At 43.3% G+C, this 144,179-nt stretch overlaps 1 protein-coding gene and 1 pseudogene across 2 annotated transcripts; both read left to right on the forward strand.

The window, feature by feature from the left end:
- The first annotated feature begins 4,131 nt into the window (after window positions 1-4,131).
- Mamld1 (mastermind like domain containing 1) lies at window positions 4,132-112,017 on the forward strand. 2 transcript variants are annotated; one of them, XM_027954522.2, is made up of 6 exons: window positions 4,132-4,220; window positions 61,175-61,333; window positions 78,028-79,929; window positions 102,451-102,694; window positions 108,925-109,009; window positions 110,599-110,685. In XM_027954522.2, exons 2-5 carry the CDS (start codon window positions 61,238-61,240, stop codon window positions 108,963-108,965), a joined length of 2,283 nt encoding a protein of 760 aa, XP_027810323.2. In that variant the 5' UTR covers window positions 4,132-4,220; window positions 61,175-61,237; the 3' UTR covers window positions 108,966-109,009; window positions 110,599-110,685. The 2 variants fall into 2 exon arrangements, with proteins under 2 accessions (XP_027810323.2, XP_071462533.1); XM_071606432.1 differs by lacking the exon at window positions 102,451-102,694 and having other exon boundaries at window positions 110,599-112,017.
- A 6,376-nt stretch (window positions 112,018-118,393) lies between these two features.
- LOC114107180 (U2 spliceosomal RNA) lies at window positions 118,394-118,531 on the forward strand (annotated as a pseudogene).
- Window positions 118,532-144,179: the final 25,648 nt, after the last annotated feature.

Here is a 144,179-nt window from a genome sequence, read left to right on the forward strand (position 1 = left end):
CTCCAAGCTTGGGTCAGACCAAAAGCAGGGGCCTTATGTGCCTTGGCCTAGTGCCCCTGGACCCCAATAGCCCAACTTCAACCTTTTGCTTGGCACCCATTCAGCAACAGGGCCAGGAGATTCTCTTAGGAAAAGGGCAGCTCCTTGAGATCACATATGGGATCTTCTCCTTACCTGGACCCTCAGGCCAGGACTTACACACTAAACAGGTAGCTACATACCAAGTAATAGTGGCCCATGCTTTCAGGCCCAATTGATTACTTCTCTGCCATTTTGGAGCTGCATGCTGCTGGACATATATCTCCACCTCTCTGATCTTTCCATTTATTCATCTACAGCCTGGAGATGACTGTTGCTCACACTACAGCAGGAACATAATCCTGTCAGTAAAATACAGCAAGGCCTACAGAAAGGGAGGGATATATTCTACTGGCACAAGACTAGGTCCTGCATTTTATATGAAAAAGGGCCCTTGCCTTCTTAGCCTGACTACTCAGGAGAAAGCCCCAGTTAGCTTCTTTCTCTGGCCTCTTCTCCCATTTCTCCTTCAATCTTGGGGTGTGGTAGGTGGCAATCACAGGGAACCTTTGTTTCAGACAGTAACTGACAGTTAGTCTCTCTCTCTGTACCTGTGCAGCTGCCTGTGAGACTGCCACCAGCGTATTCAGTGCACAGTGCTCCTTGGTGATGTGGTCCAAGGCTAGTTTCCTGGTGCTAATATGAAGCTCTTTGTCTGGCCTCCATCTCTCTTAACCTTTGGTTAGGCCTGGAATCTCCTTAAAATGTGATGACAGCTTAGAGCCCATTTCCCAATGTGTGCATAATCCTGTGGCCCCCAGAATCTCCTGGAAAGGTGCAGGAAAACAGAATCTACTAACATTCATTGAGCAGCTACTCCATGCCAGGCACTGTGCTACAAGCTGGCAACTCTGCAGTGAAAACAGCAGGCACCACTATAACCTACAGAAAAGGCAGCTGCTGGTGAGTACTGGAGAGAAAACAAAGCAGGGAAGGGGAGAGGAAGTGCCAGAGATGGGCGTGGGCTTTGAAGCATTACACAGGGTAGCCAGGTGACATTTGTTTCAAGAGTAAAGGAAATGAGGGAGCCAGTCTGTGAATATCTGGGGGAGTGAATTCCAGCCCAAGGGAACAGCTAGTGCAAAGGCCCTAAGGTGGGAATGTACCTAGTATGTAAGGAAGAGTCAGGAGGCCCATGAGGCTGAAGCAGGGTGAATAGGGCAAGAGGGAATATGATATCATCCAGATGGTGGAGACAGGGAAGCATATTCTGCAGGGCCCCACCGGCCAAAAGAAGCACTTTGGTTTGATTCGTTGTGAAATGGAAAGCTACTGCAGGATTTTGCACAGAGGGAAGGGGAGGATGGAAGGGAAGAAAGAAACAGGGCCGTCTGCTAGGTGCTTACTGGAGTAAATCAGGCAGAAGATGTTGGTGGCTGGGACCAATGGGTAGCAGAGGAAGAGAAGAGAAGGCTGAGACTGTGGGTGTGTTTTGAAAACAAAGACAACAGAATTGTCTGCTGGACTGGATATGGCATGTGAGTAAAAAAGAAGAATCACAGATCACTCCAGCCTGTTGGCCTGGGAATCTTGAAGGATGCTGGTATCATGAGCAGAGATAGTGGACTATGGTGGGCAAGGCAGTTAAGGGAGGAGGCAGGAGCTCAGCTCAGTTTGAGATGACTAGAGACAATCTAAGTGGTGACGGCCGGCTGGCATCTGTGATTTCAGTCTTTCCAGGACACTCAAGGATCATGAGCATCACTGCCTCCCTGGGGAAGCAGAGTGACATGAGGCTTGGGAAGGCACAGGGAATAGAATCCCATCTCCCACCTCCTCGGCTGATGCACATTCAGAGGATGTGCAGCTGCCTCCGACCAATGGTCCGTGATAGACATGGTTACTCTCCATTTCAATTTGTTTAATCAGATTCCCTTTCCATTCTGTGGGGTCTTGAAGGTGTGAACCTCAACTAGTTCAGTCACCAGAGAACAATATCCTCTCCTGGTCTCCTGCTGCTCCAAAGCAGACAGGGTTGGGCCCAGCCAAGGTGGGTTCCTTCCTTACCGCGAGGTGGAGCAGCTCACCCCACCTCAACCGGTCGGTGATAAGCTCTTGCTGTGTCCGGCACTTGTGCCTTGAGATAGGGCCCAGACGCCACTCTTCCACTAGCGAACTTAGTCAAACCCTTGGAGAATAGCCTACACGTAGCCCACCAAGAGATTCTGCGGGATTCTTGCAGGGGACCCTCTGGCGCTTTCTGAGGACCTAGGGAGTAGGCGTGGAGGGAGGAGGGGCTGAGCGGGCGGCTGTCCCACCCCTTTATTCATGGCCTGCGGCTCCGCGGAGCTTCAGGTCTTTACTCAGAGGTACTCTGAGCAGAGCGCTGCTGATCTGCGAGTGGAAGAGGTTCTCAATCCCTGCCGCTGCTGCCGCCCAGAGAAGTCCAAGTTAGTAAACGCACCTGTGGTGGGAAACCTGCAGAAGGGGTGCAACCCAGCACCCAGGGATGGGGGAGGGGTTTCGCCAGCCTCTGCTCCAGGGCAGAGGGCAGACAGGGTGCACTGGCTGGCCAGGCAGCTTGCGAGGAACCAGTGCTCCTGCAAAAGCCACAGGTGTCGGGCCCGGAATAGCGCCACGGAGAGGGCCAGTCCAGCCCAGATTGGGTAGGGGCTTTGCCTGCTCTGGGCCAGTAGGGCGGGAGACCGCCGCCGGCCCGCGCGCCTGGGTTCCTGGGTAAGCTCACCGGCAGGCAACACCGACAGCTTCCGCGCCAAGAGACGGAGAGGGGATCGGGGAGTGAAGAGTGGAACACCAGGCAGACAGGGGAGGGGGTGCAGTTCATTATCCACCACTTGAGAAGTCTGGTCCCTGCTGCCGCCACTGCAGGTCGATTTGTTTGGAGGTCCAGGTGCGAGCTGGTGATCAAGAGGACGGACGCGTGGGTGGAGGGACGGGCGTAACCCACCCCTAGCCACCCACTGCAGGTGAGCACCTCTCCCCAAGGGAGGATGGGGCTGAATCTCGCTTTGCAGAGAGTGGGAAGGGGGAAAGGGTTTAAATATGCTACTTTTTTTTAAATGAGAATCCCATCGCTGGGACGTGTTGGGGTCCTACAGGAATGTATCAATTCCCTTTCTCTGTTCGATTCTGCCCACTCCCCTCTCCATCCACTTGTCTCTACCTCACTTGGTTTCTGTCTCTCAGTCTCTGCCCTCCCTTTGTCTCTCTTGATCTCTTGTGAGTCTGGAGCATTAACTCGCCCTGTCGCTGGTGAGTGTTGGCTCTCCAACTCTCCCGGTTCTCTCTGCGTGTGTCCGGGGAATCCAGAGCTCAGGATCTCGCTGTTCCCACATGCAGGAGGTCTACCTGAGCCATGGGTTTTCTAGCGCTCCGGCCAAGCCCGTGGCCCTCCGGTAGGCTCTGTCTGCTTGAGCCCAGGGGTGCTTGGTCACACTGATGTTTCCTCTCCCCATCAGCTCACCGTCTAGGAGAGCCACCTGACGCCAAGGGCACAGGCCATCCTCCACAGCGTGAGAAGCTTCTGAGGTGAGTGCACCCGAGCCCCTTGCGCCACTTTGGTCTTCCCCACACATACATGTTACCCTGGTTCGAGCTAACTGGAAAAATGAGGTGGCCACAGTGAAGCCAGACTGGGGTGACTTTCCCCTTTTAAAAAGTGAATGGAGGTCCCGGGAGGCCCCTTGGGCGTCCGGTGTTTTGGGGCTACCTTTAGCCCCATCACAGCCTGGAAACCCAGTGTTTCCAAGCTCGAGGCCGGCGGGGTCGCGGGCAGGGCAGCGCAGCTTCTCCTTTAAGACCAAAGCCGCTCGTCGCTGTGAGTGTGAGGGTGTGTGAGTGTGCGGCGTGCGTGTCTCCTCCTCCCCGAGTGACACAGCAGTGAGAAATGCCTATCAGTAACTTAAACCCCCGAAACTCCACCTTCCGGGCGCGCGGCGCGGAGCCGGGCGGTGGGAATGGAGCGAGCAGATTGAGGCCGCCACTGCAGCGCCGCCAGCATGAACTTGGCCGCGAGCTGAAGCGGCCGGCGGCGGGCGGGCGCGGGGGCACCGGCCGCTAGCCAGGGGGTGATCTGCAACCGGGCTGGGCCATTCGGCGGGCGCCTGGGGCCAGGCTGCCCTCGCCGGCGGCCGCCCGCCCCTCGGGCACTGCCCTGGCCACCGCCGGAGCTCCGCAACACGGTAAGGTTGAGGGCGGGCTGGGGAGATTCAACTGCTCTGGGGGCTCCAGGGTACACTTGGAGCCCCCACTTAGAGTCCCCATTGTTAAGGATCCGGGACCTTGGGGTGCTGCGGAGCCGGGGGACCCCAAAGTTTGCTCTGATCACAGGGCCCACCTGGCACTGGGGGTGGCCATCCCCCTCTCGGACCAGCCCAACCAGGCTGATCGCAGCTCGCATCACCCCGGGGCCGCGGCCTCTGCTTGCTTCTCGGCTTCCACTGGGCGTCTGAAATGGGGCGAAGGCAGCTATATACCCGGGAGGGAAGGTTGAGAGCGCAAGCTGCTCGGGCTCCTTGGGCTGCCCTGGGCTACGGGGAGGCTCCCGTTCCATACCAACACCCCTGGGCCGCTCACAGCCCAGGTGCCACTGGCGACTCTTCCTTTGCATGCCAGCTCCCTAAGCCCGGCCGGTGGGCAGTGGGCACTGAGGGAAACATTCTCCCGCCCCAACCCGGTTTGCCGCCTCGGAGCAATAGTGTGGAGTGTGCGCGCGCCGAGCCCGCTGCCCAGTGCTCCCTCCCCTGCCAACTCCTCCTCGGTAGTGCAGCCCTGAGCGGATCTAGCGGCTCGAGGCAGCCCCTACTGGTCTCCCACCCCGCGCTCCTGCCGCCCCTGTGCCAGACTCAGCGCTCCCGGCTCCGGCATCCGTGCGGCAGCAGAGCCGGGCGCCCGGCGCCGGCTGGGGCGGGCGGGAAGCCCCCCAGAGCGCCGCCAAATACTTTATCGGCCAGTTGGCTTGGGCCAGGCTCTGTCCGATGCAGTGTGTCCGAAGCCTCCTGGAAAGCTGGCATTGATGTCTGACTCTGATCTGTGATTAAATTCGGACTGAGTGGACACTAATAGGATCAGCCTGCAAGAAAACTCGGCCCGAAGCCGTCGGAACCTTAGCAAACAGATGCGCCTCCAGCCGAGGAGATTCACTACCCACCGCGTTCCTACAGCTGGGTGCGGCTGAGCCCCTGCACCCTGAGTGTGGGTGTGTGCGCAGGCGGGAGCACGGAGTGGCTAGGGGACATAGGAAAAGGGACTCCCATTGCTTGTTTGGCAGCAGAAGGAACCCCTCAGGGCGCTGTCCCCAGGGCTAACGTGCTGTTTTGGTGTAGCCGACCAAGGCCGGCTCTGGGACACAGTGAGGGCTAGTGATCCGAGCTTGCTAGAGATAACCGCGCTGTAACAAAGACGCAAAGTCTCCCTGAGCCCAAGCAAGAGTTGACTACGTAGAGGGTCTAGGTCTCCCATAGGAGACCACCACAGGAATCGTGCCACCCCCATCAGCCCCTGTCCACGGCGGGGGAATGTGTTCCCTGACTCTGAGCCGGCGGGCAGCATCACAACGGCTTGGTGCTCAGTTCTTGGCAGGCGCGTACTGCCGCCCGGGTGCCCATCGGCCGGGCGGGGTCGACCGTGTACCCGCCGGAGCTTCCCAGACACCATCACAGCCCTGGGCCCCTAGAGGCCTCGCAGCTTCTTTCCTTCCCTCCCTCCCACCTCTTCTTGTCTTTATAGATCCCCCCTCCCTCCCACCCCCGCCGCCGCCGCCGTCGCCAACAATCCGCTTTATAAAAAGCCCCTTTGTTTCCCAGGAGGCTGGAGAGAGGGAAGGGGAAAGGGACGCAGAAGCAGGGGGCGGGGGCGGCTGCCTCCGTGCGGCTCCGAGCTGCTTGGGACCCGAGGGCAAATGTAGGCGATGGGGGAGGGGGGTGTGTTTCAAGGACCCTCTGCAGGAACCCAGGAAGGCATGGGGAACCCTAGCCCCTGGTGCCTACTGTGCGCTCTGCCTGCCAGCCTTGGACACCCTAAATCCCGGTGACCCAGACGGCTCAGCGGGCTTGCACAGCTAGCCCGCGGGTGAGGGGGCCTGATGTGGCCAACGCTGAGTGAAGTGGGCAAACGCTGCCGGCCACTGCGGTCGCAGGGCTCGGGCATAGGGGGCGCCGTTTCCTCGGTTTCGCTTTGCAGAGGACGCCCCTCTCTGCCCGAGCTCAGGGCGGCTGTCGCGCCTGCCTGCGGCCGAGACGGCGGCGGAGACGGCGGCGGCGGCGGCGGCTTGTAGGCTTTCGTCACCCGCATCTAGCTACACTCCTCATTCCTTCTCGCGCCCTTCTGCCGCACCCTATCCCCCCGCCCCTCCCAGCGCGCGCGCATACACACACACACACACACACACACACACACTCACACACACACACAACGGCTGAAACTCTTCGCGGGTGCCCTTTGTTTAGTGGCGCCGAGGGAGTAGGAGCTGCTACCTCCAGGGTTCGTGCAGCTTGGGCGGGCAGTGAGAACTAGAATGCCTGTGCTGGACCACGCACCGGCCTGCTGCCTCTGCAGGGACCCAGCATTTGGCGCCTGTGGGTGTCCAAGACGCTCAGGCAGTCAGGTTTAGTTGCATTTACGACTTAGTGAGACCTTTCCCTTACACCTGCTTCCCCTCAAAACTTGGAGGGACCAGGGTTTGCATGGAGGAATGGTGACATCAGCCGGCTTCTTCTCTATCATCCAAAATGGTCCACTTCTCTTCTCCCAAAGTTTGTTCAGGAAGGGAATACTAACAATAAGAAAAAAAAAAAAAAAAAAAAGACAAGAAGAAGTGGGCGGGACTGCAGCTCAGGCTAGTGGGTTTACGGAGCATAGTTAGATTCCTCACGATCTGTCGCTGCCTCTGCACCCCCATGTGCATTTAAGCTGATGTCGACGTTTCATTTGGGCCTTTTCGGGTATCTTTACCCAACTCCACTTCCATTCCTATCTCTGGAGGTTATTAATATATAAGTGTTAGTTGAACATTTGCTCTCTACTCTTTGGAGAAGAAGGTAAAGCGTTAAACTCTCCCAGCCCCCTACACACACACACACACACACACACACACACACACACCACATACATCCAAACTGCATCTAAAACCACCAGAAAGTAATCAAAGGATAAACTACTAGTTCTACCTTCTCCTCCCCCCTTTGTGCTTCTCTTCTGGAGCAAGATCATTGGAAAATAAAGCTGCTGATGTGCGAGATGGAACATATGGTGCCTCCATAAGAGAGAAGCTGAAATGGCCTTGAACCTGCCGGACAGACCAGCTGTTTGCTGCCAGCCAGAGCAGCTAATCAGCTTCTTCCCCTTAAAGTAACAGCCCTCTTTTCTCTGGATAACCAGTTTACATATTAAATAGGATATTCTCTATAGGGGAAAAGTGACGGGTTTCTGTGTTGCTTTGTGCTTTGGTGGTCTTCCAGTGCCCGTTCCCTGCTCTGGGGGGCTGCCTCATCCTCTGCCCTTGTCTACTTCTGTGGGATGTGAGTTTGTTTCCTCCAGTATGGCTGTGAGAATGTTGCTCAAACTGAAACTTGGAAAGGGGGAAGAAGGAAGAGGGAAAGAAAGAGATGTAGCTGAGAGATTACCAGACTCCTTTGAAGGAAATCTCCCTGTGTTGTTCCTAATGGCATAGAAACACTAGCAGTCCTTCCCCTCTTCTCTCTTTAAAAATCTCAAGTGCTGAAGCTCTTCCTTACAAGCTCTGCTTATAAACCATCCTCTTCCGGCCGTGACCATTTTCAGTTTTCCATCCATTGGTACAATGTGTTTAAGAGGGAGGGGGCAGTTTAGCATTGGAAGAAGAAAGGCTTTAGGAGATACAAGGAAATTCCATGTTAGGAAATCATTAGCAAAGGGTGACTTGTCTGTTTTCCTGCCACTGACGCTGACAGTGACACAGATGTGTGGGTTGAAACAGGAACGTCACTGAATTTTTAAACTCAACCAGGAAATAGCCTGTTGCTGGGATGGGGGTTGGGGGCTACACATTCTTTGCATCTTAAGGTAGGAAATTTACTGTTCTTCATCCTTTTCTGTAAGGAGAAAGATTTTTTCAGCTTGGCAAGCAGGTTTAATGTCTTTCTTTTCCTTTTTAAATTTGATCACCTAGGCTCAAAATGCACCTGTTAATGGTTCATCTCTAGGAAACTCAATTACTGTTTGGGCTTATGAAATGGGCACAAACTCATCTTAAGTAAATGGTTCTTCTGACAGTAGTTGAACTACTCTTCTTAAATGGGACTTTGCATACATAGTAAACTTCTTTTTCAAAAGGATTCTGATTTTTTTTTCTGTAATGGTGAGTTGCAGTGATCATTAGATCAGAAACTGGAAAACTTATGTTCCAGAAAACTCTTCCCACTAATTAACAGAGAGATCATAGGCAAGTCTGTCCTTCTCTGCTCTTTCCCCATAACCTCTGAGTCTAATTCCCTTTCAGTTCTAAAGCAGTATGATTTGTGAACAAGTAGTCATTTTCTGGGAAAGTAAAACACCACATTCAACTTTCTCACTGGAGAAAACAGCCAGATAGATAAAGAAATGGGGCTGAGATTTTGAGGGGCAGGGAAAAGAGGAAGGAATAAAAACTGGCAGAAGGCCAATCAAAACAATTTTTGAGTAGAAAGTGTGCACTTTCTTGTATCATTGCAAGTGCGAACTTGTAACTCAAAATCATAGACAGGGGGCCCTGGAAGCAACCTAGAAGGCCTCTGGTCCAATACTTCTAATCCAGCCATCTCAAACTATTGACGGAAGGCCTTCCTAATCATTGGGTTGGTCCACAGATAACAGGATCTTAAACTCTTTGAAATTAGATTGGCGTATTTCCAAAGGATTCATCAAATATAGAGCAGATTTGCGGCCTTGTAGTTCTTTAGCAGAGGTTATAAGGACAAAAAGGCCTTGCATCTTCCACATGTACTGCACCACTGGATGTGTGTTCAGAACTCATGTGGAAGCCTTCCTTTCCTCTCTAGTCCAGCTGAATATTTTCTAAAAATCACATTTTCAACTTTGGGGACACAGCAGCCTGCAAGAATCTGCCACTGTCCTGCTTGTTGTTAATATTGATTTTTGCAATGGGCGGGGGTGGACATTATGAAGAAGGACCTTTTATCCTCTGAGCTCTTTGGCAATTATCTTGCTGCCATAAATGTTGATACACATATAATGGATGTAACTAAAAAATCTCCTTATCCAAGCAGAAAAAGCTGAGTGTTTGTTGGAGCAGATAGAATGCTGAGAGTGTGAATAGACCAACCCAGATGTCGCTGGGGAGGGAGATAAATGATGGAGGAACAGGAGCCGGTTACTATGGATCAGCACAATAAACCAATTCCCATCATACACCTCTCACAACGCCACCAAGGAGTAACCTAGGCAGCACCAGTCAACTGTATGGCAGGAAAGAAGCATCACAAAGCTCAGTTGGAACTGGTCTGATTTTTAGACATCTTTTAGGACTTTAAGGAGGGAGTCTTCCTAAATGGGAATGAACCTGAAGGAATTTTGTTGCACTTGTTTTTCCGCTTGTTATTTGTGTTTGTCATTGCTGGCCTTAAGTCTGTAAATGCAGCAAAGACCTCCTAGAATTGTAGGCAGTTAGTCCCACAGAGGTGAGGAAGAATTCCTGTTAGAGGGTATTTACACAAGAACACTGCAAGGCGCCAGCCACTGGTGGGGTCCTCCTTCCAAATAACCACCCAGGGTTGCTGTAGCCTGGAGAATTTCTGCAAGGGGAGGGGAGGAAAGCAAAAGACTTGGGTTCTGGCTCTCCTCCCCTCCCCCCACTCCAGTTATTTTCTTCCCTTTCACAGAGCCTCCTTGGTTTCCTTGGAACCTCAGATTTCCTCCTAAAATCTGACCTCTTCATAATTTCCAAAGTAAGCAATTGGATATGTCACAATCCAAAAAGATCCCCTGGGGAAAGCGACAGTAAGGGGCCTCACTGGCTGTAAGCACCAGTTCCCCAGAGTAAAGGCATCCAGAGAAACCTAAGGAAGATTCGGGTGAAAGAAAGAAAATGTTATTTGCAAACTCCAAGAACTTTCCTTGTCCCATGGGCCTTCCCAAGCTTCCCTGGGACCCCAGTTTCTGACTCCCCCATCATTCCCTGCCTGCAAGGAGGGGCCTCTGCCTGTTGCTAGGAAGAGGGTTCTTCCTGTGGCACCCAGTTGTGCCCTGGTTGCCCTCTGACCCCTGGGAAGCCAGTGCCCCTTTCTGCACAGCCCAGTCTGAGCCTCACTGCCCCCCTATTTTCTTGAGGGTATCCAGCCACCTTACTTTTTCTCTGTACTCTGTGGCTTGCTCTACTCACTAAATAACCATTAAGTCAGGATTGGTAAATGCCATTTTTTCAAGGCTCAGAACTGTTCCCCAGGTCCCAGAAGGAAATACCCCAGAAGCCACAGGATTCCATTTTGTTGAAAGGGGGTCTAGCCAGCCAGCCATTGTGATTTCCCCTTTCTTCCACCTTGAGGTGTACCTGGACATTAGGCTATAGAGACACATTTCCGCTGATTCTCAAAGAGGTCATTGGAGGCTGCAGGGCCTGAGCTAGCAAGTGGCATCTGCGTTAGAAGGTCTGGTGGCTCTGGCATGTGCTTTCAAACTTTGGAGGGAAGTGTGAACCTTTAGGGACTAGAGGCAGACAAAGATGAGCGGTCTTCAATGCTTCAGGAATCCAAAATGCTCTGTCTAGTGGTCCCCAGCCCCACCCCTCATAATTTTGCCCAGAATTTGATCCTGAAATCCCCACTCTCTGCTTCTTTTGGTGGCATGCTGGCACAGCAGAGGCAGAGGAGAAAAGGACTCAGCTCATTTCCCATTTTGGCCCCCATTAGCTGGTCTACCACTGTTCCTGCACTTTGTTAGCATAAGAATGGCAACTCTCTCAGGCTGGGCAGAGTGCTTGCACAAGGCTGTGAGTTCAATCCCCAGCACCACAAAAAAAAAAAAAAAAAAAAAAAAAAAAAGCAGCTCTCCTACAAACTCAGATGTTGAAAAATAGAGTTTTTGAGTTGGAATACTGAAACCCTATGATTTTATTAAGAGGAAACTGCTGTCCAGAGAGGTGCCTGAATTTCCTGAGAGGACTTAGTAAAAGGAACCCAAAGTAGACAGAATCCTGATCTCTAATTTTCAGTCAAGTTCGGAACACCCATTTTGCACCCATGTATGGGCAGACAGGCATCCTTTCCAGGCAGAGCAAATATGGTGAGAAGAAATGCAGCACATCAAGGAACATTTTTCATATGGTGGAATAGAATCTGCCCTGTATCTGTGTGTGCTGTTCTAGGCATTGTCAGAACAGTAGAGGGGCATATTGAAATCAGAATGCCAAGGCTGGAACAAGCTAGAGAATGGAGGCTGGAAGTGAAGGATAAGACTAGGGTCAGGCTCTAGGGCCTCAGAAGGGATTGTCTCTCATCTGGCTTCCAAATTTCTTGCAGGAGAGTTGGGCAGTCAGCCCCATGGAGGGCTCAGCTGGGTGGGCTCTGTTGGCTGTTGAAGAAGGTTGTTTGAGTTTCTTTCTTAATGAGATCCCAGTGTTAATATCTGCCTCTGGAAGTTCCAGCGCGACCTTGGAATTTTAAGTGGGACAGTAGTTTCAGTGCAGTTGCCAACGTCACATGCTTTGCGTGTCTAATTCTGAGAGACTGGCATGCATTATGCTAGGTTTGGAGAGGAGGGTGTAGCGTTTCTAAGCCACTTGTCTGTCAAGGATTAATTTAACCTCTAATTACTAAATTTTCTTCGCTGTTTGTTGCATGAACATGTTGTAACAAAGCTCAAAGAAGTAAGCCATTTTATTTCACTGCCACTCCAAAATTAATTTTCGGGATATGGAGTCAAATCTGACAAACTTAGTGTTAAAATAATTAACTTGACATTAGAATTAAAGTGAACAATCTGGTTGTTTCTAGCAGTGGGGTAAAGAGCATGATTGTTAGAGGTAGCCACAACCCTCAAAATGAGCTCTGAAAATATCAAGGAGTGTCATTACACTAATCCTGCTGGGGAGCCAGCATCCCCAGGGAGCCCAAGAAGCTGCCTGGCTCATGGCTCAGGTGTTACTTTGGGAGTGTGACTGGTGCCCTGAGCAGGAGCAGAGCCTGGGAGTCCTTCCATGTCCACTAATGGGACTGGTGGTGAGGTTTCCTCCCACAGAGGGGGGTGAGGCCCTTATCAAATGGGAGCCTCAAGCCTGCCAGAGCCCAACTTGTTCCAGTATTAAGCTGAGGGAGTTTCCCTGCAGGCTTGTTCCTCTTCTCCTCCTCCTTCCCCACCCTCCCTCCTCCACTCTCTCCTGGTCACCCCTGGGTTTCCCTTACTCATTCTTTCTTGTGTTAAACCAGCCAGATCTGCCAAGGATGCTTAAGTGGAGAGCAATTGCATCCTGTTTCAAATGTGCCTTTGGTACAGGGCATGATGCAGAGTGACTCTGGATTACCATCCTTTGCTGGAGTGTCTTGCTCTTAATTTCATTATTTATCTGGAAGGGAAGGAGTCATGCAAAATACTTGAAAGCAGATCCCCACTAGCCATTTAGTCACCATCACATGATCAAACAAACAAACAAAAAAAGATAGTGCTTTGTGAATTTGAAAGTTGGGCAATTAGCTGTTGCCCTTGGGAAGGTGTACTGTTTGGGATCAGCTTTCCAAATCTGGGAGGAGTGCCTGGTGCTATGGAAGCCAAACATCCCCCTGTGCTCAGGGCCCAGCTCTGATACCAACTAGCCATGGCACTCTGGGAAAACTACTTCCCCTCTCTGGACTTCAGTTTCCCCATGTGCACCATGAAGGAATAGACTGGGGGATCTAAAGGGCTCCTTCCACTCTGCATCCTATGATTGTCTGAAGAGCAAATTGAGCTCTAAGTTACTTAAGATTTTTGAAAATGACACATAAAAAGATAGTTCTTTTTGAAATTACTGGAGATTTGAAAATTTGGGGTTTTAGTTTTGTTTGGGACACTAATTTATATAAATCTCAGGGACGAGATTTATATAAATTAGTGTCCTACAACTTTGGGCTAAAGAGTTGATGTGCATTTATGTAGTACCAAAGAAGAGGAAAATTGGAAATTCCCTTAGAAACCCCTCATTGTACACATGAAGATGCGGGGGCTGGAGAAACCCACACTTGCTGAGGGTCATTCAGCAAGTTGCTAGGAGCTGAGTCCCATCTTGTAGCTCACCCAAAGTTCCTAAGCCCTGTCAGAAGAAACCTTCACACTCCTAGCTTCATGTGGGCCTGCAGTCCGCAGAATACAGGGATAAGAGATTGAATTTCTAGCTATCAAATAGTAGCTTATCAGAAAAGAATTTTTGTCCCTCACCTCTACCCCCGACATCTATGGGTAATTCTCAGTTAACAGTAAATATTTTATTTTGTTGGTCTTGTACCAATGCTCAATTTAAAATAAAACAGATTTTTTTTTTGAATAATGGTTGGGGGGATTGTCCTTAGGGGCCTGTTATTTGAAATTATTTTACTTTAAACAGATGGACTGTTTTAGATTTGACTTCATATTTGCTAATTTTCATTAAAGAAAGAAAAAACAAACCCAAGCCACCCCACCCTTATTTTTGTAATGAGTAACAGTTTTTCTCCTCTAAAAGAAGCTTTTAGTTTCTCAACTGTTTGCATCCAAAGTGTCTGGGCTTGGTTTATTTGCTTTTCTTAATCACATGAAAGAGTTAGCCACCTATAGCTCAGGAGGTACTTAGAAATTGCACCTTGCTCATCCACACGCTGCCACCAGCTCTGGGACTGTCTCTCCTTTCCAGCCCAGCCACTTATCTGCTTTCTTAACCACAGAGCTTCTGATGGCTGTCAGCGTTTTGGAAAGATATATTTATTCCCTTCCTCTCACTGTAACCTCAAAATCAATGCAAGTTGGGAAAAGGGGGCATTGCCCTGGGTCTTTTTCTCCAGTGTGGGCCCTCTGTGGCACAGGCTGGCATTGGGCTGCCTCTCCACTCCTATTTGTACAATGTGGAAGGAGGGATTGGTATGAAACTGGAGCCCTAAGTAATCCAAAACTGAGACTTGGATGCTTGTCAATTCAGGAGCTGGTCAAAAGTTATTTAGAAAATGGTCTCAATAAAGATTTAAGTCTGTTATCAATGTATCAGGAACTGTTAGAGGATGTATAGATGGGTGGATGGACAGATGTTCGGATAAGTAGATGCACAAGAGTTAAGCTTTAAAAGGTACTAAATACCCATGGTGAAAAAATTTCTGCAAATTAATGATATGTCAGGGGTACAGGAATGAACCATACAAAAAAAAAAAAAGGACACATGAAAGGTAGTTTAGCAGGGGAGACCAATGATAGACAAATCAGTAAGTAAAATATGTAGCCTATAAAGTGATAAGTTCCTTGAGGCATAATAAATCAAGGGAGGAGTTGGATGTTGCCAGGGAAGGGTGCAATTTTCAATAGGATGGACAGCAAGGACCTTGCTGAGAAGGTGAAATTTGAGCAAAAACTAGCAAAGCCATTCATCAACGGGGCAGTGCTGTCCAATAGAAATAGAACAGGACCTACAAATCCAAGCCACACATGGAAATTTAAACTTTCTATTAGCCACATTAAAAAAGAAGCAGGTGGAATCAATGTGAATCATATATTTTATTTCAACATGTAACATGTAATCAACATAAAAATTAGTGAGATATTATACAGAGGGTTTTTTTTTCCCTTTGTTTTTTGTTCTTTGTGGGTTTTTTTCCCCCTTTGTTACCAGGGATTGAACCCAGGGTGTTTAACCACTGAGCCAAATCCCCAGCCCTGGGATTGCATCTCCTGCCTCACTCTTCTAAGCCACTGGTATTATAGGCCTGCGCCACCACACCTGGATGTACAGTGTTTTGTAAACCATGTTAAGTCTTCATATTTCAGTTTTACAGTTCCAGCCCATCTCAAATTGGACTAGCCACATTACTTGTGCTCAGTAGCCACTATATCAGCCAGTACATTAACTAGACTCAAGTTAAATGTTCTCACTAAAGTCCCTGATAAACTTTACATTATAAGGGGCTTTCTTTGCTGAGTGCTCTGAAATTATTAAAAATAATGAATGTGCTAATCATCACTGGTTTTCATAAGTTCTTTCACTATGATATTCAGTAGTCTTTTATTTGGTGACTCTCATGTATCCATCTGTCCTTCCATCCATTCAACTTTCTATCCACCTTCCCAAGTGTCCCTACCTGAAAGAGTCCTCTGAATTTCAAGCTTTTGCCCTGTGAGTACAGATCTGGAAGGAGTTCAGCGGACCAGCTGACATCTGTCACACCAAGCAGGGCCTTGAGGAGCACTGCTAATGAATCCTTTGTCAGAAGGAGGGCTCCAGTTTTGCCTTGAAGTCTATCCAAATGAAGGTTACCATTTCCTGAATGCCTGTGTGTGCCTGGAGACTCCTGTCCTGTTGCCTCTTGGAAAGCCACCCAGCAACCAGGAACATTTTCTCAGGCATGTACTTTTGGCTCTCCACACCTTCTCCCTAGGCCACTTATTCTAACCTTTTTTAATTTAACCTTTTTGCTTGACAAATTCAGACTTCCAGAATGATTGCAAGAGTGATCAAAATAAATTCTTTCATTCAGTTCTCCAAATGTTAACATTTGACTGAATTTTCTTTTTTTTTAAATATACCACCTACTCTACACACAATTACTTTTGGCAAATTGTGTGAGAACAAATTGCAGATAACTGTGTGTGTGTGTATGTTGTGTGTGTAGGTATATCTATCTTCCTAAAAATAAAGGTATTCTCTTATAAAAGCACACAATGTTGATCAAAATCAAGAAACTAAAATTGCTATTGCTCTATCTAAGGACCTTTGATTTTGCTAGTTGTTCTAATAATGTTCTTTATAGCAAAAGTGAAGCCAGAATTATGTAGTGAATTCAGTTCTCATGTCTCTCTATTCTTCTTTAATCTGGGACAATTTCTCAGATTTTATGAAATACTTTGTGTTTTGTAGTATGGATATGTTTGAAGAGTACAGGCCTGCTGTTTTGTGAAATATCATTTGATTTGGGTTTGTTGTCTGTTGTTTCTTCATGATTAGATTCAGATTCTATACTTTCGGCAGGATCAGGACAAACGTGATATTGTGTCCTCTTGGTATAGCAGGTCAGAGGTGTATGAGGTCACTACATCTCATCATTGGTGACAGGCAATTTGATCACATAGTTAAAGTGGTGTATGCCAGGTGTCTCCAACTCTGAAAATACCATTTTTTACCCTTGCAATTAAGGAATATCTTAGGGGAAGGAACATATTTTGAAGCTATGTTAATATCTTGTTACTCTTCAAACTTTAACTCACTAGTTTAGCAGCCCTTTGATGATCCTTGCCTGAGGCAAGTTTATTATGCGTTGCCAAATAATTAATTTCTGATCCCAACATTCTTTCTATATCATTTAACTTTCTACTGTAAGAAAGAGCTTTCCCTTACCCCATCATAAGTAAATATGTTCACTAATACATTTATTTTTATTAAGAAGAGTTTTGGCTTCTTTTTTCCGTTGGTCATAATCCTTTACTATCATTGTTTTATTTTACTCTATTTTATTTTTATTGGTACTGGAAATTGAACCCAGGGACACTTTATTTATTTATTTATATTTTGACATGGGGTTTTGCTAAATTGCTGAGGCTGGCCTCAAATTTGTAGTCCTCCTGCCTCAGTCTCCTGGCTCAGGTTTGGCCAGTGGGAGTTCCTTCAAATTGGCTCCTACATCTTTTTGTCTAATCTCTGAGCCTGGCCTTAACTTCTGGCACAAGTTGCTTTAGACCCTTCTTGTATTTTCCCTGTGTTAAATTTAGGCATTTTCCCATTCTGATTATTCGTTTAGTGGAGAATGGCATTTAGAAACCATGGTCTGGATTCTTAGGTGTATGATAATTTTTACAGATGTGAATTTGCTACTAAATCCTCTCAGTCCACAAAACTAGGAAAATAACTATATGTATCTTTTTCATTTATTAGTTTTAGTATTTGGGGAATATCTGTTTCTCTAGCTACCTACCTATCAATAAACCATGAATTCATGCTGTTTCCTCTAAATCTGATCCAACACTAACATTGATTCTTCCTTTCCCTTTTCCATATGTATAATTTCTATTTTAGACAGTGAGAAATATCTCTGCTATTATTCATAATACATTCAGTCACTTATTCCTAGAATACACAGAAAGTGATTTCAGAATCACTAACCCATGACTCTATGAAGAGGCCTATTAACTTGAGTACAGTATTTTAGAATTCTTTTTGTCTTTAGTCTATGAGTTTATTGTTCACCACTATTAAAACATTACCTGAGCTAATTCTTCATCCCTTCATCCCCATGAGATCATTTGAATATGGTTTAGTTCACTTGTTTCTGTTTAGATTCTTTTTTATTTCCCCCATCTTTGTTAATTTGATTCCCTTTTTTGAGCATGTGAAATAATAACATAGTTAAAAAAATGAGATCTGTTCAGCAAAGAATTCTCAGAAAGGTGACAGGACTCATTACTTCTATCCTTTCCACCTCGTTCTGCTCATATGTAAGTAAACAACCTCATTATTTTGTTTTGTATTTTTTATTTGTTCATTTTAGTTACACATGACAGTAGAATGTATTTTGACATATCATACATACATGGAATATGACTTCCCATTCTTGTGGTTGTATATGATGTGAAGTTATAGTGGTTGTGTATTCATATAAGAACATAGGAAACATTAGTTTTTATATTTTTGCATAAATAGATATTTGTATATTGCTGTGCCCTTTTTTGTTACATAAAGGACATCTTCCTCACTTCTTCACTATAGCTGCAGACTACTGTATTTTGTGATTGTGCCATAGATTTTTCAAATACCATACTAGATATAGGCATGTTAGGTTGGTTCCAATATTTTATAATCATAATGCTTCAATCAACAGCCTGATAATATACATTTTCACATTGTTGAAGTGCTAACTTCAGGGTAGATTCCTAGATGTGTAATTGGTGTATCAAAAAGTAAACACAAATATAGTTTTATTATGTATTGCCAGATTCCCCTCCACAAAGTTTGCACCAATTTTCATTCCCATCAGCAGTGTATGAGAGTGTCTTTTTTCCCAAAGCCTCACCAACAAATGTCTGCTATACTTTTTAATTTTTGCAAATCAGATAGGTGAGAAATGATATCTCAGTGTACTTTAATCAGCATTTTTCTAATTACAAATGACTTGAAACATCCTTTCATATGCCTAAGTGCCTTTTTGATAGTGTCCGTGTATGCGAATTCTGTGTTCAAGTCTGTGCTCCCATTTTCTATTGGGTTTTTGGTCTTTTATCCCCAATTTTAGGAGTTTTATGTGGTAGAAATATTAGTTTTCTATCTGTGATATATGTTGCAGATAATTTCTCCTAGTTGGTTTCTTGTTTTTTGATATTTATGTTTTGTTTGTCATGCAAAAGCATTTTGAGGAGTCAGATACCAGTTTTTTTAAATCTCATTTGGACGTTGAGTCACAGACTTTCCTCAGCAAGATTATATAGGAATTCACCAAATTTTCTTCCAGTGTTTGTATGGGTTCATGTTTAACACTGACATTCCTAACCCATTTTGAGTTTATTCTTGTGAAATCTGTATGGTATGGGTCTTACCGTTTTTCAAAGAGCTGACCAGTTATCAGAAACCCATTATATAAAAAGTCCACTTTTATCCAAGTCATTTGAAAGGTCACCTTTATTATACATTCAACTTACGTGTACATCTCAGTCTATTTCTGGATACATATGATATTTCAGTGGTGGATTTGTCTACTGTTCTTATTCTGTTATTTTATTGCCAAACAATATTCCATTGAATGGATAGACCACTTTTTGTCTTTTTTTTGTTCATCTGCTTTTATTACAGACTTTATAGAATGATTCTTAAAAAATATTTCTTAGTTGTAGATGGGCATAATACCTTTATTTTGTTTATTGATTAATTTTTATGTGGTGTTGAGAATCAAACCCAGTGCCTCACACATGCCAGATGAGTATGCTACCACTGAGCCACAATCCCAACCCTTATAGTATGATTTTTTAAAAATATTTCATATTATTATAGATTCATATGCAATTTTAGGAAATAATATAGGAGGGATGCCATATACCATTCACTCAGTTTTCTCTAACAGTAATGTGTTTGCAAACCATAGTACAATATCACAATGAAGACACTGACATTGATACACCTACCTTATTCGGATTTCACAAGTTTTACATGCACAAATTTGTGTGGGGGTGGGTATTAAATTCAAAATAGCTTTATCCAATGCATAGAGTCATGTGGCTATAGTCGAGATAAAGAACATTTTCATTGTTACAAGGAACCTCAATACTCCATCTTGCTCTTTTATATTCAAACCCAATTGCTTCCTGCTCTGCCCCACATCAGATCCCAAGCCCGTGGCAACTACTAATCTGTTCTATATAATTATAATTTTGACATTGCAAGAATGTTTTACAAAAGAATGTTATATAAATGAAATCATATAGCATGGGATCTCTTGATTGACTTTTTTCTCCCAACCTAATTCTGATAGTAGTGTAGCAAAATACATGATAGGTTCATTCTCATCTGTAGGTAGTTATATACCACTGTCATTTTCATTTGTATTTCTCTAATGTCTAATGATATTGAATGTCTCTTATGGAACTCATTTGCCATCTGCATATCTTCTTCAGTTTAATGTCTGTTCATGACTTTTTGTATAAGATATGAAACTTAGGTTGAGGTTCTTTTTGTTTGCATGTTTATTTTCTTCTTTCCTTTTTTTTTTTTTTTTTTTTTTGCCTTGGATGCTCAATAGCTCTAGCAATATGTGTTGAAAAAACTTTCTCTCTACTGAATTGCTTTTTCATCCCCTGTCAAAATGTAGTATGTTTGGGTAGATCTTTTTCTGGGATCTTTATAATTTTCTATTGATCTTTTTTTATGTGCCAATACCACAGTCCTAATTATTGTACCCCCCCAAAGGATTACCCATTAAAAATTGTTCCACATACTCCCTGACCCCTCTACTCCTGGCAAATATTAATGTGTTTTCCATCTCTTTTCATTTGCCTATTCTGGATATTTTCTATAAATGAGATGATATAATAGATAAACTTTTGTGACTGGCTTCTTTCCCTTGACATAATATTTTTTTTTAAGATTTACTCACATTGTAGCATCTATCTATTAGTATTTCATTATTTTTATTGCCAAAAATATTCCATTGTGTGGACAGACCACTTTTTATCTTTTTGTTCATCAACTGAGCATCATTTGAATTATTACTTTGGAGCTATTTTGACTAATAATACATTCATGTAAAAAGTTTTATGGGGACATATGCTTTCATTTTTGTTGGGTATATTCCTACAAGTGGGATTTCCAGGTTATATCTGTTTAACATTTTGAGGAACTGCCAATCTGTGTTCCAAAGTAGTTACACCATTTTACAATCTCACCAAAAATATGTAAAGATTCCAATTTTTCTACATCCTTGTCAACATTTGTAATTTTCTATCGTGTGTGTGTGTCTGTGTGTGTGTAGTGCTGGGGATTGAACCCAGGGCCTTGTGCATGCAAGGCAAGCACTCCGCCAACTGAGCTATAGCCTTTTTGACTATAGTCTTTTTGACTATAGTCATTTTTGACTATAGTCATTGTAGTGAGTATGAAATGGCATTTCATTGTGGCATTTTATTTGCATGTGGCATTTCATTGTGGCATTTCATTGTGGCATTTTATTTGCATGTTTCTGTTAACTAATGATGTTAAGCATGTTTTTGTGTGTTTGTGTGCCATTTGTAGATATTTGGAGAAATGTTTGTTTAGAGCTTCTACCTATGTTTAAATTGAGTTATTTGTTTTTCTATTGTTGAATTATAAGGGTTCTTTACATACATGGAGCACTAGAGTCATAAGACACATGATTTACTAATATTTTTCCCATTCTGTGATGCATTTTTCTACTTTTCTTCATGGAATTATTTGCACCACAGAAGTTTGAATTTTGAAGAAGCCTAATTAATTTAGTTTTTTTCTTCCATCACTTGTGTGTTTGGTATCATATCTAAGAAAGATTTATTCCTATGATTCTTCTAAGAGTTCAATAATTTCATTTCTTACATTTAGATCTATATTCCATTCTAAAGTTTTTATTTTAGAATATTTTTTAGAGACAGAGAGAGAGAGAAAGAGAGAGAGAGAGAGAATTTTTTAAATATTTCTTTATTTTTTAGTTTTAGGTGGACACAACATCTTTATTTTATTTTTATGTGGTTCTGAGGATCGAACCTAGGGCCTCTTCGCATGCCAGACGAGCATGCTACCGCTTGAGCCACATCCCCAGGCCTTTAAAATATTTAATTAACAAATAAAATTTGTATAAAATCAAGGTGTACAATGTGATTGTTTGATGTAAATACACATAGTGTAATGATCACCACAATAAAATTAATTAACACATGCATCAGCATCCATAGTCACCATTTTTGTGTATATGTATGTATGAGGTGAGAACATTTAAAATCTGCTCTTAGCAAATTTTAAGAAAATAGTGTTGTTTAGTATAGTCATCATGCTGTATATTACATCCCCAGAATTTATTTATTTTATAATTGAAAGTTTATATACTTTGAGCAGGCATCCTTTCATCCCCCTACCAGCTGAATATTTCTCTCTCTCTCTCTCTCTCTCTCTCTGTGTGTGTGTGTGTTATTCACATTTCAAAGACACATCACTTTTTCTTTACCCATTCATTTATTGAAGGAAACTTAGGAAATATATATTGACAATGCTGCAATGAACATTGGAATGCAGGTGTCTCTTTGATATGTTGATCTCATCTCCTTTGATTATATAGCCAGAAGTGGGATTTCTGGTTTGTATGGTAGTTCTATTTTTAATTATTTTGAGGAAACTTCGAATTAATTTCCCTAATGGTTGCACCAATTTGCATTCTCACTAAGGGTGTACAGGGATTCCCTTTTCTCCCCAGTCTCTCCAACACTTCTTATTGCTTGTCTTTTTTTATAATAGACATCCTGACATCTGTGAGGTGATATGTCAGTGTGATTTTTGACTTGCATTTCCCTGATTATTAGTGATGTTGACCACCTTTTTATCTACCTGTTAATCATTCATATGTTTTCTTTGGAAAAAATATGTATTTGGATCCTTTGCCCATTTGTATAAACAGTGAAAAAAAAGTCTGACATCATTCTTTTTCATGTAGATATCCATGTCTAGCACCATTTGTCAAAAAGATAAATTATTTCCACATTGTTTTGCTTGGCACCATTGTCAAAAATCAATTGACCATGAATGTAAAGTTTATTTCTTTTTTAAAAAATATTTCTTTATTTTTTTAGCTTTAAATGGACACAATATCTTTATTTTTATGTGGTGCTATGGATCGAACCCAGTGCCTCATGCATGTTAGGCAAGCATTCTACCACTGAGCCACAACCCCAGCCCTAAAGTTTATTTCTTGACACTCAGTTCTATGCTATTGATTGATACATCTATCTCTATGATAGTAGCATTGTGATTTTTTTTTGTAGTTTCCAAATGTTTGCTATTAGTATACAGGAATGTGATCAATTTTTGTGAGTTGGTTTTTGAACACACTTGTTAGTTCTAGGACTTATTTTGGAAGTTCATTTGGATTTTACATGTGGCCAATCACATTATCTGCAAATGCGGACTTATATATTTTATCCTTTCTGATCTGCATGCCTTTTATTTCATTTTCTTGCCTTATGACACTAGCTAGAATGGCAAGTATTTGTAGCAGTAGTTTTACCAGACATCCTTGCCTTATTGTCAGTCTTAGAGTGAAAGCAGCCAGTCTTGCATTCTAAAGGATAATGTTAGCTGTAGGGATTTGTAGATGCTCTTTATCAAGTTGAGGAAGCTCTCCTTTATTCCTAGTATTCTGAGAGTTTTTGTAATGAGTGGATGTTGAATTTGTCAAACACTTTATATTTTGCATCAAATATGATAATTTGATTTTTCTTTTGTTTTATTTTGTTTTTGTTTTGTTTGAGATTATATCTCATGATGTTGGTCTCAGGTTGGTCTCCAACTCCTGAGCTCAAGCAGTTGGTGAACCAGCCTTGCAATCTAGGAGAAACTCCATTTGGTCATGGGGTATTATTCTTTTATATATTCCTGGAGTTCATTTGCTAGTGTTTTGTTAGTATTAAAAAAATTAATTCATGAAAGATTGATTTATAATTTTCTTTTTCTGTACTGTATTCATCTGGATTTATTATAAAACTATTTGGAAATCATAAATTGTTTGGGAAATCTTTTGCCACTTTTTTGTGTTAAAAATATTGTGTAAAAGTGGCACTAATTTTTCTTTTAACATCTGGTAAAATTCTCCAAAGAAACCACCTAGGTCTAGAGATTTCTGTTTGAAGAGTTTTTGCTACAAATACATTTACTAAAGAATTACAGGGTAATTTGGGTTATATATTTAGCATTGTCTGAGTTGTTCTAGTCTAATAACTCCCTAACCATTTTGCATCTACTTTCATAAGGAGTGTGAGTCTATAGCTTTTTTTTTTTTACTATTCTTTTTTTTTTTTTAGAGAGAGAGAGAGAGAGAGAGAGAGAGAGAGAGAGGAGAGAATTTTAATATTTATTTTTTAGTTTTTCGGCAGACATAACATCTTTGTTTGTATGTGGTACTGAGGATTGAACCCAGGCCGCACGCATGCCAGGAGAGCGTGCTACCGCTTAAGCCACATCCCCAGCCCTTTTTTACTATTCTTGTTTGCTTTTAATATCTGAATAATACTTAATTCCATAAAATGAGTTAGGACGTGTTCCCTCTTTCTGTTTTTGGGGGAAAATGTGTAGAGTTGTTATTAATTATCCTTTTATATATTTTCCAATGAAACCATTAGGTTTAGAGAATTTGGGGGAAAATTTTTAAATTACAAATGCATTTTCTTTAATAGTGATAGGTATATTCAAAATTTTATTTTGGTAGTTTGTGCTGTGAAAGGAATAGGTCCATTTCATGTAAGCTATTAAATTTATGTGTGTAGAGTTTTGGCAATATTCCCTTATTATCCTTTTGATGTGTACCAGGTCTGTATGTGATATTCCCTGCTTCATTTCTGATGTTGATATTTTGTATCTTCCCTTTTTCAACTCTTGCTAGAGGTCAGTTTTATTGCTCTTTTCAAAGAACTAGATTTTTATTTCATAGATTCCCTCTCTGGTAGTTTTTGCTTTCAATTCCATTGTTTTTTATTATTTTATTATTTATTACCTTTTGCTCCTTTGGTATTATTTTGTATTTATTTTCTTAGGTCATTGAGGGGTTATTGGTTTACCTAAGGTTAATTTGAGACCTTTCCTTTTTTCTAATATTTGCATTTAGTGCTACATATTTCCCTCCCAACACTGCCTTTGCTGTGTCCTATATATTTGTGTAACTCATATTCTCATTTTCATCTAAATGAAATATTTTCATTTCATTTTCAGTTAAATTCAATGCATTTTTAATTTTCATTAATCTATGGTTTACTTAGAGGAATATATATGTATTTTTAAATTTCCAAGTGTTTGGAGATTTTCTGAGTTTGTTCTCTCATTGAGTTTGATTCCACTGTAATTACAGAACACACTATATGACTTTTAAATTTATTTATGGCCCAAGATATGATCTATCTTTGTTTTATGAACTCTTGAAACAAATGTGTAATCTGCTGTTGTTGGGTGGAGTGTACTCTAAGTGCCATCTAGATCCTGTTAGTCTGTATTTAGTGATGGAAAGTGGAATGATGACCATACCTGATGTGCATGACCTTATTTAGTCTTGTTAATGCTGGGTAGGAGTAAAAGTAAAACTTTCCATACTACCTCACTAATACTAGGATAGGGATGCTTGCTGAAGTCTATTGTTGTTTAGCTCCATTTCACAGTACTTCATTAAGTCTTTCAGGTGAAGATGAAGGCTCAGTTCCCCTGACTGTGCTGACTACCCTGATGGAGGAAAAAGAGCATACTTGGACTTCTGGACACTTTGGGCAGGGGGAATCAGAGAGCTGTTATCTGTATACATGGGGCTAGGGAGTTGAGTAAGTGGAATATCAGCTTTCCACTTTGTCCAGATAAAACCACAGGAGGGGAATGTTTTTTTCTGTTGGTATTGACTGGAGTAGGGCAGATATTTTTGGACAGAACTTCTGTTATTTAGGCCATCTTTTTCACAGTATTTTGGCTAGAGGGAAAGGCTTTTCCTGGAGCTTTTAAAAAAGACTTTATTTTTAGAGCAGTTTTAAGTTCACTACAAAATTGAAAGGAGGTTACGAAATTCCCATATACCTGTTGACCTACACATGTGTAGCTTCCACCAGAATGATACATTTGTTGAATGATCTTTTGAATGATAACAATTGATGAATTTACATTGACACATTGTCACCCAAAGTACATAGTTCACTTTAGGGTTCACTCTTCATATACATTTAGGAGTTTGGATAAATGTGTAATAATATGTACACATCAGACTAGAATCTTACACAGCATTTCCACTGCCCTACAAAGTTTTTGTACTCCACTTATTCACTCTTCCCCATTCCACCTTAACCTTTCTCAGAGCTGATGTTTTCATAAAGTCCAGCTTATCAGTTCTCTTTTATGAATATGTCTTTGGTATTGTATCTAGAAAGTCATTGACATACCCATAGTCACTTAAGTTTTTTTCTGTTATCTTTTAGGCATTTTATAGTTTTGTGTTTTACACTTTGAGTTAATTTTTCTCAAAGGTGTATGGTCTGTGTCTAAGTTAATTTTTTGCTATAGACATCCAGTTGTTCCAGCATTGTTTGTTGAAAAGACTAACTTTACACTATTGCATTGCCTTTGCTCCCTTGTCAAACATCATTGACTCTATCTCTGGGTTTGATTTTTGTTTCTTTTTGGTACCAGGGATTGAACCACTGAAGGGCACTCAACCACTGAGCTGCATCCCCAGCTCTATTTTGTATTTAATTTAGAGACAGGGTCTCACTGAGTTGCTTAGTGCCTTGATTTTGTTGAGGCGAACTTTGGACTCAATCTTCCTGCCTCAGCCTCCTGAGATGCTGGGATTACAGGTGTGTGCCATCTGTGGGCTTAATTTTGAGCTCTATTCTGTTCCATTTATCTGTTTGTTCTTTCACTGATACCACATTGTCTTGGTTATTGTAGCTTTATAGTCAGTGTCAAGGTCAGGTAGCATCATCAGTCCTCCAACTTAGTTCTTTTCCTTCAATATTGTGATGACTATTCTGGGTCTTTTGCCTCTCCAGATAAAGTTTAGAATCCACAAAACAACTTACTACAATTTTTGTGAGAATTGCATTGACTCTATAGACTGTTGGGATGAACCGACAACTTGGAAACAGTCTCCATGGATTCTTTTTTTTAAAAATATTTTTTAGTTGTTGGTGGACTTTTATTTTATTTGCTTATTTATATATGATACTGGGAATCGAACCCAGTGCCTCACACATACGAGAGGCAAGCACTCTACCACTGAGCTACAACTCCAGCTCCAGTCTCCACAGATTCTGTAGTGATGTCTCCTCTTTTATTTCTCATTTTGGCAATATGGCTTCTCTCTATTTTTCCCTTATCCTGGCTAGAGGCTTTTAATTTTTATTAATCTGCTTTTGATTTCATTGATTTTTCTCTGTTTATCCCACTTGATTTTTCTTGCCTCAATTACTATTTATTTTCTCCTGCTTTACTTTGGATTTAACCTACTCTTTTTTATTTTTTTTTAATTTTCCTAAGGCAGAAATGTAGATTGTTGATTTTGTATGTTACTTCTTTTCCTATGTATTCAATATGGTAAATTTCCCTCTAACCCTTGCTTTTACCACATCCCACAAAGTTTGACAAGCTGTGTTTTCATTTTTATTTAGTTCAAAATATGTTTAAACTTTTTCTTAAGATTTCTTCTTTGGCCCATATTTCTAACACATTAGTGAGAAATGTATTGTTTAATCTCCATGAATTTGGGGATTTTGCAGTTATCTTTCTGTTGTTGATTTTTAGTATAATTCTATTGTGGTCTGAGAGGAAACATTCTATGATTTCTATTCTATTAAACTTGTTAAAGTGTGTTTTATGATGCAGAATGTGATGTATGTTGGTGAATATTCCATGTGAGCTTAAGAAGTATGTGTATCTGCAATCATTGGAAGAAGTATTCTATTGATGTTGGTTACATTCATTTGATTAATGGTATTGAGTTTAATTATGCCTTTACTAGTTTTCTGCCTGCTTTTTTAATTTTCTTTACCTCTTCTAGATTGGATGTTTCTACAGTACCCTTCTGAAAATATTTGGAAATAAATAAGGAAACCCAGGGAACTCAATATTGTGTTGTTCTCAAGTTTAGGACCCTAGGTTTTTCACCTTTTATTTCTATCTTCAAGAGTCTTCCTTTGCTGGTTTGTTAATTATGACTTGGTTTTTCTTTGTACTGTACTTTGCTTTTAAAAATATTTAATTGGAATATATATACATATATATAACATTTTATGACATATGTCATTTTATGGCATATATATGTCATATATATAATATATGTAATATATGATTATGTAATATATGATATTAATATATGTGATGCATATGTAATATATGTTATATATGATATTAATATGTGATGCATATGTAATACATATATGGAATTACATATATGTAGTATGTTATATATGTAATATATTATATATGTAATATATTATATATGATATATATGATATGATATATGATATATATGTGTCATAAAATTCACCATCTTAACCATTTGTAAATTTGTAGTTCAATATTGTTAAGGATATTACATTGCAATGTGTCCTGGTGTTTTAGTTGTAAGAGGAAGCACCTGGATGAAATGGTGCTACGCTACCTTGGTTAGAACCAAAAGTGTTCTTTAATGTGTTCTCTTGTCTATTCTCTTATCTATTCTTCTGTGTTAACTTTTTGCATGTAAAATTTTATACCAAACTATCTAGCAACATTAAAAAAGCTTGTTGGTATTTTATTGGATTTATTGATATTTATAATTTGTTATAGAAAATTGACATCTTGATGATGTTGAGTCATCTTATTCAAGAGCAAGAGATCCTTTCCACTTGTTCTCACATACCTTGGAGTCTTTCAGGAGTTTCAGAATTTTCATTTATTTATTTATTTTTGCATTACAATTCTTAATACACCATTATACAATAATTTATTATATCTCTGATTGTATATAAGGTATATGTAGAATTTTCTTTATGGAAATTGTATGCATTGCTTGCCATGTTTATTCCGAAGGATATTATCTTATTTGTTCCTTTTGTAGATGGGGTTTTATTTCCTATTGTGCACATCACATCCATGGTTGTTTAGCATATGAAATATATCAGTGAATCTCAAATGTGGCTCTCTAACCTATCATTTGAGTATCTGACAAAATTTGGGACTGTCAATTCCACTGCATACATGGCTAGCCCTCTTTTGTCTTCAACTCAATGTGTATAAAACTCAATTAATCTTCTTCCCTGACCACTCCAACCCAAATTTCAATAAAGTTGACACTCACATGATAGACAATATAAAATCATTAACACTTTACATACTTCATCAACTGTTTTTTCAGTTCTAATAATTGTCCAGCAGTTTAGAAGCTGTGGTCATGAAATGTCTGTGTTAGATAGAATCATCAAGTCATGTAGCCTAACCTCAGTTTGTTGCCTGAATTCTGTTTTCAGTGTGTCTGTTAAGGGAACTTCCTGGCATATACTTGGATATATATTTCCAGGGACTGAGAACTTGCTCTTTTATGAGGCAACTAATTTTCTTTCTTATCTTCTCCTTTGCAAAATCACCACCCTGTGGTTATTTGGTTACCCCCTACATCGGTGACCCTTGCCTTCAGTCTAGGCTGTTGCTCCAGGTTATAATGGTTATTTCCCATCTCTTTATGAACCTCATATGGGATTGTCCTATGACACAGTCCTGGCTTTGCCAGGTTCCAGCACACAGAGATGGAAAGTCAAGCTTATGTGCCTAACATCCAGAACATTTTGTGATCCTGGCTGCAGCTTACCTTCCACCACCTCATCTCCAAGTACTCTTAGAGGAGGATAGAGAAGAAGGAGGAGGAGGAGAAAGGGGAGGAGAAAGAGGAAGTTTCAATAATCCAGTAGCTTTCTTTCTTTTCTTTTCTTTTTTTTTTTTTTCAAACAGGAACGAACTTTATTTTTTGAACGAACACTACACCACCCGAGCTCTCCAGGAATTCCCCGAGAGCCCAACTGCCACCACTGGCTCTTCTGAGGAGCCTCAACCCTCTTGAGGCAGATTGGCTAGATCGCATGGGCGGAGCCAAAAGAGTCCCCCAATGAGCAGCTCCATGGTCTGAAAGGGCGGGGAAACAGCCCAGTGAGCATCACCGTAGAGGAGCCAATCAGCTGGAAGTTTGCTGGGGCCGCTTTTGCTGCGGCTCTCAACAAGAAAACATTTGACTTTTGAGTCTCTTGAGTTTGGTGGATTTCACTTAGCATGATATTCTCCATTTCTACCCATTCACCATCAAACTCCATAATTTAATTCTTTTTTTTTTTTTTATGGCTGAGTAGAATTCTGTTGTGTCTATGTGTATGTGTGTGTATTACAATTTCTTAATCCATTTATTTATTAATGGGTGTCTGGGTTGATTCCATAATTTAGCTATTGTGAATTGTGCTGCCATTAAACATTGGTGTAGCTGTGTTGCTGCAGTATGCTGATTTTAGTTCTTTTGGAAGAATACCAAGGGGTAATATAGCTGGGTCGTATGGTGGTTCCATGCCTAGTTTTTTGAGGAATCTCCATATTGCTTTTCAGACTTGTTGTACTACTCTGTAACCCCCCCAACAATGTACAGCTGTACCTTTTCCTCCACAGCCTCACCAGTGTTATTGTTCCTATTCTTGATCATTGACATTCTGATTGGAGTGAGATGAAATTTAGTAAGTTTTGATTTGCATTTCCTTGATTGCGAGAGATGTGGAACATTTTTTTCATGTATTTGTTGGCCATTTGTGTTTCTTCTCTTGGGAAGTTTCTGTTTAATTTTTTTGCCCATTTATGGATTGGGTTATTTGTGTTTTTTTTTTTTTTTTTTTTTTTTTTTTTGGTGTCAAGTTTTTTTGAATTCTTTGTATAGTCTGGATATTAATCCCCTATCAGAGGAGTAGCTGACCAAGATTTTCTCCCATTCTATAGGCTCTCTCTTCACACTCCTAATCATTTCCTTAGTTGTATAAAAGCTTGGGATGGGATTCTACTTATTGATTCTTGGTTTTATCTGTTTTATTTCTTGCACTTTTGGGGGTCTTGTTAAGGAAGTCAGTGTCAGCACCAATATGATGGAGTATTGACTGTGTTTTTCTTCTAGAAGTTGTAAGTTTTCTGGTCTAATTCTTAAATATTTGATCCATTTCAATTTGAGTTTTGTGCTGGGGGAGGGAGAGAGAGAGAGAGAGAGAGAGAGATCTAATTTCATTTTTCTACATATAGCTATTCAGTTTTCCCAGCACCATTTTTTTAATTTTTTTTATTGTTGGTTGTTCAAAACATTACATAGTTCTTGATATATCATCTTTCACACTTTGCTTCAAGTGGGTTATGAACTCCCATTTTTAGCCCATATACAAATTGCAGAATCACATCAATTACACATCCATTGATTTACATATTGCCATACTAGTGACTGTCGTGTTCTGCTACCTTTCTTATCCTCTACTATCCCCCCTCCCCTCCCCTCCCCTCCCCTCTTCTCCCCTCTTCTCTCTCTACCCCCTCTACTGACCTTCATTTCTCCCCCTTGTATTATTTTTCCCTTTCCCCTCATTTCCTCTTGTATGTTCTTTTGTATAACCCTGAGGGTCTCCTTCCATTTCCATGCAATTTCCCTTTTCTCTCCCTTTCCCTCCCACCTCTCATCTCTGTTTAATGTTAATCTTCTTCTCATGCTCTTCGTCCCTACTCTGTTCTTAGTTGCTCTCCTTATATCAAAGAAGACATTTAGCATTTATTTTTTAGGGATTGGCTAGCTTCACTTCTGCTCTAGTGCCATCCATTTCCCTGCAAATTCTACGATTTTGTCATTTTTTAATGCAGAGTAATACTCCATTGTGTATAAATGCCACATTTTTTTAATCCATTCGTCTATTGAAGGGCATCTGGGTTGGTTCCACAGTCTTGCTATTGTGAATTGAGCTGCTATGAACATCGATGTAGCAGTGTCCCTGTAGCATGCTCTTTTTAGGTCTTTAGGGAATAGACCAAGAAGGGGAATAGCTGGGTCAAATGGTGGCTCCATTCCTAGCTTTCCAAGAAATCTCCATACTGCTTTCCAAATTGGCTGCACCAATTTGCAGTCCCACCAGCAATGTACAAGTGTACCCTTTTCCCCACATCCTCGCCAGCACTTGTTATTGTTTGACTTCATAATGGCTGCCAATCTTACTGGAGTGAGATGGTATCTTAGGGTGGTTTTGATTTGCATTTCTCTGACTGCTAGAGATGGTGAGCATTTTTTCATGTACTTGTTGATTGATTGTATGTCCTCCTCTGAGAAGTGTCTGTTCAGGTCCTTGGCCCATTTGTTGATTGGGTTATTTGTTATCTTATTGTCTAATTTTTGGAGTTCTTTGTATACTCTGGATATTAGGGCTCTATCTGAAGTGTGAGGAGTAAAGATTTGTTCCCAGGATGTAGGCTCTCTATTTACCTCTCTTATTGTTTCTTTAGCTGAGAAAAAACTTTTTAGTTTGAGTAAGTCCCATTTGTTGATTCTAGTTATTAACTTTTGTGCTATGGGTGTCCTATTGAGGAATTTGGAGCCCGACCCCACAGTATATAGATCGTAGCCAACTTTTTCTTCTATCAGACGGCGTGTCTCTGATTTGATATCAAGCTCCTTGATCCATTTTGAATTAACTTTTGTGCATGGCGAGAGAAAGGGATTCAGTTTCATTTTGTTGCATATGGATTTCCAGTTTTCCCAGCACCATTTGTTGAAGATGCTATCCTTCCTCCATTGCATGCTTTTAGCCCCTTTATCAAATATAAGATAGTTGTAGTTTTGTGGATTGGTTTCTGTGTCCTCTATTCTGTACCATTGGTCCACCCGCCTGTTTTGGTACCAGTACCATGCTGTTTTTGTTACTATTGCTCTGTAGTATAGTTTGAAGTCTGGTATCGCTATACCGCCTGATTCACACTTCCTGCTTAGCATTGTTTTTGCTATTCTGGGTCTTTTATTTTTCCATATGAATTTCATGATTGCTTTCTCTATTTCTACAAGAAATGCCGTTGGGATTTTGATTGGCATTGCATTAAACCTATAGAGAACTTTTGGTAATATCGCCATTTTGAGGATGGTAGTTCTGCCTATCCATGAACAGGGTATATTTTTCCATCTTCTAAGATCTTCTTCTATTTGTCTCTTTAGGGTTCTGTAGTTTTCATTGTATAAGTCTTTCACCTCTTTTGTTAGGTTGATTCCCAAGTATTTTATTTTTTTTGAAGATATTGTGAATGGAGTGGTTGTCCTCATTTCCATTTCAGAGGATTTGTCGCTGATATACAGGAATGCCTTTGATTTATGCGTGTTGATTTTATATCCTGCCACTTTGCTGAATTCATTTATTAGCTCTAATAGTTTCTTTGTAGAGCCTTTTGGGTCTGCTAGGTATAGAATCATATCATCTGCAAATAGTGATAATTTAAGTTCTTCTTTTCCTATTTTTATGCTTTTAATTTCTTTCGTCTGTCTAATTGCTCTGGCCAGCGTTTCGAGAACTATGTTGAACAGAAGTGGTGAAAGAGGGCATCCCTGTCTTGTTCCAGATTTTAGAGGGAATGCCTTCAATTTTTCTCCATTCAGAATGATGCTAGCCTGAGGCTTAGCATAGATTGCTTTTACAATATTGAGGTATGTTCCTGTTATCCCTAGTTTTTCTAGAGTTTTGAACATAAAGGGATGCTGTACTTTGTCGAATGCTTTTTCCGCATATATCGAGATGATCATATGGTTCTTATTTTTAAGTCTATTGATGTGGTGAATAACATTTATTGATTTCTGTATATTGAACCAGCCTTGCATCCCAGGGATGAATCCTACTTGATCATGGTGCACAATTTTTTTGATATGTTTTTGTATCCGATTCGCCAGAATTTTATTGAGGATTTTTGCATCTAGGTTCATTAGAGATATTGGTCTGAAGTTTTCTTTCTTTGAAGTGTTTTTGTCTGGTTTAGGTATCAGGGTGATGTTGGCCTCGTAGAATGAATTTGGAAGTTCTCCCTCTTTTTCTATTTCCTGAAGTAGCTTGAAAAGTATTGGTATTAGTTCCTCTTTAAAGGTTTTGTAAAATTCTGCTGTATACCCATCCGGTCCTGGGCTTTTCTTAGTTGGTAGTCTTTTGATGGTTTCTTCTATTTCCTCAATTGATATTGGTCTGTTTAGGTTGTCTATATCCTCCTGACTCAATCTGGGCAGATCATATGACTTAAGAAATTTATCTATGCCTTCACTATCTTCTAATTTATTGGAGTATAAGGATTCAAAATAATTTTTGATTATCTTCTGTATTTCTGAAGTGTCTGTTGTGATATTGCCTTTTTCATCCCGTATGCTAGTAATTTGAGTTCTCTCTCTTCTTCTCTTCGCTAGCATGGCTAAGGGTCTGTCAATTTTGTTTATTTTTTCAAAGAACCAACTTTTAGTTTTGTCAATTTTTTCAATTGTTTCTTTTGTTTTGATTTCATTAATTTCAGCTCTGATTTTAATTATTTCTTGCCTTCTACTTCTTTTGCTGTTGTTTTGCTCTTCTTTTTCTAGGATTTTGAGATGAAGTATGAGATCATTTATTTGTTGGTTTTTTCTTTTTTTAAGGAATGAACTCCAAGCAATGAATTTTCCTCTTAGAACTGCTTTCAAAGTGTCCCGTAGATTCCGATATGTTGTGTCTGTGTTTTCATTAATCTCTAAGAATTTTTTAATTTCCTCCTCTTCTATAACCCATTGATCATTCAGTAACCTATTGTTCATTCTCCAAGTGATGTATGCTTTTTCCTTCCTTCTTTTATCGTTGATTTTCAGTTTCATTCCATTATGATCAGATAGGATGCATGGTATTATCTCTACTCCTTTATATTGTCTAAGAGTTGCCCTGTGACATAATATATGATCTATTTTTGAGAAGGATCTATGTGCTGCTGAGAAAAAAGTGTAACTGCTTGATGTTGGGTGGTATATTCTATATATGTCAATTAAGTCTAGGTTATTAATTGTGTTATTGAGTTCTATAGTTTCCTTATTCAACTTTTGTTTGGAAGATCTGTCCAGTGGTGAGAGAGGTGTGTTGAAGTCTCCCATGATTATTGTATGGTGGTCTATTAGACTCTTGAACTTGAGAAGAGTTTGTTTGATGAACAAAGCTGCACCATTGTTTGGGGCATATATATTTATGATTGTTATGTCTTGTTGGTGTATGGTTCCCTTAAGCAGTATGTAGTGTCCCTCTTTATCCCTTTTGATTAACTTTGGCTTGAAATCTATTTTATTTGATATGAGTATGGACACTCCTGCTTGTTTCCGAAGTTCATATGAGTGATATGATTTTTCCCAACCTTTCACCTTCAGCCTATGTATGTCTTTTCCTATCAAATGCGTCTCCTGTAGGCAGCATATTGTTGGGTCTTGTTTTGTGATCCATTCTACTAGCCTGTGTCTCTTAATTGGTGAGTTTAAGCCATTAACATTTAGGGTTATTATTGAGATATGGGTTGTTGTTCCAGCCATATTTGTTTATTTATGTTACTAAACATGGTTTGTTTTCCTCTTTGATTATCCCCCCCCCCTTTACTGTCCTACCTCCCACTGTTGGTTTTCATTGTTATTTTCCATTTCCTCTTCCTGTAATGTTTTGCCGAGTATGTTTTGAAGAGATGGTTTTCTAGCTGCATATTCTTTTAACTTTTGTTTGTCGTGGAAGGTTTTAATTTCATCTTCCATCCTGAAGCTTAATTTCGCTGGATACACAATTCTTGGTTGGAACCCATTTTCTTTCAGTGCTTGAAATATGTTATTCCAGGATCTTCTAGCTTTCAGAGTCTGTGTTGAAAGATCAGCTGTTATCCTGATTGGCTTGCCCCTAAATGTAATCTGCTTCCTTTCTCTTGTAGCTTTTAAAATTCTCTCCTTATTCTGTATGTTGGGCATCTTCATTATAATGTGTCTAGGTGTGGATCTCTTATAATTTTGCACATTCGGCGTCCTGTAGGCTTCTAGAATTTGGGATTCTGTCTCATTCTTCAAGTCTGGGAAGTTTTCTCGTATTATTTCATTGAATAAATTGCTCATTCCTTTGGTATGGAGTTCTATACCTTCCTGTATCCCAATGACTCTTAAGTTTGGTCTCTTAATGTTATCCCATATTTCTTGGATGTTCTGCTCATGGTTTCTTAACAGTCTTGCTGAGCTGTCTATGTTCTTTTCAAGTTGAAATACTTTGTCTTCATTGTCTGATGTTCCATCTTCTAAGTGTTCTACTCTGCTGGTAGTATTCTCCATTGAGTTTTTAAGTTGGTTTATTGCTTCCTGCATTTCTAGGATTTCTGTTTGTTTGTTTTTTATAACCTCTATCTCCCTGTATAGTTGATCCTTTGCTTCCTGGATTTGTTTGTGTAATTCCTTGTCGAAGTGATTTTTCATTGTCTGATTTTGCTGTCTAATGTCTTCCTTGATACTCCAGATCATCTGAAGCATATATATCCTGAATTCTTTATCTGACATTCCATCTGCTGCAGCTGTTACCTCTTCTAAAGTTGAGTTGACCTGCATTGCTTGTAGTCCTTTCTTTCCTTATCTTTTCATACTGCTTGCATTTCTTTCTTCTTGGTGAAACTGTTGTGTTTTTGAAATTTCCCCCCCCTATATATTTATATTGCTCTTGTATAGTTGAAAAGTCTGCCTTGCAGGTGCGGGCGGGGGCTCTGCTCTGCCCCTCCTCCAATTGGTGTGAGGTGTCTACCACGCCCGCAGACCCCTGGGCCTGATCCGCCGTTCTGTCGCAGGTCTGCCTACCTTGCAGGTGGGGGCGAAGGCTCTGCCCTGCCCCTCCTACCACGCCTGGGGACCGCTAGGCCTGATCTGCAGGTTGGTCACCGGTCTGCCCACCTTGCGGGCACGGGTGTCAGTTCCGCTCCGCCCCCACTCCAATTGGGGTCACTTGACCACCACACAGGCGGGCCGCTGGGCCTGATCTGGGCCCGGGCGAAGGCTCTGCTCTGCCCCTACTCCAGTTGGGGTGAAGTGTGTACCACGCTGGCAGGCCGCTGGGCCTGATCCGCCGGTCTGTTGCAGGTCTGCTTACCTTGCCGGCGCGGGCGGCGGCTCTGCCCTGCCCCTCCTACCACGCCTGCAGACCGCTGGGCCTGATCTGCAGGTTGGTCGCAGGTCTGCCTACCTTGCGGGCGTGGGCGGTGGCCCCGCTCCTCCCCTCTGACTCGACGACAAAGAGAGAGAGACTCGGGTATCTGTGACTCAGTCTCCCTACCAGGAGACCAACTGTTTCCGTCGCCGCTGGCACCGATGAAGTTCTCTCCTCGGCCGCTCTCCGATGACATCAGATCTCTGCCATGCTGGCATCCCCTGTTCTATGGCTGAATCCCATTTTCTTCTCTTCCAATAGGCGGAGCTGTGCCCTCTGAGCCGAGCTTCTGCCCTCTATGTGCTGACAGAAATCCCTGTACGGTGGCTCCTGGGAGTCTCTCAATCCTGTTAGTCCAGAGCCCTTTCCTCTTTCTTTTCTTTCTTTCTTTTTTTTTCTTTTTGTGAGGTGCTGGGGATTGAACCCAGGGCCTTGTTCATGTGAGGGTTGTACACTCTACCAACTGAGCTATATCCCCAGCCCCAAGAATCCAGTAGCTTTCTAAAGGCCCATATAAACATTAATTTTTGTAAGTGTTCCTTTTTTCTTACTCCATCAGTAGGGATTTAAAAAAAAAACAGGCAGCATTGGTATATTTAGTAAGAAGACTGCCAGTGATAATAATAGTTACACTAGGGTATTTTCAGTGTGGGCACAATAATGTATTTCCTAAGTACTTGATACAATGTGTATGTGTAATGAGAAATATGCTGTCATCACAGAACTTCAAAGTTAGTGGAAGAGACAGACCAATAAATAAATATAATGCCAATGAACTATGAAAACAAAACAACTATAGAATACTACCCCCCCCCCCCAAGAACTCTTTCGGGACATTTCTGTTTACTAGAGATACTGCTTAAAAACTTTTAATATAATTGTTTCTACTTTTAATATAATTGTTTCTAGAAAATTAATTCCTATAAAGCAGTTCCTTTGAGCCCACCACTGCATCTCCCACTGTGTTTTCTTCCCCTGTCAAAATCTCATTCATTCATTAGGGTTCCACTTGGACGGCACAACTTCTCTAAAAGTTTCTCAGGGCTCCACAGTCAGAATGGATTGCTCAAGCATTTCCAGAGCACCTGCTATTTATGAGGTACTGTACTAAGTACCGAGTGTGAATTGTAAGTCAGGAGTGCTTTCTGCACTGTAGGAGCTTATGGTCAATTGAAGCTTTATCATCTTCAAGACCTTTTCTTTGAGAATCTAACACCCTCTGACATATGCCAGAAGTTCACCTCTCTTGCTGAGCTGCAAGTCCCAGCCCCCAAGTAAGCTCTCAATGGATGGACAGAGGCCAAAAAGGTGAAAACTAAGTGATATTGGGTGAAGGGATGGTAGAGGGATACATATGGCTCAGAGATCACTTAGCAATAGGAAGATGCCATCACCTTCAAGCATCTAGGGCTTTGCTTAGGCCCTGATCTAATGAGTTTGGGAGCAGCAGGGTGTCCAGAAGACTGAACACCATGACCATGGCAGAGAAGGACTAGCACATATGAAGTACTCTGAAGGCCATGCTTTGGAACTTTTTCTGGAGGGAGTAGGGAGCCATCATGTATTTGAGCCAGGAAGTTGGTGAGATCAATGTTTTGGAAAGGTTGTTCTGACTGCTCTACCGAGGACAAATTGGAAAGCAGAGACTGGAGGCAGAGAAGTTCCCCTGGGAGCAGGCTGTGGCAGAAATCCAGGGGAGTGGTGAGGAAGATCAGCCAGGGCAGTAGAAGGAGACAGACCTGACAGATGGTTGAGAGGCAGAATCAACAGATGGCTATTACTCCAAAGACAGGCCTGACTGGTGTTTCACCAGGACAGAGATGTGGAGTTGAATCCATGATAGAAATACTGTCATCAACAACTGTTCTGGGTATTTACTTCAGAGACTTGAATGGTGTTGGTGTGTTTAATTTTGACCCCCATCTCCCCCTACCCCGAGAAAAAAAGATGTGTTTCAATCCTAACTCCCAGAATCCATGAATGAGATTTTACTGGGGAATAAGGTTTTTGCAGATGTAATCAAGTTACAAGAAGGTTATTAGGATGAACCCTAATTCACTATGACTAGCAGGATCCTTATAAAAGAGAAATTTGGACACAAAAAGATACACAGGCAGAAGGGTATGTGAAGACCAAGGCAGAGATTGAAGTGAAAATCTATAAGGCAAGAAATATCAAGGATTTCTAGAAACAACCAGAAGCTAGGAGACAACCACGGAGCCCTGGAGGCCTCAAAGCCTTCACAAGGAAGCTCTGCCAATGCTTGGATTTCAGAATTCTAGCCTCCAGGAGTGTGATTCCGTTTATATGAAATGTCCCAAACCAGTAAATTCATAGGAAGAGAGAAAAATGAACTGCCAGGGGCTGGGTTAAAAAGTGGAGCATGAAGAGTAACTGCTAATGGATACAGAGTTTCTTTCTAAGGTATTGAAAATGCTTTGGAACTAGCTAGAAACTGTGTTTGCACAGCACTTTTAACATACTAAATGCCCCTGAATTGTACACATTAAAATGGTTTATTTTTCCAGACATGATGGCACATACCTGTAATCCCAGTGGCTCAGGAGGTTGAGACAGGAGGATGTGGAGTTCAAAGCCAGCCTCAGCACCTTAGCGAGGCCCCTAAGGAACTTGGCAAGACCCTGTCTCAAAATAAAAAAAGGAGCTAGGAATGTGGCTCAGTGCTTAAGCACCTCTTAGTTCAATCTTTGGCACAAAAAAAAAAAAAAGATTTATTTTTTATTTTGTGAATTTTGAAGGTTTGGAAAGATTTTATGACTGAGTTTATGAAAATTTGGAGATCAGCAATCCTGTCTGTGACCCCGAGGAGGAGGGGCAGTCTCAACTTCAGCTAAATAGTGCGCAGCACAGAGAGCCTAATCATGCTGACATTAGCTGCCCTTTGCCAACATGGCATGATGAACAAGGCAGGCCTGTCATCCTGAGAGCTACCTTTGGAGCATGCATGGCATTTTCTGTCTTACTTCTGAATGGATTGGCTGCATATTATGGTGGGAAAGAAAAGGTAACAGTGGAAGGTCCAGGATGCAAGGCTTCTTGTATTCATTTAATCTTAGTTAAAGGTATTGCAAATGACTGTAGGTTGTTTTTGTTGTTAATGTTTTATTTTTGTTTTTGGTGGTGCTGAGGATCAAACCCAGGGCCTCATGCATGCTAGGCAAGTGCTCTACCACTAAGCCACATCCCAATCCCTTTAATTTTAAGACATGGTCTCAGTAAGTTGCCAGAATGGGCTCAAACTTGCCATCCTCAAACCTCAACCACCTGAGTAGCTGGGATTAGAGGCCTGTGCCTCCATGCTATAGCAAAGTGATCTTTGTAAAGTGCAGTTTCCCTCATAAACTGCTTCTCTCTAGACCATTGTCTTCTTAGGAGCTCTCCAGAAGTGCAAATGAAAGTATTTTGGAGGTTCTCATCCAGAAAGCTAAGAGAACACAGGGCCAATAGAGCAATGAGTGAAGAATGTTGGTACCATATATGGTGTCATATGAGGTTCAGGGATATCAGCAAAAAGATGAGCAGCTTATCCAAAGTACATGCATGAAGGCACAAATTGGTGTGAACATACTTTATATACAACCAGAGATATGAAAAATTGTGCTCTATATGTGTAATAAGAAATGTAATACATTCCACTATCATATATTTTAAAAAAATCAATTAAATTTTTTAAGAGACAAGCAGCTGTGTAACTATAATTATGTTATAGCTTTAGTGAGGTATAATTGAGGCACAAGAAACCACAGATATTAAAGTAAAATTTGATCAGTTTTGACACATGTGTACACTATCACCACAGTCAAGATAAAAAATATACTCATCAGCCCGAAATTTTCCTATGACGCTTGATGGTTCTTCCCTCTGGCCCCTGTCTGTTATTTTCAGGCAAGCACTGGTATACAGTTTGCAATGCTCCAGAGTTTTGTATAAATGGAGCCATAAAATTGGGATTCTTTTTTCTTTATTCAGTGTAATGGCTGAGACCCATTCATGTTTTGTACACATATCAATTATTCATTGCTTTCTATTGCTAAGAAGTATTATATTGTGTGGATGATGCCACAGTTTAGCCATTCACCTATTGATGGGCATTTGGATTATTTCCAATTTACTTGGAAACTATAAATACAACTGCCATCAATTTAGGTATACTGGTGTTTGTATGACATATACTTTCCATATATTTTAGGTAAACATTCAGTAGTAAAATGCTTGGCTCGTAAAGCATAAGTGTCACTTATTGAGTTGTGCAATTTTTTTAACGATCCCTGCTCCCTAGAGGATTGGTAGAAGTTCTGGTTTTTCACACATGTTCTGCAGTAAAGTAGGCATTGGGCTGGATCCAGAAATAACCTTAGACTTGATTCTGGGGGTATATTATTAAACATGATTAAAGGTAGGGGTGATTTATGAAAGAAAGACTGAGTATGGGAGATGGAGATGCATTTGGAATAGGGGGACCTCAGAAGTCAAACTGACTTCCTTTGAAAGGGACGCTGACAGCTGCAGGTGGCTGAGGAAATGTAAGAGATGGCCAAGTGTCCAGAACCCCTGGGTATCTTTAGGAAGATCCAGAAGTCCCTGGTGAATGAATGGGCCATTTTTCTGGGTGCCCACCCCTAAGCCTTGTAGTGCAACTATGTGGTCATGTACTTGCCTGGATCTGGGAACTCATAGCAATGAGACCAGATGTACTTGACCTGTAACTTAGAATAAGTGGAAAGAGAAGGCAGTTGAATTTTCTACCTTTTGAGCAATTAACTGTTTTTCATATAATTCTTGTCTTTCTTATCATTTCTATAAAGGTTGATCAGAGAGAAGCAGGGTGGAGAAGCAACTTGGTTAGTATCACATCTCATCAGAGAATTCTTTATCCCACAAAGGTTTCCTGGTAGACAGTGTGCTGGGCATTCCTCTGATTCTCTTAGGGGTGTGTTCAGAAAGTGTCTGGAGACTGCTAGACTCTTTTGGGGAGCCAAAAGAGTGAGAGACCTAGAGCCAGGAGACTTCTGTCCTAGGGCCAGTTCTGCCAGAGTTGTTTCAGCTTCTCCCATTCCCAGGGCTCAGGTTCCTCCTTATGCAGGATGTGGCTAACATGAAGTGGTATATGAGGGACACTCCAGCACTGGATTCCAAGGATAAGAGCCAAGCTCTGGGGCCTCATCCTTGCCCTTGACTTTAAAAAGGAGCGGATTGCAGATACTGATATCAAGCCTTTCCTCTCTGCATCTTAGAGCTTACACTAACAGTACTAATGGAGTCTTTCCTGCCTAGTGAAGAAAGTGTTCTGGGCATTGGATTTGATATTGAGGGGGAGTACAGCAGGCATGAGACCCAGAAGGCTATCAACCCACTCCTGCACAGACATTGTCAGCCTTCCTTTTCTGAATACGCAATGGTACAGTCCCTTGTGACCATCCTTGGGTTTAAACTGATAAGATGCAGGGGCAGGATGAAAAGGAAGAGAAAGTTCCTGGATATTTACCAAGCCTGCCCTCCTTATCAAGCGTGTATGCCGGGTGCCTTTTGTTTCATGTTGAGAAGAGCTATGACAACAGCTGATCCTTAGCTAATGCGTTCACCCTCTGCATCAGAGATGGTGCTCCAGACTTTACAATGTCTTCTTTTAAACCCTTGCAGCAGCACCTGATGGATAAAATATATTATTGCCTCCATTTAATAAAGAAGGATACTTAGGCACAGAAATGGTAAAATTCTTGCTTTCTATCACATGGCCAGGGAATGGCAGAGTTGGTAAGAAGAAAAGCAATTCTTTCTCAGAAAATTAGACTCAGTGGGTGCAAGTTAGGAAGGCAAGGTGCACTGTCCTTGCCCCTACCACTTCAAAGAACCTCCAGTCTGAAGTAGAAGTGGAACAGTCTGAACTGCAGCTTCATTTCCTTAATCTGTTAAAATACAGGTGGCCCTGGGCTTGGGACTCCTTGATACTCTAGCCAAGAAGAGATGGGTTCTATGGCCCTTGGAAGATCCACACTATATTAGTACTTTTCCATCAAGATAATAACCCACTTGTTCCAGAGTTTCTCTGTGGTAGACACTTGCTGGGTTCAGGGCCCTTCATTTTGGCCTAAAATAAAAGCCTCACCAAGGGAAACACAGACAGAGAGGAACAGAGCCACCCTGGCATGATTCAGCCCCAGAAGGGCAGGATAGTTCCCCTTTTCCATTGAACTGGTCTCCTAGGATGCCCTGGAAGAGTGGTTTGCGGTCTGACTCACACTGTCCCCTGCCCCTCCCTCATTTTCCCCCCTCTACTTTTTCATCTCTGAAAGCTCCTCGACCATTTCTCAGGAAGGACTGACTCATGGGTATCAAACTTTCTCACTGGGGGAAAATGCTGGAGGGCCCATCAACAATTACAGGCCATGGGTTTGGCCTCTGTGTGAATGAGCCCAGCCATACTAAATAAACAAGCATGCCAGCTTTATCTTTCTGTCTCAGGAGAACCTCACTTTCCATGAAAAATTCATCATCCCTGAAGAGGGAACAGGGGAGGCTGGAGGTTAGAGGATCCTTCTGACATTTGCAGTGGGTTGATTCAGGGCTCTCTGGTGCTGAGTTGGTCCTGAGGCCTTTAGGAATGGAATTGGATCAGTCCTAGGTGCTGGAGAAATTAATTGGGAAGGATAAAATGTCGTGGATACCCTTGACTCTCTTAGGAAATTTTTGGACTCCCTTCTCCGGAAAACAAATGTTTCAAATGCATAAAATAAAGCAATGGGATCAGAAAGAATACTAATTAAATCAAAGTGGTTTTGTTGTAACAATCCTGTGAGATATTAATTTATGTGCTTAACACATTAAATAAGATCTAGCAATAGGTCTTATAATTACTGTAATTTCAAGGTAGTGATATTTGAAGATTCCTGCTATGACTGTAATAAAAAGTAAAAATATCTGTGCTTTCTCTTGGTGACAAAGTCAGGGGTTCTGTAAATATTTCTGTGGTTTGTTGCCAACATTCATAATTGAAGAAGTACTAAATTTTCAGTTAGAGGTAAGTGAAAATAGAAATGTAATTCCACCCCCACCCCATAATTCTATCCATGAATTGTAGGATAAGGGAAACTGCTAAGACAATATTGAAACCCATTGGCTTGATTGGGATTTTTCCCAATAGTCCAACTATTATCCTTATACCATTTTCTTCTACTGTGCTTCCTTCTTACTGCCAAGCACAAACCAGGGGGCTTAAGTTCCACTCCTGGCTCCCCCACTTATGAAGTAGGTGGCTTTGATCACTTACTAAGCCTCTTTGAACATCAGTTTTCTCCTCTGTAAAATGGAAGTGCTAATGGTATCTATCTTCTACTGTTGACATGACAATTACGTGGGATAATGCTTGTAAAACATCCCAGCAGCACGTTAGCACTTTCAAAAAGGTTAACTACAATAACTATTTCTAGATGACAGTTTATAAATCAAAGGGCAGCATGCATATGTCGACTATTATAACTGTCAGCCTTATTCTTTGGTAATTTATGCCTTTGCCATCTCTATGACCCCAGAGTAGAAAGCATAGGAAGCACATAGACAGGAGATGGATGGAGATGGGCTAAGCTGGTTCATACTGGTTCCTGAAAGCCAATTGTTACATTTTTAGAAATTTTGCAAGATGGTTGACATCATTTTGGTAGCTTGAAATAGTTCACAGTGAGAGTGTTTACAACAGAGAAATCATCAAGTGCTACAGGAACACTTTAATTCAGAGCTCCCCCCCCCCCCCCCGCCCCAACACAAGAGCTGCCTGTTGACATTTACCAGGGCAATAGTAGGAAAGGATGATTGGAGGTGGTAGGGAGCTGCTCTTATCAAAATGTTGGTGGGATAAACTACACTGTATCTGAGAAAGATGTGAAACATCATATGGGTTTCAGGGGAAAGTAACCAAATGATCCTTGTGGTCCAAGTTCATTTCATTTGCTCTGTATTGTTTTTTTTTTTTTTTCATCTACAAAGTTTCAGAACAAGGGAAGAACAGGTTTTTTCTTGATGTATGCTCTCAGTTCTTGATAATTACTTCCATTTCAGCAATTCTGCACAAGGTTCTGTTTTCAGATAAGGAAAAAAAAATCTCTGTTCTCTTTATCTGCAGAATGAAATATATTTTACTCAAAATCCAATATTTCTATGTACTAGTAACTTAGTTCCATGTCAGTTTTTAATCTGTAAGACTCTTGTGCATTCTTCTCTGAGAATATTGTAAAAGCACAGAGCGGAAAAGGGAGTTTACTGATTATGCAGTCCTGTTAGCATTACTTGAGTCCAAATGTTGGCTTAGATAGTGTTTTTAGAACTCATAAGTGGATGTTTATGTCTGCAAATGGAAGCGCTGAGTAGCTCAATTTGCAGGGCCAACATGGGGGAGTAAGTCCTGGGGTGGTGGTTTGCTTAGCCATTGGCATTTGGTTGCATGAGCTGTTTCAAATGCATCTTTGCTATCTTGCTGGTCTACAAGCTTCTTATATAGGTTGCTTTCCATTCTCCATTATATTTCCTTTCTCAGTTGTATGTTAGCATAAGTAACAGCAAGTGAGAGAACTCATAACTATGGGGAAGTGGGATATGGTTGTAAGTGCCCACAGTCCTGGAAGGGACTGGATAACCTTTTGTGTGGGGCTGCCATAGGGATGCCCCAAAAGCAAGGACATGCCTATAAGCTGACTCTGACCTTGAGGTGCTCTGTGGAGACTTTGGGTGAGGTACTGAGCTATTGGTTTGATGTTATCCTTACGTGGGATTCAACTTCTCTTGGATGGTGTTGGTTGTGGTAAAACATGGGCACAATCAGTGGGGCCCCACACCTTTCCTTGCCAGGGAGTCAGCATTACTGTGCTTCATGCACCAGCTCAGGAATATGACATTTCCTCTTCTCAAAACCCTATGCGATTGCATAGGCGTGTACCTGGCTGGCTGCCCAGCATCAGGTAGACAGAGACAGGCCATCCTCGACTTCCAGACATGGGAGAAGGGAGGGCTAAAAGCCTGAAGGCAAGTGATCATAGACCTGCCTGTCTGATCAGTTTTGGTCTCGTGGGGAAGCTTGCTCCTGCTAAGTACTCCATGTCTGCAAAAGGTTTTGAAGGAGAGATATGACATGAAGGGCTTGGGGAGCTCTGGGACATCAATGTAGTGATAACTCCAAGGTGATAAGGAGTCAGGGATGGGACCATTGCTGCCAAAATGAGATACAGCTTCTGGAAGCAAAGGTAGTAAAATTAGTATCTATCCACTTGACTAGTCCAGGTTCATTTTCTTGGGTACAGCATGACAGATGCACTTCAGATAAAATAGTTGGCTATAGCTGCCTGAGCTGCCTGTGGCTCTCAGATGCAAACCAAATAGTATCAATTTATGTGTGTTTATGCCTGTGGCAATTTCAGACGGCTCCTGTCAAAATGTACCTGTTTTCCAAAATGTCTTTTTAAATATAAGTTTCACATGTTTTTTGCAGGGTGTGGTTTACAATGAACATTTTAAGCTAGAGAAATTGGCTCCTATAATGGAGGTAGAAATGGTGCGTGCAGAGTCTCCCAAAGTTCACCTTTTGACTCCTGGGCCAGCTCCTGTCACTCTCCTAGTAGGATATCTGATGCAAGTTCACATCTTTTTACGTGTGTTTTGCTCTCAGACACCCAACTGTATTTGCACTGAAGCAAGTATTTTGTGTGTTTGTGTGTGGTGTACTACAGATTAGAACCCAGGGCTTGTGCATGTGAGGCAAGCACTCTAACAACTGAGCTGTATCCCTAGCCCTGAAGTAAGTATTATTTCAATGTTGGCACTCTTTCCAGAGTCATGCACTACAAGGGGGGAATTCCTGTACCCACTCTTTCTTTTATCACTGTGTTCCTGTCACATGCCAGGCCTTCTTCTAGGAATGGGGCATTCAGCATAGGGCTCTTATTGTAGTCAGGAGAGACAGAACAGAAAAACAATCCACATTGCTTTGTGGACAAAATTGCATTCCAAACAGTAGCTGTGGTCACGGGGCCAAGATACCTGCTCCCAGGACTCAAATGGAGGCCCTGGGGAAGAGGGTGCCACCAGCCACTATTTGGTGGGGTTTACCATGTACTAGCAACTGTTCTACGAACATTAGAGATATCATACCTTTGATTGTCACCACAGCCCAATGAGGCAGATTCTGTTAGTAGCATCTCTCTTTCACAGTTGAGGAAACAGAAAAGGAGAGAGGTTGAGTTACTTTGTCCAACGCCATACAGCTAATCAGTAGCAAAGCTAAGATTTGAATTCAGACTACTGGGTGTCAGATTCCATGATTGGTGGCTACACTGCCTCACAGGATGGTGTAGTCTGAATCTTCTCCTGCAAGCAACATGTCAAGTTCAAGAAAAGTCCAAGAGTCAGGACAGGGCCCTCTGTTCTAAAAGTGAGGAGTACCTTCACCCTGGAAAAAAGTCAGAGATAGCAATGTGCTAGCTGGGTATGACTTGGCCTGAGCAGTGCCCCATCACCCTCCTCAAAGTTCCTTCCTCTGGGGTAGAACCCTGAGCTCATTTGTTTCAAAGAGGTTTTGAGGCTCTAAGGAGCTGGCTGTAAATCATATCTGCCCCTGCCCCTTGCAGTGTTATCAGCACTGATAACTCTGACCCCAATTCTTGGGTCTGAGCTGGGACAACATCAGGTTTACAGAAAATGATGAATTGTTGCCTTGCTGGGTAAGTGCTTTGCTACCACTGCCTGTGCCTAGGAGCCATCTTGGCAGTTGCAAAGCCATTTTAGCCTTTGGTATGCATGGTGTCTCTTGGATTTGGCCTCTGAAGTAGTAGGAGGAGCTCTGGCTGAGCCTTGGGTTGAGGAGAGGACATATGTATGAGGTAGAGCAGAGGTTGTTTAGATGCTGTCTGTCATACCTCTGGGATGCTGTCACCACACCCAGCACTGCCCCAATCTCAACATTGCCTCACAAATGTTCCCAGTGGGCCCCTTTGCTGTAGACTTTTTTTTTTTTTTTGTACTGGGGATTGAATTCAGGGGCACTTAACCACTGAGCCACATCCCAGCCCTTTTTGTATTTTATTTAGAGACAGGGTCTCACTGAGTTGCTTAGTGCTTTGCTAAAGTGCTGAGGCTGGCTTTGAACTCGTGATCCTGCTGCCTCAGCTTCTGGAGCTGCTGGGATTACAGGCATGTGCCACCACACCCAGCCCGCAGACCTTTTTCTCTGGCCTATTCCCTTCTTTCCCAGGTATCAGCAAGCTACTTGTTGAGAGCTGTGGAGCAGAAACTGAACTTATTGACAGGAAAAGCAGGCAGGCTGCCAGTGAATTGCAACCACCTTGTTTAACTGGCCCATTGGTTTTGCAAATCACTTTATTTTTAGTCAAATTTAGGGAATAAAAATTCAGTAATTAAAACCATATGATCTAGAACCATATTAGAAGTCGAGGATTTAAAAGTGCTACACAAAATGTTCTGAAAGTAAAATGGTATAGTGTGATTATACGGATTTTCATAGAAGGAATCAGACACTGATTAGGAAAAAGCCTAGTGTCAGCATATGGAGTCTGATTGATACTTTTAGTTAAAATCAATGTGTGGAGCCTTGAAACTCATGGCCTGACAACAAAAGTCATCAAAATAACCATGAGTGTAAGAGGGAATGATTTCTGTTTTCTCCACTAACCCATTATTAACTGTGGGTCAAGTGAGCTTTCCCCAATCCTCCTTGCACTGTGCCCTCACCCAGCACCCGTCACCTTCCTGACATCTCCTAACCCTCAGCCAGCCATACAGATGTTGCAATCTACTTCTTCATTTCCATTGGCTGCTTCCCTCTTGCGTCCTTTAAGATGGGTTCCCATCCTTGGCCACCTCCCTGCCTGTCCATAACCTTTTGTATTCCTCTGGCCTGTTCTTCCACTGCTCCAGCTGTACATCTTGTTGCCATCTCAAGCTTAGACCCATGGACTCCACATGGACTGATGAACTTTGTCTCAAGCCTTTATAGTGTTGTGACAACTTCCCCAACTAATTTGATTCCATAGCCAACTTTCATTCTCTCTTGCTTGTTCTTTCTCTCAGATAGACTTATGAGTTTGTTTGTAAGGTAAGAAGAATACTTTTATATTCCACTCACAACACTCCTCTAACTACCTGACTCATCACAAACCTGACTTTGAAACGTCTGAGGTGTTCACTTGCCAGTACTACTTACACAGGAATATTTCTAGTTCCTGTGGATGATCAAATTACCTCTCCAACCTACTCAAGGACTTTTGAGAAATCATGTGAGATGTCTTTTGGTTCACTGACTACTCATTTGGAACCCTTGACTTGTCCTCCATGGTATTTCTTGAATTCCTCCCCCCTGTATAAGCATCATATGAGTGTTTCTCTGGAATGGTCTTTAACCTGAAAGTGATAGAAGATTCTAATGGGTGAAGTGATTGTGAGAGGGCTATCTGGTCACTGCAGACAGTGAATGACAGACCATGGCATTGAGGAAGAAAGAGAGCACCTACTGGGAACCTTCAGTGCAGATCATGAAGAATTCACACAGAACTGCAAAACCAAACCGTAGACCACCAAGTGGGCAGGCACTTCCACATTTCCACAAAGGAATTTCTTAAACTGAATATCTTGTGTACCTATGGTTTGCTTGATGTGGCTCCAGGAAAAAGGAATAGTGAGTGAGGGCTTACAAGAGGAAGCCAGTTAAAAATGAGTCTAAAGCCAAAGCTGGAGCAAAAGGAGTGGGGAATCCCTCAGAGCCAGTGGAGGCTCATTCAGAGTAGCTCGCTCTGTTAGAATGGCTTCCTTTTTCATTGGAAAAGTTAGCTAGGCAGGTAGATCAGAGCAAAGCAGGAAGGCATCTTTGGACCTCAGCAAAGCATTTGGCAGCATCTGTCATGAAATCCTCATTTACAGCTCAGTTATGTGGTTGTGTAACCAATTAAAGGACTGAATCCAAAGGTCATGGATAATGGTTTAATGTCTTCCCTTAGAGAAGTTAAGAGGCAAGTACTGGGGCTCCCTCCTGCTTTCCTTTTTCCCAGTGATCTAAATGAAGATTGAGAAATTGCTCTAACCAGATTTGCTTATGACATAGTGCCAGAAAATGAGGAATTCTCTCTAGCATGAAATTGAGATCCAAAGAGATCTTGATGAGCTCAAGACTGAATTTAACAAGGCAAATGTTACATTTGGTTCCTGGACCCATCTGCCCAACTGTAGCATGGAAAAATGGTAGACTGAGAACAAACTAGGGAATGTTGGTTGATATCCATCTCAGTGTAACTTAGTAGTGAGCTGGGCCTGCCAGTGAGAGCACCATCATCTCAGGTTCCACTACAAGCCATGGCCTGTTTGGCGGGAAGGTTGAGGTGCTCCTTTTGCCACCCATGAAGCATGGTGCCTAGTTTTCACATCAGTCATATGACAAATGGGGTCTCCAGGTAAGAAAAAAACTGAAGTGATGAGGAGGCTCATAATTAAAGGCATGCAGCCAGTGACCTCCCTGAGCTGGGGCTTGAACCCAAGGTTCCAGATGCCAACTTTAGGGATTTTTAGTGAATGTTGGTGCAAAACCATGTAGGCAGCATGTCTGCTGCATATCAAAACCCAAGCTTTGGATTCATTTCATTTTGATTCTTCTGAGTATGTTGAAAAATGGTTTGAGTATTGAAAAATGTTTTAACAGAAAGCAGAGACCCTTTTGGCCTTTCTGATATGTGGGGCCCACCTTCTAACTTCCACCACCTGAAAGCAACTCAGCATAAATACTGTCTCATTAGGCCATTTATTCAATGAGTATGAAATGAATTTCATAAACCACCAGGGGTTTCTTAACCACTTTAAAAGATAAGCATTATTAAAACAATGTCTTTTTTTATGCATCGAAGTTCCATAGCTAACAGGATTTTACTGTACCTTACTTTGCCACAATACAGAATGGAAAGTTTGTCTCTTTTCCTTATGCCTTATCTATAACACTCTCATATTTGCTTTGTATAAGAAAAAAAGAGAAAAGATAAGTACTGGAACCAGTATGACATAGGCAGCTTTGTTGGGTGAATGAAATTTGCAAAGCCTTCGTACAAATGTGTTTATTTGGGGTGTTTTTGAATTCATAATCAACTATGCCCACGGCCAAGAAATGATAATAGATGACATTCCATTAAAAAGCCATCAGTCTGTAGGTGCGAAATGTGTCAAAATAACATGCCTTTCAAGATCTAGCTATTTGAATCCTTCCACCCCAGAAATTTGTTTATATTCGACCCAAAAGTAAAGTTAAGTATTTATTCTTGAAGGAATTAGAGCAAGAACGATTCTTGGAGTGGTAGAAGTGGTAGTGGTTTGGATCTAGAAGAAATTAAGTCCAGAAGTAAACATGATGGGCAAAATCAAGCTCAGGATAAGCTAGACCTACAGGCTTTCTGATTGACTTAGGATGTCTCCTCAGATGCACCAACCTGACTAGGGGCCACTGAGCAGGATGGAATACCTTGAAGCACACTGCACATGTGGCCTCCTTGGTTCTAATCACCAGTCAATGGCATGTTCTCCTTCTGACTCAGGGAAGAGAGTTTTGAACAAGAAAATATGTCTTGTGGGCTGGGGCCATGGCTCAGTGGTAGAGTGCTTGCCTAGCACTGGGTTTGATCCTCAGCACCACATAAAAATAAAAAAAATAAAATAAAAATATTGTGCCCACCTATAACTAGAAAAATAAATATTTATAAAAAGAAAAGAAAAAGTATCTTGTTTGGTATTAGCATCTGGCTTATGGGAGGGAATAGATTGAAGCTGTAGGTCAAGTGACTTGCATCTACAGTCTCCTTGGGACTTAGCAGATTCTCTTTTGCTCATTTAGAGCACAGGGTTAGAACTTCATGCTTGATAAATAGATGAACTCAGCAGGCAATAGGAATAGAAAGATTTATATACTTCTAACTGGGAAATCAGCTCTTGCTATCAACAAAGGTAGCCTAGTGAAAGTCTTCATGTCAGTTTTCCCTTGCAAGCCCTTTAAGAAGCCCAAAGCTGTCTGTGTGTAAAACATTGGTTTTGCCTATTTATCACGTCATGTCGCTGAATGGCTCCCTATAAACTCACACTTACTTTCAGCACCTGCTTACATGCATTTTGGTGACTGTTCTCAAAGGGAAGTGTCTGGGAACCATTTCTGAAATACACAGCAATTTTCCCACTTTCTTTGGAAACCAGAGTTGTTGTTGCCAACTTGCCATGGATAAATATCTTGAAAGTTAGATTGTTTCCTTCAAGCTGATGGTAGCTGCCTTGACTGTTTTCTTTCATTTGGGAAATAATATCTAAAATATTTGCAGAGCAGTATTTCCAAAAGTGGAGAGAAATTATTTCATCATGTTAAGTACTGAAAGCACATTTTCCTGTCATTAGATGGGGACCACCTCCTCATAATGCTCACAATGCCAGTGAAAATGGCCCACATCTCTTTCTCTCTTAGTTGTGGCTTTGTTTTTTCCCACTTTGTTTTTAGAATACTTTGGGTTCTGAGGTTAATGAATAATTCTTGAGCATTGTCCTAGTTAACGATGCAGGGCTGTGATCCCCTGAGATTGCTTTACTTAGAATTGGGGAGTGGTGTCATTTGTGTTGGGTTTGATGTGGAAAGAGGGGACCTCAAACTCCACCTAGCCCCACTAGGAATCTGGAGCCAATCTAGGTTCTTTCCAGCAGCCAGTGAAAGGAAGCACGCTGGCTGGGGAATCATAATAGGTAGATGACTGTAGAGGAAAGCTAGTCACCAATGTGGAGATTGTGCCAGCTGGCTAGCCTTGTAGGGTCCTTCAGGCCAAGCTCTTTAGTATATTGAGAGAAAGTGAAACTCAGAGAGATGAAGCAACTTGCTTGTGAGCCTTGGCAGGAGAAGTTGAAACCTCAATGTGCCGGCACATCTTTGAGGAGAGGCAGGCAGTGGGCAGCCTGAGAGGCTGCCTTGCAGATTTATTAGGCTTCTTCTGCCCAGTGCTTTCAGAATGTGGACCCAAGGAAACATTGCATCAAGGGTCTGTATTCAAGTCCAGCCTTCTGGGTTCATGCCCTGCCTTAGAATTTATTGAATATAACTCTAAAGTCAGCTCCCATCATCCATTGCTATTATGTGCTCCTGGGCCTCTGCCTCAGTTTCCCTATATGTACCAAAGGGGGTTAGGCCCTACAATCTCTAGTTTTCTCTTTCAATATTAACATTCAAGGACCTTAACTGAGCTTTACTGTGGAAGAGGGGGAGAACAAAAAGTGGATACCCTCGCCCAACACCTCTCATGCACACAGCACCCCTCTGTCCAAGTGGCTTTCAGATTCAAGTCTCACTTTATCTTCACATATACCATGTGAGGGGAGAGAGCAAGGGAATCAGCCTTATATAGCAAATGAGTAACATGAGGCTCAAAGGGGTCAAGCAATTTTTGGATGGAAGTTGACCCCATGTCTCTTGACTCCCAGCCCCATATTCAGCCTGCTATTGCTTCTAGACCATCAGCTAAAAACACTTCGCAAAGCTGCACTTGCCTGCCTCCACCTGCTGTTATGACTGGCATCTGGGCCCAAGTGTAGCATGTTTACAAACTGTTTCTACACTGAGGTGATTGCTAGCTGAAATTGCTACAAAACCAAACAGTTTCCAACATTTTTCTCCCTCCTTGCTCAGCATTCTTTTTTACTCCTGTATGACAAGTCTAGATTTTTAAAAATCATATCCAGGATAGGGGGAGTCATTGTGGCCTTTGGGGCCATGGCTGAGCAGTGGGTAGGGACAGGAAAGAATAGCCCAGCTACTGTTCCTGCTTCTTTTGCTGGTCAACTATAGAAATTACTGAGGACCTATTGAGCAGCAAGCCCAGTTTGATGGACAAATAGTAGGGCCAGATACCTACTGAAACTGAAAGTTAAAAGAGGAGCCCTTTCCCCCAGGGTCTCTAGTATTTAGTGCTTTCTAGGAGTGGAGGCAGGGAGGAGAGAGAGGATGTGTATGTCTGTATTTACGTATACCTATTTATGAGCAGGATGATCCACTACTGGAATAGTTCCCCAGCACCTTGTAACAGCCCCAACTTTGATAATCAGCTACAGAAAAGTTTAGAGAAATTAAGCTTGCTGACATTTATCACATGGGAAACTAGTGCATCGTTAGCCTGGCCTTCCAGTTTGGATTGCCACTTCAAATCCAAGGTCTCTTTAAATCCTAAAAGTGTCTGATGTTTATGACACAGAAAAGATGATGCTAAACAAGGCCAATAATTGGTTTCTTTTTTAAGAAATGAGATCTCAAAAATTCTCAGCTTCAGTGGAGCATGATGACCAGTGTTGTCATCATTGCTCTAAGATGATCTTGGTCTGCCTTCATTTCATGGAGTTCCCAAGTTCAAAAAAGTCTCCAAATCCATAATGGATGGCTAATACATGTTGTTCCACTTTAGAGTCAAATAAGTTTTCTAGCCAGCTTGTTGGTTTAGATAGTTGCTTCTTTGAAGCAGCATTCTGTCATCTGAAACCACTGTGTGGGAACATGCAGCACTTCTATTTGCCAGGAAGTACTGATCTTGAGCTGAGCTGATTTGTCACAGAGTGCCAGTTAATACCCAGATGTGTGTGCGGGTGTATCATTTGTAACCTCAACAGCATGAAGAAATTCTGAAACCCAAGGTGTATAGATTGGAGATTTCTAGGGAGCAGCAGCAGCATTGCCAAAAGTAGGATCAACTAGAGAGCCTAAGATAGTTGAAGTCGTTTGGAGAGCATGTGGGTCACTGGGGAAGGTTTCCAGCACTGCTGTGTCAGTAGCAAAACAGAGAAAGGGCATGTTGATGTTCCATTTTGAAAGGAGATAATCTTGCTTAATGTGGAGGATATAAACATTGTTTGCCTCCTGAAACTTAAAAAAGATTGCTTCATTGTTTCTCTACAAGGAACATCCTTCTGAAATCCTGAATTACAGTAAGAAGTCATAACAATTTGTTGATAACAACTTTTTAGAACATAATTTACATATCATAAATCCACCTATTGAAAATGTACCATCCAATATGTTTTCATGTATTCACAGAGTTGTACAGCCATCATCATAATTAATTCTATAACATTTTATCGCCCTCAAAAGAAACACTGTATCCATGAGTAGTCAGTATTTATTCTCCCTGCCTCCCCTAGTCCTAAGCAAGCACTAAGCTACTTTTAGTCCCTGAGGATTTATGTATTCTGGATGTTTTAATAAATGGAATCATAATATGTGTTGCTTTGTGGCTGACTTCTATCACTGAGCACAATGTTTGCAACATTCATCCGTATAGTGGCATGTGTCGGTACTTCTTTCCTTTCTAAGGCTGAATGATATTCCATTATAGGAGTAGAACACATTTTGTTTATCCATTCATTCATTGATAGACATTTGGTTTGCTTCCATTTTGGGTCACTATGACTATTGCTTCTTTGAAAATTCATGTGTAAGTTTTTGTGTATATTCATGTTTTCAATTCTCTTAAGAATATACCCAGGAGTGGAATTGCTATTTTTCATAACAGCTGTACTTACTGTTTTACATTCCCCCCAGTGAGAGGGTTCTAATTTCTCTACATCACTTGGTGCTTTTTAAAGTCAATTTTTCAAAACAAAAGTGATATTTTAGAATATTGATATATTTATTAGCATAAGACTATAATTATATGCCTTGCAGCTGTTACATTGTGTCAACAGTCCTTCCAAATGCACAGAAATATTGAACAATGTATTATGTATTGCTAAACTCCATGCTGGGTGACTATCAGTTTTTGGTGAAGCCCTTTACCCATGCTTGTATCTACCCCATAGACTCATTCAGCAGATAGTTCCTAAGACCCTACTGGGGGCTCTGAATACTCTGTGGGCCTACCATCACAGAAAAGACATCTCCCTTCCCTCACATAGTAGATAGTCTAGAAGTAGGGCCAAATACTAAATACATATCTCCTGCCAAGTCAAAGGGTGCACAGAGGGAGCATGTGTACAATAGGCTCTTCCTATTCATCTTATAGCTTATTAAAGAACCAGTGAGATGCTGTATGTAAACAGCTAAGCCTAATGTCTCTCATAGCGAGTGCTCAAAGGTAGGTGTTACATTTCTGTACAAAAGTTTGCATATTACACATGAGGAAATCAAGTCTCAAAGTTTAAGCAGCTCCGTAACTCATGACTAAGAAGCTCACCTTCCTGCCTCAGGCTCTCCTTCCTCCTTGGGCTCCAAAGCCCCAGCTATACTGCCATCCAGAAGTCTGACCTTCTTAACCTTTGACCTGCCTGTCTCCAGCCTGTACTCTTCCGCCCTTCCCAGGTTCAGTTCCCTGGCCCAAGGTAACCTATTTGATCCATACCCTAGCATAATACCAGGAGTGTTCACAGCAGATAGTAGTTAGTAACAGTTAATCCCTTGTAGAGCAGGGTGATCTGCTGTAATTAGATTCCAAAGTGGTCATGACTGTGACAATGGGTTAATGAGTCTATTAATATTCCTGCAGCTTTCTCTGCCTATCAGCAGTCTATACCTCCTCCTGCCATCCAGGCTGGAAATCTGGAGGATAGGAATATCCTCATCCTGCTGGTCTGTGTGCATCCAGCCATCAAACCCTACAAATCTTCCTTCCCTCACTTCCCAGCTCTGGGCCCAGCCAGTACCCAAACATGTTGACTGTGGTAGTGAGGAAATAGGCTGCTACTTCTGGCCAGAGAATTGGGCCTTTGTTCAGAAAGCTCTGGCCACTACCCCCCACCTGTTCTCTTTGCATTGGTTCTGGGGGCCACAAAGGGGCAGGACATGAAATCAATAGACTTGAGTCTTTAAAAGCCAAGGCGGCATTTTTTTTTTTTTTTTTGGCCTTTTTTCTTTAGAGCTGAATAGGCAGTTTGTTTGATGTTGATAGGTTTTGTGTTGCCAGCCCTGAAATGAGATCTGGTGCTCCATCCCCCACAGACAGGAGATGCTGGGCCTGCCTGGGCCAGGGAGTTCATGATGGCCTCTGCAGTATATCTGTGGTCTTGTTTTTCCTTCTTCATTTGGGTATGCTGTATATTATGTGCCATTTTGTCTTCATTTTGGTGTTTCTAGATCATAATATTGGAGTCAGTTCACAGCTGAGGTCTCATGTTTGGCTCCTGAAATAGGGAACATTTGGGTGGGACAATTTTAGAAAATAAAAAAGGTGGGTACAAAATGTGTATAAATTGCTTGAAGAAAGAATGCTATGTAGAAAATGTCCCAGAAGTACAAAGAAGAATCAGTGATCTCCCTGGATATGAATCCTGAACTCTTTTTCTTTTTTTTTTAATAGCAGTTAGGTCCTCATTGGGAAATGATGATATTCAGAGGAAGTTGCAAACATAGTTCAAAGAACCCTGTACTCTTCACCCAGTTTCCCCCAAAGTGACATCTTAGATAATGACTTTCATGTCTCTGGATAAACATCCAGCAGTGCAGTTGCTGGTAGCTACATTTTTTATTTTTTAAGAAACTGCTCAGCTGTTTTTCACAATGGCTGTACAGTTGTACATTTCCTCCAGCAATGGATGAGTGATCCAGTTTCTCCACATCCTCACCAGCATTTCACGTTGTCACTTTTTTGTGGGGAGGGGTACTGGGGATTGAACTCAGGGGCACTCGACCACTGAGCCACATACCCAGCTCTATTTTGTATTTTATTTAGAGACAGGATCTCACTGAGTTGCTTAGCGTCTTGCTGCTGCTGAGGCTGGCTTTGAACTCGCAATCCTCCTGCCTCAGCCTCCCAAGTCTCTGGGATTACAGGCATGCACCACCGCACCTGGCACTATTTTTTTTATAAAGACAAAATTTGTATAACAATTAAGTGACATTGAGAACATCCACAATATTGTGGAATCATATCTACTTCCTAGATATTTGCATCACCACAAAATAAAACACCATACCAATTTTTAAACAATTAGTTCTCCTATGTCTCTTCCACTTAGCCCCTGGCAACCACCAATCTGCTTTTCATCTTTTTGAATTTACCTCTTCTACACATTTCATATAAAAAATACAATATGTAACCTTTTATAACTGACTTCTTTCATTTGGCATGTTTTCAAGTTTCATCCATGTTGTAGCATATATCAATACTTCATTCCTTTTTTTTGGTACCAAGGATTGAACCCAGGGACGCTTCACCAAGCCACACCCCCAGCCCTTTTAATTAATTACTTAATTGATTTTTTTTAATTTATAAATTTATATTTAGAGACAAGTTGCTGAGGGCCTCGCTAAGTTGCTGATGCTGGCTTTGAACTTGATCCTCTTGCCTCACCCTCTCAAGCTGCTGGGATTACAGAGGTGCACCACTGTGCCCAGCAACACTTCATTCCCTTTTATAACTGACTAATATTCCACTTTATGGATATTCCAAAATGTTGTTTATCCATTTATCCCCTGATGAAAATTTAGATTGTTTTCACTTTTGATTTTTGTGACTACTACTGCTATGAACATCTGCTTTGAAGTATTTGTTTGAATGCTCATTTGCAATTATTTGGCATATATGTCTAGGAGTGCAATTATGAAATCAAATGGTAATTCTTCAACTTTCTGAGAGACCACCAAACTGTTTTTCACAACAGCAGCAATATTTTGCATTTCTGCCAGCAATGTGGTATTTTTTTATCCCAGTGAGTGCAAAGTGATATCAGGATATTCCAATTTTTTGATATCAGATAATTTGGATAGTTTGTGCTTTTAGAATAATTAATTCATTCCATTTAAATTTCCAAATTTTTGTGAAGAGTTTTTCATAGCATCCTCTTATCCATTTTGTACCTGCAGGTTTTGTGGTAACATTCACTTAGTCATTCAAGATATTGGCCATTTGTATTTGTCTTTTTTTCATTGTCAGATTACTAGTTTGTCAATTTTATTAATTTTGTCTTGCTCTTTTCCCATTGGGTTTCTCTCTATTGTATTTCTGTTTTAAATATTATTTATTTTGCTTCTTTATTAATTCCTTCCTTCTTCTTGCTTTTGGATTTATTTTGGTCTTCTTTTGTTAGTGCTTTAAATGAGAGTTTAGATTACTGATTTTAAACTTTTCCTCATGTGTAATGTAAGCATGTTATAAATTTCTCTCTTAGCATGCATTTACCTATGCTCTACAAGTTTTGATATATTGTTTTAAGTGGATTTCTTTGCATTTATACTTTGGGGGGTTCACTCAGCTTCTTGAATTTCCACATTTATGTCTTTTGCCAAATTTGGGGGAGTTTTCAGTCATTAATTCTTTAAGTACTTTTTCACTCCTATTCTGTGTCCCTCCTCTCCTTTTGGAATTTTAGTGGCATGATTGTGAGATCTTTTGTTTATAACCCAGATATCATCAAGTCTCTGTTCACTTTTTTTCTGGCCTGTTTTCTCTCTGTCATTCAGATTGGGTAATTTCTGTTGTTTCATCTTAACTTTTTCTCCTCTTGTCCTTTCTGTGTTCCTTTTTATCCCATGCATCAAGTTTCAGATATTGTGTTTTTCAGTTCTAAAAATTCTATTTGGTTCATATGTGTATGTGTGTGTGTGTATGTGTGTGTAATTTTTTTGTTGAGACATTCTCTATTTTGTGTTTAAAGCATGGGTGTAATTGTTGGTTAAAGCTTTTAAATGATTAGTGTTTTAAAATCCTTGTCAGATAATTCTAACATCTGTGTGTCATCTTGGTGACACATCTGTTGATAATATTTTTCTTTCCATTTTAAATCTTTCTGTTTCTTGGTATGACAAGTGTTTTTCTCTTGAAATCAAGACATTTGGGGATGTTATGTTATAAAAGTGGATCTTATTTCAATCTTCTGTTGTACCTGACTTCTTCTGATACTGCCTCTGGCAGGGAAAGAGGGGCACCATCTTATTTTTGCCAGGTGGATATAGAAGTATGGGTTCTCCCATTTAACCTTTGTTAATGTCAGAAAGGGTAGGGCTCCTCATTTCAACCAGGCAAGGATGAAAATTCTGGGTCACCACTGGGCATCTACTGATAACCACCCTAGCAGAGATGTGGAGAAGTGCCTCATTACTGCCAAGTTGAGGTAGAGTCTAGAATCCCTGATTGGTCTTTGCTGATGGGATGGAATGGGACTGCAGTGTTTTCTCCGGTGTTCAGCTGAACTAGAACAGTTTTATCTAAAAAATTTCTTTCTTGCTAAGTTACCCCTTTCCTGGTTCTCTGGTTAGAAAGAGCAGACATTTTTGTCTGTGCCTACTGGCATTCTGAGTTGCTGGTTTCTTTTTTTTAATATTTATTTTTTAGTTGTAGTTGGACACAATACCTTTATTTCACTTATTTATTTTTATATGGTGCTGAGGATTGAAACTAGGGTCCCGCACATACGAGGTGAGCACCCTACTGCTGAGCCACAACCACAGCCCAATACGTTTATTTTATTTATTTATTTTTATGTGGTACTGAGGATCGAACCCAGGGCCTCACACACACTAGGCAAGCACTCTACTGCCGAGCCACAACCGCAGCCCTGGTTTCTTTAGTAATAAGTCTGGAATATATGAGGCAAAAGAAAACCCAAGGAACTCCTCAAATTCCAAGGTTCCTTTCCACTCTGCCTTCTTTCTACCTTTAAGACTCTTTATTTGTTTGATATAAAAGGTCAAGAAATTTTAATTATACTCAATGGGAGAATGGGAAAAAAGCACTCTTTCTAGAGATAGAAGTTCAGACTTTAGAGCCTCATAATATATTGCTAAGAAGATCTATGTTAAAACAGGCTGCTCTTGTATAAGAATGTCTTAGCAGAGCTCTTATCGCATGTCCACCTTGTGGAAAACAAAAAAAGGACATCTTTACCTGGGTTTGTATGTCTGCTCCTCCATCACAGAGCACATACATTGGAATAGCCATAGTCACAGTCTGCTCAGTTTGTTTCCTGTAAACCAGTTCACTAGAGTTTCTTGAGCTCCTTTCAGCACCCATTGCTTCCTTCTAGTGTCACTTTGTGCTTTGAACTATTGGTCAGAACACTTGATTAGGCGCTAGCAGGGCCATGTTGGTATCTGCTCCTCTATGGGTCCTAATACTTACTCTCACAGAGCTGAAGGAGCCCTAAGCCATCACTTGATCCAACTACCATATTCTTCATACAAAGGAACTGTGTCCCAGACCATGGAAGAGTCTTCCCTGTGTCCCATTGCATACCACTCAAAAGCAATGAGAGACCTACAGCCCACATTCCTCATCTGTGTGCCTGGTGTTATTTAGTAATATCAGGCTGCTCCTCCACCCACCCCCTGTTCTCCAATAAACCTTGCTCTGCCCCATGACCAGAGACTGCCACTTCATCCCTCCAACTGCCTCACAGAAGTACCCTTCATCACTGGGGGTGGGGGTGCTCAACAAGGGTTCTGGGGTGGAGAGAGAGACGGAAAAAGGAATGTGGCTGACTCCACACAAACCTGTCCTCAGAGTGTAAGTCTGTGATTCACGGGGTCAATGGTCTCATCTTCATATCTGAAAGACAGTGTACTTTTTGTCTCCCTAAGCCCTGTGTCTAGGTCGTTTGGGAAGCGCCTTGGAGAGTCAAGAATAAAATTGCAGGTCAAACAATGGATGACTGGAAAAGTCGGCTTGTAATCAAGAGCATGCTTCCCCATTTCGCCATGGTGGGAAATCGCCAGGAGCCCAGAAAGCTCCAGGAATCGGTCAGAAAATGGGCTATGGGGGGAGGGGGTGTTGAATGCTTCTAATCTTAAAGTTGAATATAAGATGTGTTATTGAAATTCTCTATGCAAACTTGATGGCAGGGGTCTAACCCAAATATAATTGAATGTGATGTGAAAAAGATCTAGAAAATGAGCTGTTCCTGCCCCACATGGGTTTGTGAAAGAGCTGGAAATATACTCCAAGGCTCAATCTGGATTCTCACTCCAGTAATTTCTGCACTGAACCCCTTTAATTGAGGAAAGGGTGAAAGGTGAGAGGAAAGAAAATCTTCCTTTTCCTTTGGATAGAAACCAGCCAGAATGGAAAGCACTAGATGTCTTACATTAACTTCCTAATATGACTAAAAGAAAGAAGCTAGTGAGTAGGGAACACAGAGGGGTTCCCTTTCAACTCTGTAGTCCTAGTGTCCTCTTTACAACTTTTTGGACAAATTTTGCTTTCCCCCCTAGGAATCCAGAAATCATCCAAGTGTCTGAAATTTAGCATTTTGATTCTAGTGGTAGTTCTGTGAGTCCAAGACAATGATAGATAGGGCCATGAGAGCCATGGGTTGGTTGAATTTGACAATAAAAGCCTAAAACATCACCAGTCTAGTGAGATTAACTCAGTTAGCAGGAGTCGCTGCAAACACAATGGCTGTTATCTTAGGGTATTGGGCCCAAAAGGAGTGGCTTATTTAATCTCTGAAATTAATAGAGCAGAGAGGAAATGGCTCTTATAGAGCCATGGGTCTGCTTCCTTCCTGTTCATAGAACTAGGAGCCCTAGGCTCTGAGGTAATGCCTTTTCACATAATTAGAGGGCCTGTCTTCTCCAATTCCCAGGGCAATGTACTTTATTTATTTTAGGATACTGATATGTGCCCAGGTGTGTGGGGGGGGAGTGTGTGTGGGGGGGAGGTGATTGAATCGTGCTTCTCCTTTTTTCCCCTCATTGCCAACAATGTTTTGAGAATGTGCTATGAAGTTAAATGTGTACATGTTTACAAAATTGTACTTACTGGAATCCCAGCTCTGGCAGAAATGACAGTCAGATGACAGCTATTACTTGGCCAGCAACCTGTTCCCCAAACTGCCAGCCCCTTGTGAGGTATCTTCTAGAAGGCAATTTTTAACCTCCATCCTAACTAACTGCCCTTTTTATTTCATGCTTTTCTCTTATGGTCAATAACTGAGTATGTAAATGAAGAATCTCTAATAGTGGCCCCAGAGTTCCTGGTCAGTTTTAGTGTGGCTTTAGACCGCCTCTTCATTTCCCACTTGTTTTCATTCACTTGGGCCAAATCGTAGGAGAAAAGGGTAAGTAGGTTGTAGTTGTAGGGGTCTCTCCCACTCCACCAATATTCTTTTAAAAAATGTAACACATAAGTAACTGCTTCAGTCTAAGCAGTGTAGATCACAATGCCCAGGAAGCACTGTACTTAGAATGAGTCCTTGGAGCAGCCAGTGATGCTCTCACTCTGGAGAGGCTATCATTCCTCATGCCATCTCCAGGCTTGGCCTTTCCTGGAAGATAGCCTTTAGTGCCCTTTGTAAGCTTTGCCAAGATTTCACATTCGTTGCTTTAAAGTCACACCTTGGACTTGACCACAATCAGTCCTTCTTCCTCCTCCATGTCACACCTTGTTCTCTGTCCTTGGCTCTGAGTGACCTATTTTGAAAATACCAAACTGTCCTAGAAGACTAAGGATTTGCCCCAGTTAAGGGGATCCAAAAAATATGCCTCAGGACTCAGAAAACAGCTGTCTCAGAAAAGTCATCTTCACAGTTGAAACCACATCTGTCTTCTTGGAAGACATATGGTCTCTAAAGCGGATGACATAGAGAGAGCCTACAGCTTTGGCTGGGCTGGGCAAGTGATGTTTCCATCATTGACCAGCCGGGGCAGCTCTTGGTGAGGTGTGAGAGCAGCTGAATTTTAGTGTTTGGTCAATTTGTGAGACCTCAGGAAGATACCCTCTGCTAACATTGAACTCTACTGCACACACTGAGGATCTCAGGAGCTGGATTCTTAAGAAATGAGGGACAGAGATTGACAGATTAAAAGCAGAATGACCTCTGAGTTCACCAAGAAACCTATTGTCCAAAGAAGTTACTTTAGGGCCTAGAATGTGAGCAGCAGAGGGGAGGCCCTTTGTAGGATCTAGCTGTGCATTTCCAGATGCTTCCATTGTGTGTTGTTTTTCTGATGCTCCATAACATCCAAGGATCTGCACCTTGCATTCACAAAACCATGGATATCTAGAAACACATTGCTTGCACCACTCCCTCTCATCCTGAAAGCAACCTTAACATAGATATCTGCTTCAGGTTTGGCTGAACTAGTTCTCTTGTTCTTTCCTGGGAAACAAACTAACCAAAAATGCACATCTTAAGTCAGTGTCTTGAAATAAAATTCTATCTGTCCCAGAGGAAAGTTCTTTTGAACAGCTCTGGGATTTATGTATAAATAAATTGAGAGCCCCATTGCAGGAATATATGCATCTGATGTGACAGCTATTCTACCCTAATACCAAGTTTCTGGTCTTCCATCTGCTCCTAAAAGCTCCAAAGTTTTTCTGAGAATGAAGTTCAAATGAACTAAGGGCAGGAATACCTGCCATTCACTAGGTGCAAGGTACTTTGCTAAGCAAATATAGATAGTGGGGTACACTATCTCCTGTAATCCTCATGACAACCCTGAGAGGAAGAGACTATTATTCTCTGCAGGGAACTGAGGCTCAGAGAGGTTAAGCAATTTGACAAAGTCACAAACCTAGGAAAGTGGCAGATCTCAGCATCTGCTATCCTCATCACCATACTCTGTGTCTCTTAGATCTAAAGCATGTTGAAAACCACAAAACATTGAGTTAGGTATCAGGCAAAAGTGGTCATCAGTTAACTATAATAGTATTTTTAATATTCTCTCAATATCTTGTGATAACATAATAAAAATTTCACCTTGCAAAAAAAAGTGGTCATCAGAACTCTCAGCAATGCAAACACCTTTTCAGCATCATTTATTCATTCATTCAGTGGCATGATTGATTAATGACTTGTGATGTGGGAAAAACAGGAGTTTTGCCTTTTGAACATTTGGGTGTCTATCCAAGGTTAATAAGGCATCTAGTCTGCAGTTTGTGTGTGGAGTTTTAACAGGAGGCAGAACAGTTGGTCCTTCCCTTTGAAGTTAAGATCTTGATTTTTTCCCCCAAATCTGTAGGTCAATTGATTACTAGTGTGAGAATCTCAAAGTTATTAGATCTGCAAATTGGGAGTCCTCCAGAGTGTGCATACAGTCAGGACTCAGGTTACATGTCCCATGTTAGCTCTATCTGAGTCTATACCTCACTGAAGTTGCAAAGATTCCCTCAGCTGTGAGCAGCTCCTGGACAAAAAGGGGAACTAAGGGCATTACCTGCTTACCTTCTGTAGCTAATTAATGCTACTAAATGACTTGCTCTTTAAGGCCCCTTTGAGATGACATGCCCTGTAGTCCTTCTGAGCTTGCTGACCTGGGCCAGAAGGGACAGGTTATTCTTATCATTCTCCTTTATGGGTGAAGATAATTAAATCTGAAAAATCCAGTGACTCACAGAAGGTAGGTAGCTTCATCTAGGGTTCCCAGTGCAGTGTGCTTCTTACCTATAGACTGACCAGAACCAATTCTCAGCCTGTCTCCTCTCCTCTAAATGAAAGTAGGGCTGAGGCAGAAGAGAGGAGCCACTGGTGTAATGGTATGTAGAGATTTGGATGGCTGCAAAAATACTGGTCCTGTTCTATTTGTCCCTTTTCTTTAGATTGGTGACCTTAGAAATACCTAGTAGGAGGTGCTGTATTCCCCTCTTCCTATAGTGTGTGATCTGGTTCAAGATTTCTGCCCATCTGCCATGGGCACATGGAGTCACATGCTTTTGCTTGCAAATGAGCACTGGACTCAGGAAGCAGATCTCAGACTATATCCTATTAGTGTGACAAGCTCTTTGTGAGACCTTGAACAAATACCCTCCCTAAAATCCAGGAGTTCACAGTCTAGGAGCAAATTATTCAGCCTTCCCTCCTTGGGAACAAAGCTATACTATTCTGAAGTTTGTGGTGCAACCTGGAGGAGAGAATGGTTGAGTGACTCTCTTGTGCAAGGTACTTTGTGTGTATCACCTCATTTACTCCTGTGACACAGGGATTGCTATTTTCATTTCATCAAAGAGGAGACAGAGGTTCAGGTAAAGACAAGGACTTTTCCAGTGTCACACAGATGAAAAGTTGTAAATTCATGTCTCAAACCCAGTTGCCCTGCCTGCCTTCAAATCTCCTCCCACTTAGCTGCCTCCCATTCCCCAGTTAGGGACTCATATCTGTGGGACCTTTTGCAGGCCATGCACAACTCTGGGTGCTCAGGCTAGACCAGTGGAGAAAAGAGAGCCCACTTTCCTGGAGCTTTCATCCCATAAACAGGTAAAGTATCTTTACCTATTAGCTCCCTGGAGCCTTGTGACCAGCATGACTCACTGTCCAGCTTGGCAGAAAACCAGAAATGAAGATCCCATAGGGATAGGGGGACAGCCACCTAGGAACTGGAATGACACTTAGAAGTATGGGAAGGAGGACCAGGTTCAGGGATTGGGGTCCTTGCCATTAGCCCAGATTCACACGGGCTGTGGGTATGTTGTGGGTACATGACTGACCCGTAGAGAGGGGATTTCGTGTGTATGGCCTCACTTCCAAAACCCAGGTGATCCCAGGGACCATCTCATCAAGGAAGCAGCAGTCTCTGCCATTTACTAAGCACTTAGGTGAGCCTCTGGACCTCAGTCTGCACATCAGCGAAGTAGGCCTATAATTTTGCTCTCTATGTGAATGTCTCAGGGATGATGAAGCAGGACACAGATGTACTTGCATTGTAAAGCACACAGGGTAGGACTGCTCTTAGCACTTGTTCTAGTGATCAGAGAATGGCATTGCCTCAGAATTGTTCTTCCATCAGAAGGGCAAAAAGGAATGTGTCCTTGGCACTCAGGTAGGAACACAGAGGACCCCTGAGGATACCACAGCCTCATCAGCAGCCCCACTGCACTGAGGAGAGTTGGATGTATGGTGCAGTTTTGAGCATTCTGGGTCAAGGCCCGAAGTGCGCTTGTGCCTTGCTATTTTGGGGATCCTCCCCATGGAGCACGCAGCTGTTCCCTCCCTTTGCTCCCTCCTCCTACTCTTGCAGCAATGGGCCCTTTCCTGTTACAGACACCCCACCAGGGCGGGAAACCAGGCAGAGCCTTGCCTGCAGACAGATCTCTTCCTCAAGGGCTGAGCACCGGTCAGCTTGCAGGACACCACTGGGCTTGGCATCTGGGTCCTGCCTGGGTAACCCAACTCAGCAAACCGGTGACCTGCAAATTAATTGCAGTCTGTTGGAGGGGGAGGATGCTGGAAGGGGAGCTCCATTTGGCAGCTGGCTTCCACTGGCATCTGGGAGCCTATTTCTGAACTTCCAGAAGCCCACGCTGGCCTTGTCTGCATTCCTACCTAGTTCCTTCCCCCAGTTTCCTTGATATTAGACCCAAGGTAACAGGTGTCTGGAGGAAGAACTGTCCCAGGGAGAGGAGGGGATGTTGTTGGACTCCCCTCAGGGCAAGGGTGACAGAATCGCACAGCCAAGCTGGACTCAGGTTCCACTGCCTTCTAGGGGACGTGTCCTGGGAGTATGAGCCTGTGGTACCCAAACTGTGGGCTGACCTATGCAGGCAGACACCTCTTGCTTTCACTGAAAATTCCCTGGTGGAGAACTCAATGTCTCCCTTTTACAGTTAGATATACGGATCCTAAACTGCCCTGGGGGGATTTCATTCCACACTTCTGGCAATGACAGGATTGGGGTGGGGGTGTATGCTTCTCAGGTTTGGGCTACATATTTTGATTTCTGCAGTAGATACAGAATAATGTGTCAAAAAATCTCCTCCCCTTGTTCCTTTCCCTCCCTCCCATCCTCCCCCTTCCTTCTCATCTCCCTCCTCCCTTCTCATAGATGATCATCCCCTAGATTCCAAAGTTAGGAAGGCAGACATGATCGTTGAGCCAGTGGACTTGACCACTGAGGGCCCAAACCCAAGGCCTGGCTGCTTCTGTCGTTCCCTACCTCATTGGTGCCTCCTGCCCCTTTGGCACAGGCTTGCCTTTGTCTGACACCCTGAAAAGTGGTTGTCTGGAAGCCTTACACTGGAACAGAACAGGATAATCTACAGAACACCGTTTGCTCCAATGGGTAATTCTAATCTGCAGATGCCAGCTGAGCCCTGTCAGGAAGGCTATGTGCTTTAGGGGTAAAGAGATGAGTAGGAAACAGTCTGACCTTCATAGAGCATGTTGTGGGGTTGAAAGGTGCATAGGCCCATCACAGGGGCCTGGAGGTTGGTCAGAGCAACTGGCATTGTGGGGGAAGGTAGAAACCAAGGCCTATTAGAGAGACCACTGAGGCCCAAGGGAAGAGGGTGTGCTTTAATCCCCTAGACAATATGCAAATTGTCCAACAGTGGACAAAGGCTGTAAGAGCAAAGCTGGAGGGGATCTGAGAGGAGAGGGTGTTTTCCTTGGAACACTGGCCAACAGTTGCACAATAATAAGTGTCATTAGTGTAGGTGAAGCATAGCATTTTGGACTGCTGCATAACACGGTTCAGAAATGGTCGCACTATAGTGGAAATGTTTAAGTTTTTCAGTTCCAAAAAGGTTGCTTATCCAACCCTTCTATGAACAATAGGCCTGCATGTTCCCCTGCAGTGCAGTGAGGGCACTTCGGAAATACCTTATTTCCCAGGGGGAAGAGGCTCGGCTCACACACTGTGGACTGGGAACTCCATGCAGCACATAAGCTGCTTTGGTTAATGCAGTTGAGTTAGTGCGTGGCTCCAGTCCTTGGCATACTATTTACCAACGAGTTCACAACTGGGACCACATGGCCTGCAAAGCCTCAGACAGTCACTATCTGGGCCTTTCCAGGAAAAGTTTGCCAAGCCTGATCCAGGTCACTGGGCATGTGGTTCCAGTTTCCCTGAGGCCTTTGTTGCCCCCAATACGTGGGCACTGTCCTCACTACTCACTTGAGGTAAAATCATAGGACCTTATGTCTCCCCACGTGCTTCTTCTCCATCCCCTCCACCCCATGCCACCGTACTGCAGCTGGCCCAGACCCCACGCTGTCAATCCCATCCTCCTTGGGAGTTCTTACATCTGCAGCTGTTCCTTTTTCTTCCTATAACATTCATTTCTCCCCCTTTGGCATCCAGAGAGGTTTCACAAACATCGAACTGATCTTTCTGCGGCTTCACCACTCCCCCCCCCCATGGCTTCACACTGCAAACAGAATATAATCCAGCCCCCTTCCCATGGCCTGCAAGGCCCTCTGTGAGCTCCTGGCTACTTCTCCAGCTCACTGTGTGCCAGGCACACTGGCCGCCTGCTCATCACCACAACAGACCAAGAGCCTTCCCTCCAGGGCCAGGGCCTTTCCACATGCTGTGCTCTTGCCCGGAGTGTGTTGTCCCTGCGCTTCTCTGCCTGCTCCTTTCTGCATTAGACCTTCACTTAAAAGTCTCCTCCTTAGAGGACCCCCACCCACTCTCGATCACATCACTATTTTTTCAATGCTGCTCACTCTGGTTTTGTTCCTGTTGTTCTATTGTTTGCCCCACTAGAATTCCAGCTCCTCTGTTGTTGACACTTCTCTTCCCTGGCACATGCTCATTTTGGTGGAGGTCTCTTCTGGGCCCCTCAGCAGCCTTGCCTTGCATTTTTAAAAGTCTCCATCTCTGGTGGAGGGAAGCTCAGTGCCACTCTAGCTGCTTCTTTTCTAGAACAAGCTTCAGGTGCTGAAGTCTAGTGTTAGGGCTGCTGTGTGACTATCAGAAGACAACCTAAACATTTTCTTGCCTCTCATCTTCCCTCAAGTAAAGCCTTTAGGGTTTGGAACAATGGACTTGGCCTAGATAAAATTCCTCCAGGAAGTCAGTCTACAAACACGAACACCCAACACCTGCTTTCTGAATAAATGGCTTCACACAGCTAAGTGTACAGTAGCTAACCACTCTTTATTTTTTTATCACATGACATCTAAGGAACTTAAATTGCTTTGCCCCTTCCTGTAGTTAAATCTGACATAAAATTATTTTACTGGCATCATGTTAACAAACACGAATCTCCTGTGTTTCCCGAGTAATTCAGCTTCAATTTCCCAGATAAGGAAAAATTAAGTATGAATGACTGCAAGGAGACAGGCTGTTTTGAGATCTCTGTTAATAACACATTCAAAATGAGTCTTCTTCCTCAGGCCCAGTCAGTGGAGCTTCTTACAGAGTGCTATAACAAGAAATTAATATCCTGTAGGAGCACCTCCACCCTCATACCAGTATACCATCATGTTTCGACCACCATGACTACCAGCTCAATTACCCATCAACTCTGCCACTTACTTTTTCACACCTGTACCACTACCACCATCACCATTACCTATATCACCTCCACCATCTCTACTACTTACCTCTACTCCCCGCCACTACCATCACCACTATCACCACCTCTGCCCACTTCTATCACGTCAAGCAACTCTACCACCAGCACCAGCATCTCTCTCTTTCTTTCTCTCTCTCTCTCTCTCTCTCTCTCTCTCTCTCTCACACACACACACACACACACACGCACGCACACAAAAGGACACTCAATTATGCAATTACAGATACAGTCCATATATAGTATATTAAATACATGTTTTAATTGTCATTATTTTCAATATGTAACCTACTCTTCTTATTGTGTGCTTTGGGGCTGTGGAACATCATGTATTTGTGATGAACATTGAATTAAAGTTGACTCTAAGAAAGGGTGATATACTAATGTATACTCTTAAAAAACCAATAAATTTAGGTGAGGGATCTTTCACTTCATAAAGTATATACTGAGGATTTCCTTTCAGTGGCAAATTCTTGTTGCATTTTATTATGATTTGGTTTACAAAAGTTAGCCTTGCACACAGCTGTTCAGGAGCTCAGCCAATGACTAAAGACAGATCTGCCCTGAATGGCAAATGTTGCTGAGTAAGCCATGTTAACAGCTATTTTAGGACCACCAGGAATGTGTTTGCATTTTCAGGAGTAGAAAGAGAGATAATATTTATTTGGTATCTACATCACACCAGGCACTATGCTAACTTTACATTTCTAAGCTCATATAATCCTTATAACAAATGGTAAAGTAGCTTCACTCTCCCCATTTTGTTGGTAAGAAAACAGGCTCAAAATTATTTGCTTGAGGGACTGGGGCTGAGGCTCAGTGGTAGAGTGCTTGCCTCACATGTGTGAGGCCCTGGGTTCGATCCTCAGCACCACATATAAATAAATAAAATAAAATAAAGGTATTATGTCCATCTGCAACTAAAAAAAAAAAAAGATTTGCTTGAGGTCTCTACAAATAAGAGCCATGGTTTCAGCAGACTGAGGGTTCAAGACCTATCTGCAGCCCTCTCACCATCCCACACTGCTAAGTTCAGCAACTGGAATTTGATGTCCAGAAGTTTCTTTATTTGATCAGATCCTCCATTTGTCTACAACACTTTTAATATGCATGGAGTATTTGGCAGTTCAGTCAGGTCAATAACAATGCACCTGGTACCTGAGGGAAGATAAAGGGCTTTTTAGGCAAATGTTTGGGCCCTCGAAGATCAGCAAATTCCTAGTAGCCAAACTACCTTAATGTTCATACTAAAAACTGCAGGAGGAGCTTCCTTGTTTAAGGCTGCTGCTATCTGGCACTCTCCTGTGATGTGTAACTTGGAAAATCCTAGGGCAAGTACAACAGTCCTTACAGCCAAATTGAAATGCTATGACTGAGACTGAACAACAGATTTTATGTTACTGAAATTACGTGCCTTTTCCTCAGTGTCCAAGCATAACCTCTAGGTCACCTTGGGTAGGCTGACTTTCTTCCAAAGTGTCCATACATCTAGTGCCATGCACATCTGGATTCTTGGTACACTGTTTCTGATCTGCACTCTGAAGTTTTGAGTGTCAAGCTCTGCTCTGCCACCAACTTAATTGTACTACTTGAAGAAATTGCTTGGCCTCTCTGAGCCTCAGTTTACCCATGTGAAAAACAAGGATCTGAAGTAAAACCATGACTATATCCTACAATTGCTGTTTGAACCAATGAATGAGAAAGTCCATTTTCCACTGACAGAGGCTATAATCTTACAAAGGTCTGTGGTTGATAACACCAAGAATTGCAGCTGAAGTTCAAAAACAGTCCAATATGTTGGGAGTCTATATAGATCCCTCATGATTACTGCTTGAGTGCTTGTGTAATTGGAATAAACATCACAAATCCCCCACATCCTTGGAAAGGCTTTGGTATAGGAGCCACCTCCTGTGTGCACATAAAAATGCAGAACTTGACTCCTAGGCATGTATTCCCTGCTCAGGCAGGCTCTGCTGTTTACTTGTGCAGACACATATCTTGCTGTTTCTGACCAGGTGGTGGCCAGAGATAATTCTAGAGTGGTGTTCTACTTGGTTGAATAGATGGGGAACATATGATCAGCTTGCCTTAACAGGATTCCAGATGTGGAGTTGGGCTAAAGGAGCCAGGAGGTTGAGGAGTAGGTACAGCAGAACAGGCTTCTGGAGGACCATGCCTTTAGAGAGGCTTCTTGCCTCAAAGTAAATGCAATCCAGGCTAGATGGCTCATTTCAGATGGAATGGGAATACAGCAACCTCTCCAACTCAAATGGCAGTGACCCACGGGTCCTCACAAACTCTGCCATAGGATTCTAGGCTTCTGTTAAACCTTACCCATGATGCAATTTTAGATCAGAAAGCTAAATGTGATTTAGATGACAAATCAGAACCAGTTTTCTAGTTGCCTGATCTGACCATGCTTTTCTCTCTTGGCTCTCTGTCTGTTTGGTGTTAGAATGGTGGATATCTTCATTCAGCCTGGAGACAGGAAAAGTGTTGCCTACATCAAACTCTGGTTCTGTCAGAGGCCATGGGCAGTGCAAGTGGACAGGCAGCAGGAGCAAATAGGAGCTTCTCTAAAGAAGTTGCAGAAGCTAGGGGGATGTAGCTCAGTGGGAGAGCACTTGCCTAGCATGTGGAGGCCCTGGATTCCATCTCAGGCTACCAAAATAGAGGTTTCCTTTTGCCAGCCTGGAAGTTGACTTTGAGGCTTAGCCCTCTCTGCCACATTTTCATCTAGTTACAATAGTGGACATTCCCCCCATATTTTTATCGGGGCATTATAATTACACATAATGGTGGAATTTATTGTTGCATATTCATACATGTATAGACTATAACAATATAATGTGGGCAATGTCATTTCCTAATATTTCCCCATTCCCTTCCCTCTGCCCTCCCTCTGATCCCTTTCCCCTACTCTACTGCTTTCCCTTTTCATGAGACCTCCAACCCCCACAAATGGTGGACATTTCAAAGAGGACTTAGATTATGGAAAACAGTTTGGTGGTTCCTCAGAAAGTTAAGAGTTAAACCCTAGAACCCAGCCATTCCACTCCCCAAACAACCAAAGCAGATATTCAACAAAAACTGCATACAGATGTTCATGGCAGCACTAGTCGTAATAGCCAAAAGGGAGAAACAATCCAGATATCCATCAATTGATGAATAGGTACATAAAAAATGTGGCCTGTCCATATGATGGGATATTATTCAGCCATAAAACTCCTTGGGTTAGGATGATCCTTTGAAGTCTAAGCAACAGTGTGGAGATAGGCCCAAGAACTGCTATTGCAAAAGTAATTTTAATGTGCCATCCTGGCGTGAGTTGGGTCATGAGGGGAACTGGGGCATGGAGGCAAGGCTGGTAGGGTCTTGCTGTAAGAAGAGCTGGTGCTACTTCATTTACCCAATCACAACCATTCTTAGAAATGCTCTGGATAATGTGTTTGGCTACCCCATGTGTTGCATGATTTTTACATAGCTTAAACCATTCTAACTAATGGCTCCTTATTGTGGCAGCGTAGCTCTACCCAGCATTATATTATATCGCTGAAATGTACCAGTAGCCCCTCTAAAAATCCTCTCATGCCATCAGGGATCAACCCAGGGGCTTCCCCAGCTGTCAAATCACCATCAGCAAGGAGCCTTCCACTGCCTAAAGGATCCTGCATTTAAAGACACAGCCAAGAAGGTGACACTTGTGAGAGGAAGGCCTGAGTATCCAGGGAGCAAGGGAGGTGGAGATAAGTGCTCCCCATCTGATATATATTCATCAGCCAAATCTGAGGCCTCAAATAGTGTTGTATGGCATGAAAGCAGGGCCCACCAAATGAGTTGAGACTGTTGGTATGGCTGCCCTCCACTCCCTGGGTAGGTCTCTGAATGCAAGTCTACACTCTTAGCCTGCCTGGATGGCTCATCTGCACATGGGCTCTAGGTAGACATATAGAAAGCTGGGGACAGGGTCCATCATAGCCCAGGGCAGCCTAAAAATATTTATAGCAGGCCTAGAGCTGTAGCTCAGCGGTAGAGTGCTTGCTTAGCATGTGTGAGGCTCTGGGTTCGATCCTCAGCACCACATAAAAATAAATAAAAATGATAAAGGCATTGTGCCCATCTACAACTAGAAAAAAATTAAAAGAAAAGAAATATTTACAGCATAATTATGGGATTTCACAGCCCACTAGTTTATGGAATATCTGGGCCTCTCTGCTTTGCATGGTGTCTAAGTATTACAGCTTATGGGTATTTTTTTTAATATACTTATTCCTAAGTTTTAGGTGGATACAATATGTTTATTTTACATTTATGTGGTGCTGAGGATCGAACCCAGTGCCTTGTGCATGCTAGGTGAGCTCTCTACCACTGAGCCACAATCCCAGCCCCTTATGGGTGTTTTCTACTGGTTTCGTCACTCACCAAATGAAGGGAAGTCCGGCATTTGTAAGAACTGCCCAGGCACTTGGAGGAGCACTTCCTTCCTCACCCCTCTTCCACCTCTTTAGAGCATTTCAGAAAGAGATATTTTCTTCATTCATTCACTGTGTGACCTGATTGTGCCTCAGTTATATTTTCCTAATAGCAGATGGTTGGGGTCTGCAGGCAGGAGGCTCTATACAATTTGTAGCCTTCGGTTGATCCCCTTGCTGAATGCACTGTGTATGACAGAGGAGCCCACAGCAACTGGAGAGGGACTTGTCAGAAAGCACACATGGAGTCAGTGTGTTGGTCCAATGCCTACTGGGGTTGCCCTGCTGCCATTGGCCTGGACTGCGTATGCGTATGACTGGGTGGCCCTGAGACAATGCATCTTGTCACCGGGCCCTCATCTGAAGAAAATGAAGCATCCTGTTCTCATTGTAGGAACTAGGAGCCTCTACCTGCATCTGGTGCTGAACATGTAGTTTCTGCTAGCTCAAGGAAAGTTGGGGGCATCAGGAAATCCCCCATTGGTAGGTCAAGGTTGAGACATCACTGACTCCTGTTGAAGACAGTCAGCATTCAAGGCTCCCTGCTGATACCAAATACCCTGATTGTCCAGAGCCTCATGTGTTGCAGTTCTGGAAATGCTGATAATCCTGTTGTCCTACATAAACTTCAGTGTCAGTGTTTTGGAACATTCCACTGAAAAACAAACATGAAAATGACATATATGCCCAAATATAGGCATTTAAAATGGATATTCATCTGAGCCCATGTATATATCCAGGCACATTCTCATATGCTCATCCCCCCCCCCCCCCCCCCCCGTAAACCCAGTCATGATGCACCATTGTCTTATCTATTCTGGGCCTACATTTTCGTTACTTTCTTCTGAGCAGATCTGCTGGGGAAATATCCTTATCCTCAGAAGGCTGGAAATCTAGTCTGTTTGGCCAACATCAAGTGCCTGGAAACTCATTGGGGGGAAGTGTCATAGTACTGAAAATAAAGTTGTTGATACTCAGATGTACTTGTAGGAGAGACCAGAAGAACCAGCAAGCAAATTGCCCTGAGCTAAAACAGTGGAGACAATGAGGAGAAAGAGGAGACTAAACAAGCCACAGGCAATTTTTACCTTCTTAATAATCTTACACAAAAGCCTAAGTGCTCAGTGTCCTCTGTGGGGAACAGGGGGAGAATGAGGCTCCCTGATACCTTTGACCTTTTACCTTCCTATCCAATAGGAGCTGTGCATACCTCTTCCTGTCCTTTTGTTGGTATCTATGTGAAACTTTCAGCAAGAGAGTCCAAAATTAAGCATTTAAAACAGCCTGCCAGGCATATTTGGAAAGAGTATTGCTCATAAGTTATGTTCTTTATTTTGCTTATTCCATTTCATGAGCCTGGACTGTATTCTTATACTCTATTCCTTTTTCTAAGAAATTTTTGTCCTTTTTGTCATTCTGAACTAAAAATGTAGAGAGGGAAGCATTGCCATATGTCATTGTTCAGACAGAACCAGAAATAATGTTGACTTCACAGCTGAACTTAGCCCCAATCAGAAGGATTGCCTTTGTTTTCTCATGACTTAGGGGGTGGGGAAGCCATCACATGCTTCAAAATGCATTTTAATGAATGTTTATAAGGTCATGGGGATCACATTGGTAGCTTTGTCTGCCTGATTATGAAATGGGACTCTGCAGGCAACTATGTATGGAGAGAAACTAATTCATTTCTACCACCAAATGCAGGACCTGCAGGGGCTCTGGCTGAAAGTTGGGACATTTGAGGTCTAGGATCCTTATCCCTTAACTGACTGTATGGCCAAATGCAAATTATAGCCCCTTCTGTTTTCTGTAGAAGTAGAGGGTTTAGATCTGCTCTCTAGGAATCCTACCAACATCTATGGCTTCACTCTATGTCACAGACTCAGGGCAGGAGTCTGTGTAATATGTGGACTGAAGGAAGCAAGAAATGGCTGATATCTAGAACTAATAGCTTGCTGTCACTGAGACCACAGAGATTGGAAAACAGCACACTTAGAAAATGAGAAGATTTGTTTACAAAGGTCTGGAAGCTTGGTCGGGGACATTGGGAAAGGAAGTCTTTCCAGAGGAGTGAGCTCTCTTGATCTGGTGTATTTGATTTAAGACAGTGGCCATGGAATTCAGTAGAAAACATGTGACCTGGGCAGGTAGAATCTCAGCAACAGCACCCATTGGCCCAGGAGACCTGGCAAAGTTGCCAGTGTGGCAGTGGGCATGGGGAAGGCCTAGCCAGCCTCTCACAATGAAAATGAGTAAGAAATCATGTAACCATGTAAAAAGGAAGCACTGAAGTGAGCCTTTATCTAGGGGCATTTAGAATCACCCATGGGACTGTGTACAAGCCCTATCCTGGATGAGATTAAAGCAATTGATTTGTGATAAGAGGTTCTGGGAATCTGGATGTTTCTAAGTGATTTGAGTGTTCAGCATGGCCTTAAGGCTCACAGCACTGAGGGAGCTACATTTTTGTTCATCTGGCCATGAGGGCCATGATTCTTTTCATCATGCTGGTGAGAGAGGGGATATCTCTATCTAATGTAACAGCACTGTATGTCCTAGACAGACTTCCAAAGCTGAAATTAGGAGCTCTTATGTGAAAAAGTGCTTTAAGAGAACTATACCTATTCACCTGTTGACATTCATGTGACTGCCAAGTCCCTGTCTTCCTTTTCTTATTTTGATTATTCCCACATGCTCTGCTCCACCCTACTCCCTTTCCCCCTTTACCTGTTGACAGGCAGTTTATTAACATGAGAGCCATTGATAAGTGTGTAAAGCCATGAAAGAGTAGGAAATACTGCATTACTGGCAGTTTTGCTTTGTTCCCAAAGGCTGTGCTTTTATACGTGGGGAACAGCTCTCCCACGGTACAGATCCCACAGAGGGGCCTTTTCCGGTTGTTTGATATCTCCCCAACCTGAGGATGCATCTGCAGAGAGGAATTTCTTATTTAAATAACCTTATACGTGGGTTTTCCCCCCTTGGATTACAAGTTCTTCTCATTAAAAACAAACAGTACAGAAGTGTAGAGAATAGAAAAGGAATTGCCAGTAATCCCCAAGAAATGACTACTCCAAATGGTTGGATATAGGTTCTTCAAAGTTATGTTATATGCATGTATAAGCAGTGTTTGTATGTGCATGTATGTGTGTATGTAAATAAAAATAAATGAAATGAGAACTACAATGTTCTGAAACTTAGACTTTTTTCTAAACCATATATATTAGACAGCTGCCCAAAAGAACACTCCCAGATCAGCTTCATTCCTATTGAGATTTAGTTTATTACCACAGTTTGATGCATTTAACCAAGACAGGGGTATCTGTAGACAAGTAGGAATTAAAAATATTCAGCCAGTTCTCCTTTGCTTTTTAACGCCTGCCTTTGGCAACAGGTACATAGAATGGTTTTGGCATAGTTTTATTGACCTCCCCTTTACATGGGCAAAGAATACCCTTGATGTGACTTTTTATCCTGTTTGGTATCCAGGTAGCATAACTCATTATTTGAAATGTAACAGGACTGTTGAAATGAAGCACAAGAACAAAGAAGCAAGCATTATAGTTGTTTTTTTAAAGGCTATATTTTATAGTTTTGACAACTATAAGTCTTAGACTGAGAGATGTTTTATCTTGCAGGTTTCCTATTCATTAACTTTAATGTGCCAAGCCTTTATAAATTTTTTTCTCTCCCCCTTCCTGTCCCTTTCTTTCTTTCTTCTCTTTCAGCCACAGGGAACCCTTAAGAGGAGGCAGGAAGGAGACAACTACCAATTTGCAGGCATGGCTGATGGGGGTTACCCTAATAAAGTTAAGAGGCCCTGCCTTGAAGATGTCACCCTTTCTATGGGCCCAGGTACCCATCCCAGTACCCTCTGTACAGAGATGCAGGTTCCCATGTTATCAGTGAATCCTAGCTCTGCAGTGATGGGAGTACCTAATCAGTCATTACTACTTGAGAATAATGCCATGAATGGCAGTGTCACAGGCCCACCATTTGGAGTGCCACCAACCCCAGAAATGGAGCTGAAAGAACCCTCTGCTCCTTGCTATGAGAAAAACAGCCCACCTGCTGAAGACCAGGAACTTCAAGATCTGCTGGAAGAGTTAACCAAAATTCAGGAACCTTCTTCGTCTGAATTAGATCTTGAGAATATACTGGGGAGCAAGCCAGAAGAGCCATTGGTCTTACATCCTCCCCAGGCAACCGTAGGCATGCCCCCCCAGGCAACCGTAGGCATGCCCCCCCAGGCAACCGTAGGCATGCCTCCCCAGGCAACCGTAGGCATGCCTCCCAAGCTTCCAGTTCAGATGCCACAATTGGAGAGCGTTTGTTCCAGCAAGGCTTTTGCTTCGAGTTGCAGCCAAGTCACTGGCGTGTCAGTTCCAATCATGCCCTCCTCCACTGGGATCAGCCATTCTGTTCCTTCCACCAGTAAGCAGATGGTCTCAGTCAGTCCTTCAACAACACAGGCCAAGAACCAGGCCCAGGCCATGCTCCCTGTCACTTTGCCCCCATTACCAGTGCCGCAGTGGCATCATGCCAACCAGCTGAAAGCATTGGCAGCCAGCAAGCAGGGATCTGCTACAAAGCACCCAAGGCCCTGCATCGCCTGGTCTGGCCTGCCTCCTACAGGCATCTCCCCACCTTACCGTCCGGTGCCATCACCACACCCACCACCACCACCACTACCACCACCACCCTTTGGCTCTCAGAGCTTCATGGGACCCTGCATATCATCCAACAGTTCCTCAGGCAGCACTGTGCAAGCCTCGCCCAATGCCTTACTCTCCAGCATGACGTCTGGCAGCAGTGCCACTATGGGGCCCACCTTGCACTATGTTCCTGAGAAGCATCCCAGCGTGGCTGTCAATCAACAGCCACAGTTTGGCCAACAGAGCTCCATTCTTGCAAACCTGGTGTCCTCTGCAATCAAAAGTCCTCAAGGACACCTGATGTCTGCTCTGCCCACCAGCAATCCAGGGCCATCCCCACCCTATCGCCCAGAGAAACTCTCCAGCCCAGGCTTGCCACAGCAGTCCTTCACTCCACAGTACTCTCTGATCAGGAGCCTCCCTCCCACCAGTACTCAGCTAAGTCAGCAGCAGCAGCAGCAGCAGCAGCAACAGCAGCAGCAGCAGCAGCAGCAGCAACAACAGCAGCAAGCAAATGCCATCTTCAAGTCCATAACCAGCAATTCATCCAAAACCATGACCATGATCATGCAACAGGGGCTGACCAATTCCAGCCCAGAAGCCCCTGAACCATTTACCTTTGGCAACACCAAGCCATTGTCCCACTTTGTTTCTGAGCCAGGCCCCCAGAAGATACCCTCCATGCCTGCCCCCTCCAGGCAGCAATCCCTGCTTCACTATTTGCAGCAGCCCACACCAGCGCAGGCCTCCTCAGCCACTGCCTCCTCCACTGCCACTGCCACCTTACAGCTGCAGCCACCACAGCCACTGCTGCCACCACCACAGCCACTGCCACCACCACCACAGCCACTGCCGCCACCACCACCACCACCACAGCCTGACCATTCTGCATTCCTACTGCAGCAGATGATGCAGCAATCCCAGCGCTTTCAGCGATCAGTGGCCTCAGATTCCATGCCTGCTCTGCCCAGACAGGTAAGAGGATCTCACACCTGGTGGTGTTCCTTTGTTGTGAAATAAGAACTATGTTTTATGCTATTGAAACCTGGCTTTGGAGGGCAAATCCAGGCTATTGTCCTCTCTGAGGCTGGACTTGACTCTGGCAAAGTCTATGTCAGTCATCTAATTCTGCGTGGGTAAAGCAGTGTTAATGAGGCCAAGGTTATGGTTTCAGTGCCTGTTCATGTCGCCCAACTCCCCTGGGAGGAAAGCAGTACTTACAAAGCTCCCAGGAGAAGGAAAGGCAAGAGGAGGACAAGTCAGCATTGTGTAGAAATGCACTGTCTTCCCCAGCACTGGCTGTGCAGCAGAACTTGTGAGGTCTTCTTGGGATGCAAGGAAGTTTCACTGATTGCTGGTATAAGGATGAACACTAAGCCTTCTAGAAATGCCTTAGCAATCACTTGCTGAACAACTTCAGTGTTCCATTCATCACTGTGTTGGACACTGAGGCAGGTGCTGAAGGAAAAAGACAGGCACTAGCAAGGTAGTTAACTCTTACTGTCTCCATTTTACAAATGAAGAAACTGAGGCTCAGAGAGTTGCAATGACTTGCCCAGAGTCACACAGATAGCAAGGGGCAGAGCAGGAACTTAAAGCCAGGAAGCTTTTTTCCAGAACCTGTGCTCTTCTTGAAATTACTTTTGATCCCTCCTGTTCCTTCATCTCCTAGTTTTTTCATTCATTAAATGCAGCTCAGTTTTCTTGGTGGTGTTCATTACATTTCCCACTTGTCATTGCTCTGATCTTTGCCTATACTAGTTATCATCTGCTGTGTAACAAATTATCCCAAAGCACCAATTTTGAACCACATGTGTACATTAGCTCAGTTTTTGTGGGTCAGGAATCCTGGAACAGCTTAGCTGGGACTTCTGGCTCACTGTCTCTCAGAAGGCTGCAGTCATGCAAGACTCCACAAGGAAGGATCTGCTTCCAGGCTCACTCACATGGTTGTTGGCAGGAAGTAGTTCCTTGCAGGCTATGGGGCTGAGTGTTCAGTTCCTCACAAACTAGTTCCTTAACACATATCCTCTTCACAGAGCATCTCACTGCATGGTAGCTGGCTTCATCCAAGTGGGCAGGAGAGAGGTGCCAGCAAGTCAGAAGCCATAGTCTTTATAATAATCCAGTCTATATTCTCTTCATTAGATGTCAGCCAGAGAGATTTTGTGAAGGATGACTACTTGGAGGCAGAGCTCAATAGAGGCCATGTCTCATGTATGCCTGCCCAGAATACTGTTAGTCATGATCCTCTTTTCTATCATTTTATCCTTTCCCAAGTTTGGATCCTCTTGATTCAAAATATGAATTTATGCAGTTGACTCTTAACTAGTTTCCCCCAAAGAACCATCCACTTTTCTAAGAGTTGCCCTGGTCATGTTTCCCACTTGCTCAAAAGTCCCCAGAGGGTCATAGCATGGCCCCCACCAACCTTCTTAGACTCAGTGCCTATGCCTTGTACTTTGCTTCACTAACATCTTAATCCACCCTGTGTAGTCTTAGCCTTGACCCCCTGCTCTTCCCCATGCCTAGCTCTTTCTTCATCCCTTTTCTCTCCTGTCCAACTCCTGTAGTTCCCTAAGGCTCAAGCACTGTGCCATCAGGAAGCATTCTCCTGACTATCCTTCATGCTTCCATTTCCCACATGGCCTCCGTCTTCTATACAGCATTCAAGGAGAAGATGTCTTTAAAGTGCTTGGTCAGGGACCTAACCCAAGGAAAGCTCCAGTGAGGAACTGAACTCCTATTCAAGGATGACCATGGCAGCCCCCTAGAGATAAATAATTTTTTCATTCAGGTCTCATGGAGCCTAACCAAGCAGAGTGCTTGACACCAGGGAATTGATCATTCCATTTATGTACACAGAAGGCAGAGCTCCCAGGTGGGTGGCCATAGTAAGCAGCATGAGGACTGACTCAGCAGGCATGACAGGGCAGACCACCTGGGGACTCAGGCCTTTGTCTGCAGTTGAGGAACACTGTGGTTTGGTTTCATGATAGTGCTGTTGCTATCTGTTTGCATGGACTTCTGCAGCTATCTTGGTGGAGCAGTGGCATCGACTCTGGAATTCTCAGTAGTAAGCATGGCCCTTATCCTAGAGGTATTTCACCATCTAACATTTTGAGCCATTGTTGTTTTGTTTTGTCTGCAATTGGGTACATTCATAGGCTTGGTGCATTGTCCCAGAGCCAGATCACCTGGAATCATGGAAATCACATCCAACCGGTTACTCAGATGGGACTGGAGAATGTTTTCAGGAGAAAGACCAAGCAGCCATGCTCTCTAAGGCTAGAAGCCAAAAGGGGCTCAGAGACCTCTGACAGCAGAGAGAGTCTGGGCTCCCTACATGACATATTGTCAGGAGAATTACCTTCCCAGACAGTGTCAGCCTGTACTCAAGGACTAGACATGGGACTCAGTGATTCACTTGCCTTTTCTCATTTGAATCCTCAGAGGTAACCCACAGTCACTCAGCAAGTCAAACAACACAGAGTCTGGATACAGAGCCCACATTCATACTTCTGTGCATGAGGCATTGCCTCTGGAACTTTCTGTTCCTACCTTCACTTCTTACCTGTTTCCTCTTCTACAAAATGGTGTGATGAGAGGTCATTTGAGGATTAAATGTTTAGAAATCTGAAGTACTTTGGAAAGGGCTTGGCAAAAGGTTTTTATAACCACTATGACTTTTAACTCTTGACCTTGAACCCCCAGATCTGTTTTTCTGGGGCTAAGGTATGAATCTCAAACCAGGAACTTTGTCAGGACAGAATGTGAAAAGCACTTTTCTCCAGCTTTGTGTCTGCCATGAGGCTGACAAGAGTTGCAGGACCTTCCTGTTCTAGGCCATGCCCCCACCCCCCCACCCCCCCACTCCCCCACTCCCACACCCCCCACACCCCCCACACCCGCAAGAAACCCAGGGCTGGAAGAAAAAGGAAAGAGCCATGTTCACTTTGCTGTCTCTGCTCTTGCCCCAACTCTCCTTAGCACTCCAATTTCTACATGGCTCTCTTTCAGCCAGAATGCCACAAGCAGCCCCCTGTTCCCTCTTTTCCTTCTCTTGACCTTACCCAGTAACTTTAAGGTCTACAAACTCAGCTTTACATGGCATTTGTTAGCTTGGGGCACTTTTCCTGAGTTACAATGGAGATATGTTTGAATCTCAATCTTAGCTTTTCTACCCACCCCTACCACCATAGGAGGGATTGAAACCAAGGGCATTAAACTTAGGGACAGTTTACTACTGAGCTAATCCCCAGCCCTCACTAGTTACCGGGGGTCTCACTGAGTTGTGGAGGCTGAACTCAAACTTGCAATTCTCCTGCCTCAGCCTCCCATTTCACTGGGATTATAGGTGCGCACCACTGTGCCCAGGTGGATCGTATTTTTTTAAAGGAATAGTTTCTAAATGTGAGGTGAGAAACAAACCCTACAGTAATCAGAAAAGCAAAATTCAGTTGTTTATAGGATCTCATTCTTATTTGCAGGCTAGTATTTCTCAACTTGGGGGAATTTCACTTTACTTGTTGAAATAATGATTGAGTTTCACTGAACCATTCACTTCCATGTCAGGTAAAAGGCAAATGCTTGTCTGGCTTCAGGAAAGCAGTTCAGTGTGGCAGGTTAAACAAGGGCACTGGATGCAGACAGAAGTAGTTTCCAGTCTGGTTGTAGACACTGAGCAATGTTCCTGAACCTCAGCAGCAAATGGGGAAAAAACAGTCTCTAACACAAAGGTGTTGAGAAGATAAAGAAGATGAAATTAGGGACTGGGGCTATAACTCAGTTGGTAGAGTGCTTTCCTTGCATGCACAAGGCCCTGGGTTCAATCCCTAGCACCACAAAAAAATAAGATGAAATTACTCAGGCATACACTTAGGCAGGACCAGTGTAGGCTTGTGGCCTCAGATCTAAAGCCCATGTGGCCAATGACAGTCTAGTGGAGACCATTTGAGACTTGATCACGGTAATATGGTGTAAATCCCAAATACACACAACCCTCCAGTGGAATCTGGAGAAACATTTTATTATTTTTGCAGATAAGCATTCATATTGAAGTCCAGGTCAAATATTGCCCAAAGTAAAATTTGTGACCAGATTTACAAACATAAACTTTAACTTTCAAAGCGTCTTGAAACTTGAAATTACAGTAAAGAGATATGGACCTGGAATTACTGAGAGAAGGATTTTTAAATCTCTCTCATGACACACTCAGAGTGAGTTTGTTCTACTCCAATACTATATCTGCCCCACCTTACCCTCAGACTGGGTGACATATCTGTTTTTAATCAAAGTGAGGTAAAATGAATTTTGTCCCCATGATTTGATACCCCCTCAACCTGAAAACTGTAAGAGATTCTTGAGTGTGTTGCAAAAATCAAGGTTAGGATTTAGTTCATTGGCTACTGGAGAATAGAACTTTCATTTACTTAAACAGGAAAACAAGATCTTCAAAGAGATGGAAGTTGCAGTGCACGAGAGCAGGGATAGCAGGATAGCAGGAGGCTGCCTCTAGCCAGAGGCCCTCAGTGCACGTGCTTTGGAGCCCTGCTCAGATCTGCAGGGCTGCAAGTGAGGCTTCATGGGGAGGAGGGATGTGGATGGTGGCCAGTTGGAATAAGAACAAAAAATCCTGGAATCCGATCCTTGAGGCAGGCTGCGAGGCACAGGGGGAAGAGGGCAGCTGCAGAGAAGTAGACCAAAAGGCACATGATGTTGTTTTGACAAATTCTGAGAGGAGAGAGAGAGGTGAACCCAGCCTGCCTTGGAGAAGCCTGAATTAAGCTCCTACTGGGTCTGCTCTGTTTTCTGTCTTTGACAAGAAGCGTCACATCTCCTTAGCTCAGGCAGCAGTGAGCGCTCAACATTTGGGAAGGCAGTGATCTCACCGTCTGCCCTCCCTGAGGGGCTGTGTCTATGGTGGGGTCCAGGCAGCTTCATCTGAGGTAGGCTCTTGGGGAAATCCCTCACAACCCTCACCAATGGGCCTGTCTGATCCCTGGCACACCTAGTCCTCTGAAGTCCAACACTCCCAGCACAAAGGCCTGAAGGGAAATGGCACAGAGCAACAGACACTGGGACCTTTGCCTTGGGGCCCCCAGCAGATCTTGAGGCTGGGCTCAAGGCCAAGTTTTCCCTCCTAGCACAAATAGCTGAGGCACTAAGAGCCATGTGGATGATGAGTGACAAATGTGACCCCAGTATGACTTTAGGTAGGCAGAAGGAAGGGATAAGGATCCAACCACAGCTGCTTACAGCAGGCTGGGGTCATCTGCCACTTGAAGACCCTGATATGTTCCTTGGAGTTTGACAAATCCCACAATCTGGTCCTGCTTTGTAAACTAACTGTGTGTCCTCTGACCTGGTTATTTTTGAGCTTGAAAGGAACAGCAGGAGGTAGAATACAGTTGGCTGTCCATATCTATGCTTTCTCTAGTCCCAGATTCAACTAACTCTGGATCAAAAATATTTTTTAAATGTGTATCTATAGTGAACATGTACAAACTTTTTATTTATTCTTTTTCATTATTCCCTAAACAATACAATGTAAGTATTTGCATAGCATTCACATTGTATTGCTAGTATAATTTATCTGGAGATTATTCAAAGTAAGGGCTGTCACCATCCGCAGATTTAGGGATCTGAGGGAAATTCTGAAACTAAGTCTCCATGGAAATGGAGAGAGATCTGTACTTATTATGGTTAAAGCACTCCACCTTCTACCCCCAAGGAAAGTTTCTCCTTTGTTCTAAGGAGCTGAAACACTTTGAATTGTATTTAATTTCGTTATTTTGCCCACAATGGCAAACACTGCTTTTTCTTGTTTTATTGTGTTGTAGGATTTTTAATTTGATGCCATCCCATTTATTAATTCTTGATTTTATTTCTTGAATTTTAGGGATTTTAAAGGAAGTTAGTGTCTGTGCCAATAGGTTGGAGTATTGGTTGGTCCTGTGTTTTCTTCTAGCAATTGCTAAGCTTCTGGTCTAATTCCTAGGTCTTTAATCCACTTTGAGTTATCTTTTCTGCAGGGTGAGAGATAACAGCCTAGTTTCATTCTTGTACACATGGATAGCTGGTTTTCCAGAGTGTATTTTTGTTTGTTTCTTGTGGATGAGGACTCATCACAAATGAAGGTTTCTCCCCATCCAAAATACTGAGGTTGTTGAAAGCAGAAAACAGGGAGATCCAAAGAGATCACCCCATCCCACGTGCAGTCCCACCTCTGCAGCTGTCCTGAAACTTCGTTGACTCCTGAATCCCATTTGAATAACAGTTTCTAAGATAGTGAGAGGACTATAGGCCCCTGTCTGTCTGTTTCTTCGGTGCTTTGTTCCTTCATCCCATATTAGGCAAGTTTCACTCACAGATGAAAGGACCAGAGGTTCAGTTGTGCAAGATGAAAAGTTCTGCAGATGGACACTGATGATGGTTGCACAACATTGTGAAAGAACTTGATGCCACTGAATTATACACTTAAAAGATCAAAATGGTCAGTTTTATGCTACATACAGTCTTGCACCATAAAATGATGTTTCTGTCAACAACAGACTGAATATATGAAAGTGCTCTTATAAGGTTATAATGGAACCAAAAAATTACTCTCACCATAGCGGTCATAGTGTAACACATTGAATTGTTTGCAGTGATGCTGCTGTTAAAAAAAAAAAAAAACTGGTCATATGAAAGAATAGCACATACAATGAATAATAGTAAATAACTATATTGCTGGTTTAAGCATATAGTATACTATACCTTTTAATCTTTATTTTTGACTGTACTCCTTCTGCTTATAAACAAAATCACTTACTGTTGAAACAATGTGCAGTGTCATGTCATCAGTAATCTCATACTTTTTGTGTCTACCAAGTCTATTGATTGTATCAAGAGGCCATGAGGAGCCAACCATGGTGATGTACCCCTATAGTCTCAGAAACTCAGGAGGCAAAGGCAGGAGGATCAAAAGTTCAAGGTCAGCCTCAGCAACTTAGTGAGATCCTGTGTTAAAAAATAAAAGGGCTGGATATATAGCTTAGTGGTAAAGCACCTCTGGGTTCAATCCCTAGTACCAAAAAATTTAAAACAGGCCACATGAGTAGTTGACCTGTGCCATCTAGGTTTCTGTAAGTGTATTCTAGGACATTCCTACCAAGACAAAATCACCTAGCAACACATTTCTCAGAATGTGTCTCATTAAGTGACACCTGACTGGGTGCCTTACCAAAACAAAAAGAAAAAACCTGCAGTTTTAAAACACTTGCTAATATTGCCATTTCCAGTAAATTAGTGTGCATTATAAAGTGGCAGGGCAGCAAGCTCAGCTGCCTGTTTTCCATCTTGGGGAGGAGCAGAATTGATTGCATGTCCACTTGTCATTTTGTGTGGTCCATTGGGTTTTCTGCATGTCTTAGTGAGGTGCATGGAGGTTAAACACACAGGATAGAGTCACCTGGCATAGCTAGTGCTTAGAAATAACTTTTCTGGCAAATTAAACAAAATGACTGTCATTCTCTAGGCATTTTGGAGAAATGAAAGCATGTTGGGTGGAGGGACAAAGAAATGGCTGTAAATGGGGATGGGTATCATCTCTGCTTTTGAATGGGATAAGAAACCCCACTTGCTTCAATGGCCCTCTGGTTTATCCACAAGTCTGGAAACACGAGGATGACTCACAGCTTGCTGAGTAATACAGGAGTCAACAAAATGATGCTTTTCTGTGCAAACTGTCCCTCTGGAATAAGTACTGGTACTTGGAACAGAGTGCTGGAAAATGTTAAGTCTCTCAGCCATGTGACAGCGAGCTCTTAAGGGCTATGACACTGGCATATAAGTAGGAAGTGAGAACCCTGACCAAATGACTTGGGGAAAGTTGTATACCTGGTTTTTATGTCACTACTCACACCCAAGCTCACAAGGCCTTTGCTTTCTGCCTCTCAGGGTTTGGTGACGTGAACTTCTTAACTGGTTGTGTCTTATCTGCTACCCCACTTGGTAGTAAGTTCCTCAGTCACAGGAAGATGTCTTACTAACTCTGTAAATGTGAGCTGAAGGACCCTTTGAATGAATGAGCAGAAAAATGTAGGGGTGAATGAATGAGTTCCAGCCTTTATAGAATGTTAGGTTCTGGAGACTTTTGCATGTTTAAGGGTAATTATCCATAGAAACTGTGTCTTCACAGCTTAGGAGCCTAATGAACCTGTGTAGTCTCAAGCTGAGGAGAAGGGAGAAGTTGGCCTCTAAATGTAGGGCCACTGCCTATAGTGTGATTTCTTTTCTGGTCCAGTTGGGTTTCTTGTCATTCTATAGCAAGTGTGCAATATCTAAATACATGTATTTCTTCAACTTCCAAAAAATGCAGAGCTTTATACTTCCAGTGATAATTTGTACTGGGTGTTCTATTGTTGTTGTTGCTGCTTCTGCTGCTGCTGTCATCATTTAATACAATTTACAAGGACAAAACAAGACTTCTGGCTGCCGTTTCACATACCACAATGACAGCCACACATGATAAGAAAAAAAAAAGCTAGCTTAGAAATTCAGACCATTCAATTTCATTGCTTTTTCCCAGTTAAGATTTGTTCATAACACTCTTAGGCAGCACTTACACTCATTCAATTGCAGTCAGTCATGTGAGCAGTGAGTGGTCTATACTTACAGTGTGTTGATAACTCTGCTATTTCTTTTTGACTAGCAAAGGATCAAGTGGGCATGTTTTGAAGGCTGTTCATCATATATTACACTTAAAATGTAACTTATAAGAACACTTGACTGCATTTGAATTAAGCTCTGTTACCTTTCCATTGCTATAACAAAGTACTGAGATAATCAAGTTAAAAGGAGAAAAGTTTCCTGTTGGCTCTGTTGCTTTTGTGCTTGTGGCAAGGCAGAACACTATAGGGGTGCCATGTTACCTCATGGCAGCTGGGAAGAAAAAGAAGGAAGAAGAAGAGGCTAGGATCCCAATATCCCCTTCAAGGACATGCCCCCAATGACCTCATTTCCTCCCACAAGGCCCTACCTCCTAAAGGTTTTGCCACCTGCCAATAGACTGGTTACCAAGCCTATAACACATGAGCCTTTGGGGGTGCATTGAATTTCCAAATTATAGCAAGCTCCCACAACTGTTTTGAAAATTCATTATTTTATTTTCTTAGTTTGTGAGTACAGATCCTACTTTGCTTATGGAGATTCTCTCTTTTGGGTTTTGTTTTTAGCATTTTGACAGCTATATTGGTAGTTTCTTCAATTTTCTTTATTAGTTTTGATGTAGAAGAGTTTTCTTTAGCAGAACAATTACATCACAAGGAGATTCCCTCCCACATGACTCTACCTGGAAAGGTCTCCTGATTTCTTTTATTACTCTATTAGTAACTATAGTTCAAGATTGATACAGATCAAAGGAGCAGAATGAGGTTGAAAGAGCAGCCTCTGGCAATAGCCTTGGCAATGTCAATTCCTTCTGAATTCATGGGGATCTGTTCTGCCTGCCTCTTTCCTCAGAAGCTGCTGAGAAGTACTTCTTTTCCAAACCCAGGGGTTACCCCACACTGCAAAAGGCAAGATTATAGCCAAGGACTCATCTGTTGAAAGACTATATTAGTCTGCTTTTGAAATAATGTCTTAGCCTTAGGAATTTACAAGGTTCTACCAAGGCCCTGCTACAAGCAATAAATCTTTTTGTGACTTGTCAGAGGTAGATTGACATTTAATTTAGATTTTAGCATCTTGCTCTGAGCCTCATTTTTTTAAAAGAATTGCATGATCTTGAGGTTGGTCAACATTCTAGTCCTATATGCCCATCAAGTCTTAAAAGCACTTCACAGATTTGAAGACAACTCTAATATTCCTACTGAGCCTCTATTCCCACCCAATTTTTTGCCCATATCCTTACTTCCTGCTTCTGAACTGTGCCCAGGGCATTGACATGAAGCCCTCTGGGTGAGCAAGGCTCTACTGGATGGACCTAAAATTCTCCAGATGCATTTGGCCCAGTGGAGAAGAGAGCAAGAGGTTCTCTTCCCATGTTCCAAACATTCTGCTTTGTTCCTGCCCTCCTATGATCCACTTACAAGGGTGATAGCCACATCCCCCATCTGCCCTGCCTAAGCCCATTGTTCATGCCAACTCCGATTCATAACAACCCCCCACTGAGGTTTATAAGCATTCTCTGTAGTCCTATACATCATTTGTTTCTATTTCTCACCATCCTATACACAAAATTTTTGATATAATATTGGACTACAGAGAAAGAGAATGAGCCAACCCTCACAATTGTTCCTAGAACCATCAGCTTCCTACTCAGCAACACCTTTTACAGGCTTTTAGGGTTTTTGTTTAGTTATTACCTCTGAAATCAAATTTTGACTTTCTGGTGTATCCTAAGACTTTTCAAAGGATTTAAAAAATTCAGGAGCTTGGTGCCAATAATTGCTTTTAGGAGCTAGCACTGCCTATTTTCTATAGATGAATTCCAGTTTGAATCATCAATTATTTTCTTCATAGAAACCCACAAAGTACATATTCATGTTTGCGTCGAAATTGAATATGATCCAGACATTCTTAATGTTAAGCTAAACTATTTCTTCTAAAATGTGTATCACATTCAACTAATGCATAATTAAGAGCTTGAGTGCCATACTTTAGATCTGAATGAAAAGCCTAAGATTGCAATATTTGATCTGTACTAGATGGGTTTGCTAGAGCACGCTGGACAATTCAAGTATATTAGTTTTGTCTTTAGGTGGCCTGGTCTATGGATAAAGAAACATGACTCAGGGCTCAGCAGAGTTAAACAGTCCCAAGCTTCATCATTAGAAATGAAGTTTGCTCTAATGTGAGGCTAAAGGCATAGTGCAGAGATCATGAACTCAGAGGTCTGAGGGGCCAGGCTAGATTCTTTATCAGTTAGAATGTATTCAGTTGCCCATAGCAGACAACCCAGTTCATAGCAGAAAACCCAGTTCACACTGGGTTGAATAAAGGGTGCTTACTAACCCCAGGAAAGTGAAAGTCTAGCAGTTGGACAGACTTCAGGGTTCAGCTCAGCAGTCACCAGAAGCTGTTTCTTTCTGGCTAGCTCTGCCTTACATAGCATGGGCCTCATCCTGTAGCTGGCTCCCCCTTGTGGGCACATGATAACAGCCAACAATTCCTGTCCCCATTCAGAAAGCAGGCATTGCTTCTAGTCTCTCTGCTGGAAGAGCAAAGGAGGCTTCTTTCCCAGAAGTCTCTGGGGACTTCTGAGCTTACTAACCTGCACTGATCACATACTTACTGTGCTCAAATTCATGTCAGTGATGCTAAGTGCCCATCTCTAGGACCTAAAGTAAAGGCAGGTTAACCAAAGTGTATAGGTGGCATAGGACAAGTAAGGCTACCTGAATGAAAATGGGGGGAAGTCATCAAGAGAATAATTCAGTTTTGGCCAGACCACCAACAGTATTCACTACTGCAGGTGTATCCTCGCTCCTCCTCATCCATACACTCTCTCTTCCTTGCACATACCTCCCCAAAACTCTCTCTCTCCCCCTATAGAAATCCTATTTACTCTTCTCTGAAGAGCTCCAGCTCCAAACTTGAAACCCTGAGAGATACACCATCCTCACAATTGGGTCACTATGTGGCTCTCTCTTCACCTTCAGTGATTCCTTGGTCATTGTACTTACCTGGGCAGAGAAAGAGCAGGAGTACAGAAAAAAGAAAGAAAGAAAACCTTCCAATTTGGAAAGGGGGGATTGAAAAGTAACAGAGAGTGGTCACCAATCCATTGTCCATGTCATATTCTGCCACACAGGGGTGGCAGGGAGTCATGTGATTCTTGCTTCTTTGAGACCCGGTCTTCTGTTCTGTATAATGAGAGGGCTGGAGGAAATCACATTATGTCACATTGGAGTATGTTCCAGAGAACTTGTTTAAATGCACATTTCTGGGTTCCACCCCCAGAGTTTCTGATTCCATAGGTTCTGCAGGGGTCCTGGGAATTTCTAACAGGTTTCTAAGGGGTGCTGCTGCCACTGCTCCAAGGTCCCCCTCTTTGAGAACCTCTGATGCAGATCATCCCTATTCTTTCTTCAAATTCTGTCATTTAGGACTCTGAGATCTAACACTGACTTAGAACACAATATTTTATAAATGGGACATACCCAACTCTACCTTGTGAATAGCTGCAGACAACTTGGAGTTCTTGCTTTGGTTTATAATATAATTTTGACAAGTGGGGCTGAAAATGAAGGATACCTTACGAATTCAGGAAGGTTAACTCCCAAAACTCTCCCAACACCACAGGGCCTGAAGAGCTTATCTAGATAAATCCCATATTTTCCCTCTGGGGAAATGGGATTCCAGCAGTTATTACCTAGAGGCCAAGGAAGAAACTAGGCTTTATAGCTTGCTGCTCCACAAATATGTAGGAAAATAGGTCTCATTCCAAGGTAGCCTTGAAGGAAGGCAGAAGGTAGAGCAAGGTCTTAGAGGAGTGCTAAGTGCTAGAAGGAGGGAGGTAAGGCCCACCAAGGTTGAGGTAGTCTTGATTTAAAGAGAGACAATGAAGGCCATGTTGTGACTTAAAAATGTTACTGTGTGGCACTAATTCCTGTAAGTGGGTAAGGGTGGGGGCCCTTTTGCTGATACAGAAATACTAAGAGTGAAATTGTTAGGAAAATAGGTTTTATTCCAAGCCAGCTTTAAGATAGAAAGCTGGTAGAAGACTGAGCTAATGGTTTCAGAGGAGTCAGATGGCAAAGTGAGACAAAAGGCAGGAGACATATATATGTACACACACACATACACACACACACACACATACACACACATATGCACAGATTTTTTTAGTTTGTTCTAGACAGTCTGCCGGAGGGGACAGCCTTCTCCCAGGTCAGGTGGCTGCCTCTAAGCCTTTACTCGCAGCAGGAGGAAACTGCCTAGTTTTAGAGGGGCTCCCACATTCAGTCTGTTTCACTGTGGAATGACTGGCTCCAAGTAACAGCCTGAGTCTCCTGACTTCTGGCTCAGAGTCAGGTTCACGTGTTCTGAAACTTGACTGCATCTGCAGACAACTTTAAATCTGGGAATAGGATATGAATTGATACTCTTTACAGTTAATCACCAGTTGCTATCTATATAAAACCTGTGCTGTATATATAAAATTTTATTATTAAGTCAAATCAAACTAAAAATTTTGAATAATTTCTTTAGTGATGTTAGATAATAAACTCCACAACCTAAATAAAAGTATATCCCATATATGTTGACTTTGAAGGCTGAACCTAAGTTTATTGTAACTGATGGATCCCATTGTCACTAGATACTCAATATATTAGAAAAGTCTGTTTTCTCAGGCATAGTGGCAGGTTATACATGAGCCTGCCTTTTTGTTCCCAGAGCTAGCCCTTCCTCCCTCATGAAGAATAGAGAGTTGCATGATCGGAGACCAGAACCTTCTCTACCAGGCAGAGTCTGAAACTCAGCCAGTGTAGATACTCAGAGGACTCCCCTAAACCCCCTCTTCTCCAGAACTCTGGGAGAGTGGGCTTCTTATGAGGTGTGGAGGGAATCATATGACTTGAATTGTCCTTTTTTAAACAACCAATTTATAATTGAAATGAGGAAGGAGAATAACAGAAAAGGGTGTGTAGCCTAAGAAATCTTTAGAAACCATAATAGAACTTAGACAGAAATCAACTTAGTTAGCTATGAGTCAAGTGCTTAAGGGAGAAGACAGATGATCTCTCCTTGTGTGCTCATTGTCAGTTCAGGCTGCTATAATGGAATTCCAAAGACGGTGGCTTCAAAAACAACAAAAAATTGTTTCTCACACTACTGGAAGCTGGAAGTGCCATGTGTCCTCATATAATAGAAGGGATAAACAGACTCCCTAAGCCTCTTTTATCAGGACACTAGTTCTCATTCATGTGAGTTCTACCCTCATACCTAATCACTTCCAAAAGACCCCACCTCCTAATAACATCACATAGGATATTCAGTTTCTTAATTTTTGATGTTTCAAATATTTAACTGATGCATAAAATTGCACACATTAATGGAGTACCATGTATTGTTTCAGCACATGTAGACATTGTGCAATGTTTAAATCAGGTTTATTTATGTATATATTTATATAAATCAGGTTGTTTACATATTTATCTCTGTAAAATTTATCATTTTTTATGGTGAAAATTCAATCCTTTTTAGCTTTTTTGAAAATTATTTGCATTATTATTATCTCTAGTCATCATACTGTGCAATAGCACACCAGAGCTTCTTGATCTTCTCTAACTGTAAATTAGTGCCATTGATCAACCTCTTCCCACCCTTCCTCTTTCCCCAGACTGTAGTAACTACCATTCTACTCCCAACTTCTATGGGATTAACTTTTTTAGATTCCACATACAAGTGAGACTATGTGATAACTGTGCCTGGCTTATATCACTTAACATAATGATCTCCAATCCCATCCATGTTGCTGCAAATTCTAGCATCTCATTCTTTTTATATGACTGAATGGTGTATATGTACCACATTGTGTATATGTACCACATTTTCTTTGTCCACTCATCCAGTAGTGGACGTGGGTTATTTCCACTTATTGGTCATTGTGCATAGTGCAGCAATGAACATGGGAGTATAGATGTATCTTCAACCTAATGATTTCATTTCCTTTGGATATAAACCCTATTATGGAATTGCCAGATCATATGGTAGTTCTATTTTCAATTTTTTGAGGAACTGTATTCTGTGTTCTGTATTGGCTGTTCTAATTTACATTTGCACCCACAGTGTACAAGAGTTCCCTTTTCTCCACATCTTTGCCAGTTAGTTATCTTTAGTCTCTTTGAAAAGAGCCATTCTGGGGTAAGATGCCACCCCCAACTTTGATATTGCATATCTCTTATGATTAATGACGTTTAACATTTTTCATATACTTGGTCATTTTTATGTCTTCTTTTGAGAAATGTCTATATCTTTTGCTCCTTTTAGGCTTTTTTGGTTTTTGAGTTTTTGAAATTCCTGGTATATTCTGGATATCAACCCCTTGTCAGATATAGTTTACAAATATTTTCTCCCATTCTGTACATCGACACTTCACTGGACTTTTTTGTTTGTTTGTTTTTAGTTGTTTTGTTTTGTTTTTGTTTTTGCTTTCAGTATCAGGGATTGAATCCAGAGACACTTTACTACAGAGCCACATTTCAAGCCATGTTATATATATATATATATATATATATATATATATATATATATATATATTGAGATGATAGGTTCTCAGTGAGTTGCTCAGGGCCTCGCTAAGTTGCTGAGGCTGGCTTTGAACTTGGGATCCTCCTTCCTCAGCCTCCTGAGCCACTGGGATCACAGGCATACACTACCGCACCCAGTGACACTTTACTGTGTATTGATTGTTTACTTCGCTGTGTTGAAGCTTTTCAGTTTGATTTAATTAAATTTGTCTATTTTTACTTTTGTTTTCTGTGCTTTTGGATCCTTCTCCAAAAAAAAAAATTCTTGTCCATTCCAAAGTCCTAAAGCATATCCACTGTTTTCTTCTAATAGTGTCATCATCTCAGATCTTATATTTAAGTCTTTAATCAATTTTTAATTCTTTTGTGTGTGTGGTTCTCAGAATCTGATTCAGAGTCTCACATATGCTTAGCAAATGCTTTACCACTGAGCTATACCCTAGACCCTTGATGATTTTTATAAAAGGTGACCTACAGGAGTCTAGATTCATTCTTCTGAATCTGTATATCCAATTTTCCCAGCACCATTTATTGAGAAGACTCTCTTCTCTAATGCATGTTCTTAACATGTTTGTCAAAAAACAGTTGGCTGTAGATTCATAGGTTTACTTCTGGACTGTTCCATTCCATTGGTTATGTGTCCATTTTTTGCCAATATCATGCTGCTTTGGTTATTAAGGATTTGTAGAATGTTTTGAAGTGAAATTGTATAATGCTTCCTACTTTCTTCTTTTGCTCAAGATGACTTTGGCATGATTTTGTTTGTTTGGTAGTAGTTCCATATAAATTTTAGAATTGTTTTCCCTGGTTCTGCAAAGAATATCATTGATATTTTCACAAGGATTGCATTGAGATCACTTTGGATAGTATGGACGTTTTTAACAATGGATTTTTCCAATCATGAACACCAGATATAGTTCTACATTTTGTGACCTCTTTAATTTCTTTCATCAATGACTTATAAATTTTATTGTAGATACTTTTCCCCTCTTTGGTTAATTATTCCTAGGTAGTCTGTTACTTTTATAGTTATTATAAATTGGATTGGCTTCTTGATTTCTATTTTAGGTAATTTTCTATCAATGTACAGCAATACTACTAATTTTTGTATGTAGGATTTTGTATCCTACAACCATGCTGAGTTCATTTATTAGTTCTAATGGGTCTTTTTTGGTGGAGTTTTTGGGGTTTCAAGACATCCAACACTATGTTGAATAAAAGTGGTGGAAGTAAGCATCCTAGTCTCATTCCATATCTTAGAGTAAAAGCTTTTACTTTTTCCTCCATTTAGTATATTGTTAGCTGTTGGTTTATTATAAATAGGCTTTATTATGTTAAGGTATATTCCTTATATGCCCAATTTGTTCAGCATATTATCATGAAGGGATGTTGAATTTTATTAAAAACTTTTTATACATCAATTGGGATGACCATATTGTTTCTGTCCATTCTGTTGACATAGTGGATCACGTTTGTGCATTTGTTTGCATATATTGAACCCTGCTTGCATCCTTGGGATGAATCCATTTGATCATGGTGAATAGTCTTTTATGGTACTGATGGATTCAGTGACTAGATAGGTGGCCACCAGAGAAGAGTAGCAGCAAACCATGGGGTAGTTTGAGTTGTCTATGTGGACAAACCTGGGGGAAGAAGACAGGACCCAAATCCTAAACCCTGAAAGGGTTGGCATCCCTGACAAGATCTCAAGACAGCTGACATCTGCAAGCTCTAAATCTACCAAGAGTGCACTGAGTAAGGGCACTGCAACCTTGACCCACCCCAATTCCCTGTGCCTAAAGCAGCTCCAAAAAGAGCTATGATTTGTAGCACAAAACCACATAATAAGCCCCAAATTCCAAAATAAACTTTTCCAAAGGAATGGTGCTTTTACATAAACTTGGGTTGCTTCTTTTACATAGCATCATATTTTCTGTTATCACAATTCCTGATTTTCTCTCAAGGGAATCTATTTTGGAGTATATACTGTACATACAGAAGAAACTATAAAGCATGTAATACTAAAGCTGACACCCACATAACCCATCAACCAGGTCAAGAAATAATACATCCAATAGCTTAGAAATCCCCAGGTACCCTCCCTATTTCCAGAGATAACACCCATACTGACTTCCCAGTGCTGACTGTAGAAATACACCCTAGAAGATTCCAAGGAGCTTTGAGCTCATTTTAGTCCTTGTGCTTAGTCAAAATGCATTAGGTAGTTGTTTTCTGCATAGACTTCCACAGATGACTTGTCTCCACAATTTTGTTGATCGTTATTAGTTTCAGTTTTACATAAGGACCTTATCTTTTCAGAATACATTTTATGACTTTCTGATTACTAGAGTAATATATGCTTTTTGTACTCAACTTGAAAAAAATGCAGAAAACAAACTTCATGTTGTGATTACTAGAGTAATATATGCTTTCTGTATTCAACTTGAAAAAAATGCAGAAAACAAACTTCATATAAAATATATAAATACAAACATATGAATATATAAATAACCTAGGGACAGCTATTGTGAACATGTTGGAATATAGTATTTCACTAACTTTTTCTATACAGAAATGTATATAACATTGTTGGTATTAACCTGTGTATACAGCCTTTCCCCATTACTGGGAAATATAACAGATACAGAAAAGTCTGGAAGGTTGATGTGTACATTGTGACAGAGTGAAAAGTCTTCATGTTAGCACTGATCAGGTACAGAAATAGAATGTTGACAACCACCAAGTAGAACTTTGTACACCCCTTCTGCCACAGCCTCCTGTCATGGAGTTAGCCACTATCCTCATTCTATCATCATTCTCTTTATTTTCTATGTAGCTTCATCACTTATAAGTGGACTCTTAAACATGCAATAGCTTTGTTTTGGAAAACTGAGTGACAAACACAACCTAGGGTACAAGGCTTCTAGAAGAAGGAAAGCTAAGCTGCCTCTGACTATCTACCCCCAGACTATCTCTTAGAGAAGTAAGTGGCTAAAGGCACCATGAACCTGGGAATGTACAAAGTCCACCACCATCAGGATGCCTGGCAGAGTTCTAGACATGGTGCTATATACATAAAAAATAAATACAGTTAGAGAGATTGGGCCACTGCTGGGTTTTGCTTTCATGCTCATCATAGGCTGCCTTCAATTCCTTCAGCTATCAGGTGTAGGCCAGTGCAAAACATCTCCATGGGGGGAAGTGACAGTTCTCAGGTTATCCAGGCAGCAGCACCTGTAAAGCAGAGTGGAAATTCACCAGCAAAAGTCAAATCAGATCTCTCATCTCCACCAGAGTTAGGGAGAGGTGATTGCCCAAGGACGGAGTCAGGAGGGGATTCAGAGATCTACCTGCTTCCTAAACAGCTTTTACCAACCCCTATTACATTGGCCACCACCCCTTTCTGCTGAGAGCCATACCCAAGTCCGAATGTTGCATGGCATTTTTGCCAGAACGGAGTGGTTGAGAGGTGACCAGCAAGCCATTGAGATGATAATGGTTATGTTAAGCTGTGTATATTAGACCCCTGCTGTCGGCCTCCTCCTGCTACTTTGGAGTTTTCGCGGGGATTCCTGGAGAGTTCCCATTGGTTGGGGAAGTGCCGGAGGAGGGAATTCCGGTTGGTGGTTCCAGGAGGAGCCTCGAGGTGTTCGGGAGAGTTCCCGGGGAGAGTTCCCGGGGAGCGTGTGTGGAGTGTGCTGGTGGAGTTCAGAAATAAAGTTTGTTCCTGCTTGAGTGGCTTGTGATTTGTGCCCAGCCAGACTGCGGCATTTCACCAACCAATGGGAACTCTCCAGGAATCCCCGCGAGAACTCCAAAGTAGCACAAGAACTCCAAAGTAGCAGGAGGAGGCCGACAGCAGGGGTCTAATATACACAGCTTAACATAACCATTATCATCTCAATGGCTTGCTGGTCACCTCTCAACCACTCCGTTCTGGCAAAAATGCCATGCATCATTTGGACTCGGGTATGGCTCTCAGCACCTTTCCACTTCACCTTCCATTTCCAGAGACAATCTGAGGCTTCTATTTCTGAGCTTGATGAAGATTCTGCCATAGAGATCAAGTTTCTTTTCAGCTTTCTGTTCTGCCCACTGGTGATTTAGCTTCCATGGGGCTATGTCGTCAGTGAAGCCTGCTCTGTTGACATTTTTCTTTGGGGATGGGGCCTCACTGTGTTTCCCAGGATGGCCTCCAACTCCTGAGCTTTAGCAGTTCCTCTGTCTCAGTCTCCCTAGTAGCTGGAACTACAGGTACATGCCACCATGCCTAGCTAAGTGTATGTACTATATAGCTTCTTCTTAAATTATGGTGCCATCTCCTCTTCTACACTCCCTATCTGGTGGGATTTTTTCCTTTAAAAACAAAGCAAAATATAAACCTTTGCTGTAGTTCTAATGGGACTTTGAGAAGGAATGAATTAAAATGCATGCATTAAATCTGCTGTCTAAATCCGGAAGTCTCCAAAGGAAATCCTGCCACTCCCTTCCTTGGTTGCTAGAATGTGTCAGTTAGTTGTATGGCTTCTCAGGAACCCTAGGGCCTATCAGCAGTACTTACTGTACCCAGCAAGGTGGCACTTGGGGAACTTGAGGCTGGGAAAATTGGAGTAAGGAGTATGCATAAGCCTAAGGGTTTTTCTTTGAACACTGCTTCATCTTCAACTACCTTTAGTGTTTGTGACTAAAAGCCTGGCTTTTTTGAAAGTCAGACCCAGGTTCAGCTTTCAGCTCTGTCACTTACCTATCATGTGACTTTGAGCTAGTTGCCATCAGAAAAGAAATGTCATTTGATCTTGACTCTGACCAAGTGAGAGCTTTATGGCTGGCTGATGGGCATGTTTTCTGCCTTTTATTTAATTAGGAAAGGAAACTACTTATCACATATCCTATAAGTGTATAAAAGGTTGTTAGGAACATTGTAACTTCTAAAGGTTTCTAAACATAATTAACTTTGGTAAATCCATCTCTGTCTTTGGGACAGACACTCATAAGGCTTCGTATTTTCTTTATTCCATTTTTCTAAAACTGGGGATTGCATCGGTAGTGCCTGATCCCATCCTGCTCCACTTGAGTGAGTGGCTCCAGGCCCACTCTTGATTGTTCCCACACTGTTGGGACTTCTGCTGATGAACACATCCATGTGCCATCTGCATTTTTTTCTGCGTGATGGACTACTGAGGCATTGCAAGCTATGCTAATGCTGATAGGGGATCCTGTTTCTTGACCCATCACTAATATCTTGCAAGTACATGAAGCTACCAGAGATTCCTGAGCAAAAGCTTAAAAAGCTTTCAATCTGTCCAAATAAGCCCCATCAATTGCTTTTAGAATGTGTCATCATGGAGCAGGCAAGTCATCAGAACCTAAGAATATTTGTATATTGGGGTCTTAAAAACCAATACGGCTGTAAAATATTGTTCCGAATCATCAAGGAACTAGAAGTGCAGGAGTAAAGGATTGTGAGTTGTAGAAAGCCACGTTTCTGCACTTACTCCACCCAGATGACCTTGCTCCAAGGACAAATTGGAGCTTGATGAAATAAAGCTGCACATGGCCAGTGAGCCCAGCTCTGTGCTAATGAATCACCCCAATGGAAGAGGACCTGTGTTCTCTATGGTTGGTATTAACACCAACAGAATGGCAAAGAACTCTTTTTCACGGGTACATTAAGTTCACTTGCTAAGCCTAATTCGTGTTCTTTTTAGCTTTATTTTTGGCTTTGGGGGGAGTTTTGTTTTTGTTTTTTGGTTATTCATTTGTTTTTGGATGAGAATGTGTTATCTCTAAAACTCTTCAGGTAGTTAGGTTGTCTTCTAATGCCTATTTTTAAATATTTATAACTTGCTCTTAAGTATTTGTCTGGAGCCTCCCTTGTAATACTCTGCCTGTGTTTTTCTTAATAGAACATTAAGACAATTTCTCCATTTCAAAACTTGCTTTCTATATACCATGTTCGTACCTGAACGTGTATGTGTGGGTTTTGGACTGAGGCATACCTAGGTCTGCATCCTGCTCTACTTCTAGCTAGCTGTGGTAACTTTGGGCAACATAGTTAACATCTCTGGGCCTCAGTGCCTTCATCCATATAGTAAGGACTGTAATTAGTCCCTACTTCAGAGACAACTGTTTATAAGAATTGAATAAGACCAAATATTGCAAGCACTTGGGTTAATGCCTAGAGTGTAGAAAATGCTCAGTAAATTTCATGGCAGTGGCAATTTTTATTGCTTTTTTTCAAATAATATATCGAAAAATCTACTGGACTATCATCCATTGGAAAGACTTGCTCATAGTAGGTGCTTCATAAGTGTTTAGCTTAGATGTGAGAGGTGTTTTTCTTTCCACTGGACTGTTTCTTGGACCCAGTTTTTGATCACTTGCAGCTCAGTCTTAAACGTAGGAGAATGAAGATGCTGCTTCAGGGAAAAACAACGAGTTGTCATCATGCAGTCTTTGGCCCAGTCCTCTTGGACACCACTGCTACTAAACACTTGGCATGCTCGTCAGGGTGTAAAAGTCTGGCTCGTCCACTCATCTAAGTTTTGAAGCTTTTGCTGACATAGATATCAAGTAGAAGGTTATTTTAATTGCTTCTGCTGAATGAATTGGGTCATACATTCAATGCTGGTGTCATGCCTCCCTTCTAAAGCTTAATGGAAAGGGAGTTCCTGTCCATCCAATCCTGAAACCTTGAGGCCCTGGCACGGACAAGTTTGGGTTTTGACTGTTGGGAGGTGTACACTTGACTGGTTTTGCACTCACCATTTGGTTTTTCAGACCCCGCAGCATGTCTACCCACACAGAACTACAAACCAGTTGGAGTTGTGTGCTCTGTTGTGAGGGTGGGGGTGGGGCAGGGTGGGGAGGGGTTTGATCCATGAACCAGGTATCTGATGTAGCTTTATTCCAGCTTTCCACAAGCTAGTAATTGCTCAAAATCCATGGATGGGTATTAAGTGGTCAAGAAGACCCCTAAAATTATATGTAAAACATGGATGCTCTGGGAAGGAAGGGGGAGACACTACGGGGGCATTTTCTGTGGCGAGAGACTATAGCCTTTAACTGATTCTCAAAGGAGTCTGTGACCCAAGACAAGCTAAGACCACAAAGCTATTTGGTTTTGCTTCCCCAAACCAGTTGGTGTATATAACCACAACACCCAAACCACCCAAGTAGGAGGTCAGAACAGTGACAAAATCAGTCGGAAACTTTTCCTAGTCAAGCAGCTGATGGATTGTTCAATCGGTTGTTGTAGACCCATGTAGACAAAGCCTGCAAGCTTGGGGAAGCCAGGCCCCCTCAGGTCAGCCTCGGGCGTCAGCCCCCATCCTGCCAGGCCCTGGGGAGTGAGTCCTTCCTGCCCGGCAGCTCCTTTGCTCATGAGCTGGCCAGAGTCACCTCCTCGTACAGCACCTCAGAGGCAGCGCCCTGGGGCGGCTGGGATCCGAAGGACTGGAGGCAGGTGCCTGCTCCACTACTGCCTAGCTGCGATGCCGCAGGTAAGTCACTTCTCCTCAAGCCTCGCTTTCCTCATCTGTCAACTGGGGCACAGCCACCCGCTCAGCCTGCCCGCCTGCCTCACGGGGTTATTTGGGAGGAACACAGGAGGTGACAGCTCTGAAGGCAACCCATAAAGTTCTGTATGCCTCTGAGGGATTTGTAGTGCTTTCTGGCCTTCCTTTTTCTCTAGCCCAAGCAAGCAGAATTCTCCAGGTATCTTGGCCTCACCTGCAGGGAAACAAGTGGGGGATTGCTCAGGGTGCAGTTTCTCTCTCCCTCTTCTGGACACCTTCTGGCATTCCATTTCCTTTCCTGCCTGCCTGTCCCTGCTGCCAGACTGGGAGCCCAAGGGGAGTAGGGGTTGTACTTCTGTGCTTCCAAATCCCCCTACCAGATGACTGCCTGTTTGATACCAAGTGGGGGCTCAGGAACCGCCTCTCCTGCCAGCAATCTGCTGTGGGTTCTGCACCGCATGGTATTCTCTGACCCCACTGAAGGCCTGGCAGTCCAGGAGGGAAGGGAGAAGGCATCCAAGCCAAGCCTATCCCAAGATGGCTGAGAGTTTGAATCAACCTCTAGAGTCTAGAAAGAATGGCTGGCTTACATGCCCCAAAGAGTCACATTAACAGTCATGACAGCAAGATGATGCATACCAGCTTTTGCAGAGAATTTCATTTGGATCTTGGAGTTGTTATTCTGGTGCATGAAATATCAATGTGCACAGGATGTCTGCCCTATCTGCAGAGAGAGAGCTGGAGATACGAGCATTTTCTAAGTGATAGTAATCAGAAGATGGCCATCAAGCTGAAAGGGCCTCCTGGGATTCTGGCCTTTAATGGAAATGCGGCTTTGGTACATCCAGCCTTGTTCTCTTTATCCTGCCTGCCCTGGCCTGGAAGAACAAGCAGTGCTTTCCGTTCAAGGGCTATTGATTTCTTTCTCCTTCAGAGTCACAGTACTCCTCAGCTGTTCGCTCTTCAGATGAAACCAGAAGAATATTGTCCAGCCCAAAGCTGCCAGGGAAACAAAATTAGAGAAAAAGGATATAGATGTCGTCCACTCGGAATGTCGCCATTTCTATCCTGCTCTGTCCTGCCTTGCCCTGGCCTCAGAAGCCACAAATGAGAGGATCCCAGCTAGCATGCCTGGAGAGTTCCTTTACCTCACCTCATTATCTGTCTGCCCGAGTAGCAGAGGGCAGAGCACATGTGTGGCCCCAACATTTTCTCTAGGAACTTTAGAAGTTGGCCACACTGAGGGGGGTCCTCGGCACTTGTCACAATAGCCTGTGAGTTTGGGACAGAAATAACAAAGATTTTGTTTCCTCTGCCCAAGGATCATCCCAGCATTTGACAGGTTCCAGGTGGCCCTGGAACCACCAAGATGGAGGAGGACTCAGAATGATTTACACAGTCATAGGTCAAGTAGCAAAAAAGGACCTACATGGAGTTCAGCCATTTGCTTTTGATAGTATTTATTTTGTGAAGCCCCTGATGATAGCTTCCACTGGTTGGGACCCAAGGGCTCTTTCTGTGGGAGAGAGCTCCACCTCCTGCACCACTGTCCAAAGGGACAAAAAAAGACCCCAGAAGGCCAATGCTGCTATAGGTTTTGCCAAGCATATGGAACTGTGTGTCAGGATCCAGTTCCCCCTCAGGGTCCCATGCCTCACCCAGGGATTCTGCCAGTACCTTCCACCACCATCCCTTCACCCTGGCATATTGTCTGTAGAACATTATCCTCTTTGACTGATTTACTTGGGTCTTGTCAGCCTCCCTGTCTCCTGTAAGCTCCATAAGAGTGGAGGTACACAGTGCCAACTCCAAGCTGGAAACAGAACCTGGTCCATAGCAGACCCATGTTCATCAAATGACTGGCAGAGGGGCTGACTGGGCTGCCCTGTAAGCCCATCACGTCCTTGCACAGTTAAGTTTAGGGACCCTAGAGTCATTGAGGCCTCTGTCCCTCTCATGACACTCTGGGCAGGGGAAGCCATGAAGCCAAGGCCATACACAAGCGCAGGTGTTAAGCAGGTTCCACCCCAAGTCATGGCCCCAGTGATACACAGGGAGATGTGACCTGATGGGTACTCATCGCTCCCTGTCTTCTGGAGAAATTGAGTCACAGGCTCTGAGAGTTGAGGAACCTAGTAAACAATGAATACTTGCCTACCATTCATTGTAGGAAACCCCCACAGTTTCTGAAAGATGCTCAAGAAGAAATTTTTGCATAAGAGCACCCCAAACTGGGCTTCTGGCAGCTGTAACTAAATTGTGTCTCTCTATGGGTCCTGGCTGGCCAGAGCCCATGGGTCTCAGGAGTGCCCATCCATGGGGGAGCATGGGACCCCTCAGAAATCAGATCTCAGTGATGTGGGAATTCTCATGCAGTATGCCATCCTCCTGTCATGTCAAAGGAAAAGTCCCAAGGGCCAGTGAGTTGTTGCCAATTCTTGCTTCCATAATCTACAAAAGAAGGTGCTCTTCCTTGTGGAGTAATAAACAAACCCACGCTAGAGCTCATTACCCTATGGGACACATAGCTCAGTGCCTTTGCTGGCACAAGCAGTGTTCACTGGGGAAACCAGGTGGGGATTCCCTTATGAGGGAAAAAGAATCTTTCTCCTCTGTTCCCCCTCCCCTTTTTTCTCCTCCCTCTTTTCTCTCTCTCTCTCTCTCTCTCTCTCTCTCTCTCTCTCTCTCTCTCCCTCCCTCCCTCCCTCCCTCCTGTTCTCCCACTTTTTTTCCATCTCACTCTCCCTCTTCCCTCCCTCTCTCAATCGATATGCTGTATTTCTCTGAATCAGAATGCTTTCCTCTAGGGGATCGTGGAGTGAGTGACTTCAATCTGAATCAGGCTGAAACTCAGGAATCCTTTGTGGGCACCTGTCTTTGTATATGATTCTACTGCCCTCTGACTCCCCCCAATTGGAGAGTCTCTTTTTCCAATTAGGTGGTTGAATTGTTATTAAGATCACTTTCCCTCTGCCCTGATGAGAAGGAAGCATCCAGGTGATTGTACTGGGGTGCACAGAAACATGAGCATGTGGTGGCTGCAGGGTGAAGCTGGTACAGTGCCCAGCCTAGTCTATTGGCAGGCACCGTACTGAGCTCAGTGGTGCCAGGAGGCAGTGGCAGCCTTTGGTTAGGCCTGGCCTTTTGCCTTTCGCTCCTGCTTGGCACACAAGTTAAGGCATTAGCCCTTCTATGAGCCCCTAGAGACTGGTGGGGCTGTACAGCTTCCTGAGCATCAACACGAAGCTTCCTGAAAGGCAGCCCAGGACTTGTCTGTGAATTGGCTGAGTGGGGCTGAGAATAGGTGAGACAGAGGAAGGGGGAGGCCTTAGTTCTCTGAGACTTCCTGCTGGCCCTAGCCCATCAGGATGGCCACTGTGGGAGAGGCACACAGGGCTCACTTATCAGTGTCCCGGGAACAATAGGATAAAGTGTATATGACAATCGCAGCCTTAGAAAATTTAGTCCTTTGATGACTGTCTCCATAACTTTGCTTATAAAAAGCCACACGACCTGGGCCATCCTTTACAAGAGGGCAGAAAGTGAGTGTCTGTCACTAAGCAGCAATTTTCAGCCACCATTTCCTCCTGGTCACTGAAACCATTTGTCATTTCCTGTTTTCTCCATTTTCCAACGATTCTAATTGTCAGTGTCAAAAGGCAACAACTGTTTTCTTGTGGCTTATCTTTGGAGCACATTGATTCAGAACAAAGGATCAGAGCCTCCCTCTGCAAAACAAAGGAAGCAGCCTCCTTGGAAAGGCTGGAGAGAGTGCCCAGGCCCCCTCTGTCAGGGAGGAGAGGACTGGCAGTGTCTCTGGACACCCTAGCAGGGTGAAGAGCTGGTGGAATACCCCAGCTTTCTGGGGGTCCCCACAGACACAGGGCTTCTACAGAGCAGCTGCCAGCACTACTGGCTGGGCAAGGGCACTGTTTGACCTTGGCAGTATGTATAGTTATGCAGCCGACCAGATTTTCCCCTTAAACTCTGGATGCTCTAGTATCCCCTTTGTCCCTATAACCCTAAACTTAGTGTGAAGCACTCTCTTATCCAAAAGATGGTACAAGGGGAGCAGGGGCCTCCACTCTCTGAATCCTGCCCAGCTCAGGCTTTCCTTGTTTGCTGAGCTCCTGGGTGGTCTTTCTCTGTACATCCTTCCCTTTGCACTTTTCTGCCCTCCCCTGCTTTTGCTTGGGTCACATTCTCTAACCTCCGTCTGCACCGGTCCCTGTACTATTGTGATACTAGATAAAAGTGATGGGGCAGCCAGTGGGTATAGACTTTGAGTCTGCAGTTAGGAAGCATTGCACTTCCTTTCCATGTTGCTTTGGATAGTCATTTAACTTCTGTGAGCCTCCCATGTCACATCAGTAAGCTGGGGACTCTGGATGTATTCCAATGTCCTCAGGCTGATCTAAGAATCAATTAGAAGAACATAAGTGAAAGGGCTGCCTTCAGAAATGCCCACCCACCCTGAGCATCTCAGGCACATCTAGAGGCTATCGCCTGGGGCAGTCATGCCTTCTGTCCCCACTGAGCATTTTTTTCTGAGATGACAGGAAATAATGGGTGCGAAGTGCCCTAGACAGTGATCACTCATAAAAGCTAACCTACCCCACCCCGCCCAACCAGTGCTTTAGCAGGAAGAAGGCAGATCCATGGGTCAGCCGAGAAACAGCCCTCTCCACCCACATCCCAGCAGCCTCTGCTGTGGGAGGAGACAAGAGCCAGCACAGGAAGCAGGCTAAGGGTGGGATGGAAAAGCAAAGCCCAGGCTGGGGAAATCACTCCTGGTGTAGTCTTCCCAGTGCCATGTGTTTGTCCTCTCTGCCTTGCCAGGAGCTGAGGCCAGGTACTGCTGCCAGGCCTGAGAGCTGGGCACATTCCAAAGTGCCATCCCTCTGCCCTGCCTACACCCACACCAGCCCCACTGAATGCACAGAGGGGCTGCCTGGGGAAGCCCATTACTAGGAAAGCAGGCAGTGCCTAGGCAGCTCATATTGCACAGTTGAGACCTCTGTCACATGGGGGGCACAGGTGAGAGAAAATGTTGGTTAGTGCACTCACAGGCAGGCTTCTGGAGAAAGGGAGAGAGACGGCAGCAGGTGAGCACAGGTTGAGCAGTGGACTGAAGTCAGATGTGGGTCCCAGTCACCACCTTGCCCTGGCTGGCTGAGGGTCTTAGTGATTTGTGCCTTTTTCTGCCTTGGGCCTTCTTCTGATCCTCTCCCTGCCATGTTTTTCTCCTTTGTCTATGAGCCTATCCCACACTGATTTGTTCTTTTTCATGCTCCTGGGTGGACTTTCTCTGTACATCCTTCCCTTTGCACTTTTCTACCCTCCCCTGCCTTTTCTTGGGTCACATCCTCTAACTTTCATCTGCCCCTGCCCCAACCCTGGTACAATGTGTTACTTGATGGAACGTAAGGGGCTCACTGCAGCCCAAAAGCCTGGCTCCTCCCTCACCCACTCAGCCAACTTTGAGAAGGAGACAGGAAGCTCCTCCCAATTGTCCGTGCTGCAGCCAATCAGGAAAAGGAAGAGAAATTGGCAGTGTCTGCCAACTCTTGGACTCAGTGTGTCCATGTGACCATTTGATCATTCAGCCTTCATGCCGGGACCACCCAGATAAACCTTGGTCCTTTCCCCATGACAGCCTTGCAGAGAGTGGACACCCACCACCAAATAGGCCAGAATCTGCTCTGCCCAAGCCACTGTGTCCTTTGAATGCAGCCAATTTGTCTGGGTGTCCTTGAAAATGGCATGGCCAGATTCCTATCCACACTGGGCATGTGTGGCCAACACAAAGTAGCATAGGACTGTCACCTCCGTCCTTCTACATTCTCTGCTTCTATTAATGCAGCCTAATGTTACATTTGTTCTTTTGGTGACCACACCGCACTGCTGACCCATTCTGAACAGATAGACATTCAAACTGCCTCAGTCTTTTTCTCTGTGCACTGCTGCTGATTTCTGCCTCTTGCCCCATCCTATGCTGTTGCAGTTGGTTTTTTAACCCAGGCGCAGAATCCTACTTTTCTTTATACCTGTGGAACTTTGCTGTGGAGGGTGGGACATGCATGCAAGTATGTGTTGGTGTGTTCACTCATGCTTTTGCTGCACCAAAGCCGAGTCCTAGGTCCCCAAGCAGTGATCCCAAGACTAACATTTCTCAGCAGCTATAATCTAATGTGTCTTTTTCATCTTCTGTTTAGCAAGAGAAACAGAGATCAGGTCTTATGGCAATAACCCCTAAACAGAGGAGCATGTACATGGGCCAGCAGATGAGCCATTTTCAAGGTAAGTAGTTAAGGTCAGTTTTCCCAAAGGGACCTGCCAGGGGATGCATATGTAGGGGTGGGGCAGGATTTCACTTCTGAGTAAGCAGTTACCATCTGTGTTTCTGAAAAGCACTTGAGTGGTCTGTAAGTCAGTTAAGTAGAACATGAATTCTGACCCTGCCCATTCACGCCCCCATGCACATTCACACAGAGCTGGGCTGACCTTCCATTTCTAATGAGTTCCAGGGCTACTGGCTCCCAGATCCTCTACAGATAGCAGGAGCTCCCCCCACCCCACCACCCACATGGCAACCGTGAATGTACTCCACATTTATTGGCTTAGGATATACCAGTTAGCAAAAAGCTAGACATGGTCCCACCTTTGTGGAATTTACAGGCTTCCAGGCAGAACTGAGTTAAGCAGTCCTTACAAACCAGTAAGGTGAGATTGGAGCAGGCCAAGCATACTCATGGGAACACTCTCCGACAAGTGGCAGTATCTTCATTTTACCCAATGCCACCTCTACACCATTGATTCTCCAGCCTCATGCAAAAATCCCTGTGCCTTTGAGCCTGATACCAGCCAACTTTGTGTCTATCTGCCCAGGCTGGAGTGGCATGTCGGGCAGGCTTCAGCTACAGGGACAGAGCAGGTCAGTTTCAGGAAGGCTGAGGCTAGAGTGTAAACTAGTTGAAAAACTTGGAGGTGCCACAGTAATAAAAGAACCTAGGCATAGTTACAAGAGAAAAATAGAATTAGTAATTATGATCATGGAGTGTAAGATGAGTAGTGTCCAAGGCTGGCATTCTAACTGCACTGTTTCTTGCTTAACCTCGGGCAAACCATGTGACTGACACGTGCCTCAGTTTCCACAGCTTCCACTGAACAAGAGTGCCGGTAGATGTCAGCCACAGCACACTCAGGATGCATTCTGAAACTTAGGTACCTGGGATTCTACCTTCTGTCTTCTGCTCTGTCTCTTTCCACCCTGTCTCTCTCCAAAAATCAGGAAGCTCAGAAGGTGGCCTCCTAGATTTTGACCTTTAGAAAGAAAACTTATTGCAGATCAAGTCAGCAAACACATGATCCTCAAACGTGGGGCTCAGAGGCTATGGGGAGCACTCCTTCTTACCATGTTTGTTGGGTGGAGAGCTGAGGCAAGCTACATCCTCCCTAGTTTGAGGGCTGAGCCATCTTCCACAACCCACCACACTCCACCCCAACCCTTCCTTTCTTCTACAAAATATTCAGGACAAGCCCCTAAATACAGAGCACTGAGGGTAAGAGCAGACACAGCCCCTGGTCTCACAGAGATTCCTGTCTACTTGAAAAGGTGGGCAGCTGGCATTTCAATCCAGCATGATCTGCTTTGGGTGAGGGGTGTTTTGTGTACAGACATAGGAGTTATGGGAGGGCTTCACAGAATAACTGTGTCCAGGCTGAGGGCAGAGAAATGAGGGGAATTGAAAAGAGTCAGTGGGAGCAGGGTTGCTTAGTCAGGGACATGAGGTGAGAAGTGACGGATGCTGGACCCATGGCCTGTCCAGTGGCCACAGTCCTTGCTGAGGATGCCTATGGAACTGATCCCCGTGTCTCTCTTTCTGTAGCCGTCCAAGAACAAGTCACCTCCAAGTGTAGCCACACCAAGGCAAGCCCCCTGTCCAGCCAGCATATGATGTCATCCACACCTGGGCTCCTTCAAAACAATGAGAATCCAGGAATAATCCAACCCACCAGACACCAGAGCCATGAGGGCATGAACACGATCTCACCAACTCTGAAGAAGCAGCAAAGAATATTCAACTCCAGCCCCCAGTGTCCCACATCCTCACACTTGAACCAGAACCCCCAGGGCAATCTTGGCTCTGTCTGCCAGCATCCACAGAATCCCAAAATCACCCCTATAGGAGTGACCCTGCCAAGGTTCTGCTCCCACCCCCTGGACAGTCAGCACCTAAGTCCCCACCAGCTCAGACAGCCCACTATGACAAGAATGCCCACTGTATTCAACAATGCTGCCTGGATGGTGGCGGCAGCAGCTATGACCACAGCAGTTTCGAGGGAACCTCCTCCAAGCCAGGGAGATGACAGCATGAAGCACCATTTTGATAGCAACTCAGTCTTTGCCAAGGTGCCCATGGGAGTGCCTCTGGTAGCCTCGGCATTTCCATCTCAGCAGCCGTTTGTGCCCCCTAATCAGGCTGCCCCGGGAGGCACACCTGACCAGAAGGTTAGTGATGCCCTGGCCAACCCCAGCTTCAGGCTGCTGGGGAACCAGAGCTTCCAGCAGAGCCCAATACAGGTCCCTGTGCCTGTGCTGAACACCACCAAGTCCCTCCAGCAGGGCATGGCCACCATGGCTCCCATGAGTCCCATTCAGGGCATTGAGCCACCAAGCTATGTGGCTGCTGCCGCTGCTGCCGCTGCTACATCTGCCATCGCTGCTAGCCAGTCCTTGGGTCCATTTAACAGAACAGGTAGCCTCCCTGAGCTGCCACCTGACAACCTTTTGCTCCAATCTCATCCCCAGTCTCCACTAAATGGTCTGATTTCACCCCCTGATGATAGTGAGGTGGATTTCATTGAAGCTCTCTTGAAAGGCTCTAGCGAGGGCCCAGATGAAGACTGGGTGTGCAATTTGAGGCTGATCGATGACATTTTGGAACAGCAAGCTGCAGTCCAAAATGCCATAGCCCAGAATGCTGACCAGCTCACCAAGGGTACTGAGGAGTTTTAGATCAGAGCAGGATGCCCACAGAAACCCCCATGTTGATGTCACTCAAAGGAGTCATCAGAATCCACATCAAGTTCACAACTGGCCCCAGACAGTCACACTTGGCTCCTCATTAGTGGTGTCAGCCCAGCCTGTCCTACTCTCTACCAGAAACAATGGAAAGCTGGCGATTTTTCAAGCTACTTGTATATATTTAAAAATTTTGTAAATGGTTTTCCTAAACACGAATGACAGAAGTATTTATACTTGGTTTTGTGACTTTGTAAATAAAGTGACGGCTTTTGTTTCAATAGATTTGTGTTTATTATGCCTTGTTTTGTGTTTATTATACATTTTATACAAATATGCAGACTGTGTTGTCCACTGCAGTGACACCTTGTTAAGCCAGGTGACTGAGTTGCTGTGGTTTTGATGCAATGAGAGATGTGGATGTGATCAATGGGTGTTGTACAAACTGACAAATGCTGAATAGAAAAACCACTTGGTCATTGATTTCCATTTTCACTAAAAATTCTGTCACCTGCCAGGTGTGACTGTTAATCTCATTGCAGACTTCTTCATCCCTGCTAGCTCCTCCCTAATGAGCATCTACAGCAGAAGCTATTTTATTGTTAAGTGCCCCCTGAGAAATTGCAGGTAAGCTAGATGTCCTTTAGATTTGGGAGAGGTGCAAAGAGCTGAGCTCTGTGTGAGCTGTCCACCTCGAGGCACTAGAACATTCCCCTCTTTCTGTCATTCAGACCTCAGAGAAAACCCCCACTTCCTGCCGCTTCAGTGCACCCTCACAGGGGGAAGGTGAGCCCGTCCTGCTTTCAAGCCTGCTTTCAAGTCTTTCCGCATTCGTCTTGGTGTAAGGCTCTGTGGTTTGGGGTGAAGAGTCTATAACATTAATAGTTGATTTGGAGTTTGTCTTTGATGGTTTCTATCTGCAATTATTGTCATGTATATTTAAGTGTCTGTTATAAAAAAAATCCACACGCACTGTCCTGTAAACTTTTTTCAGTGTCCAGATTTTGTGTAATCACATTTTAATTGCCACCTCGTATTTTGCCTCTACATCAAAATCTGGCATCTATTTTGAGCCAGTGTGTTTTTTCTGTTCTGTAATAAACAGCCAGGAGAAAAGTGCCTCTATGTTTTCATTTTCCAGGGAGCATTCAGTGCCTACAAACCCAAGTCAGCTGAGCCTGCTAGTGTCTCTGGTTCTCAGAGGTGGTTTGATGTCTTGTGCATCAGAAAGCTGCTGTGGTGAGGACACAGGGGTAACTGGCTGGGTAGAACACATTACAGTGATTGACTAGTGTAACATAGAAGCATAGCATTTTCAATCCCAACTCCTCATTTTACAGGAGAGGAACAGGGTTGCGTGGCTACTCAGGTAATTCCACAGTGGGGACAGAGGATGGGTGGGAGACTCCCTCTGAGAATCCAGACTTTGCACCTCCATCCTCCTGCCCTTGCTGAAGATCACACTTGCCCTTCTTTGCTCAAACACTTCCACCCTTGAAAATGGACCGAGAGTGGATCCTGACAGAATTGAGCACATGACTATGTCAACTTGCTATCTGGGTATGACCCCTGGAACCTGAGGAGATAAAGCAGGTGTGAAGCAAAGAAGAGCAGTGCAGGCCTAAGTTTAGGGCTCCTTCAGCTCCACTCATGGAAGGGGCACCCATAGAGAGTGACTGGCAGACTCAGAAACTCAAAGGTCAATGTGTTCTCTCATATGGGGAAGCTAGAGTGAAATAAATGAAAGGGGAGGGAAGCATGGGACAACATAAAGATAAAAAGAAGATCAGTATGTGGAAGAAGGAGATAGAGAAGTGGAGTGGAGAGACAGGTAAGGGGAGGCAATGCAGAATGAATTCTTGGGAAGTCATGTTATGTTCATATATAAATATACAACAGGGAACCTTACCTTTATGCATACATAGAATGAATCAATCAAATATAAAGTAAAAAGTGAGCTAAAGTAAGCTGAGTAGAGGAAGGAGAATAGGAGAGGGGAGGGAAGATGGATGGGAAAAAGGGGTAATGAAGAACTGACATTGAATACCTTGCACAAATGAATTTGGATGAATCCCACTACTATGTGTAACTATAAAGCTCTAATAAAATTATTTTTCAAACAGTGGCTAGGCAGGGAGGTGACTTCGAGTTGGGTGACATGTCAGCTACATAGGGAAATATACCCATACTTTGAAAAGAAAGCCACAAGACCCTGGTGACACAGGCAGTTGAGCACCCCTGCAGCATGTAGCAAGAAGGGTCCTCTTGCCTCCCTCTCCCATGGCTGTGGTCCAAAGCCTGGGCTAAATGCAGCCCTGCTCATTCTGAGAGGAGCCAGGAGAGCTGGGGCCGGTGGGGCAAAGGGAGGCTAATTGGTGCAGGTAGAAGGTCAAAGTTGGCTTGCCTCCAGGTCCAGGAAGTCAGTGGAAGGAGAGGCATTACTTGGATTTGTTCCACCTTCAGAGGAGCTCTGGTCCCTGAAGTTCCAACCCAGTTCCCTTAAATCCTGACCAGCTGGTCAATCCCAGCATCCCAGGAAGCCCTCCAGTCCCCCCACCTTCCCCTCCTCTCCCCATCCACATGTGCATCCAGAGGCTTTGCTAAGGGTGGTGGGTTTTCCTTAAACTGCTGCAGAAACAACAGGGACTCCCATGTGCTTCACCTGTGGGCCACCAACATCACAGCAAGAAAGTGTCTTCTACAGAGATTCATCTGATTTGGGCATCTTCTGAAGGGGACCCTAATAGGATGGCTTGGACCTCTGCCTCTCCCACCAGGTGGCCAGAACTAAGCCAGTAGGTGGCAAGCATTCACAAATGGAGCCACATCTGTCAAAAGGTGGGGAGGAAGCTAGTTGGGACACACACACACACATACACACACACACACACACTCACGTGTGCTGTAATAGCATGGTTGAAGAAACGATCAGGATTAAATGTACATGCTCTGAGGTGGGCCTGTCATGTCCAACAGAACCAAAAGCTGCTCTCAGAAAATGCCCACATCTAATACTAGATGGCTGTGACTAAGTGCCAAGATCGCCAGGGTAGATGTCTTACTTGTCTATGGACCAAAGGGGTCATGGAAACAACCATTACCCAAAAGCCTCAGTTTTTAGCCCCCATTCAGACAGGCCCCTCCTGCTTCCTGCTAAGCATTCCTGTAGATCTAGGAAATAGGTATCCCACAAGTGCCCCTCAGCCAGTCTTTACTCCTTATCAGTATTATCCATCTTCCTCAAGTGCCCTGTCCATGATAGTTCCAGATACACTGGAGCCTTAGGGCCCAGCTGTCAGATCCCCTCTCAGGGGTTTAGGCCACATGCCCAGTGACTATTTCTCAGAACCTGCTAATCAGGGAGCTGAATCCCATGCCCTGTAAAACCCCCTGCCCAGCCCTCCCAGATGTCCTCCTCAGCCTTCCTGAGAGCCTCATGGGACAGAGCTATCCCTGTTTCAGCTCTACCAAAACAAAAGATGGTCATGTCCCACTGAGGTGATTCCTTCTTCCATTAGCAGAGGGTTTAACTTTCCAAGCAAACCTCCTGGGTAACCTCATGGCTGAACCAGTTTGGGCCACAGCACAGATAATTCCCTGAACACTGTTCTTAACACCCGATCCCAGCCTGGCCTCATGGCCTCCCAGCAGTGCCTCCCCTCTCATCTGTTTTCACTGCTTCTGTCACCAGCACCATCAACCTTTCCTCTGCTGGATTTTTTCCAGGAGCACCAATAAAGTGCCAACCCCAACTCTCTGCAGCCCTTGCCAAGGAGTGAGTGGCAGTGCCCTACCTTTTCTTCCTACCCACCGCCAACCCAGAACAGTGTGCGTCCAGTGTCATCTCCTTCCCCCTAGGTAACCTGGTCAAAACACAAACTTCTTCCTGTCCATAAAACCAATGAAAATTTTCAATATTCAGCAGATTCAATCCTTCAGCAGAAATGTGCTGTCCCTTGGATCCTGGGGCCTACAGTATCCTGGGACCCTTCTTCCCCTTTGGCCTACACCTGGCCCTCTCTCTTACAATGACATCCATTCTCCCACCTCTCTACAAGGAGACATTCCAGCCATTACTTTTCAAACTTCATACTCAGACAAACTGATTCAGGATCCTGCATCCACCATCCCAACAGCTCAGCTTCTGGACATCTGGTCAGAGTCCTGACTTTCACTCATCAGGGAATGCTGCTGGACTGGGTCCCACACTGGGATGAAGCCCTCCAAGAGCTTGGAGTCTACATCCTGCCTTTGACAGCCTGATCTACCATCCTTAAGGGACCTGTTTCTTGGCTGCATGGTTTTCTCTTGGAGGACTGTGGGGCAGAAGGCACTCAGCTGCCCATGACTCCTGAGGAGCTACAGGCAGATGCCTGAGGACTCCCCACTGGAGAGGCAGAAAGAACCACAATCCCCCCCTTCCATCCCTGAGGCCAATCCCAGGGAAGCTGCCAGAAGTGCCCAGGGAGGTATGTGAGACCCCAGGTCTTCCCTCTTCCCTTACAGCATGCTCAGGCCCGTTGGAGTGCTGGGACCAAGGTCTATGGGTAAACTGTTGTCTCTCATTTGTCCTCCATCCAGGAAAGCCAGTGTGTTGGGAGAAGAAGTTCTACTTTTTGTTTTGTATCAGGAATTGAACCTATAGGCACCAAACCACTGAGCCACATCCTCTCTCTCTCTCTCTCTCTCTCTCTCTCTCTCTCTCTATATATATATATATATATATATATATATATATATATATATATATATTATTTTGAGACAGGGCTTCGCTAAGTTGTTGAGGCTGGCTTTGAACTTGCAATCCTCCTGCCTCAGCCTCCCGAGCTGCTGGGATTACAAGTGTGTGCCACTGCATCCAGTGGACAAGAGGTTCTAAAGAGCACACGTGGTTGTCTTTCCTAGTGTGTGGCAATTATGTGATTCAAATGACATGTCAACATGCACATGCCAGGCATGGGAAGGTAGATAGACATTACCCCCAACCTCATAAAATCAACTGGGGAAGGTGGGGGCATACATCCATCAGGATTACGCCAGAGAAAGAGAACCAGTGGGAGACTGTGTAATGGGAGGGAGACCTGGCCAGGCAAACCCAAAACCACAGGACTGGGCACCAGGATGGACAGGCTAGAAACTCTCAGGCAGAAGCTGCTGCTGCAGTCCACAGATAGAATTTCTTCTTTCTCAGAGAAACTTCAGTTTTGCTCTTAAGTTCTTTTAATTAACTGGCTGAAGCCCACCCAAAAGGAGGGAGAAGGGGAGGGCAAAGTGAAATACTAGTGAATTATGTAGGGTAATCTCACTTATTTAAATTCAACTGATTGTAATCAGTTGATGTTAATCACAGCTACAAAATACCTTCACAGCAACAGATCGGTGAGTGATTGATGAAACTAGTCACCAAAGCTTAGCCGAGTTGACACATAAAATGACCCATTGAATGGGGGCAAATGATACATGGACAAATAGAATAATAATAAGGCATGTCAAGATCTGTGAAGGAAACACAAGAGGGACAGAAAGAGGGAGAAACCTCAGTTTGGTGGGGCTAGTGGGAAGCAAAAAACAGTCTGCTTCAAATAGGGTGCTCAGGATAGACATCTCTGAGAGAGTGATATCTGAGCTGAGATTAAAGGTTAGGAAAGAGCAAGCCATGCAAAGAGCTAGGGCCAGAATGTTCCAGGTAGAGGAAATAGCAAATACAAAAGTCAGGAGGAATGGGAAGGAGGCAAGTGGGCAGTACCTGGTGAACAAAGGAGGGTTCAGGAAAGCACTGGGGAGGCCATCTTGGCTCAACAAAGGAAGCCTTGGGTCACTTCAGAGCCCATGCAGAGAACAGGCCTCAGAATGAATGGGGTAGGTGGATAAGGAGGGTCTCTGCTTCCCTGCTTCTCCTTGTGGGCTTGCCAAGGACGGCTCCAATTCAGGAGGGCCAAGCTCCTCACTGTACCTCCTCCAAGCCTGGGCATCCTTCAGTGAAAGGTCGTCTTCCTTTTCCCCTTCCTCAGTTCTGGATGCCAGAAATCTACTTGGTCTCCAAGTCCAGAATCTAGGAGTCATCTTTAATATTTGTCTTTCCTTCACCCCTTCTGTATCTCAGATAGATGTGTTTCTCCCCCAAATGGATCTGCACAATCTCTGTGATCACAATGAAACCCCAATAAAATTATTTTCTGAATATTGAAAATAGCTGGGAATTATTCATCTGAGGAATCAACAAAGCAAGAACATCTATGAAATTTTTTAAAAAGAAGAATGAAGAAAGGGTTCTAGTACTATCGGAACATTATGTTAAGTAAAATAAGCCAAACTCAGAAGGCCTTGAGTCACATGTTTTGTCTCATATGTGGAAGCTAAGGAGGAAAAAAGGGAAAGAAAGGTTATAGGATCTTATGACAATTGAAGGGAATTTAGTAAAGTAGGCAAAAGGGACCAGGGGGAGGGAGAAGGGGAGGGAAAGGGGAAATACTGGTGAATGATATTGAACAAATTATATTGTTACATCATGGCATGTACTAATATATAACCACAAATACCATTATTATGTGTAACAATAATGTATCAATAAAAACACAAAGAAGAAAAACAAAAAAATTTTTAAGAAATAAAAGAGTAAATGTTTTTATAGTCAAGTTAGATCAAACTTCTCCAATCATATCGCTTCTCGGCCTTTTGGCTAAGATCAAGTGTAGTAAACTTCTCCAATCATGATATGAAATCCAGAAGACATTAAGGAAAAGACTCTTAAAATTGCTTATATAAAATTTTCAAAACTTGCCTGAAGAAAAACACATCAGTTAAAAGATAAATGACAAAATTAGAAAAAAATCACAACACATGACATTCAAAGGCTAATTTTCCCAAGATTTAAAACAAAAAAGCAGTAAATTATCTACAAAAAAAGATGAGTATAAGGTGGCTGGGATGTGGCTCAGCAGTAAAGCACTTGCCTCCCACGTGTGAGGCACTGGGTTCGATCCTCTCAGCACTCTGTAAAAGTAAATGAACAAAATAAAGATAAGTTTAAAAAAAAAGATGATTATAAGACTTCCATAGCAGCCAAGCACAGTGGCGCATGCCTATAATCCCAGCGGGTTGGGAAGCAGAGACAGGAGAATCGTGAGTTCAAAGCCAGCCTCAGCAACTGCGAAGCACTAAGCAACTCAGTGAGACCCTTCTCTAAATAAAATACAAAATAAGGCTGGGGTTGTGGCTGGGGTTGAGTGCCTCAGTGGTTCAATCCCCAGTACCAAAAAAAAGACTTCCATTGCAATTTTATTCACAAAAATAGCCCAGGTGTATATCAAAAAACCTCTCATATATTCATACAATTCATTTACTACTCATCAATAAACAATGATACTCCTTAGTAATGAAAAGAAATGAACTATGGATACAGGTTACAGCACAGAGGAATTTCAAATGCATTATGCTGAAAGAAAGGAGCAGCACACAAAAGCATATATACTGTATGACTCCATTTATATAAAGAGCTAAAATAGGCAAAAATAATGAATGGTGAAAAAATTAATAATGAGACCCTCTGGCCAGGGTTGAAGGTTGGCTGGCAAAATGCACAAGGGAACTTTCTGGAGTGCTGGTAGGTTCTGTATCTTGATAGGGCTAGGGTTATACAGGTGCATGCATTTGCCCAAATCCAGAGAATGACTCATGTAAAATCTGGACATCTCCTTATAAATAAATTTAACCTACAATAGAAGGATCTTAAACAAACATTGAACTCTAGTTAATGATTTGCTGGAGTGCTTGGGGGTGAGGTGTACTGAAGCCTGTGTGTACTTTGAAGCCCATAAGATAAATAAACAAAGATGATTGATGGGTTGATAAATGGAAGGGTAGAGAACAGATATGTGACAAAGCAAGTAGACTATCATGTTAATTGTTGAATCTAGGAGGTAGGTCTGTACATTTCTTCAAACTTTTATGAATAGTTGAAAATTTCACAATATTAGAGGGAAATAATTTGTAAATGTACAGAGGTTTTTTTTTTTTTTTTTTTTTAATACAAATCCAGCAATCTGAGGCAGAATGAAAAGGCCAGAAAGTAAGCTGCATTTAGAAAGAGAATAGGAATGGTCTCAGTTCTCCTACAACTGCTTTTCCAGAAGCTAACAGAGTTCACGCCATAACCAGGGCACAGTGTTGGGGGGACCTAAATACACAAAACAACCAAACAGATTAGTCTTCGTTCTATTATGGTAATATGCAGAAATTGATCACCTGAACAGTTGCTCAGCTGCTTTGCTCACTTGAATTATCCCTGTGTTCTCAATATTTTCAAAACTGCTGTTTTCAATTCTTTCCATTTTCAACTTCTTAGCTAAATGATTATCTTGATAAACATTTATTCTTTTTAAATATTTTTAGTTGTAGATGGTCACAATAGCTTTATTTTATTTATCTTTTAAAAATACCTTTATTTATTTGTTTTTTTAAGAGAGAGAGAATTTTCTAATATTTATTTATTTTTTTTAGTTTTCGGTGGACACATCTTTATTTTATTTTTATGTGGTGCTGAGGATCAAATCCAGTGCCCCGCGCATGCCAGGCGAGCACGCTACCACTTGTGCCACATCCCCAGCCCTTATTTATTTGTTTTTATGTGATGCATAAGTATCAAACCCAGTACTTCGCACATGCTAGACAAGTACTCTACCACTGAGCCACAACCCCAGCCCACATTTCTTCTTTTGTATTTCTTCATTTTTATACTACATATAAAAAATTTAAAAGCAGATTTCTTTCCATCAATAAGAAAAAGATAAACTACCCAGTGAGGAGGAAATTTAAAAGAAGAAGAAACACAAATCTGGGGATGGGGTCAGTGGCTTCCCTCCCCAGCACAAAAAATAATAGAATAAATACAAATTGTCTATGAACATGCAGTGAATCCACAACCTTCCTTAAGGTGAAAGGAATGCCAATAAGACTAATGACACTCTGTTGTGTCATTTCTGTCAGGTTGGCCCCAGATGTAAGAATTGATAATAAATAGCCAGTGTAGATGAAGCATGGGGTCCTGGCCCCCTCTCCTTCACTGCTGATTAGAGGGCAAATCCACACAACTTTTGTGGGGACAGTTTGGCAAGTCCCAGGAGAGTTTCAATTTTGGTTTGTCCATCAGAACCACCTGTGGGGCTTTTGAAAAATATGGCTGCACTGGGCCCTAACCTCAAAGACAATCATTTAGCAGGACTAGGAAAAGGCTCAGGAATTTCCTATTAAGCTTCAGGATCAAGGAGAACTGCTTTGGCTTTTGACATGATAAGTATCTGTCATAGGGAAAAGTAGTAAAGTCATTCATGGATGTGTGTACAAAATAGTTGATTATGACATCCTTTGATCTCACACCAATCTGGAAAATTCTCAAGTGTTCAAAATAAAGACTAGTCACAGCCTTTCTATGGAGTATTAGGCAGCTATTAGAAAGCATATGGAATTTCCCATTTATTGGAAGTCTGGGAACATTTTCTAGCCAGTTTGGCCCCATTTGAGAACCTTGAACATCACCTTCCTCTGCAGACCCAAAGATGCAAGAGGAGCCTGCATGAACCTGCTTCAAAAGTTTAATCTACTCCTGTCTTCTGAACTTTTCTGCAGGCCCTTAAAAGCAAATTCTCAGGGAGACACAACAGCCCTCATCCTTGCTCCACAGAAATGCTAAGTGAGGGGCCTCAGCAACTGGAGCTTCTACTGCCCAAGAACCAGACAGTGAATAGGAGACTGAACTAAAGAGGTCTTCAAGGGAATCATTGTTACTTTGGACGTTTCAATGCTCAGCATTTAACCCTCCCTCATGCATTTACTTTATCAGAATTAATTGATATTAATTTTGACTGCCATCATTTTATAAATTGCTCTTTGAACCTTGGAGTGAAGAAAGCACCCTCTCATCCCTCCTCCTCAATAACACAGGTTAAAAGCTTCAGTAACTTGACCATCAAAATTGGTACTAACTAGCTATCATTCCCCTCTGCTAGAAGAGTTGCTTCAAAAACCAGTTTGCAGAGAAAAGATCCAACCAAATAGGCAGCAGAAATGGGACTGGGCCTTTCTCCATAAAAGAGGAACTCTGAGGCACCTGAGATTTGGGGTTAAAGATTTGTCTTGCTCATGGAATTAGATCAAATACAGGTATGAATTTCCATATTGAATTTGCAAAGATTGTTCCTTGTAAGTGAAAACAACAAGGAATCAGCAAATAGCAACAAGATGCAGCAGACTTGATTTGATTTCAGGGCCAGTACCAAGACTTTCCACTAGTAACCTGAAGAACACTATGGAGCAAGTTGGTAGGGTTCCAAGATGGAAGCTGTCTTTTTGGTCTCTTCAGATCTGTCATTCCCCTTTCCATCATGTTATCTATGATAAAAAATTACACACTTTGGATGCCTTGGGACTTGAATGTGTGTTGTTTGTTTTTACAGATTGCCCATTCTTTGGCACACAGCATGTGTATCTTCAGATTTTAAAGTCAATACTATGAGTCTCCATATTAAGAGTATGAAGCAAAACATTTTTGGAGCAAAAAGATATTGGTGTTTTTTCATTGTATTGTTTAGGTAAAACACAATTGCAATAATGTGAATATTTATCTGTTCCATAAAAATTGTGTTCCCATTTTTAGTATCAAATTAATGTGTTCAGAGGAAATTACCATTAAAATCAGTTTTGTTTAGAAAAGAAAGTGTGCTGCCTAAGTCTCCCCAACACACACACACACACACACATACACACACACACACACCAGAGACCCAGAAAAGTGTAAGCAAGGGCCCTCTTCTTCCTTGCTTCTTGGGCACAAGGTTCTGGCTCCACCCACCCCAGCACCCTTCGCCATCACCTCCATCTGATCTTCCAATGAGTGGAAGGAAAGTGGACAATGAGTCATTTCCTCATGAAGTTGGGGTGCCTGAAAAAGGGCAGGCCAGGCACCCTGTTTGAAATGGTGAGGGTAACATATATGTATCATCACAAGAGACCTTGCCATCTGTGGGAATACAGTCTCCTCAACGGAAGGTGAACCCGAAACTGTTAGCAGAGATTGTTTCTGGAGTGGGGGTGAAGAGCGTTCCTTATTTTGCTTCTGTGCTTTCCTAAAATGGGGGAGTTCTGTCCTCCAACAGGTTCCATTTGCCCAGACTTACCTGGGCCTTCTCAGGGTTGTTTGTTATTTAGGCAGAAGCTTTCCAAATCCCAGATTGCAGAAGACCCCCTCTGCCTGGGTTCTGTCTCAGCCCACAAGCCACCTACACAGGCACAGGCCAGCTCTACTTCTTTCCTTCTAAAAGTGGATTTTTCAGTCTGGCACAGTGGCAAGTTTTCCCAGCTACTTGGGTGGTTGAGGCAGGAAGATTGAAAATTCCAGGCTCTCTGGACAAGTTAACACAATCCTGTGTCAAAACTGAAAAAGCATAAAAAGGACTGGGAATGTAGCTCAGTGTTAGAGAACTCCAGGATCAATCCCCAGTACCACAATAAGTAAACAAATAAATAAGTGGATTTTTCTCCTTCTCTTTCCAACCTGCTCCGTCTATAAGGCCACGAGTGGAGGCTTCTTCATCAGAACATCTGAGAGTTTGGCCATGGTTACTGAAGCATCTACTGGTTTTCTGTAAATTGAAATTCTCTGGCCATTGAAGATGTGAGGCATGTGGAACAGAGCCTTCATGGAAATGCAGCATTGTCATTTCTCTTTTCTGAGTGGCTTTGCTTTGGGTTTGATAAATCAATCTCCTCACACTCAATAATGTGGCCCATGGTCAGCAACAAATGAGGAAATGTGTGGCCCTTTTCAAAATGTTATGCAGAGCCCTGGCCCACTCTGCATGCTGCCTGCCCAAAGCCCTGCCCCTTTTGAGTGGCTGAGGCTGTGGCTGCAAAGCTCCTCTGGGGACAAAGGGAACAGACTTGGCATGCTGAACACCCTGGCCTGCAAGCAGCAGTGGGAGGATTCAGCAAGCATGGACTCAAGCCAAAGGCAAAGACCCAGCTGCCCCAAGGCCTCATGGGACTTGGACACAGTCTGTAAGCCAAGGGGCAGCACAGGGCAGCCATTAAGCACTGGTGTCTGGCGCCAGAAACCCTGGGCTCAAATCATGGCTCCAGAACTAGTTAGCTGTGGGGTCAGCAAACCACTTAGTGTCTCTGTGCCTCAGTGTCCCCATCTGCCAAATGGAGAAAATGCAAGTATTTTCTCTTCATGGAGCTCTTCTGAGGAGTAAGAAAACAAATACAGAAAGAGTTACTCCAGGATGCTCCTAAGTATATAGCCAAGAGAAATGAAGCAAACATCCAAATGGACACACATGTAGGAATGTTCATAACAACACTATTTATAAGAGTTGAAAGGGGAAACAGCCCAAAGGGCCATTAATGGATTGGTGGCTGGATAAACAAAATGTGGTCTATCCATACAATGGAGTATTTTTCAGACTGAAAAAGGAATGAAGTACTGATTTATGCTACAACTTAGATAGACCCTGAAAACAATGTGTTAAGTGAAAGAAGCCAGACACAAAACTTTCTCATTTAATTCATTTGGAAGTCCACAACAGGCAAACCCATGGAGACAGAGGCTAGATGGGTGGGAAGAGAGGCATCAAGGGTTAACAGTTAAAGGCACAGGATTCTTTTTTGGTGATGAATATGTTCTAAAACTGGTTGTGTGATGATCGCACATATCTATGAAAATGCTAAAAACCAGTGAATTTTACACTTTAAATGGGTATGTTGTGTGAATAGTAGCTCAATAAAACTTTTTTAAAAAACCAAAAATGTTATGTTCCTTGAAATAACACACACTTCTCAGAAGAGGATATACAATCAATCAACAAATACATGAAAAAATGCTCACCATCTCTAGCAATCAGAGAAATGCAAATCAAAACTACTCTAAGATACCATCTCACTCCAGTAAGAATGGCAGCCATTATGAAGTCAAACAACAACAAGTGCTGGCGAGGATGTGGGGGAAAGGGTACACTTGTACATTGCTGGTGGGACTGCAAATTTGTGCAGCCAATTTGGAAAGCAGTGTGGAGATTCCTTGGAAAGCTGGGAATGGAACCACCATTTGACCCAGCTATTCCTCTTCTCAGACTATACCCAAAAGACCTAAAAACAGCATACTACAGGGACACAGCCCCATCAATGTTTATAGCAGCACAATTCACAATAGCTAGAATGTGGAACCAACCTAGATGCCCTTCAATGGATGAATGGATAAAAAAAATGTGGCATATGTACACAATGGAATATTATTCAGCAATAAAAAAATAACAAGATCATGGCATTTGCAGGGAAATGGATGGCATTAGAGCAGATTATGCTAAGTGAAGCTAGCCAATCCCTAAAAAACAAAGGCTGAATGTCTTCTCTGATATAAGGGGGGTGACTCAAAATGGGGTAGGGAGGAAGAGCATGAGAAGAAGATTATCACTAAATAGGGAAGAGAGGTGGGAGAGAAAGGGAGGGAGAAGGGGTATTGCACAGAAGATGGAAGGAGACCCTCATTGTTATACAAAATCTATGTATGATGTTGTGAGGAAAAAAAAAGAAGTGTGTCACATTAGATTGGGTAGAGAGATGTGATGGGAGGGGAGGGGAGGGTAAGGGGGGATAGGAAGGGCAGCAGAATAAAATAGACATTATCATTGAGATATATATATATATATATATATATATATAACTTCACGACCAATGTGATTCTGCAACCTGTACACTCAGAAAAATGAGAAATTATACCCCATGTGATTCAAATGTATGAAATGTCAAGGTCATTGTACTGTCATGTGTAACTAACTAAAACAAATTTAAAAATTTTTTAAAAACTAAAAATGTTATGTTGCTTGAAATAAGCTGACCATCAAAAAAATGTATTTTCCATTGAATTCACTTTTAACAAGATTGAATCCACACAAGGCCTGTAGAACAGCACTCACTAATCCTAGCTGCTGTCCTTTCCTGTGTATGTCACTGCCTTCCCATGAGTTGGGCACCCTGAGCAAGTTCACCCATGAAATTTCAACACAGAGCCCAAGTGCAAGGTTCCCCCTCCTCTGGGTATATCACCTGCCCCTTTTAGGGCTGTAAGGCTCAAGATATTAGACTGCAACCTTAGTTCAGAAGATGCCACCAGTTTGAGGCACAGAGGCCTGAACAAGAGTAGAGAAAAATGTGGATCAAGGGAGACTCCAATGAACAAATAGCTTAGAAGCCATCCCCTTTGCTGGATTCAAAAGTCAATTTTCTGTGTACAGAGGACCTCATGGGTGTCTTTCCCTCTTGATTCCTCATCCAACCTTCCAGGAACATGTGATCATGGCCATGGTCTGCCTGAGCCTAGAAGCAGGAGTCCCTGAGGGAAGCTGGAAGCTGATGTCCAGACCCTGTGCCCCACTATTCTCTTTCTCAGATAGCGATGCCCACCTGGTGATACTAGTTGGATCCTTTGCAATGTGAAATTACCTATTGGATGAAAAGCAAAACTGTAATTGACTATCCCCCCCCCCCCCAGCAGCTAGTCCTAGGAAACCTGCCTCCTCAGGCAACAGGCCTATCACTTCTGGAATCACCTAGTGCCAAGCAGAACTGACAGCATGCCCCTTGCTGTGTCCTTGCCTTCTTCCACTCCTCTCATCTCTTCCTCAACTTTGGCCTTGCAGGCATGGCCTTCCTGGGACTTTTCTAATAGTCTATACCTGCCATGCTGGGGGGATAAACCCTATCAGTGTCCTTTATTTGTGTTCATTTCCAATGGAAGCTTGCAGCTGTCATTAGTTGTCACTCTCTTCTTCATTGAGATGATTCATAATTGTGAAGATACAACAATGTCCTCCCCCAGGCAAAACATACTGGTAAAATGTATTAATTTTTACATTTTTTCATTTACATTTCCTTGTGGGTGATATTCTGTTCACAATATTCCAGAGGTAATGTTCCCCACAACCTTCCACAGATAACTAGATGGCTAAAATTCACACAGAAAGAACATAACAAGAAACAGAGTCAGCTTTTAATATCCAGAAAGTATTTCTGGTATCCATTGACCAGATGGTAGTCTTGAAAGCCATGCTGTGTAGCCAGGATGATGGTGCACACCTGTAACTCCAGCAACTAGGAAGGCTGAGGCAGGAGTATTATAAGTTCAAAGTCAGCCTCAGCAAGTTAGCGAGACCATAACCAACTTAGCAAGAACCTGTTTCCAAATACAAAAATATAAAAAGGACTGGGGATGTACTAACCCTGGGTTAAATTCCTAGTGCTGAAAAAGAAAACAAAAGCCATGCTGTGACTACTGAGAAAAAAATTCTTCTCCTAAACGTCTTCGATTATATGATGATCAGCTTTGTTGTCAGCTCAGCCAGGCTCTAGTCTCCAGTGATTCCATCAAACACTAGAGGTGTTACTGTGAAGATGTTTGGTAACTGTACTTAGCATCTACACTCAGTCAACATTAAGGAAAGATTACTAATCTTTGATAATGTGACAGGCCTCAGCCAACTATCAGTTGAGAAACCTTACGAACAAAAACTAAATTTTCCCTGAGGAACACAAAATTCTGCCTTAAGACTGAAGCATTTATTTCTGCCTGAGTTCCCAGCCTGTCACCCATCCTATGACTAGTCCCCACAATCATGTAATCCATATGCACAGATATATGACATAGGTATGTGCGTGTGTTTACTTACTGCTGGTTTTGTTTTTTGAGAAAACCCTGACTGCTACAGTCCCCATTATTATATCAAGAATCAAGGTCAACTCTGTTATATGCTAGGGGTAGTACACATAATGGACACCATAAAAGAGGTGGAAAGCACTCCTGTTCCCTTCTCCCTTCCCACTCCACTTCAGGCCAAAGAGGTAGTGGGAAAAGAAAATAAAAAGGGAGAAGCAAGACACGTGGTTCTCACACTCCCCTTGGGATTCCAGTTTCAGGAGGGTTCTATTTGTGGACCAGAGGCACCTCAGGGAAGTGACTTGGGAAAGCTAGGGGGTGCCCACTCCTCATCTAAGAGACTGAGAGAGGCTTTCTTTTGGTTCCATGCCATATCTAGGGTGGTGAGGAGGTGAAGATCCAGCAATGGCTGGGAGGGGGTTGGAGACCCGGGCCTGCTGGGGGTGCTATCTTGGAAAGCAAGGCAGGGACGGGGCAAATTGACTCCCTAGTATGATTTTGATAAGGAGACTTCAAGTCCCAGAGACCATGACACCACTGGTCATTAAATATTTGTTGGCTTTCCCCCACAGAGTACAGACTTGTGAGCAATAAAAGATTCACTATCAACCATGAAGAAGCATGCTTTTCCTTGCCTGTGAAGAGTTGCCTAGGTTAATCCCGATGCCAAGCTCACAGCCTATGTGCACCTGCCCACTCCTGTTCAGGATGTCTACATTCTGGCATTGCTCTCAAGGCATGATGGTAAGCAGCACTCCTTTGTTAACAACAAAGAAGCTGCATAATGAGCATGTGGGACTTCACACAGATTGTGGAAGTCTTTCTCCCCTTTCCATGGTCCACGCTCCCAAACCCACAGTGACCACTAAGGGAGTGTAACTTCTGTGTCAGGATATGCTAAGGACCTAGATAGGGAGTGGGCGGTGGCCCTGCTGAAGTGTCCTCCAAGTATGCCATGGTGCTGCCAGCCTGAGACAGGGATGGCTTCTGCCCTGCCCTGCTCTACCCTAAGATGAGTGAAGTGAACCACTAGGCCAGGAACTTAAGAGGCTATTGCACATTCTTCCCCAGCCCACCAGACCTGCTGTCAGGACCACCAACTTCAGCCACCAACTCAGCTCCAGGAGAGTGAGACAGAGAGCCCCTACATAACCTCTGTCTACCCTTGGGATAGTTCCAGGTTGTCAGCATATACAACAAACACTTCCACAGCAAGAAACACAACAAAGTACAGGGGCCTTTACAAAGCTAGGTGTCCCAGCTCCTGCTGACCAGTGTAGCTGCTCAAGGTCATCCCAGTTGGGCAGAGATTAAGTCTCTTGCTCTAACTCCAGCAGGCAATTGCAAAAGTACCCTGACAGACATGCATTTGCACAGCCATAGGGCAGCATGGGAGTTGTGCTCGTCAATAGAAGCAGAGCAGAATTCTGCTGAGATCAAGAGGCATTAGAACATCAGGATGACCCTTGGCAGTCTCCAGAAATGTTCCTCTCCTGAAAAGTGGCATCTCCCTTGTACCCTTGAAGTCAGCAAGCCCTATGTGATTCTTCTGGTTCCTCAGATGCCACCAAAGAGACTTCTGCTGGGATGACAGTATGACAAGAACAAGGGCTCTGGACACTTGATGTGTTTCTCCTTTGAATTTTCACCACCATTTTTTAAAAAATGAAAAACTGTGGGTGATTTTTGTCTTTGGATTACAGAGTCTTTTCCTCTGAAGTTTTTCTTAATGCTGATTATTATTGCACACTCCATTTTCCATGTGTATATAGACCAGACCCCAGGTTGAACATTTTTAATGAGTGCCTGGTAAGGTGCAATTTAGAAAACTGTGACCTTCTGCCAGCTTCTTCAAGATGTTTGGAGCAGTTATTTTTCTTTTCTTTTTGAAACATGGGAGAGTCTCAGACCTGGCCCCTCTTGGTTCTGGGGAAGTGAGGGGAGATCCCGCAGAGCCTGACAAAGGCTGCCTCTCTTCCCGACTCTTGATGCACAGAGCTGAGCTGGACTGGGCTGGGCTCCAAGCCCCACGAGAGGGACTGGGAGGTGCCAGGGACAAGCTGCTCAAGGTTGGGAAGAGGACAGAAGCAGAGCCTGGGAACCTGGCAGGGGCAGCTCAGGGAGCATTCCACAGTTTCTCAAACCCAGGCTGAAATAGACAGAAATGAGCATGCAGCAAGCTGCAGGGCCCTCAACCTCATATTTCCCCAAGCAATGTCCTAATGGCAGGTGCACTGTGGCTTCTTCTTGATATTTTACAGAGATGAACAGAGCTTATATGGTACAGTAGGATGGCTAGAGGTTGTGGGTCTGAATTGCAGCTCAGCACTTTCTGGCTGTGTGATCCTGGGCAACGTAAGGGAGTCAATCAAGGTTCCCCCAATAGAAAGGTCCAATCCAAGAAGAAAACATTCAAAGCCAATGTTCTTAACCATTATCTCACAATGCCAATCACAGACAACAGGGCTCTTTGTCCAGTATCCAGCTGTGGAGAAAGAACTACTTCTCAAACTATGTGTTAGGCCTGGGCTCCTCACTGGCCAATATCATTTTTTAAATCTCTCAACAGATCTCATTTTACAGAGGAGACACTGCACAGAGACTTTAGGCAACTTCACAAGTTTACACCACTGAAAAGTGGCAGAGCCTGGACTCAAAAGTGGTTATACCTGGCTTCAGAGTTTATAAGGCAATGGCACATTTTATGGTTCAAAACTGTAATAGAGGAGATGCAGTTGTGTGAGATAGACAAGCAGTTGTTCATTCATTCATTCATTTATTCATCAGAAAATGGGGTTATGGAATCTTTGTGTTGGGGGGGCTGCTGGGGATGGAGCCCTGGGCTGTGCACATACTAGGCAAGTGCTCTACCACTGAGCTACACCCCCAGTCCAGGGTGATGGAATCAAAAGAGCATAAATGCCTGTTCTGTGCTAGAAGGCAGAAAAAGAGGCACCTGGAGGTCTCAAGACAGAAAGGGAGGGTATGAGAAGGGGACCCCTCGTAAATGCCCCCATGGAATAGGGGTATAGTGTTCAGAAAGTTCTGGAAGACAAGAACTTGTTAGCCAGACCTTCTCTACAAGGGTAAAACAAGGGTCAAGAGAGGTGCTGGTGATACTGACATGCTGTTATCTTCTTGATCCCAACTCCACAAGAAAGGGCTGATAGCAGAGATAATGGGTCCACCCCCAACCCCTTAGCAAAAGAAACCCAGCATCCCTCATAAAGCCATTCAAAAGACAAAATCTGTGGAACTGGGGTAAGGCATTCAAGACAAGGTGATAAAGCCTTGCTGGCCTCATTATCCAGAGTTAACTGTACCATTGAACAGGGCCAGGGGTTGGGAGAGGCAGGTCAAAGATAAATACAGGAAGAAATAGCAAGCAGGTAGTATCCACATAGGCAAAATGTTGTCCATATCTTTAGACCCAGTTACCCAGCCTAAGACCCTCTTCCTTTCTTTTTCTCCAAGTTGGTGGAAATTGACTAATTAATTTAGAATACATGGGCATTAGATGGTATATGTCCATACAAATGTCTGTATCTTGTGTGACTATGTATAAATATACTTATATGTATATGTAAATATACTTATGTGTGTATACATGTAAAATCTTTGTATGAAACCAGACTTAATGAATAGTGAGTGCCTATTCTGGGCCATGCAAGGCACTATTCTAGGTGCTGTAGCAACACTGTGGGAAAACAGACATGATCTTAATATTCACAGAGCTGGCAGGCTGCTGAGGAGAAAATATATATTTAAAAAAACACCTTCCAGAATGAGCTTGCTAGTACAAATTTTGGTGATGCTGCAATATTTGAAGCACAGGCATCCAATGGCATACAACAGGTATACCTGACCAGTGGGCAGGGGAACATCTATGAAAACTTCCCTGAGGAGCTGACCATCTGAGCTGTAATATGTATGATGAGGAGTGATTACCAAGGAAATGAAACAAACATGAATTCCAGAACTCTTTCTAGAACATATATGCAAAATTCCTGTGGTAGAAATGACTATGGAAAGTGTAGGAGAATGAAAGAAAGGCAGTATGGCTGGAGCAGACAAAGGTTAAATATGAGGCAGAATACGACCATGCAGGACTTGGCAGACCATGGTATGGAGTTTGGAATTTATCATAAGAGCAACTGGAAACCTCTGAAGGGTTTCAAGCAAGAAGGAGCACCATAACCAGATTGATATATTAAAACGGTATTCTCTCTCTACAATGAAAAGACACCTGAGTTGAAGCAGAGATCAGTTAAAGGGCTGTGGCAGTAGTCTTAGATAGAGACACTGGTGCATTCAATGAAAAGGATGGAGTCAGAGAAGTGGATTCATTTGAGAGAGACCATGGAGAAAAATGAGCTTAGCTTACCTATTATCCATATAAGTGGATAAGAGAGAAAAATGCATAATGGCTCTGTTTACAAAAGTGTATGAAATTCAGTGCCCATTTACCCAAGAGGCGATGCTGGTAGTGGGCCAGATTTGAAGAAGATCATGAGTTTTGTTTAAGTGGTGTTGTATTTTAAGTACCAGTTAAAACTGCATATGAGATATTAAGTAAGCAGATATACTTGTAGGCTTGTCTTCAGAGGCAAGGTCCACACCAGAGATCAGAATTTGGGAGTCATCAGCATATAGATATATGAGAATGAGATTGCCGAGAGAGAATGAGAAGAGAATGGGATGGAGGAAGGAGCCTTAAACTTCTACAATGTAATGACCCAATAGAAAAGAAGCCAGCAGAGAAGACTGGCCAGCAAGGAAGGGAAAAAACAAGGAGAATGTGGTTTTATGGAAGCAAGAGAAAAAGAGTCTCACGTCAAATACTATCAAGAAGTTAAGTAGAATTGGGACCAGAAATGGCTATTGAATTTAATATCATAAATGTACCCTATTTGAGTATGAGATTAAAGACAAAAACTTGACTCAAGTGAGATGTGGGGTGAGTGAGAGGTGCCAAAGTGGAAACAGCAAATGTAGGCAACTCTTTCTAGAAGCTTATGAGTGGGAGGAATGGGATGAGATTATAGCTGGAGGAGGGTACAAACTTGAGCCATCTGGAAGGAGCCAATAAAGGAAAGGCTGAAGACACAGAGAAAGAAGGGAACATTGGCTTTGTTCAGTTTGGAAGGACCTGAAGGAATGGGGTTCTACTCTGGTAACCGGCCTCCCAACGTGATCTCAGTTGCAGATCCTAAATGGGCATTCAAAACCACCCAGTATCCTACTACACTCCCCAATCCAAGTGTTTTTACACTTCCCTACACGATTCACATTTTCTCATCTCTCCTTGAACCTCCCTCCCTGTTCTACTACCAACTCATAACTCTTCCCTGGCCCATCTATGAGGAAGTAGAAAGATAACAGAACTGTCTCATCACAGGTCACCAAACCTACCAAAGAATCTCTCACCTGCCTTTCCTCCTATAGCCATCCAACATTCATCCGTGTACCTCCAGAAGGCCAGTCCCTCCACATGACATACCCTGCCTGCCAGACACTTGACCTGCATGGGGGGCTTTGCTCCTATGTTCTGCCCAGTCACTGCTGAAGGATCAATTCCTGCCTTCTCCAAATCATTCTTATCGTGTCCCCCTCCCTCAAGCTAATTCCTTCACTTCTCCACTTCACTTCACAGACAATTTCTTTGAAGAACTATCTACAGAGGCTCTCACCACCATACCTCCATTCCCATTATCTCCCCAACTCACGCCAATTGGGTTTCCATCCCCATCATGCCAGTCCACCGTGGCATAGACTTCTCACAGAAGTCACCAATGACCTACTTCATGCCCAAACTACTAGTTTGTAGGAGGCAGGTGTCCTTGAAGGAACAGCAGTGAGGGCTTCTCTCAGGCCAGAGAAAAATGCATCAACAAAATGGACTTTCACCAAAGGGGTAGAGTCCCCTGCCAAACTAATCACAAGGTCCCTTCATCAGCACACCCATGCCCCAAACCCGGGCTGTAGTGACTTGTGAAATTGCTCCAGCTGTCTCCAACTTGCTCTGTGAACTTGGGTAGGGCTCTTTCCCTCCTATGCATCAACCCCCAACCCCCAAGATGGGGGCGGTTTCCCTCTAGTGACAGCATTTAGCTCAGGAGAGTGGTTCTGTTTTAGAGCCAGACTGCCTGAGTTCAAATCTGACTGCTGCCACTTACTAGATGCAGGAGCTCAGAGCTACTTGCTTCCTCCGAGCCCCAGTCTGCTCACTGACACACTGGTATAATAATAAGATCTGCCTCAGAGGGTAGCTGCAATGATCAAGTGAGATTCCCTACTACAGGGAAAGTAGCTAGCCCTGGGCCTGACATGAGGTCAGTGCTCAATGAGCATTAGCTATTAGCAATTTATCTGCACACATTCTTGATTTGTCCTTAAATGTACCTCATACCACCAGGATCACTACAAATGCTGACCAACTTAAATAAACCTGAAAGCTGCTGTGCAGGAAGGGCAGCCTCCTGTTCACAAATCCTTTCAGAAGAATCCAATCAAAATCGATTTCATTCTCCATGCCAGCAGGACCTGGGGATTGGAGAGCCCCCCATACAGCTTTCCTGAGGTCTAGGAGGATGTGGCTGGAATAAGAGGGCTGTTTGCTCAGCATCTGGGCACTTGGCTGGATTCTGCATTCCCAGGGAGGCTGTTTCTTGATACAGAATTGATTATTCTAATCAAGGCACTTCAGTGCTCAAACTGTTAAATATAAATAGGTTAGTGCAATATGAAAGTGTGGCTGAAAGGAATTAAATGAGAGCAGGCTTTCCTGAGAGGAGTCTAAAATAAGCATGCAGTTAGCATGCAGAAATAGCAATAATAGAAACCCCAGGCTCTGACTGACGGTGGTGGTGGTAAATGAGGTTCCACATGGTCCCCAAAGCGATCATTCTTCAAGACGCAATCTGGAGGCTGCCAACAAACCCAGATGCCCAAGCCAAAGTAAAATCTTTCCCAGCCTAGAATGCCACGAATGACTGGGACAATGACATGGAGTAAGAGTGCCCATGGCAACTGAACCTGGGTGCCACTCAAGTTACTCTGGGGCTCTTTGGAATAGACCAATGTGGGGTCTTCTCCATGGGATTCAACAGGCTTCCTTCTGGGAGAAAGGCTGGAATACCAAGATTAGGATTCTAGCTTAAAGCTACCTTTGACTTGGCCAGGGGTGTGGGAAGGAAGCTTATAGGAAGCAGAACAAGGTATGCAAAACAGCCGCAAGCAGTCCTGAGCAAAGATGTCCTGGGAGGGTGGCACTGGAGGCAATTGCTCAAAGTCCCTTTCCCATGGTCTCTCGTGGATGCAGGTGGGGGGCTGCATTTCTTTATCTTCAGGTGTTAGGCAGACTCACAGCAGCAAAATTTGAAAACAATCAGCATGTTGGAGTTTGACCTCAAATGAAAAGCTCCCTTCCATCTCTTTTATTGGTTGAATTTTTGTCCCCCACCCCAAATTTAAATGGTAAAGTCCTAGCTCTTCAGTGACTCAGAATGTGTATTTATTGGAAATGGGGTCATTACACATAAAATTAGGTAGGTTAGGTCCAACTTGGGCAGGTTGGGCCCTTTAGTATGACTAATATCCTCATAAGAAAGGGAAATCTGGACCAGAGGCAGAGAAAAATATACAGGGAGAACACCATGTGAAGACTGGCTCAAGAACGCCCACCCCTACCAGCCAACAAGAGAAGCAGTCAGAACCAGGCTATCAAAGTGCCACTGCGCAGTCCACATCCAGCACTAGGCCACATGAGCACCCTGCTCTCCACATGGGGAGTCATTGGTCTGTGGTCTCAGGCAGGTGTTTGTGCTGACCCTCCTTTCCTCTTTAGCCTCTAGTCCTCATGCCAGTCTCCAAGGCAGGAACCATCACCTGCAAGCATTCAAAGCTCAAGATCTCAGCCAGCACATTGATAGGGAGACCAGATCATTGATGGGGAGCTGGGATAGGGATTCACATCTGTCTGCCAAAGACCCCTTTATTCCCTAACATGCTAGTGCTTCTCAAATTCTTCTGCATAGTCTCCCTAACAGGTGAGAAGAATGAGACGCTAATAGTCTGAACACAGCTGAAGTTGCCTGATTGTTGCTGTTATCATTGTTGTGGTTGGATTGTTTGTTTGTTTTTACAGTGCTAGAGATTGAATCCTGGACCATACAGGTGCCAGGCAAGTGCTCTACCACTGAGCTAGAGCCCAAACTTTATACTCAGCTTAAAAACCCATATGAAGTTTGCATCCATGTTTATTGATACAATAGAATAATCTTTATGTTACTTACCAGCTAAAGTAACTCTTTTCCCTTAATTTTAGAGTAAAATTAACCCTCCAGGAAGATGAGTCAAAGGCTGTAGAGATCCCAGTTGGAGAGGCCTGGCGTTCTACCAAGTTGTCATTCAGCACTGACAAGTGTTCACTGCTTATCCTTCCCCAGGGAGCAGGAGGTACCTTCTGCACACTGCCTTCAAGGCTCAAGCCAAGAAGGTCACTACTCACTCTTCACCCCCACCCCACCCCACCCCAGAGCTGGCACCTGTTTCTCCAGCCAGCCCCATGCCATCCCTGGCAGGCTGTGTGTGTGCTCTCTGCCCCTCAGGACCTTGCACCGCTCTGCCATGCAGTACCCAGCCCCCTCCATGCCCCAATGCTTGGCAACGGGCCCTGCCTACCACCACTTAAGACAGTGGAAGACCAGAGGCTTTGGATGAGATCAGCATGGCTGGTCTCTCCTGCCCTTGATATTCTCTATCGAGGATTGCTAACTGGAGCATTTGTTGTATGCCAAGTAATTGTAAGTGATGCCAGGAAGTGTTCACAGGGTCACGAAGGAAAAGACGTGATATCACAGAATGGTAATTTCCATGGCCAAGGGTAGCTCTGGAAATTGTAAGACCACTAGAGAGGAGACCAAGCCTGACCAGGGGCAGGGGCTGAAGAGGGAGGCACCACTCCCCAAGGAAGTAAAGTCTCTGTTGAGGCCTGAGAGACCGTAAGGAAGGAGGAACATCCCAGGTGAAGCTAAAAACACATGCTTTTGCTGGAACACTAAATTAATAACAATCAGAGAATTCATTGACCTTTTTAGCTAAGGGTCTTCAAGAGCCTCCATGAGGCAGGTGGCCCGGGGGGTAAGCACCTGTAAGTGTATTAGCCCAGCTTATTACAGCAAGGATCCCTTAGCCCAAGTTGAAGGATCTGGGGGAAGAAGAGGGAGTGTGACTGTCCCACTGATGGGGCATTTCCCTCCACCCAGGTCCATGGCCATGGCAGAAGAGGCTGACAAAGTAGGGATGGCTCAGAAAATGACTCAAAGCTGTGGCACGTTCCTAGAAAGTAGTTTATGTATATGTGGGATTCTGTAACTTCCTTTCAGTTACAGTGACTAAAATTTCAAAAAGATGTTAGGTTCATGATGGAGGGAGAGTTTTTCCAGCTAACTGAATTAAACACAAAACAGTTTACCCACAGTGGCCCCAAGAGGGCCTCCTGAGTTCAGGACTCTCCAGCATGTGTGCCCGTTCCATGACTGAATGTCTGAAGGCTCCAGCAGAATTCTGGGAGATGTCTAGCAAGCAGGGTGGGCAGAAGGTTGGCATCACATCATTTGCCTTCTCCAAGAATCATCAGAGAGTACCTCAGAGCCTCCCCTGTAGAAAGAGAAGGGGATGGGGGCTGTGTTCCAATCTTCAGTTGAAGAGGTCCCTGGGGAGATATGAATGGATTTATCTCATGGTGTTTGGCTTGCCTAGTCCAGCTTTCCTGACATTTAATTATCAAAACTGTTTCATGAGCGCACAGGCCTAGATTGCTGTCTCTGTGTGGTACCTGCATATAGTAGGTGCCCAACATATACTTTTCCCATGAATAAATGAATGGGTAGATAGATGTGGGGAGAGAATTGGGGCAATAAAAGGCATGTTGAAAGATGAGAGGAAGAGCTGCAGAATGGCCTTGCATTCTGAATGGGTCCTTGGGAGGCAGGAGAGTACTTTGGCATCCCACTGAACAATGACTGGGTACCAGGCAAATACCAAACTCTTCCTGTGTATGGAACTACACATGCCTCATGCCTCACCATCTCATGTAAAGCTCAATAGCATCCTTTGAGGTGAGAACTCTCATAGCACCCCTCCCCTCAGTGCAGACGACTGGGGCCTTGAGGTAAAGCCACTTGCTCAGGGTACCAGGTAAGTGATAGAACTGCTGTTTGAGCACAGGTTACATCTCAAGGTTCACTGAGCAGGAGATGGGAAGATGAGGAGGTACAACTCCTGCCCTCAAATCCCAGCCAGAGCAGTTCCATTGTGACTCATTCATCTATGGGGACTTGACCTAATGTTTCCCTTGAAAAAGAGATCTGCCACTTTTGCACTGCACCCCAACATGGGCCTCAGCTAAGGTCCTGCCTCCTCTGGCTCAATAAGGGTGCCACAACCCTTTGGGTAGGATCAGACTGCCTCCACCCCAACCAATGCCCCTTTGGATATTGGGTAATTTCTGTTACTGTGCTGGAAAGGAGATCCTGTGCCTAGTGTAGCTCCAGCCCAGGGCCTGGCACTAAGAAAGCACTCTGGGAGCAGGCACTATTAGCATGACTCTCGAGTATTATTAATAACCAGACAGAGGGCACCAGTGTGTATGAAATCCAGAAGGTGAGGCAAGGACAGACAGGCAGAGGAGGATGAAGTCAGTGGCCAGGAAAGGCCAGCATGAGGGAGGGAAGATAGTTCAGAATTTATGTGAGCCCTGCTGCTTAAAGGAGCTGGCAAGCCTGCCTCTGGCTCCCTGTGCCTGATGTCAGAGCTTCCCACTTGGAGGAGGAGCTGGGACATTGGGTTGCTTTGGCACTCAAACATAGGCACGCCCTGTTTTCACTCAGCCTCTGCACACAGGAGCCTGCCTGTAGAAATGGCTTTCCCCAACCCACCCCATCTGACCCTTAGTCCCTTGACCACACTACTCAGCTGTTACATCCACCCACTCATTCATTCACTCCTTCTTCTCTTCATTCAACAAGTACTATGAAGCAGCTATTCTGGGCTAGAGAGCTCTGAGGCCACAGAACACCCAAGACAGGCCCTGTCCTCCTGGAGCTGGCAGTAAAAATACCTCAAAGACCACACAGTGGCAGAAGTGCTGTGATAGAGGAAGCATGGGGGCTGGGGGAGTCATGAGAGGAGTCTGACTCAGCCTAGGGGTACAGGCAAGGATGGGGCCTGTTGATCCATAGTTCCTGATGAAGGGCAGGAACCTAGGTTTAGCTGAATGACACATGGCATTTCCTTTTGTGACAGTCCTTGATCCAGGGTGAACAGAGTTGGTCCACCGAGACCCTTACTGGCTCTCTTGCCCAGGAGACTTAAACAAAAAAATTATATAGTCAGAATTGCTACTGGTAGCCTTATTAGGATACAGAGAATTCAATCTTTAGATGAATGGCAGTGAAGAGAGCCAGGAAAAAAAAAACCTGGCTCGATGATAGTTGAGTCTGCCCTATGTTTGGACTTCCTATTATATGAGTCAATAATGTTTACTATTATGTTTAAAATTTAAAAAGTGGACATGAGGGCATTGCAAGCTGAAGTGATACACAAGGCTACGATTCCCTGACAAAGATCAGGAAAGACTCCATGGGGTTGGATTTTCAGTAGTATGACAGGGCCTGGGTGGCGATTCTAAGATTCTTCAAAGCAAAAGCCAGGAGATACCTCCAGCCCACTGAGGGAAGCTGAGGGCACACCTGGAGCACACCAGCTCTGGATTTTGGAACCTAGCTTCCTGTCTTGGGGCCTGGGACATATGTCTGAGTGACTGGTGGCATCTCTCAGAAGCTTCATGATTCACTGTCCCCTCTGGACTCCAGAGCCTGGCTCAACAAGGCCAACACCCGACCCTCCACTCTGGAAGGCAGGCCTTGGTTGAAACATCACCACACTCAATTGATGAATTGGTAGAAGGGAGGTGTGCAAGGGGTTGGTGGCCAGAGTGTCAAGCAAGTGGTGGAGATGATGAGAGACGGGAAATCTACACACATTCTAAAATGCCAAGTAGGGAGCTCTCATTTTCAACCAGAAGGCAATGAATAGGCCCAGGGTCTATTAAGCAGAGTCAAGCAAGACATGTTTAGATTTGTGTGTTAGAAAGACCTTTCTGACACTAGAGGTATGATTGAAGCCTTGTTAGGACTAATTCATATGAATTAGTCCATACATGCTTCAAAACTGGATTTGAAGAAGAGTTCCAGAATTAGAGCAGACTTGGGCTGAATGGGTGGGTCCCTCCTATCCTCAGACAGTCAGAAGGACCAGCCCAGCCTTGTGAGACTCTAGCTGACCTGAGGATACTGTTGGGCTCAAGTTTCTAATGAAAGAATCTCTTGGGGTCTTCTCTATAAAGGTAGTGTGGCTGTTGAAAGCCTCACTGCTCTTTTTGAGGTCTTCTGCAAGCTCTCTGCACTTATAGAAGCCTTAGGGAGCAGCAGGACCTAACTTAAAAACACTATTCATCTGAATACCTACCCAGTAGTTGAGACCAGGTTTCTGGATCATTCACCATGCTGTGGGCCTGAAACAGAAATCATTCTCTGAAGTGATTTTGTCCACCTTCTAGCAAAAACTCTCTTTTGCTATTTCCCATTGCCAATTTGAGTACAAGACCTCCCACACTTTGGCTCAGTGTCAGCCCCTGAAGTCTCTTGGGGATTACCCAGATGTGAAGGAACACAGGAATCTCTAATCACATTAAGTTCTGGACACTGACTCAGAAGGGATACATTCAATGATATTGATTTGGTTATCCATCTCCAGAGAAAAAAAATACCAAAAAATTCTATTGGAGTTGGACAATGGGCCCTCAGGTAAATTGAGTGGGTTCCTATTCCAAGGCCCAGTGATTTTTGAGCATAAAGCTATCCACCATTGTCTGCCTTTTTTCTGAAATTGATCCCCAATGAGGACTTACAATCCTGAGGCTTAAATAGGCATTAAGTAGAGAGGATTGATTTCATTTATAAAAAGGTAGAGGTGAAATTCATATAACATAAAATTACCATGTAAAGTATATAATCAGTGACATTTTGTACAATTACTATGTTGTACAACTAACATCTCTACCTGGTTAAAAAACATTTCCATCACCCAGAAGGACATCCTGGACCCGTTAATCAATCACTCCCAAACTCACCCTCCTGCCTTTGGTGATCACTAATCTGTTTCTATAAATTTGCCTATTCTGGATATTTCATATAAATGGAATTATATATTATGTGGTCCTTTGTATGTGGATTTTTTCTCTTAGTTGTTTTAGTCACCTTTTTTCACTGTTGTGCCTAAAAGATTTGACCAGAACAATTGTAGAGGAGGAGGAAGAGTTTATTTGGGGGCTCACAGTTTAAGATGTCTCAGTCCATGGACAGCTGGCTCCATCTTGATGGAAGTGTGGCAGTGGGAAGCAGCTTACTTGATGATCAAGAAACAGAGACTCCACTTGCTGGATACAAAATAAATGCCCTAAAGCCAAGCCCCCAATGCCCACCTCCTCTAACCACATCCTACCTGCCTTCAGTTACCACTCAGTTAATTCCTATGAGGGGATTAATTCACTGATTGGGTTAAGACTCTCACAATCAAATCATTTATCCTCTGAAACTTCTGGCACTGTCTCACACATGAGCTTTTGAGGGACACCTCACATTAAGAAGTGTCCCCCAGAAACTCACGTGCTGAGGGCTTATTCCCAGTGCAGCAATGTTCAGAGATGGGGATTTGGGGAAATGATCCCATCAATGGATGAATCCATTGAGGGACTCATAGCTGAAAGGACTATAGGGAGATAGTGGAAATTATACGAGATGGAACCTTGTGAAAGGAGTAGGTCCTTGAAGGTTTGCCATTAGAGAATATGTCTTGTTCATGGTCCCTTCCTCTTTTTCTTTGCTTCCTGATTGACATGAGGTAGGCCACTTTGTTCTGCCATGCTCTTCCACCATGATGTTCTGCCTCATCACAGGCCCAGAAAAAATGTAGCCATCTAACCATGGACTGAAACTTCTGAAACTGTAAGCCAAATACAATTTTTCTTCAAGTTTTTTTCTTCCCTCAGGTATTTTGTCACAGTGACAAAAAGCTGACCTACATACTTAAAATAATGTTTTAAACTTCATCCATGTTTTAGTATCTATCATTGTTTCATTCCTTTTATAGCTAAATGATATTCCATTGTGTGACGATACTATGTATTGTTTATCCATTCATCAGTAGATAACCCACTTGGGTTGTTTCAACCTCTTGGTAATTGTGAATAGTGCCTCTATGAACATGGGCGTTTTTGTTTGAATACCTATTTCAATTATTTTGGGCCTGTACTAGGGAGTGGAATTGCTGGATCACATGTTGTTTCTATGCTTAACTTTTTTTTTTTTTTTAGGCTGCAGAAATTTTTTTTAATTGGTTGTTCAAAACATTACAAAGCTCTTGACATATCATATTTCATACATTAGATTCAAGTTGGTTATGAACTCCCAATTTTACCCCAAATACAGATTGCAGAATCACATCGGTTACACATCCACATTTTTACATAATGCCCTATTAGTAACTGTTGTATTCTGCTACCTTTCCTATCCTCTACTATCCCCCCTCCCCTCCCCTCCCATCTTCTCTCTCTACCCCATCTACTGTAATTCATTTCTCTCCTTGTTTATTTTCCCATTCCCCTCACAATCTATGCTTAACTTTTTGAGAACACACAAAAGTGGTTTGTTTTTTTTCTTTGACTGCGTGGTGATGCCTGCTGCAGTGCCTAGGGAGCAAAGCTTCAGAGACTTGAGGTCTGCAATCTTCAGGTTCTACCATGTCCCATCCCAGAGCACAGAAGAGCCAATCCAGGCAGGCTAGGAAGAGTGTCAGCATGAGCAGTCCCCATCAAACTGTCCCCTTTCCCACCTCCATGATTGAGCAACTGAGGGCCAATTACCAGCAGCTGCATCTGAAGAGGTTCAGTTTCCAGGCTGTTAGCCCAGTCTCTTGTCTCAAAATCCCAAAGGGACAAGTGTGACAGTGCAGATAGGCTAGATGAAACCTCTTAAGAGGTTGCTACAGGGAGTATCACATAGGGGGAGCCAGTGCAACTGAGGGGTGCTTTGGCCTTGCTTCCCCATCTCGCTCCAAATCCCCTCTTAAGTGTCCTTATCATGGACTGAGCCTCTTCTCTGGGTCCCATAAAAGAAGGATGGTTGTTCTGAGCCCCAATCCACAGGGTTGAGGTCCTAACATTTGGGTGGTCATAATAGCTTCTTCCCCTTGGGACCACTGCATTGGGACACACAATACAGTCACAAAAGGCTTTCTCTGCAGAAGGCATTGGACTGGAAGCCAAGGTTTCAGTGAGAATGCATTATTCTAGGCATCGGCTCAACTTCTATGTATGAAAAATCTACCATGTACCAAGAGAGATAGTAGAGAGACAGTCCCAAATAGGCTGGACATGACCCCTGACTTCATGGAGCCCATATTCAGGAGGGAAAAACAAGAAAGAAATAAAAGCAAATGCCCCAACAAGATATCCATTCACACCCTCTGGGATGTCTGTAATCAAATGATAAATAATATAACAAATGTTGGCACAGAGGTGGAGAAATTGGAAAATTTGTGCTTTTCTAGTGGGAATGCAAAAGACTGTGTTGGACACTATGGAAACCAGTTTGGTGGTTGTTCAAAAAGTTAAATATTGAGTCATCATTTGATCCAGCCATTCTGCTCCTATGTATATATTCCAAATAACTGAAAACATATGTTCACATCACAACTTGTGCACCCAGGTTCTTAGAAGCAGCATTCATGATAAAGTAAGCAAAAGGCAAAAAAAAAAAAAAATCCAAACATCTGTCAACTGGCAAATGGACAGACAAAATGTGGTCTAACCATACAATGGAATAATAAGTATGTAGTTATACATAATATATCTCAGATGAACCTTGAAAACACTACACTAAGTGAAAAAGGCCAGTCTCAAAAGAAAATATATTAGATGATTTCATTTATGTTGGATTATCCAGAAAAGGCAAATCCATAGAGACAGAAGGCTGATTAGTGGTTGCCAAGGACTGAGGTAAGGAGGAATGAGGAATGATGCTTAATGAGTAAGGGTCTCCTTTAGAGGTTATGAAAATGTTTTGGAAATAGATAGAGATAATGATTATATAGCTTTGGGAAAGTAATAACTGCCACTGATTGTACATTTTTAAGTAGTTAAATTTATGTTCTATGAATTTCATTTAAAAAAATGCAAACACATCACTTGATTTTTCACAGTGATCATTGCTCTATAGACATTGGAAGAGAATAATCAGGGTGAGGTGGGGGCTGGTTTTAGGCAAGGAATTCAATAAAGGGCTAGACAGGGAGGTGACATTTAAGCTGAGACTGGGAAGTAATGAGCTAGTCATGCAAAGAGCAGGAAAAAGAGCACTCCAGATTGACAAGATGCAAAAGCCTTGGATGAAATTGTCACAGCTCAGTGTGGAAGTCAAATGTGCTGAGAGACTGCAAAATAACCAATCCCAGAGGGATAGGCACAGACCACCTGGGAAACCATTGGCAGGTGCTGAACTTTATATGCATGAGCCAGTGGGGACAGAGAAGGATCCCTGAGCAAGGATTTAAAGAATGGACTGGAGTTAGTGCAGGGAAAAAAGGGAAGGGGGAAGCCATGAATGCTCAGAGATCACTTT

Source organism: Marmota flaviventris, chromosome X (genome assembly GCF_047511675.1).
Source record: "Marmota flaviventris isolate mMarFla1 chromosome X, mMarFla1.hap1, whole genome shotgun sequence".
Taxonomy (NCBI): domain Eukaryota; kingdom Metazoa; phylum Chordata; class Mammalia; order Rodentia; family Sciuridae; genus Marmota; species Marmota flaviventris.

Excerpts from the sequence above, each read along its gene's own strand:
- Mamld1 (XM_071606432.1), top strand. The coding sequence starts at position 61,238 with ATGGATGACTGGAAAAGTCGGCTTGTAATCAAGAGCATGCTTCCCCAT. Across the intron at positions 61,334-78,027 it reads CCAGAAAGCTCCAGGAATCG|CCACAGGGAACCCTTAAGAG; the intron begins GTCAGAAAATGG and ends CTTCTCTTTCAG. Across the intron at positions 79,930-108,924 it reads TGCCTGCTCTGCCCAGACAG|CAAGAGAAACAGAGATCAGG; the intron begins GTAAGAGGATCT and ends TCTTCTGTTTAG.